This window comes from Stegostoma tigrinum, chromosome 13 (assembly GCF_030684315.1).
Source record: "Stegostoma tigrinum isolate sSteTig4 chromosome 13, sSteTig4.hap1, whole genome shotgun sequence".
NCBI classification, from domain to species: Eukaryota; Metazoa; Chordata; class Chondrichthyes; order Orectolobiformes; family Stegostomatidae; genus Stegostoma; species Stegostoma tigrinum.
In genome coordinates, this window is record NC_081366.1 from 14,208,450 (window position 1) to 14,342,090 (window position 133,641).

General features: G+C 43.4%; 2 protein-coding genes across 5 annotated transcripts; both read left to right on the forward strand.

Moving 5' to 3' along the window:
* The first annotated feature begins 1,371 nt into the window (after positions 1-1,371).
* LOC125458430 (heart- and neural crest derivatives-expressed protein 2-like) lies at positions 1,372-3,992 on the forward strand. Its single transcript, XM_048543688.2, has 2 exons — positions 1,372-2,101; positions 3,746-3,992. Exons 1-2 carry the CDS (start codon positions 1,607-1,609, stop codon positions 3,842-3,844), a joined length of 594 nt encoding a protein of 197 aa, XP_048399645.1. The 5' UTR covers positions 1,372-1,606; the 3' UTR covers positions 3,845-3,992.
* Positions 3,993-35,024: 31,032 nt separating this feature from the next.
* On the forward strand, positions 35,025-103,942 carry LOC125458550 (uncharacterized). 4 transcript variants are annotated; one of them, XM_048543933.1, is made up of 17 exons: positions 35,025-35,093; positions 47,367-47,561; positions 50,249-50,353; positions 55,900-56,238; positions 60,406-60,681; positions 70,826-71,173; positions 71,252-71,521; positions 76,504-76,848; positions 78,940-79,212; positions 81,621-81,956; positions 82,082-82,351; positions 88,971-89,087; positions 93,449-93,547; positions 96,827-96,901; positions 99,206-99,262; positions 103,527-103,579; positions 103,715-103,942. In XM_048543933.1, exons 3-17 carry the CDS (start codon positions 50,296-50,298, stop codon positions 103,784-103,786), a joined length of 2,988 nt encoding a protein of 995 aa, XP_048399890.1. In that variant the 5' UTR covers positions 35,025-35,093; positions 47,367-47,561; positions 50,249-50,295; the 3' UTR covers positions 103,787-103,942. The 4 variants fall into 4 exon arrangements, with proteins under 4 accessions (XP_048399890.1, XP_048399891.1, XP_048399892.1 ...); XM_048543934.1 differs by having other exon boundaries at positions 96,830-96,901; XM_048543935.1 differs by lacking the exon at positions 60,406-60,681.
* Positions 103,943-133,641: the final 29,699 nt, after the last annotated feature.

Below are 133,641 nucleotides of genomic sequence, written 5' to 3' on the forward strand. Positions count from 1 at the left end.
ATATTGTATCTTCAAGTCCCATGGCAGGGCCTGAGAACAAAGAGCCATGCCAACAGTCCAGTGGGAATGCCGCACAATTGCTGAATCATTACTGAGGGAATTCTGCACTGCAGGAGATCAGAACTGGGGAGCAGAGGTTCAGCTTCAGATGGTGCTGCATTGTTAAGAGGTCAGCATTGATAGAACACTGCATCATTGGAAGAGGAGTACTGAGGCAATGTGGCAGTGTCAGAGGGTAGATATTGTGCGACTGCAGTTCTGTCAGAGGTGTTGTCTTTTTGGTAAAACATTAAGTCGGGCTCTTGTCTCTCCTGTCAGAAAGGAAAAGATCACATAATACTATTTTGAAAAACAAGGGATGTGTCCCCAGAGTTCTAGTCAATATTTATCCTCAATCAACATCATGTTTTTACAATGCAGCAGAAAAAAAATCATTTTGTTCTGTAACTTTATCTAACCATTGCCTTAATGTAATGAGAACCTTACTGCAATAATACAGCACAACACTGAAGTTGGTATTAGAATTATGAAGGAATGTGGCTATAGTATTAGAATATAGTGCAGATACCGCTTTACCTTAAAATGATTAGATTGCTCAGAGGCTGGATCATTGAAAGGATTCGCCTCAAAATTAGATAGATTTTTGATGAAATGGGGGTGTGGGCAGAGATGGCACAATGGAGTTGAGACCACAATGTAATCTGCCAAGATCACACTGTATGGAAGAGGAATTTAGCGAGGCTGAAGGGCGTGTTCCTGCTCTTATTCATGTGTTCTTGTAGATGAGTGGAATAACGCGATCTCTGCGAATGCACCTCAATGGAATCAGGCAATACAGAAGAGGCCATGCAACCCATCGAGTCTGCATCAACAAAACTACTCGACATTTATACAAGCCCCAATTTCCTGCACAAGGCTCATTGCCTTGAATTTGATGACATTTCAAGTGCTCATCCAAGTATTTTGCAAAGGTTGTGAGGTTACTCATCTCAACTACCCTCCCAGACAGCACATTCCAGGCCCCCAACCAACCTATGGGTGGAATCTGGCGGAGCTCTGCATTAATTTTGTGCGTTCCTTTTGGATTTATACATCTATTGGTAATCATTCACAATGGAAGAGGAGATGACTGAAGTTACAATAAGATGATTTGTAACTCAGAACTTCAATTTCTTTGGGTGTTGGTGTTTAAAATAGCTGTCGCTACCTGCTCTCTCTCGATCGGCGTGCGTCTGAATGGTTTGAAACCCTGTCCAACAGTCTCAAAGAGTTCGAGTCTCCTCCCCTCGGTCGCCCGTGATCCTATTGGCTTCGTTCCGACGATACATTTTATAAAGCCGGGCATTGACAGAATGAGAAGGGTTAAGTGCATCGGCGGTTCTAAGGGGAGCAGGAGCTGCGGGTTGTACATTGATCAAAGAGTGACTCGAATCTCGGACTACTATTCCAGGGAAATTGGGAAGAGTTGGAAGAAGGCACTCTTTCGAAAAGGGGGTAAACTTCCGCCCCGAAGAGATGAGGTTCCTCAGGATCAGGTAAAAGTATTTTGAGGAGCTGCAGTTTTGTTGAAAGTTGCTGTAATCCGGACTGCATCAAATTGGGGATCATGAGCCTAGTAGGGAGTTTCCAACATCCCGCATTAATGCATGAAGCTTTTCCATTCGGTCCCAATAATCGCTGTCACCAGGACCATCCCTTCTTCCAGAGCTGGGTCCTCAACCAGGCGGAGATGTCTCCCGAATTCTCCACGCAGCCCTCCTACAGCACTGAGTATGGGATTAACGGGATAGGAACGGAGCCTGGCCGCTTTGAAGGTGTCCCGGAGCGGGCGGCGGGGAGACGCCGAGCAGTCTCAGTCCCGAAGAAGGAACGACGCCGGACTGAGAGCATCAACAGCGCGTTCGCCGAGCTCCGAGAATGTATCCCCAATGTACCGGCGGACACCAAACTGTCGAAAATCAAAACGCTGCGTCTGGCCACCAGTTATATCGCCTACCTGATGGACACTCTGTCCAAGGACAGTCAGGTCGGAGAGGCGGAAGCTTTCAAAGCAGACCTAAAGAAAACGGATAGCAAGGAAGCGAAACGCAAACGGGAAACGGTAAGAACACATTTTACAAAAGCCTAGAAACTGAAAACAGTGAAAAATCCATCCAGACTCTTGTAAATTGGCTCCTGTTACACAAGTTTTAAATAGGACAAGCTTAAGAGACTTTTATCTTTAAAAATCAAACTATTTTGCATCAAATACACGTTTTAAGATAAAGTCAAGAATAAATGTTCAGGGATTTGCAAGCTGTCAATGTTGGAATCTTAAATCCGGTTTTGGTTTATACCCAAAAGCTCCAGGTGCCGGTTCGGCTTCATTAGAAGTGGACTACAATCTTGGGATAAATTTAAAAGCTAAATGCTTTCAGTACAGATCGAAATTGGGGCGCGATTCAGGCAGGAGGCAGGAGTCCACCCTGTTCAGAGATCCCAAGAGCTGGAATATTTGGTGATTAGCACAATAAATAAATTCAGGAACGCTTCCAATGAAACGGTTGCTAATTTCTCTCTCTTCCCAGCAATCGGATAGAACAAACTGTATTCACCAAAAACCTCCAAACAGGGATTATCCTTGTTTGCTTTAACGTCAATTCTAAACTGATTTAATGATCTCACATGTAAAGTACATGGTGCATTTATGAGGTATAGTCAGCGTTACAGCTAAGCTAACTTCCTAATTAACCCCTCCCCAACAAGACAAAACAACTGAATTGACCGAGCACTGTGGCATTTTTATCTGAGAATTTGCTTATCTTTCCCAAATTGAAAATCGACAACATTCGATTTGAGTCTCGAAATTGTGGATTTTTGGGGGTCCGAATTAGTGTTCCCAGGTACAATTCCAATCTCTGTTTTAGTTTTGTTGCAACAAATGAAAACTGTCAATGATACTCGCAAATCGGGAACAGGAGTTCCTGAACAGGATAATTCAACTAATTCAATCAAAATGTAAAACCACAAACCAACAGAAGATAGTTGAAAATGTCTAGGCAGAGTCCTGTATGTTTAATTCCAGGTCGGTTTTGAGATGATTGCAACGTTCTAAAACTAATTTGTGAAACGTGATTAGATCTTCACGAAGAGTTCTGTTACATTTTCCGACCCGATTTGATTTATTTCAAATACAGTTTCCAAGCAGACAAATAATCCCGTTTGTGGTTCTACCTGCTGCAGTTTTAAATTAACCCTGAGCTTCTAGAACGCTTTACACCCTCACCTTCCTTTACTGAGTCATTGCCTGTGAGCCTGTCTCTGGAAAGAGAAGGTATTTTGGATGTAGTTAGCGCGAGAGGTCAGATAATTTACGACATCAAGACCATTCGGCCCAATAAATCAACACCACGCTCTCTTCGTCAAACAGCATCGTTACAGCACAACACTTCAATCCAGAACTGTGGATGCTGAACATTTGAAACAAAAACATAAATTGCTGGAGAAACTCAGCAGGTCTGGCAGTAGCTTTGGAGAACAAGTAGAGTTAACAGTTCGAGTCCCATTATCCTTTTTCAGAAGTGCTATTCTCCAGGCCTGCTGAGCTTCTCCAACATACCGTCCTGTTACTTGACCAAACGCCGCCCTCAAACCTCTGATTTTAGAGAACAGAATCAATTGCATATAATTGTGTGTGTGTGTGTGTGTTCCATCTCCGGGACTCCTGTGCCTATCGATATTGAACCTTATTTTCTACTTGAACCAGAATGAACCTGTAAACAGCTCGGCCAGAAGCAGCGACAAGAAGGCGAAAGGACGAACGGGTTGGCCACAGCAAGTCTGGGCTCTCGAGCTGAACCAGTGACTGCAGTGAACATGCACATTTGCACAGTTTTTGTTCCAAGTTGATGGCGGCTAAACAGTCCCACGATCGATCCTCAAACCGAGCAGCAAACCAGCAGAGAAGCATAAGTGCAATTTTAAATCTGTTTGACTCCAGGACTATTCAAATAGGGGTGGGGTGGGTGGGTTGGGGGGGTAACTATCTATATTTGCAAATGAATTTTCAGTGTAAATCCTTCAGTAAAAGGTCAAGTTGTGACCGCACAGACGTACCTGGATTTGCTGGAGACGGGTCAGGTATTCTGTCCAGTGCCCAGAATTCTCGGTCCCCCTCCATTTGTTTAACCCATTTTAAACGACTTTAACGTACCAGGGTCTTACTTTGCTCCTACTGAATTTCACTAAAAAGTTTACAAAAGGCTACACCAGCCAAGCGCGATTCCAGATTTCTGTGATTTCTTGCCCGCGGCCATTTCCCCCTTCTGTCTTCGTTAATGTGTGATTGTAAATTGTATTTAAAAATAAATAATTTTTCTATTTACAATTTCATTCGGTTGCATTTGTGGATGGAACGAAACAAGAACAATGTAATAGCCGCCGTTTAGTGGGAACCGCACCGCGCTTTTCTGAAGAAGGGTCTAGGCCCGAAACGACAGCCTTCCAACTCCTCTGATGCTGCTTAGCCTGCTGTGTTCATCCAGCTCTACACCGTGCCATCTCGCCGCATCTTGTAATCAGTCTCTGATATATCGAGGTGCTGGTACAGCTGGGAGCACTTGCTCATTTTGCAGGAGGGAAGATATTTCCCGGAGCCTTAAGGACAGTTCTGTGAATGAGTAGCTGAAGGACTAAGCAGTGACCCACAGATACTACAGCACAACTCCCCACGCCGACAAACTGCTGCTGGGGAAGCTTGGAGCTTAAAATAACCGAGTTCTTCATACCCTTATAGCCAACACGAACGTGAACTCGTAGAAAGATGACTGTAGAGGAGGAGATTCCGCCCGTCAGTCGCACGCAGTAGTCTCTCCTCTCTCACTTCATTTTGCCCCCGATCTTTCCAATTTTTGACAGATCCTGCTAACTTAAAAAAATCGACGCTTTCTCCCTCGCTCTCTTTGACATTAGCATCCTCTCAATCTTACGCCCGAAATCCTAAAGAATTATAAAATCCTTCAACGAGTCAGGGTCGTTCTTACGGAGAGACTCTGAAGTTTATTATGATTCCAACAACAGATACTAGGACTATAAGTTACTGTAAGATATACAACGTAATCACATCAATAATTATTACCTTGGGCTATAATATCTACTGAAAGTTGTGATATGATTTGTGTTTGCAACAATAATTACTGATGAATTATAATAGTTGACGAGAGAGTCGTAGTATGTTTTGTGATTTCAATAATAGCCACTAACTCGCAGTGTAATGGTTGCTGAGAGTGCAGCTACTAGAGTGATGCGGCAATATTTCTCATTTCCGGGTTGTAAAGGTGATTCTGTATGGGATGGGATGAAAATTTCTTTGACCGCGATCGGTACAGTAAACAAAGTGCTGTCGGAAATTATCTGAATGTGTTGGGAGGTCTGAGTGGGAAAGCTACTGGCGACGAAAGAAAGAGTTCTCAAAGCGCCCACCTCCAACCCCGTCCCTTTCACACTTCAACCGTTGCAAAACCAACAAGACAAGGGTATGAATTGGACATAGATGGAGACCATTCGGCCCATTAATAAACATTCAAACAAATGTTTGGGGTGGGGGAGGGAGAGAGCGGGAAGCGACCGTTTCAGAAACATTAAAATAAACCATTTTTCGACAAAATTTCACTGGAAGCCTTCAGTATCAACTGTTCATGCACCAGTTTTTATTTCATATCTATCACATTCCTCTCTCTCTCTCTTCTCTCTCACCCCCCCCCCCCATCAGTGATAAGTCGACACGTGTTAAATCCTCCTCCCCAATTTCTGTCGGTGGAAATTAATGCTGTCTCCAAACATCGCTGCGTTTAACTTGAGAGTGAAGTCTGCAGTCTATACGCACGGTCATCTGAATCTTAGAACGGGGCAATGACAATAAGTGCAATTCTATTCGATGCTAACATCGAACCGTGAAAAATCACGAACCGGTGCAGCCCTGGCTCACATAGTTTGGCCAGGTCAAAATAAAATGGCCCGAGCGTGCTTTCGTTTTCCACAGCAAAAATCGGGGATTAAAATTACTTCAGTACGACCCGCCCCAAATCTCTCATCAAGTGAAAGTTCAGAGACTCAAGCATTGCTGAATCAGATCAGCCAGAATCTGTTCAAAACCCGAAATCCAAGGAAGCTTTTCATTTCATAATTATACTTCGATGATTAATACGCCGAATAATAAATACGCCGAAAATTGCAATGCAGAGACCGAACCTTTACCGTCCGAGGTCCCTATATTGAGACCCTGCAACAGTGCAGGATGGAGGTTTGAGGCTTGTGGCGGCGTTCGTTATTTTGGACAGAAATTCGTTCCCCTGGTGAAGCGGTGTAAAATACAAAGAGCTTTGGGCCTTTCGGAAGTGTCAGTGCGACAGGATAGTTTTTGCTGCAAGATTCAGGAAATTGGCGGACTGATCTCGGTGACTGACAGAACACGAAGTAAGAGACAGAAGAAACCGTTCTCCTTCACAAATAGGCAGACAGTTGCACTTAAGTAGCGCCTTCCGGAGAGTGAAAGCGTTCAGGAATTTCACTGGGACATTTGTTGAAGAAGATCGTGCGGAATTACTATGCAGGTATCTTCACCTGACAACATCAACAGCTCCAATTGAACCCAATTAAAATCACTGCACTTCATTTTCACTGCCGGAATGCATCAGCACCCTTAAATAAATCCTTTATTTCTCCAAGGGCCAAATTTCGACCAAGCACAGCTTTTAACCTGCCCTTGTCCACACCCACCTCGCCCCTTCCAAACAACACCCCTTTGAGGAGTTCCCAGATTTTCAATGCCCTGGTTTTCAGATTTGGAAAACAAAACATTCACAGGATTTGAGCAGTGCCGGCTGGACCAGGTTGATCTCTTATTCCGTGAAGGGTGAAGCAGTGAGCTGCTTGATTGAGCCATTACAGTCCACGCGCTGTTTGGGTACGCGCCTTTATTGTGTGGGTGCCGAGGTTTCATCTGTTTTGTTAACCCAATGGAGTGCTATAATAATCTTAAACACCTCAATCAGATCACATCATATACCCCCTTTCAAACTACAAAGGAATACGTAAATCTTTCATCATAATTTAATCCTCTAAACCTAATCATTCCAGTGAATTTGTGCTGGACTTCCTCAAAAGTCCATAATCCTTGCTGGCATGGTGCCCAGCAAACAGTTGCTCTAGAAGGGTTCTGACGAAAAGTCTGTACAGCTCAAACATGACTATCTTCCCTTTATATCCCTCACTTTCATGAGAAAAAGTCCAATTTTCCACTAACTTTTTATTACCTGTGCACCAACTCTTAGCGATTGCTGCACTTTGACACTCAAATCAATGCTCCTCCACAGTTCCTTGTTTCCCAGCACTAAGACAGATATTCAGTTTTATCTTCTGATGTACAGTCACAGGCAAGAAAAGTTGTCAGATTTTCTTTTTCTCTTGCAGCCTGAACTACTGAGTATTTGCCCTTTTATTTCTGTTTTGTCTCTCTTGAATCCAAAATTGATTTTATAGTGTCTCAACACTGAACCTGCTGCAGTTTGGCCTGTACAGTAGCCAATGTCCCTTTGTAACTGCCTGTTTCTACTTGTACTGCTTAGTGTCCTACATGTCTTCCTCCAAGTCATCGATATAAATGCGAAGAAAAGGTTCCAGTACAGATCCCTGGGAGATAATATTTCCTAGATTCCACCAGAATTTATCCACTTTTCTCCCAAAGGTGTCTCCTACACCTGAATTAATTATTAATCCCTGTCACATCGTTACCTCTCATTTCAAATAATTTCATTCATTCTAACAATGCCGAGTGCAGAATAAAACCAGATGCCTTCAAGAACTCATTATAAACAACATGCATTCATACTTCCTTAAATACTATGTTACTGATCTTCTCAAAAATTCAACTCAGGTTACAAGGTTGTGATAAAAATTAATTGAGAATGTTGAATTTAAAAGATTAATGGTAGAAAAGTTATTCAATTTGGATGGAATTTATCTAAGATTACTGAGAAAACAAGGGTGGGAACATCAGAGACTCTGGAAAAATTCTTCCAATCCTACGTTACGCTCTTGTTTCAAAAAAGGGAGAGAAATAAAACAGGCCAGTGAGCTGAATGCAATTGGTTGGGATGGGGAGGGAGGGGGTGTGGAATTTCAGTTGTCTCTAACTGAATTGTCGTTTGAAAAAGTATGGGTTCATAAATGAAAGCCAGCAATGATTTCTTAAGAAAAATTGTGTTTGACTAACTTGATTTGAGTCCTTTGAAGTAACAGCACATGTGGATAGGGTAATTTAGTGACATACTGCAAATGGGCTTCCAAAAAAAGGTCTGATAAAACACTGCCAAATAGATTTATTAGAAAAGTTCAAAACCCATGGCATTAAAGGAACAGTGGCCACATATGTACAAGAGTGGCAAAGTGACAATTGTAGACAGTGAAATTAAGGATGGTTTTTGCTCACATTGAAGGAAGCGTGCATTGCTGCATGTCAGAAGTTGGGATCGCAACTCTACTGAATAAATATTAATGAGCTGGACTTAGGTTTACAGGGCCTGATTTCAAAAATTGCAAATGATATAAAACTCAACTGTAGCAAATGAAGAGATGGGTCAAAACAAGCATCAGAACATGGAAAAGCTGGAAAAATGAATGGTCATGTAGCAGTTTAAATGGAATGCTGTCATTCACAAGAATAATGAGAAGAAGCAATGGAAACTAAGTTGCATAATCTTAAATAAAATGCTGGAACAGAGCGATCCTGAGTCTGTATACATAATTTTTTTAAAGCTGGCAGGTCAAATGGAGAAGGCTGTTATAAAAACATAATTAGGCAAAGGAATAAAAGATAGCAACTGAAGTGACCATATGGCTCCTCTGACCTGATCCACAATTTAATAAAATCATGGCTGGCCTTGTACATCAGATACACCTCTATGAACATATTCATTGATTCTTGGAGCAATCAAAAAATTGTCTGGTTCTGACTTAAAAACATCAATATTTAAAACTTTCCATAGTAGATATTTCTAAATGTTCAATCTTTATATATTCACATGTTCAGAAAGACTCCAGGTGTAATATAATATCACTTATTGCGTAAATATCCATGGTTCCTATAAAATAGCAACAACATACAACTTAAGAGGCTTGATACACTATAGTAATGTGCAGGACAAGAAAAGAGTCTCCACTTCATCCAGCTGGTGTTTTACAACATCTATTGCATTATATTGTTTGTTTGATATTTACCAAGTACAGCTGTGCATAACCACAGTCATTTGCCTTACAAACCCTGGAAAGAGGTTATCAATCAATGACTGAGGTAGATCTCACACCAAGACATTGTTAAATAAAGACAAGATAGTAACTATCTTCATGTGCGTAATATTCAACCACTGACATGAGGCAAACAGTTAATAAGGTTAAGTCTGTGGAAGACAGGGGTTTTGATTCATGATGCAGGAACAGGAAAAATGGGAGCTATTCTGCTCTACTTAAACTCTTGTTCAACTGAATACTAGTATGACAGCTAAACCTTGAAAGAAAGGGATGGAATGGGAATAATATGGGAAGATTCAGAAAGAGATAAATAATAATGCGTTCAGAAAAATGCTGTGTCTGTATCACAGTAATAGTTTTGGTAAAAATATACAGAGTAGGTTAGGAAAGGATGAAGAGCTTGATTAAGTTATTAAGCCATTCATCGCAAAGGCAGGATCTGTTTTCTTAGGTTGTAAATAATAGGATGGATGAAGGGAAACCAACGCATGTCATGTATTTGAATTCTTAAGAAGCTTTTGTTAAGATTCAAAAACAGGTCATTACACAAAATTAATGTTCTTGCAATAGGTTGCTGTTGGGATCCATTGGTTTAGTTGGCTGGGTGGCTGGTTAGTGATTTGGAGTGATACCAATGACATAAGTTCAAGTCCTACACTGTTCAAGGTTATAGAACATAGAACATAGAACATTACAGCACAGTACAGGCCCTTCGGCCCTCGATGTTGTGCTGACCTGCCATACCGATCTAAAGCCCATCTAACCTACACTATTCCATGTACGTCCATATGCTTATCTAATGACAACTTAAATGTACTTAAAGTTGACGAATCTACTACCATTGCAGGCAAAGCGTTCCATTCCCTTACTACTCTCTGAGTAAAGAAACTACCTCTGACATCTGTCCTATATCTTTCACCCCTCAATTTAAAGCTATGCCCCCTCGTGCTCGACGTCACCATCCTAGGAAAAAGGCTCTCCCTATCCACCCTATCTAATCCTCTGATTATCTTATATGTCTCAACTAAGTCACCTCTCAACCTTCTTCTCTCTAATGAAAACAGCCCTTGTTAAGGATCTCACCTTCTCAACCTTGCCTTCATCTGAGGTGTGGTGATCCTCAAGTTAAACTCACCACCAGATGTGTATGTGTGTGTGCGTCTCTCTCTGAGAGAGCAGCCCTCTGGGGCTATGGTGACTCTACTGATTATGTTAAAATGAATTGAGGATTAGTTAATAGACAGAAAGCAAAGTAGAAATAAATTGATATTTTCTGGCTTGGCAGTCTGGGTATGATTAGGATCTTTGCTGTTGCCTTAATTATTTGTATTCCATATCTATAGCAGCAACTTAGATGAGACGACCTACTCATCATATCCAAGTTTAAGTTCTGAAGGCATGAAAGGCTACATCTGTTTTCCTTCTGCAGATGCCGCCAGACCTGCTGAGTTTCTCTGACATTTCTGTTTTTATATCCAAATTTGTTTTTGATTCAAAACTGAGAGAAAGTTAGCAATTTGAAGGACACAAAAAGATTGCAAAGTTAGACTGGGGACTGAGCAAGCACATGGCGGATGAAATGTAGTAGGAGATATGAAATTATTCACATTGGAAGGAAAAATGAGAAAAGCAGAATTGGAAGAGCCTGAGAAATGCTGGAAAGAGATCTGGGTGTCCTCTTATAGAAATCACAGAAGGTTAACATGCAGATATGGGAGGCAATTTGGAAAGCAAATAGAATGCTAAAATTACAAAGTGATTGGAGTGCAAACATTAAAAGAGTATTGCAATTACATGACTCTGCATGAGGCCACACCTGGGGTGCATTTTATCATTTTCGTTTCCTTACTGAAAGAAGGATATACTTGTCTTACAGAAATTGATTTTAAAATTTTACTGAACCAACTCATGGATAAAGGCATTGTCCTTAGTGGAAAGATTAAGTATCCTATTTCTGAGATTAGAACAGCAAGATGGCCTCACTAAAACATAAAATTCTTAACTGTCTTTACTAGGTAGATGCTGAGAGAAGTCTAGAACCAGAGGTCACAGTCTCAGATTCAGTAATCTTTCATTTAGAACTGAGATAGGCGTAAATTTCTACACACAGAGGGTTGTAAATCTTTACAATTGTCTACTACAGGGGCTCAAAGGCAATCACAGGATTTGGGGTTGGACAGGAAAGTGGAGTTAGTGTATTAGTGCCACCGTCAATGGTGAGTCATGACATCGGGCTGAAAAGCCTAATCCTGCTCCCATGTCTTATGTTCAATTTTGTTTTTGACTTACAAGTTAACTATCTCGTTGTTAAGCAAATTTGACAGTGAGCCCATTTACCATGGATATGGTTTAATGTAACTGTATCTTGTATTAAGTTTCTACAATGTTGAGTTTTACCAATGTTTAAAAGAAAGCCTGCATATTACTGATAATCTATAAACTTATCTGCTCTTTAATACAAATACTACCAATTTCATACTAAAATAAAACTGAAGAAACACTGAAAAGAGCTCAGATTTTAAAATCAACAGTGCAAGTCTTTTTTAAATCCTTAAATATAGCTCATACACAGATTGCTTGTTTTCAAAAGTATGTATTTATTTGGAATGACTTCCCTTTTATCAAACCCTGCTGACTCATTCTTCCCATTACATTAGCTATTGATACATAGGTTAAATTTACATATTTCATTGTGCACTCTAATACTATGCCATAACAAATCTTTGTCTGCAGTTTCCTGGAAAATACCTGTGCCTGTTTTAAAAAACTATATTATACTGTATTAGGAAATTTCCAGTTTTGGCACCACTCTCCCTTATAAATTGCAATTTGAAAGAAAGGCTTTCATTTATATAGTGCCTTTCATTATTTTAAGATGTTCCAATGTAGCTTAGTGCTAATGAATTACATGTGAAATTTAGTGATAAGTCTAGTGTAAAAAAATGTGACTGCTGCTTCACACGCAGCAGTTCTCCCCATTTATTGGCCAGGACCGTGAGGAATAATTCCCCTGTTCTTCTTCAAAATAACATCCATGGGATCTTTTGCATTTACCACCTGAAAGAGAAAATGGGACTTCTGTTTACTGTCTCATCCAAAATGATAAATTTCTCTGACACAGCAGCACTTTCGCAGCACTACACTGGATTATCAAACTGAATTTGTTTGCTCAAGCCTTCAAGTGGAGTTCACATACACAACCTTCTAACCCAGAGATGAGAGTGTAAACAACTAAGCCCTAGCTCACCAATTTTTAGGAAATGGAACAAAGTGAGGAGAGTCCACCCACAGAGGATCAACACTGGAAATATTATGGCAACCCATGTGTGGGTGGCATGGTGGCTTAGTGGTTGGCACAGTTGCCTCACAGCACCAGGAACCTGGGTCCAATTCCACTCTCAGGTGACTATGTGGAGTTTACATATTATTCCTGTGTCAATGTGGGTTTCCTTTGGGTGTTTGGGTTTTTTCTCACAGTGCAAAGCTGTGCAGGGTACGTGGATAGGCCATGGGAAATGCAGGGTTGTGGGGATAGGGTAGTGGCTTGGTCTGGGTGGGATGATCTTTGGAAGGTTACTGTGGTTTCGATGGGCTGAATGGCCATCTTCCACACCATAGGGATTCTATGAAAAAAAAACAGGTCATGATGGATTGGCATAGTTAGGTAGGATGTAACAAGACTACACAGTGTGGAGCTGGAGGAACACAGCATGTCAGGCAGCATCCAGATGAGCAGGAAAGTTGAGATTTTGGGTCAGGACCCTTCCCCGATCTGAAGCGTCAACTTCCCTGCTCCTTTGATGCTGCCTGACATGCTTTGTTCATCCAGCTCAACACTGTGTTGTCTCTGACTCCAGCATCTGCAGTTCTTGCTATATCTGATGTAACAGGACTCTTGTTTCCAAGTCTGTTGTGGGGCGGCAACAGCGTGGAAGGTGGACATGGATTTTGGAGGAGAAAACAACACATTGAAATGAGTGGAAAAAGTAAGTTGAAGATGCAGTAGTAGTTTGCAAGCAAATAAAGGGTATGTTGATGCCAAAACATTGAATATATTCAAGAGGCGACTAGATATAGCACTTGGGGTAAATGGAATCAAACGTAGTGGGGAGAAAGCAGCATTAGGCTATTGAGTTGGATGATCAGCCATGATCATGAAGAAGGGCCGAATGACCCTAGGGGTATGTAGAAATAGTGCAGTTGACAGTATCAACTGACCTGGCTCCAACTGGGAAATTGGGTAGTAGGCAGAATGGGGCCCACGGAGTGGGAAATATATATTGTCAACAATGTGAAAAGGGCAAGCGTGCGGGTAAATAGAAACAAAGAAGAGAGGAGCAGGGGGAGGTCATTCGGCCCCTCTTCATGATCATGGCTGATCATCCAACTCAATAGCCTAATGCTGCTTTCTCCCCACTACCTTTGATCCCATTCATCCCAAGTACAATATCTAGTAGCCTGTTGAATATATTCAATGTTTTGGCATCAACTACTTCCTGTGGTAATGAATTCCACAGGCTTGCCACTCTCTGGGGTAGAAATGTCTCGTCATGTCCGTCCTAAATCGTCTACGCTGAATCCTCATACTGTGACCCCTGATTGTGGCCACATGCACCATTGAGAACATCTTCCCTGCATCTACCCAGTCTAGCAACAGCATCCTTCCTCAGAAAATGAGGCCAAAACTGCACGCAATATTCCAGGTACGGTCTCACCAAGGCCCTGTACAACTGCAACAACACATCCCTGCTCCTGTACTCAAAACCTCCCGCAATGAAGGCCAACATACCACTTGCCTTCTTTACCGCCTGCTGCACCTGCATGCTTACCTTCTTGTTTTGGGGATTGTACAGTACAGGCATGTGAGAGGTTCAGATTCAAAACCTTGTTCAGCCCTGATTGCTTGCCTTCAGTTCGAGGGGGTGGTACAATGACACTGTTGCCTCACAGCACCAAGGACCCAAGTTCGATTCCAGCCTTGGATGATTATATTGAGTGTGTACATTCTCCCCATGTCTACGTGGGTTTTCTTGCACAGTCCAAAGATGTGCAGATTGGGCAGTTTAGCCATGTAAAATTGCCGTTAGAGTCCAGGAATGTGCAGATTTGTTCAATTAGCCATGGGCAGTGCAGGGTTATAGGGATAGGAAGTGGCACACTCTTTAGAGTGTGGGTGCAGACTCAATGGGCCAAATGGTTTCAATGTACACTGTAGGGATTCTATGAATCTTAAGATAAAATGGGCTTATCTTTGGAATAATGAATAGTCTCAGCACATGGGAGCAAGAATGAATTAGTCTGAAATTTGGGATGGGGGTGTGTGTCCTGCTAGGTATTAAGGTGAACCACTCTGTACACTGTACATGGCCTCACTACCCCAGTTCACCATTGAGTGGAGATTCAAACCGTACTGTTAATATAAAAACATTGGGTTAAATATAAAACTCTGTAATCTTATTGTAAGAATAAAATAAGGACAAAATCAAGATAAGGTGATGAAGCTTTCTTTAGAGAAAAATAATGCTTTACCAATATAACATTAACTGCCTCTAACACAAGAGTTTTATTTGTGAATTCACACTGACCATTTTTAAACACATCTAAATCCCCGATCCTTTAATGTCTAATCAACAACTCCTTACCTCTGGTTTCTGCCTCACTGTTACTGCTGTTGGAAAGTCTAATTAGAAGCAACTTGTTTGTCGACTCAGCAATAGTAAGTGGTAGTTTTACTTGAACTCCTGATAAGGAGATAGCAATTGCGAAAACAGCCATTGACGAAACAGCGCCTCGGATTCCCACATTGCTGCCGGCTGCTTTCTGTAATATCACCAGTTTGTTTATCTATGATCGAGGAGTCGCCCTCTTATCAGGCAGACAAAGGGTTAATGTGCCCGGCCTGGTAGACAGCACGGAGCCAAACAAAATACCGATTTGACATTAAAACGACAGCGTGCAGCAATAGATAAATTGATGGAAAAAAGCAGGAATTAGCTGCTGATTGCAGGTGTCTACAGTGTTTGGTGTAAATATGATTGTAGGCATTTCTGCAACTGTTCCCTTAAAGCGTCACGCACAGTTTGGTTATTTAACTGTCCAATGTTTAATAAGGGAGAGCGGGTATGGCTGATTTGCAGCGCAAAGGTCATGCTTAATGTCACAGAAACTGCAAAGATTAACAATTAAATCAAAATCTATGACCTTATTAGCGAGTGACTGCAGCCCCGAAGCACACAATGGCCACTGTGGTTTTATTCTGGTTAGTTCAAAGTTTCATTTAATCTAAAAAATACTAGTTCACAAGGAAGCAGGAATATTCACTGTCCTCAAGCAGCTACACCAGCACAACCCCATAGAATCATTGAGCACAAACAGACCAAACAAATGCCGTCAGCTGAAAAGATCGACGCGGCTGCTCAAACTGGGGAGTGTCCCATCATACATATACTATTATCTGCTCCTTAAGTGTCTTGGCTTGGCTCATTGACACCACATTCAGGAGTTCAAGCCGCTCCAACAGTCTCACATAATCTAGACACACTTTCAATACAATCCTGAGGGAGTGCTGCCCTGTCTGTGCCGCCATTTTCGATGATATGTTAAACAAAGACTCGTTACTGCTTGAACACAGCAGGCCAAGCAGCATCTCAGGTGCAGGAAAGCTGACGTTTCAGGCCTCGATCCTTCATCAGAAATAACAAAGTGTGGAGCTGGATGAACACAGCAGGCCAAGCAGCATCTTAGGAGCACAATAAATGTCAGCCAAGAAGCTGTTTGGCCTGCTGTGCTACACCTTGTTATCTCGGATTCTTCAGCATCTGCAGTTCCTATTATCCCAGTTGCTGCTTATTTAGTTTTGGCTGGGCTTACCTCTGTTTCAAATATCTGTCGGTTTCCATTAACAGATACAATATTCTTAAACAACCCCTGATGCATTCCATTCCATTAATTAAGACCCTGAATTTCAACAAAATTTTCTAAACTTCTCATTCACATGCTCTAATAATTCCATAGCAACACAGGAAATAAGCTTTCCCTATTTGACATTAAAATAAAAAAATCACATCTCTTCAACTTTCTCTACTTATAACTTGCAACAGTCCCAGTATCTGGCTGTTGGTATGCATGGGACCTGAGTACAGGCACATCATCAGAGACATGGGTATCTTAAATGTTCCCTCCTACCAAAGTTATAGTGACAGCTATCATTAAGTCTACAGTATCCATTTTATGTGTATTTAATGACCTTTCTGTAATGGAGCCTGAACCTGCATTCATGACCCAACCAAAACATTTATGTCCATTTAATAATTATTAATAATTGTTCACATTAGCATTCTAAGCTCCAAGTTACATATGTATAAATTATGAAAAGTATACCTTTCAACTCCATCTCTATTGAATAAGATGATGACTGATCTGTTTGCGTTTCAAATTCCACATCCCTGTTTACCTGGGAAACCAACCCTTGATTCCCCAGTCGAATGAGAAGCTATCCATCTTTGTCTTTAAAATAAATCCAATGATAGCTCCTCTGCCAGCTTCCAAGGCAGAGAATTTCAAAGCATAAGGCCCTCTGAGAGAAACAAGCTCCTGGTCTCTTTCGAGAAAGTCCCACCTATTTCAAGACTGGCCCACAAGAGGAAATATCCATTCCAATGCCCATTTGACAAAACCAATCAAGGATCATAGATACTACAACCAAGTCATATCTCACTTTCCTGAACTTTAGTGGAAATAAGCCCAGCCTGTACTATCTACCTTTATAAGGCAGAAACTGAACTGGACTTGCCATATAAATACTGTGGCTACAAAAGAAGGTCAGAAGCTAGGCATCCTACAGTGATTACCTCACATCCTGATTCCCCACAACCTGACCATCAGCTACGAGACACCAGTCAGGAGTGTGATGAAATACTCTCCACTTTTTGGATGAGTGCAGCTTCAACAACACTCAAGAATTTCACACCCTCCAGGAGAAAGGAACCTGCTTGATTGGCACCACCTCCACAAACATCCACTACCTCATCACCAACACCACAGTAGCAGCAGTGTGCAATATCTACAAGATGCACTGCAGGAATCCACTGAGACACCTGAATCAGCACATTTCAATTTCATGATCTCTACTGTCTAGATGGACAAGGACTACAGGTACAAGGGAACATCACCAGCTGAAAATTCTCTTCCAAGCCACTCACCATCCTGACTTGGAGATATATCATCATTCCTTCAGTGTTGCGAGATCAAAATCCTGAAACCTCCCTCCCTAATGGGCATTGTGATTCTATACCAACCTGCAGTGGTTCAGGAAGGCAGCTCATGACCATCTTCTCAAGAGCAGCGAGGAATGAGTAATAAATAATGGCCCAACCAGAGATGCCTAAATCCCATGAATGAATTTTAAAATAGCCCATTCATTCCAGGTTTCAATGTACGAATATCCTCTGAGCCTCCTCCAATGCAGTTGCATCCTTCCTTACGAAAATGAGATCGGGACTGCTCAGAATATTTCAGATGTGATCTCACCACTGCCCTTTATAGCGATAAAATCTTTTCTTTTGTGGTCAATTCCAATTCATGAAACCCAAAAGCAATAGGCCTTTTTACATTATCTATTGGGCTCAGGAAACTGCACATCTGAACTGCTAGCTTTGTGACTGTGACTGAAAGGTTTGAGCGGTCTGTTAGCGCTGATACAAAGCAAGCCATAGGCTGCCAGCCAGGCAAATCAGGGTCTTGAATGCACAAATGCCAGAATTTGACTTGTGTTTGTACATAGACAGAGAACCATTTGCAGCAGTGCCAATCCTCCCCTCATGAATCAAGAGGAAAACTCAAATGTCTAGAGTTTTTGAAATAAATACCGCAGGATGCTTTCTTTTCAACATAAACCCAGATGGATCTCCAGTTAATTTAGAAATCTCTTTTGGTTGCTTATTTAAGTTCTATATTATCACCGCTCTTTACAAAATCTATACTACCATCCCTAAACATGCAGAAAACTTATGAAAAATTCTAATGTAATCGGCATGTTGCTTCATATCTCTGTTTTAAAGTTATGATGACAATTGTTGCTAGTGTTGCATTTTGTTTCTTCTTAGTGTGTGGCTTCCTTCGGGGCTAATATGGTCACATGTTTGTGATAGTAGTGACCTTCTGGTCTAATGAGAAGAGTCTTGCATAATAATCAGGACATAGCTTATTGCTTCTCAATAACTATATGCAGCTTATAAGAATTGGCTTTACATTACTGCAAGGACTGCTAGGAAGATCTAGAGGTCTTTTTTTTAAATCTTTCTCAACTTCTCATGACCTCATCACAGTGGATGGTGCTTATTGCACCCAACTAAGTATTAATCCTTTTGGATCCACATACAACATCTCCCTCCAAGTTTTTTTTTCCCTGATAAATATTATTATCATACATTTGTTTATATAATTACATTTACCATTACACCATCTGTGCCCAAGTCTTTGAGTTTACAAAGTCAGACAATCCTACTCCCCTTCAGATTTGGAAGAATGATAGTTTGTTGAATGCAAGGAAGCTGGTTTTTACTGTCCATTTCATAAAGTACCTCTTAATAGACTGATATCTTAAGTTGAAGCTGAGTAAATTGAAAGTAACTATTGGTCTGGTTTGGAAATTGGCTAAGAGAGAGGAGACATCACAGCGGGACAATGGGCAGATAATATAATTGCTAGGCTGTGACTAACGGTATCCCATAGGGATCTGCGTTGGTAGGTCAACTAGTATGGTTAAGAACTTGGATGATGCAACAGAAAACGATATATCAAAAGTTGCAGAAGACACAAAGATTGGTATTGTGGTGAGCAATATTAATGAAAAAGCAATAAGAGCTGTTGACAGGTTAAGGGAATGGGAGAAACGATAATTGTATATCAAAGAAGGTGAATAGAACCATAAGACGTTGGAGCCGAAGTACGCCAATTTAGTCCATTCAGTCTACTTTGCCATTCAGTGAAATCACGGCTAATCTGATAACCCTTAACTTCACTTTCCCGCCTTATCCTGATAAGCTTTGATTCTATTACTAATTAAAAATCTGCCAAGATCCATCTTGAATATTCTTAAAGAGCCAGCCTCCACTGCCCTCTGCTGTAAAGAATTCCACAGATACACGGATTTCTCTTTCAGACACCCCCTGAGAGAAAAAGAGCTCCTCCTCAGCTCTGAGGTAGATTTGGGAACTGCCTCATTGCCTGCCTCTGAGAGTTTAAGGAAATGGAAGGCCGCCACTGAAATAGAATCTACTGAGAAAAGTGGTGCAGGATGAAGCACCAGTGAACAATAAGATAAGTAAGTCAAACAGTTACAGGTGACCACTGAGTCTGAGATTATACCCTCTGGTTCTCACTAAACTGGAAATATCCTCTCAGCCACTGTTCTATCAAATCCCAAAGAGTCTTATATGTTTCAATAATGTCTCCTGTCATTCTTCTAAAATCCAAAGAGTACAGGCCCAAGCTCATAAGAAACTCTCTCCATACCTAGAATCAATCTAGTTAACCTTCTCTAGACTGCCTCCAAATCCAGTTTATATTTCCTTACATAAGAGTATTAAGGCTGCTATCAGTATTCCCGGTGTGGTCTGACTCGTATAGTTTTAGTAAGATCTCCCTGCTTATATACTCAATTCCCTTTGAAATCAGGGCTAACAGTCCATTTTCTTTTCCGATTGTCTGTTTAACATTAGTGTTAACTCTTTATGATTCATGCGTAGGGATCCCTAAATCCTTCTAAGCTTCAACTTACCTCAGTCTTTCCCTTTTTAATTAATATTCAGCTGTTCGACTCTTCCTGCCAAAGTGTATAACCTGATATTTTTCCACTTTATATTCAAACTGCTCGGTTTTGAGCACTTGCTTAACCTGTCTATTTCCCTCCCTAGAATCTTTCTGCTATTCTACTATTTGCCTTCCCCTCCATTTTTGTGTTGTCCACAAACCTGGTTTTAGGGCATTCACTTCCCAGTTATTAATACATATTGTAAAAGCATGTTGTCCCAGGGCTGATCCCTGTGGCACCTCCGTAGTTAGAAGTTAGAGGAGGAGTTGGAGCGTGATTTGATGAGGAAACAAACAGCAGCATACAGAATTGTCAGGGTCCTTTGGCTTGTGTATTACTATGCAAATCCTGCACCAAACTGACACACCACCCTGCAGCCCTGGCACAAAGCAGTTCCAAAAGCTACAGTTCATCCCTTTGATAGGTACCCAGTGCTCATCTCTATTACTTCACAAGACGTAAGGCTACTTGCTGGACACCAAATGTATGAATGAAATTCCAATTCTAATGCTGTTTCTCTCCATAGGTATGCCTAACCTGCTGAGGTCTTTCTGAACTTTTTGTCCTATTTATGATTCAACTGACATTTCCTGCCTGCTGCAACCAGAGGATTGCATTGCCATGAGTTTTATGAGTCAGGCTCCTTCCAGGATTAATTTGCAAATACTGCAATGGAAAATAAGGAAATGATAGACACTAAACAAATGCTGTTGACCTGATTTTAACGTCATGCAAGAGGGTGGGTGTAATCGTGTTAAAATCGCATCCTCTGTATTTTTCTTAATGGTTATTATTATCATGAGTGCTTTGCCTGTAGGTGATTTCTTATCTTTTTAGTCAAGGATGTTTTATCTTGGGCCATTTTTTCAGTGGTAGCTTGCCAACTTGACACTGTCAGAGGCAGGGCAAGGGAGCAGTTCCCAAATCGACCTCAGCAAGAATGGGAATGGGAGTGACTATTCTGAACACACTGGCCAGCTAGACAACTGATTCCAGCCTTGTTTCAATCAATGGTACAAGACATGGAAGCATTCTGGAAATAATGGGAAAACAAAATCTTGCAGGAATGAAGATTTTAAACGAACAAGTCTTTGTAAAATGCAGTACTTAATAAATTAATGGGACAAAAAACCAACAAACGCCCTGACTGTTGGCTTACATTCAATGGGTTTAAAAAGGTGGCTACAGAAACAGCGGACGTCCTTTTTTGTTCCAGACTCTACATTGATCCTGTGGATTGAAAGGTAATAACCATAATTTTAGTATTCAGGGAAGGATGGAGCGAGGAAGCAGACAACTATGCACTAGTTAGCAAAGGATTGGTCATGTGAAAAGTCCTACAACTTACTTTTGGAGAAGTAGTGACTGAGCACTGAAGCATAAATGAATAAGCATTGCAAATGCAATTTACAAAAAATAAACAACTGCACCTCCCAGATGCGAACCATTTCAACTACCCCTCCCATTCCTTAGATGACATGTCCATCCTGGGCCTCCTGCAGTGCCACAATGATGACACCCAAAGGTTGCAGGAACAGCAACTCATATTCCGCTTGGGAACCCTGCAGCCCAATGGTATCAATGTGGATTTCACAAGCTTCAAAATCTGCCCCCCCACCACATCCCAAAACCAGCCCAGCTCATCCCTGCCTCCCTAACCTGTTCTTCTTCCCACCTATCCCCTCCTCCCACTTCAAGCCGCACCTCCATTTCCTACCTACTAACCTCATCCCGCCCCCTTGACCTGTCCATCCTCCCCGGACTGACCAATCCCCCTCCCTACCTCCCCACCTACACTCACCTCTACAGGCTCCAACATTGCCCCTTTAACTTGTCTGTCTTCTCTCCACCAATCTTCTCCTCTATCCATCTTCGATCCGCCTCCCCCTCTCTCCCTATTTATTTCAGAACCCTCTCCCCATCCCCCTTTTCTGATGAAGGGTCTAGGCCCAAAACGTCAGCTTTTGTGCTCCTAAGATGCTGCTTGGCCTGTTGTGTTCATCCAGCTCCACACTTTGTTATCTGGCAAGTATGTCTTTTTGAGGTGTTACTGGTCTAACAGATAACAGGGAAGCAATAGCTGTAGCGCATTAAGATTTTCAAAAAGCAATCAAGAAGGTAATGCAGGTGCCAGTTCACACTAGTGAGGTCACAGATGTGCTCTGTTGCAGTGACTCAGGTAGGTCCTTTAATGGGGGAGCCTCCAGGTGAAGTCCAATAAATATGGAAAATTAAATGTTTGCTACATGGGTTGGCCTGGCATAAAATCCTGCATGCAATACGAAGAAGGATGGAGGGGTCTGGCATTAACTTTGCACTGGGCTTTGTGCAGAGCTTTGAGCCCTTTCTCTCCTGCAGTGGAAATGGTGGCACTCATTGAGCCAAGCAGGGTGCAGCATAAATTGGTCAATGTCCTCACTGCCTTTACAGTACAAGCTGAAACCCAATCTGTTGGAGTGGAAACTGAAGCTTGGCGTGCACAGGACTGTTTTCACTACAGCTGCACCTACCTGTGCTCAAAGGTGTCACAGCAAGTCAGCGATCTGCCCTTTGGTTGCTTATGAGATTTGCTGAGGGGCCATCCTTGGGCAGATGGCAGTGGTGACAGGGAACCTAGATGCCTTCTGTTCTCCATTGCAGAGTAACAACATTTCTCTTCCAACAGTTGCCATTCTGCCTGCGCCCTTGTTGTTGCCTAGCAGTCACCCAGCCACGACTATTGCTGCTCCACAAAACCAAGACTGGGCTTTTTAGGTCAAGAACTGCTCACAGTTATCCTCCAAGGCTATCTACAGCCTTTGCATAAAGCAGTCTTCCCTTACAGATGACTTTCATCAACCATACTATAGCCCATTGGGCTACTATTGACTCAGATCACTAGGGTAAGCAAAGATACAATTTATTAAAATTAAGGTGAAGATTGAACTGCATTAAGGTTAGAGATAAGCATAAAGGTTAGGGCTGAGGTTGTGATTAATAGCTAGGACTGTGAGTTAGGGGTTAGTGTTAGATTTTACTATTGGGGATAGGATTCGGGTTAAGGTTAAGAATACTGCATGGGTTGGGGTTCAATTAGAATTAGGCATGGGATTGTACAATTAATAATTAGTGTCTTGGGTAGGTTTAGTATGAGGTTGGAGGATTCGAATGAGAAGTTAAGAATTGGTGTTATGATTGAGACTGAGATTCGGCTAAGACTATTAGAATGAGACAGTTAATCTTAGGTATCAGTGTTACTGTTAAGGTTCAGAATGTGAATTAGGGTAACAGTGAGGCATAATTTAGCAACTGGGTAGATTTAGGTATCATGTCTATCTAGGACAGGGTTATTCTCCCCATCAGGTGAGGAAGGATGCTCTTGCTGTCGAGCGAGTGCAGCAAAGGTTAACTAGGCTGTTTCTGTGGAAGGTGGGTCTGATGTATGAGGAGCGATTGACTAGATTAGTGTTGTTTTCGCTGGAGTTCAGACAAATGGAGGGGAGTGGGGAATCTCACACAGACTAATAGAATTCTAACAGGACTGGGCAGGGTAGATGCAGGGAGGATATTCCCGATGGTGTGTGTGTACAGAACGAGGGGTGACAGTATGAGGATTCAGGGTGGACGATTTAAGATGTGGATGAGGAGGCATGTCTCCCCCAAAGAGTAGCGAGCCTGTGGAATTCATTACCAAGGGAAGTAGTTGATGCCAAAACACTGAATGTATTCAAGAGGTGACTGGATATAGCACTTGGGGCAAATGGGAACAAGGTTTATAGGGAGGAAGCAGGATCAGGCTATTGAGATGGACGATCAGCCATGATCGTGAAGAATGGTGGAACAGACTTGAAGGGCCGACAGGGCTCCTCCTGCTCCTATCTTCTATGCTCTATGTTTATCCCTCAAATGTATTCAAGCTCATGTATGCTGGCAGAAACCCTCCAGAAGCCCTCTTATTGACATTCATCCTTCAGAAATGAAGTTGATAAGATTTTATTGTGAAACTCTCACTGGTTACCATAAATCTTCTACAAATAACGCTCTTCAGTGCATTTTCTTGCTGAAAATGATTCTGTCACTGTAGTTTCATTGTTGGCAACCAAGTCATCAAGGAGAACGGGAAGAGTCCACAGAAGATACTGGGAACTGCAGATGCTGGAGAATTCCAAGATAATAAAATGTGAGGCTGGATGAACACAGCAGGCCAAGCAGCATCTCAGGAGCACAAAAGCTGACATTTCGGGCCTAGACCCTTCATCAGAGAGGGGGATGGGGAGAGGGAACTGGAATAAATAGGGAGAGAGGGGGAGGCGGACCGAAGATGGAGAGAAAAGAAGATAGGTGGAGAGAGTATAGGTGGGGAGGTAGGGAGGGGATAGGTCAGTCCAGGGAAGACGGACAGGTCAAGGAGGTGGGATGAGGTTAGTAGGTAGATGGGGATGCGGCTTGGGGTGGGAGGAAGGGATGGGTGAGAGGAAGAACCGGTTAGGGAGGCAGAGACAGGTTGGACTAGTTTTGGAATGCAGTGGGTGGGGGGGAAGAGCTGGGCTGGTTGTGTGGTGCAGTGGGGGGAGGGTACGAACTGGGCTGGTTTAGGGATGCAGTAGGGGAAGGGGAGATTTTGAAACTGGTGAAGTCCACATTGATACCATTAGGCTGCAGGGTTCCCAGGCGGAATATGAGTTGCTGTTCCTGCAACCTTCGGGTGGCATCATTGTGGCACTGCAGGAGGCCCATGACAGACATGTCATCTAGAGAATGGGAGGGGGAGTGGAAATGGTTTGCGACTGGGAGGTGCAGTTGTTTGTTGCGAACTGAGCGGAGGTGTTCTGCAAAGCGGTCTCCAAGCCTCCGCTTGGTTTCCCCAATGTAGAGGAAGCCACACCGGGTACAGTGGATGCAGTATACCACATTGGCAGATGTGCAGGTGAACCTCTGCTTGATGTGGAATGTCATCTTGGGGCCTGGGATAGGGGTGAGGGAGGAGGTGTGGGGGCAAGTGTAGCATTTCCTGCGGTTGCAGGGGAAGGTGCCGGGTGTGGTGGGGTTGGAGGGCAGTGTGGAGCGAACAAGGGAGTCACGGAGAGAGTGGTCTCTCCGGGAAGCAGACAGGGGTGGGGATGGAAAAATGTCTTGGGTGGTGGGGTCGGATTGTAAATGGCGGAAGTGTCGGAGGATGATGCGTTGTATCCGGAGGTTGGTAGGGTGGCGTGTGAGAACGAGGGGGATCCTCTTTGGGCGGTTGTGGGGGGGGCGGGGTGTGAGGGATGTGTTGCGGGAAATACGGGAGACGCGGTCAAGGGCGTTCTCGATCACTGTGGGGGGAAAGTTGCAGTCCTTGAAGAACTTGACATCTGGGATGCGCGGGAGTGGAATGTCTTATCGTGGGAGCAGATGCGGCGGAGGCGGAGGAATTGGGAATAGGGGATGGAATTTTTGCAGGATGTTGGGTGGGAGGAGGTGTATTCTAGGTAGCTGTGGGAGTCGGTGGGCTTGAAATGGACATCAGTTACAAGCTGGTTGCCTGAGATAGAGACTGAGAGGTCCTCAGAAGGTCTTGTTAAAAAAAAAAGCCCGACTCCTCCACACTGAATGTCATTAGTGGAGGATTTTGACTTCTTTCCCTGGGAGGTCAGCTTGCTCTCAGAGTTCACCAAGGACTGAACCTTCTGTCTGGTTTTCGACGTTGTAAGGTGCTTCTCTTGCAATCCGGCAGTGTCACCCAGTGGTTATATTGGGTTCCTGCAGGTTCCTATTGAACGCTTTCCCAGTCGACACGACAAAAGGCCGTGGTTATAATTTATCAATTTGTCTGAGAGTTTTCCGATGCCACTACTATGCTAATGCATTCAGTTTAAAAAGAAAATCTGCATTTCTATTTTAGGCATGTCTCGGAATTTTCAGGATTTAGACAGACGTCTGATGGGGAAGAACTTCAGACGACGACAACTTGTATTTTTGTAGCCCCTTGAACATCATGAAAGGCACATCGGGGACATTATGAAACAATGTAACACGCTTACGTGTAAAGGGCATATAACAGCAGATGGCTAAAGGTTTGGTCAAAAAAGCAGGCCTAACGATGTTCTTTAAAAGAGAAAATAGAGATAAAGAGATGGAGTGCGTTTCAGAGGCAATTTCGGAGATTGGAATGGTGAAGTTATGATCGCCAATGATGTTGCAATTAAAATGAGCAAGATACAAAAAAACCAGAATTAGAAGATTGCAGCTATTCCAGTGAACTGTAGGGCAACACTTTTTACTGTACCTCGGTACACATGACAGTAATATATCAAATCAAATCAAGAGTATAGATACAGATGTGTGAGGCCATGAAAGGATTTGAAAGCAATTTTAAACAAAATACGCTTCTTCATTGAAATGACGTCAATTAGAAGAGATGATGAGTGAACCGCATTTGGGGTGAGATAAAGGGGACTGCAGATGCTGGAGAATCCAAGATAACAAAGTGTGGAGCTGGATGAACACAGCAGGCCAAGCAGCATCTTAGGAGCACAAAAGCTGAAGTTTCGGGCCTAGACCCTTCATCAGAAAAGGGGGATGAGGAGAGGGTTCTGAAATAAATAGGGAGAGAGGGGGAGGCGGATCGAAGGCGGATAGCAGAGAAGATAGGTGGAGAGGAGACAGGCAAGTTAAAGGGGCGGGGATGGAGCCAGTAGGATGAGTGCAGGTGGGGAGGTAGGGAGGGGATAGGTCAGTCTGGGGAGGACGACAGGCCAAGGGGGCAGGATGAGGTTAGTAGGTAGGAAATGGAGGTGCGGCTTGAGGTGGGAGGAGGGGATAGGTGAGAGGAAGAACAGGTTAGGGAGGCAGGGACGAGCTGGGCTGGTTTTGGGATGCAGTGGGGGGAGGGGAGATTTTGAAGCTTGTGAAATCCACATTGATACCATTGGGCTGCAGGGTTCCCAAGTGGAATATGAGTCGCTGTTCCTGCAACCCACCGGTGGCATCGTTGTGGCACTGCAGGAGGCCCATGATGGACATGTCGTATGAGGAATGGGAGGGGGAGTTGAAATGGTTCACAACTGGGAGGTGCAGCTGTTTATTGCGAACCGAGTGTAGGTGTTCTGCAAAGTGGTCCCCAAGCCTCCGCTTGGTTTCCCCAATGTAGAGGAGGCCACAATGGGTACAACGGATACAGTATACCACATTAGCAGATGTGCAGGTGAACTTCTGCTTGATGTGGAAAGTCTCCTTGGGGCATGGAATGAGGATGAGGGAGGAGGTGTGGGGGCAGGTGTAGCACTTCCTTGCGGTTACAGGGAAAAGTGCCAGGTGTGGTGGGTCTGGAGCAATCCGACCTCACCACCAAAGACATTTTTCCATCCCCACCCTTGTCTGCTTTCAGGAGGGACCACTCTCTCCGTGTCTCCCTTGCCCGCTGCACACTTCCCTCAAGCCCCACCACACCCGGCACTTTTCCCTGCAACCGCAGGAAGTGCTACACCTGCCCCTACACCCCCTCCCTCATCCCCCATCCCAGGCCCCAAGAAGACTTTCCGCGTCGAACAGATATTCACCAGCACATCTGCTAATGTGGTATACTCTTTCCGCTGTTCCTGTTGTGGCTTCCTCTACATCGGGGGGACCAAATGGAGGCATGGGAACCACTTTCCGGAACACCTATGCTCGGTTCACGATAAACAACTACACCTCCCAGTCACGAATCATTTCACCTCCCCCTCCCGCTCCTCGGATGACATCTCCATCCTGGGCCTCCTGCATTGCCACAATGACACCACCGAAAGCTGCAGGAACAGCATCTCATATTTCATTTGGGAACCCTGCAGCCTAAGGGTATCAATGAGGATTTCACCAGCTTCAAAATCTCCCCTCCCCCCACCACATCCCAAAACCAACCCAGCTAGTCCCAGCCTCCCCAACCATTCCTCCCACCTCAAGCCCCACCCCCATCTCCTACCTATTAACCTCATTCCACCTCCTTGACCTATCCGTCCTCCCTGGGCTGACCTAGCCCCTTCCTCACTCCCCACCTACACTCACCTTCACTGAATCTAACCGCGCCTCTTGGACCTGTCTGTCTCCTCTCACCCTCTCCTTCATCCATCTTCTGTCCACCTCCCCCTCTCTCCCTATTTATTTCAGAATCCCCTTCCCTCCCCCATTTCTGAAGAAGGGTCTCGACCCGAAATGTCAGCTTTCCTGCTCCTCTGGTGCTGCTTAGCCTGCTGTGTTCATCCAGCTCTACACCGTGTTACCACAGTGAACTCAAACTGGTTTGCCATGATTATCATTACTCTTACAATGGTTATGATTATTCTGAAACTGCTGCATGGAGCTGGAGGTCAGATCTTCAACATCAGAAGAAAATCCTGGCATCTACTTCAAGATCTCAGCCCCGCAATGTAGCCAGGACTCACTTTGGGAATCGACTGGTCCCCACAAGGTCAGTATTTAACAGCATGAACTTCAATGTGAGGATTTCCCTGTCCTGGTTGAAGATGCAGCAGTTTATATATGTTCACTGCAATCGTTTACAACAGTAAACATTACATTAATCACAGTGAAAGGTAGGGCACAAAATGTTGATGCTGTTTTCAATGATCAGGCAATTGATTAAAATCTATATGATCCTGCCTGCCAAAGACTTCTCATGTCCCCTCCTGGCTCTTCTTAGCTCTCTCTTTAGGCCCTTCCTTGCTAACTTGTAACTCTGAAGCGCCCTAACTGAGCCGCCACGCCTCATCTTTGCATAAACCTCCTTCTTCCTTCTGACAAGAGATTCAACTTCTTTAGTAAAGCATGGTTCCCTCACTCGACCACTTCCTAACTGCCCGACAGGTACATGCTTATCAAGGACACACAGTAGCTGTTCCTTGAACAAGTTCCACATTTCAATAGTGCCCAGCCCCTGCAGTTTCCTTCCCCATCCTGTGCATCCTAAATCTTGCCTAATCGCCTCTTAATTGCCTTTCCCCCAGCTATAACTCTTACCTTGCAGTATACATCAATACCTTTTCATTGCCAAAGTAAACATAACCGAATTGTGGTCACTATCACCAAAGTGCTCACCTATCTCCATTTCTAACACCTGGCCTGGTTCATTACCCAGCACCAAATCCAATGTGGCCTAGCCTCTTGTTGGCCGATCTACATACTGTGTCAGGAAACCCTCCTGCACACATTGGACAAGAACTGACCCATCTAAAGTACTCAAACTGTAGCGTTTCCACTCAATATTTGGAAATTTAAAGTTCCCCCATAACAACTACCCTGCTATTTCGCTCCTACCCAGAATCATCTTTGCAATCCTTTCGTCTACATGTCTGAAACTTTTCGGAGGCCTGTAGAAAACTCCTGGTGTTGAAGTAGACACACTTCAAACCACCTTCCTGCCTGCCAGTACACTCCTACAGCCTTGGAATCTTATTCATGACCTCACTACTCTCAACCTCCTGTTCCCACTAACTATGGAATCCCCAATGATTATCGCTCTCCTCCGCTCCCCCCTTCCTTTCTGAGCAACAGGGACAGACTCTGTGCCAGACACCTGTACCCCATGGCTTAACCCTGGTAAGTTCCCCCCCCCCCCCCACCCCAACAACAGTATGCAAAACGGCATTCTTGCTATTGAGGGGATCCCTGCACTGTCTGCCTGTTCCCTTTCCCCTTCCTGACAGTCACCCAGCTACCTTTTTCCTGTACCTTGGTTGTAACCACCTCCTTATAACTCCTCTCTATCTGCCCCTCAGCCTCCCAAATGGTCCGAAGTTCATCCAGCTCCAGCTCTAGTTCCCGAACGCAGTTTCCGAGGAGCCGGAGTTGGGTGCACTTCCCGCAGATGAAGTCAATGGTGACCCTTACCTCACACATTCTACAGGAGGTGCATGCAACTATCCTAACATCCATTCCCACTGTTCGGAATTCCCAAACAGACTATTGAAAGAAAGAAAAAACAACTAGTAACCTTACCAAATCAGTGTTCAGAACCGTTTTTTTTTCGGTTAGAGGAGGAGGTTGGGTGGGAGAGACTACCTAAGTAGTGTTTTGGGTAAAGCAACCAACCAAATATACCCTGCCGCCATATGGTATCAATGTGGACTTCACCAGTTTCAAAATCTCCCCTTCCCCTACTGCATCCCTAAACCAGCCCAGTTCGTCCCCTCCCCCCACTGCACCACACAACCAGCCCAGCTCTTCCCCCCCACCCACTCCATCCCAAAACCAGTCCAACCTGTCTCTGCCTCCCTAACCTGTTCTTCCTCTCACCCATCCCTTCCTCCCACCCCAAGCCGCACCCCCATCTACCTACTAACCTCATCCCACCTCCTTGACCTGTCCGTCTTCCCTGGACTGACCTATCCCCTCCCTACCTCCCCACCTATACTCTCTCCACCTATCTTCTTTTCTCTCCATCTTCGGTCCGCCTCCCCCTCTCTCCCTATTTATTCCAGTTGCCTCTCCCCATCCCCCTCTCTGATGAAGGGTCTAGGCCCGAAACGTCAGCTTTTGTGCTCCTGAGATGCTGCTTGGCCTGCTGTGTTCATCCAGCCTCACATTTTATTATCTTGGAATTCTCCAGTATCTGCAGTTCCCATTATCTCTGATACTATTTTAACCAAATACATATACTGGAGAGAGAACAAAAGCCTTACCTTCCTGGCGACACTCTGACTCGCTCTGCTGCCACTCCTGCCAGCTCTGTATTTTCACAAGAGAAACATCAATGACTTTGTCAAGATTGACAGTTTCTGTGTTCAGAGTTTTAAGCATTTCATCAAACATCTCTTCCCACCAGGTCAGCAATCTTATCGCTATCATAATTATTTTAAATTTTAAAAAAAGTTTCAAATGCAGTTTAAAAAAAACCGATTGACTCGGTCAAAACCTTTACTCTTACAAGTCCGTGTTGCAAGTGCATCCTGCTGCTCTTTAGACAAAACCAGGACATCAAGTACCTATAAAAAAAACACCGACCTGGAACGTTAACTCTCTTTTTCCCTTCACAGATTTTGCCAGACCTGCTGAGCTTTTCCAGCAACTTTGTTTTTGCGCATTAAGCACCCATCTCTGGTGTTACAAAGCACAAAGCAGGCGATTACTTACAAATGAATGAATGCTGTCTCCTACATTAAACATTTTAATCTTTCCTGCTTGTTGACTGGTTGATGTAATTTTCTTGTCTTTATCAGGTTTGGTTTCCTGAGTTTATCAAATGATGTTATGGTTTTGTTTGAGGTCTTCATCATCATTCAAACGTCTGTTCGCCATTCAGTTCTATGTCTAACCCATGATAACTAATTTAATTGAATTTTTTTACAAAAAATGAGGCAATAAAACTCACAGAATGCATTATAGGTGATCGGAAGAATCATTATGGACAAATTTAATTGACAGCTCTTCACGTGAGTTTGACAAGGGGCATAGTCCGGGTAGACAGGAAGAACTTTTATCCTCAGTGGTGGAATCAATGACCTGGGGGACATAAATTTAAGGAAAAGGATTTAGGGGATGTGAGAAAAGTTGTTTTCACTCAGAGGGAGTTGGGAATGCAGAATTAACTAGCTGTATGAGTGGTAGATGTAGAAACCCTCACTGAAGATGTTTGGGCCCAGGACACTACCCTGAGGAACTCCTGCAGGGATGTCCTGGAGCTGAGATAACTAACTTCTAAAAACCATGTCCATCTTGCTTTGGTCAGGTATGACTCCAACCAGCAGAGAGTTTGCCCCACCTTAGTGTTAAAGGCTGAATCTCTAACCTCATCTTTGGAATTCAGCTAGTTTGTCCAACTTTGAACCATGACTGTAACTAGATCAGGAGCTTAATGGTTCTGGTGTAACATAAACTGGACGTCACTAAGCAGGTTATTGCTGAGCAGATAATGCTCGATACCACTGATGATGACACCTTGCATCACTTTACTGATGATTGAAAATACATTGATGGGGCAGTCATTGGCTGAGTTGTATTTGTCCTGCTTTTTGTGCCCATGATATACCTGGGCAATTTTTTTACATTTTTGGGGTAATGCCAGTGTTGTTACTGCACTAGAATAGCTTGGCCAGGGAACCACATGTTCTGGAGCACAGTTCTTCACTTCATTTGCTGGAATTTTTCAGGGCATAGCCTTTGCATTATCTGTTGCCTCCAACCATTTCTTGATGTCACACTTAACCTCATGTAACCCAGCACATCTCCCATTCAACCATTACCATCAAGCCAGGCGATCAACCTTGGTTCAATGAAGAAGGTCAATGGAAGAGGACATGCCAGGAGTACATAGAACTTAGAACATAGAACATAGAACATAGAAAAGTACAGGACAGTACAGACTCTTCAGCCCACAATGTTGCGCCGTGGAACAATCCTAATCCAAAAATAAAATAACCTAACCTACATTCCCCTCAATTCACTGCTGTCCATGTGCATGTCCAGCAGTCGCTTAAATGTCACTAATGACTCCGCTTCCATGACTACCACTGGTAAACTATTCCATGCGCTCACAACCCTCTGGGTGAAGAACCTCCCTCTGACGTCTCCTCTATACCTTCCTCCTAACACCTTAAAACTATGACCCCTCGTGGCAGTCAATCCTGCCCTGGGGAAAAGTCTCTGGCTATCGACTCTATCCATGTAGAAGAATGTAGAGTTGAATGAATTGGCTGAAGTCTGACATCTGAAGACACCTGGAGGAGGCTGAGATGTATCATTCACTTGGTACTTCTGGCTGACGATTGCTGCAAACGCTTCAGCTCTATCTTTCGTACTGGTGTGTTGGGCTCTCCCATCATTGATGATTGGGATATTTGTAGAGTCTTCTACCTCATTAAGTTGATTAATTGTTCACCACGATTTTTGATTGGATTTGGCAGGATTGCAGAGCTTAGATCTGATCTGTTGGAATTGGGATCATGCAGCTCTGTCTATCACTTGCTACTCATGCAGTTTGACATGCAAGTAGTCCAATTTAGTAGTTTCACCAAGATGATTCCTCATTTTTAGTTATGCCTGATGCTCCTCTTGGAATGTCCTCCTGCACGCCTCATTGAGCCAGGGTTGATCCCCTAGCTTGATGGTAATGGTTGAATAGGGGAAATGTTGAGTTACATGAGGTTACAAATTATGGTGAAGTACAATTCTGCTCCTGTTTGTGGCCCACAGTGCTTCTTGGATGCCCATTCTTGAGTTGCTAGATCTGTTTGAAATCCGTCCCAAATAGTATGGTGAGGGATGCAATAGTATGAAAGGTATTCTCAATGTGAAGGCAGGATATTGTCTCTGAAATAATCTTCAGCAATCACTTTGACCAATATGCTCAGGGATAGCTGCACACCGACAGATTGGTATGGATAAGATCAAATATATTTTTTCCTGATTTATTTAATTCCCACAGGCCCAGTCTAGCACATATGAAATTTATGCTCAATTAGTACTGCTGCTGCGGAGCTACCTTTAGCAGCTGACGTTGCGATACACCGCCTCCTGACCCCACTGAGTGCACTCCGCACAATTCCTACCTCCAAATGTTGTTTAGTACTCATACCACTGCTAAGGCGGATGGTATATGGTAATCAGCGGGTAATTTCCTTGTCGCTGGGACAAGAGATACTCAGGCATGGTGATTGCGGTGTCTAGGACATTGCCTGTGAAGTATAATTCCATCGGTATGAGTATGTCGGGCTATTGCTTGGCTAGTCTGTGAGACAGCCCTCCCAGTTTTGGCACTAGCCCCCAGCTGTTAGTAAGCAGGACTTTGCAGCATCAACAGGGCTGTTTCTGCTCTTCTCTTTTCTAGGGCCTAGCTCTATGCCAGATGATCCAGCTTCATATCTTTGTTGAGAATTTGCAGTGTTTGATACAAGTGAGTGGCTTGCTGGGCCATTTCAGAGCACAGCTGAGAATCAACCACATTGTGTATGTCTTGAGTTACTTGTCAGCCCGACCAGGTGCGGATGGCCGATTTCCTTCCTAGAAGGACATCAGTGAGCCCAATCGATTTTGCCAACAATCGTCAATAATTTCATTGGTCAATAGTTGATTCTTAATTCCATACATTTTTCACTAAATTCAATTCACATTCTACCATCTACCTTGGCTGGATTTGAATCCAGGTCCCAGAAAATTAGCTGAGTTTTTTGTTTAAGTCTAGTGATAATATCACTAGGCCATGACCTCCCACTGTGCAGTTTTATATTGTCACATTGCGATATCAAATTCTCTTCTACTGTCCATGAAATTTTCCAATACCCCTGCACTGATAAACCAGCGTCAGTCCATGGTGATTAGCACTAAGCTGGAAACACTGCCTTACAAAAATGAAGGACGTAGCTATGGTTTATTTAAAACCGTAAAACTGAGATAGACATCTACTACATGGTGTTGATCACATCGTGAAAGCAAGATCACTCAGATAAATCCCTTGCAACTTTGTACAACGTTTTAAAAGTCGAGAAAATAGTAACAGCTTTTCTTTCAGGATTAGACTGATACATGATAATTCTAACTCTACATCAAACACTCACTAGTTCCACATAGCATTCAGGTTAAGTGTTCAATTTTAAATAATCAATGTTGGCACAGTTGTAGCCACCTCGCAGTAGCATCAAAAAATTGTGAGCCACACTCCAGAGACATGCTCACAAAATTATGTCTGAAAGCTCGTGATTTCAATAAATCTGTCAGACTATAATCATGCAATTTCTGACTTTATCTCCCCCATCCCAACAGCTGGACCTCCACTTCATGACTACTTGTGAAATGCATTGGACTTCGTTAAGTTCCCATTTTGAGTGACTACATATTGTCTGCTTTGAGCCATTTTTTAATATTTTAGCTAGAATTAACCAGGCCCAGTGATGACTGAACCCTAACCTGCTGAGGAAGAGGAAGTTTGTTTTATCTGCAGTTTCACGAGGGAGGTGTCAAGGACTTTTTCAGTACTGAGAGCCTCAGTTCATTGTATTTCTGTGCTGGGAGCTTTACTGCTTGGTTTCTGGATTTTTTTTCCAATAGAATTGTTTTTCCCCATAAGGTAAGCACATCTAATTGAAATTATAATTCTTTTAAAAAGAAATAATTTAAATGTGGTTTGAGTAACTGATTAGTTTGGCCAAAGATCTTATGCTTTCTAAACGTTTATTCTTACACGTACATTTTTGCAAGACAGTTCTTGTGTAGTGTAACCCAGGGCAGCTAGTGCCTATTAAAGTCATTCCCTCTTCTTCACCAAACACATTGTATGCGATCTCATACAAACAAATGTTTGCCTTCTGCAGTTTTAGAGAATTATTCCTGCTTGTTGCTGGGTCGATTTTTTTATTTTCTGTTTTTAATTCATTTTGACTTCTCTGCATGGCCAAGTTGTATTCTGACCCTTTATCAGATGTAAAGTTTTCTTTTAAACTTCTCACCTTTTTGTCCATTCAGCTCTGTGGCAAATCGTTGATGTCTGATTTTTTTCTTGATGTCTTTGATCAAGTTGAAAGATAAAAGTCACAAAATTCAATCCATGAGAAGAGAGAATTATAATGGAAAACAGTTGCTTGATAGCCCTTCATGTGAGCTTGGTGACTACCCTGGTTTTTAGCCCATGTTCTCCAATCGATATGAAACTGTAAAATGAAGTGATTTGTCGTTTGTTACATATTTGCCTGAAATTTGTTTGCCTCTGTGTTGCCTTGGAAATAACAACAATAACACTTGGCAATAAAATGTGAGGCTGGATGAACACAGCAGGCCAAGCAGCATCTCAGGAGCACAAAAGCTGACGTTTCGGGCCTAGACCCTTCATCAGAGAGGGGGATGGGGAGAGGGAACTGGAATAAATAGGGAGAGAGGGGGAGGCGGACCGAAGATGGAGAGTAAAAAAAATAGGTGGAGAGAGTATAGGTGGGGAGGTAGGGAGGGGATAGGTCAGTCCAGGGAAGACAGACAGGTCAAGGAGGTGGGATGAGGTTAGTAGGTAGATGGGGATGCGGCTTGGGGTGGGAGGAAGGGATGGGTGAGAGGAAGAACCGGTTAGGGAGGCAGAGACAGGTTGGACTGGTTTTGGGATGGAGTGGGTGGGGGGGAAGAGCTGGGCTGGTTGTGTGGTGCAGTGGGGGGAGGGGACGAACTGGGCTGGTTTAGGGATGCAGTAGGGGAAGGGGAGATTTTGAAACTGGTGAAGTCCACATTGGCATATATTGGCATATTGGCAAATAACACTTGGCAACTTGGTATTGTCACACTGAGTTATCAGAGGTCCTCTATTGCAGCACAATACAGAAGATGGTCCACTACCCGCACAATTTCGAACTCTCTTTTGAGCTGCAGCAACATATCGAAAACACCACTGTTCACATTTTATTTTTGAATGTGTATTCTCAGAAGGATTATATAATCATTTAGATCTTTAAGATGTTGGAAAATGATAAATTGATTAATTTGTCTATCTGCTCCTGTCTTTGGTCACACAATTAACATGAAGCAACAGATGGATATGTTCTCTTGCAGTTTCAGACGTACCACGATTTTCAGTGTGTGACGATCAGTCAAGGATGTAGCTCTTTTATAACCAAAACTGTGACATTGTGATGACCAACCCCTGCATTGTATTAGCAACACGATCAAAGCCAGGGGCGCTGAGATAAACCCATGGCTATTTTGGCAATGCTTATTGATAGAGTCACAGAGTCACAGAGATGTACAGCATGGAGACAGACCCTATGGTTCAACTCGTCCATCCTGAATGAACCAAGCCTCATTTGACAGTATTTGGCCCTTATCCTTCAACACCCTTCCTATTCAAGTGCCCATCCAGATGCCTTTTAAATGTTGTACCAGCCTCCACCACTACCTCTGGCAGTCATTCCATACACAAGCAACCCTTTGCATGAAAAAATTGCCCCTTTTAAATCTTTCCCCTCTCACCCTAAACCCTCTGGTTTTGGGTTTTACCACCTCATTGAAAATATCTTGACTATTTACCCTATCCATGCCCCTCATGATTTTATAAACCTCTATCAGGGCACCCCTCAGCCTCTGATGCTCCAGTGAAAATAACCCCAGCCTATTCAGCCTCTCCTCGTAGCTAGAAACCTCCAACCCCGGCAACGCCCTTCTAAATCTTTTCTGAACCTTTTCAAGTTTCACAACATCCTTCCAATAGCAGGGAGATCAGAAATGCGCATAGTATTCAAAAAGTGCTGTTTGATGAGAGGCCAATGACCTGCAGTGTATCACAAGGATCAGTACTGAGACCATCTTTGCTTGTTATATACATAATTAATATAGATGAAAATGTGAGGGCAATGTTCAGCAAATTTCAGATGACACCAAGATTTTAAGAGTGGCGAATAGCGAAGAAGATGATATAAGTTACAGGAAGATATAAATAGCTTGGTCAATTAGGCAGACCAGTAGAGGTAGATTAAATTATTCTGACTGGCCTTCTCTCCTGTCCCTAAAAACAGTTATTTTTAATTTTATTTTTAGTTTTCTTATTTTCCTTTCCATTTTACAAGAGGTAAGTGTAATACCTTCTGAAAGCTAATTTTGAGAGCCAATTTAAAAATAACCAACAGCAAATTATTTAGCTTTAAAACAAAGTGAGGTTTATTCCTGCATTCAAAACCCACAGGAATGCTTTGTGACACAAATTCACACACACCCTCCATCCAAGAAAGGTGGAAAGTAGAAAGAAGGAAGTTATTATTTATAATTATTATTTAGTTACTTAAAATGCAAGATAGCAAAACTATTGTGCAAAAGTTAATGTCCAGCGAGTCAATGTTCTATTGAGGTTCACAGATTGTAGCTGAACAGAATTCTACTGCATTCCTGCAAAATCCTGCAACACCTCGTGGATATACAGACTTGAGTCGCTTGATGTGTTCAAAATTGATCCTAGTCAACACAGAAGTAGTGCCATAAACATAATGTTAAATATCCTATTGGGAGCTCTTGTGCACCATGTCATGCCCCTACATCAGGTCCAAAGACCCAGGTTCAAATCCCACCTTCTCCAGAGGTTGGTCATACAACATGTCCAAACAGCTTTACTGAAAATATCAAAAACTTCCCTTGTTGCAAAGTTGTCTACTTTGATGGAAAAGACAAATTATTATCTGAATGAGAATAAATTTGGAAAGGATGATTTGCAATGAGACTTGCATGTCTTCATTCACTTATCACTGAAAATAAGCATGCAGATACAACAGGCAGTGAACAAGGCAAATGGTATTCTGGTCTTCATAACGAGAGAATAAAACTGCAGGAACAGGGATGGTTCGTTGCAATTATACAGGGCCTTAGTGAAATCACACCTGGAGTATTGTGTGTAGGTCTGGTCTCCTCTCAGGAATGGTGTTTTGGCTATGGACTGAATGTGAGAAAGGTTTCCCAGACCAGTCCCTGTAATTACAGGACTGATGTGTGAAGAGAGACTGCATTAGTTCAGCCTACATTCACCAGAGTTTAGCATAGTGAGGAAGGATCTCATAGAAATCTGTAAAATTCTAACAGGACCAGACAGTGTAAAATGATAAGGATATTCCCGTACACCAGCGAGTCCAAAACAGTCCCAGCCCAAGGTTATCTGGAAGAGCATTAATGACTCAGATGAGGTGAAACATTTTCACCAGAGAGCGATGAACCAGTAGAATTCTCTGCCACAGAAAAGATTTGAAGCCAAAACACTGGATGTTTACAACTGCCAGTTAGACATTGGCCTTCAGGTTACAGAATCCAAGGGTATGGGAAGTTGGACAGTCAGCCAGGACTGTACAGAATGGAGGAAGAGGATCAAGATGGCCTATACCTGCTCCTCATTTCTGTATTTCTATCTGTTCTTAATATGAACGCAAGACTTTATCTCGACAACAACTGTTTGCTGATTACATTTGGCAATCCTGTCATGACAGATGCATCTATTATAGATAGATCGGTGAGCACAATGTTAAGTGTGTTTTTTCCTTTGTTGCTTCCCTCATCACTGCCCCCGGTACAATTTTGCAATGAGCAAGTTTGTGTAGGAGGATAGGAGGAGCTGGGGAAATGTTGGTTGGGTTGTGAGAGGTGAATGTGGGTAAGGTCAGTGGGATTGGTTGGTGGGAAGGGTGGTGTGGATAGGTGGGAAGGAAGATGGACATGTTGTGTCAAGCTCCCTTCCCCCTCTGAATGTTGACCTTACACAACCTGCCCATTTGCTCCGCCCCCACTCATCCACCCGACCCTTTCCACTGACCAATCCCCACCACGCCTTCCCTGCATCCACCTATCACTATCCCACCTACCCTTCCTCAGCCACACCCCTGTTCCCTCAAGTTATTTCCCAGCTCACTCCCTACCCACACCCCTTGCCCCAGTTCAGAAGGGTCCTGACTCAAAATGTTGACTTTCCTACGCCTCTGATGCTACCTAACCTGCTCTGCTCCTCCAGCTCCACATTGTGTTGACAGTTCCACAACTATACCTGTTCACCTTGTCCTCTTCATTGGAGGACCTTGAATTTCCCCACCTGAGTATGTTCTATGTCTTGTCACCCTCATTGGGTGCTCCACCAGCTGAGCAATCTTCTGGGGTGTTCGGTGACAATTAGTTGTAGTTTCATTGCCCATGTTGACCTGATGCCATGTGACTTCTTGGAGTCAAAGTCAATATTCTGGACTCCCAGGGCAATTCTCACTTGTTTGCCTGTCACTCTGCCATAATCTCTAAGAAGATTATCAAAATGGTGGGATGGTGGTGGTATCTGGAATATTGTTAGTAAGGTACGTTTCAGTGAAAATGACTCTGTCGGGCTCGTGCTTGACTAGTTTTGTCAGACAATTTATGCAGCGGCTCCCAAATGTCAGGAAGGTTGGTTATAGTGTGTTGAAAAGATAAATTTGCCATTGTTCGAGCCTCACTTGGTGCTGGGTAATCCTTCTGATTTAAATTCCTTGATCAGAATTTGCCGTCAGATAACATGACTCGATTTTGTGTTTGGCAGTTTCAAAGACCATTTAACAGTTAACCACAGTGGTTTCAAATATAGACCAGGCTTGGTTAGAATGGTATATGTTCTTTCCTAGAAGGACATCAGTGAACCATGTAGGTTTTTACAACAATCAGCAATAGTTCCACGGTGACCATTAGCTTTTGATTCCAGATTTATTAATTGAATCCAGATTTCATCACCTGATAAGCTCGGATTCAAACACATTCACTCAGAGAATTAACTTGGATTCTTTGGACTACTGATCTGATAATAAACCAACCATTCAACCACCTCCTGACATTTTAATATATCGCATTCATTCTGTGGATCACTTTCTAAATTCATTGCATTACAACAGAAATGGGAAGAATACACAGACATCCTCTTGTCTCACTCTCCACAATGGAAGTTGAGAAATATTTTATCCAAGTCTGGATATGTGACACCTTTTTCAAAAGAGATGTCAAGCTACTGAGGCTAAAGTTTCCTATTTACTGTTTCCATCCATTCTTGAGGAGAGAGGATATATTTATTTCATTCCAAGCTCATGGAAACTTTTCTGAATTGAGGGAATTTTTAGAAAATAACGCTAACGTATCAATAACATCATTAGCACCCTCTTTTAAAAGCTGAGAATAGATTTAGTGATGGACGTTGAAATCCACCACCCCCCCGCCCCTAAACTGAGTACATTCTGCAACCATGCAGTCTCCAGTGCTTCCTGTGAGTGCAGTTTAACAGGGAGGTGTCCTGATTCTTCAGCTGAGGGAGAACAGTAAGCGATAACCTGTGAGAACTTTCCTTGCCACTGGGACAAAGACATCAGGTGATGGTGCTATCTGGGACATTGCCTGGAAGGTATCACTTGACACAACAACAACATAACATCAACAACCAGGTTCCTGCAAAACCTCAGCAGGTCTAGCAGCATCTGTGAAAGGTAAAAAATGAGTTAAAATTTCGGGACCGGCGACTCTTCCTCAGAACTGGTATAATTCGATGTTAGTAAGGAGGACGATGTAGCATCAACGGGGCTGTGATTACAGTTCACTTTTCCGGGGAAAAGCTTGATGCCAGCTGATTCAGCTGCATTTCGTTGTTGGGACTTTTCAGTGATTGATACAACTGAGTGGCCTGCTGGACTATTTCAGACAGCAACTAACCACATTGCTGTGTTTCTGGAGTCACTGGTCAGCCAGATCAGATAAAGATGAACAATAAGAATAGATTTAAGGTTTAGTGATAACACCACAAGACTATCACCTCCCACTGAGCAGCTTAGTGTTGAGATATCAAATTCTCTTAGCCCCGTACAATGTGTGTGAAATTTCCCAATACTCCTGCACTTGTAAACTAGCAAGATAAACAGAAATTGCTGGAAAATTTCAGCAGGTATGTCAGCTGAGATGAATGAAATAAAGCATCTGTGGACAGAAATCAGAGTTGAAGTTTAGGGTTGAGTGACCCTTCCACAGAACCAACAAGCCTTTTAAACAAACCTCTACCCATGGTGATCAGCATCAAGCCAGAAACACTGCATGTCAACAACAAAGGAGCTAACTGTGGTTTCTTTAACATTGTAAGCTGAGACAAGCATCTACTACATGGTGTTAGTTACAAGTTAGAATGCCGACCATGAGGCGAAGTGGCAATAGCGGACGCCAAGAGCAACCTCCTGCTGATTGTTTTCATTCCACTGGTGTTGCCACTAGAAGAGTTCTTTCTGGTTTTAAACTTTCTGATGTATGAGACTGTGGGCACAGAAAGACCCTGGCCTGGCAAAGCTAAAAGAGATGGTGATGATGGGGGAAACAAAAGGGCCATCACCCCCAGAAACCTTTCTGGACCCAGTCAGACAAGATCAGTTGAGCGGATGGCATATTCCTGTGGGGAGTGAAAATGAATATCCCGAACAAAGTCCACCACCAGATACTGACTGAACTCCACTGGGGTCTTCCAAGGGTTCCCAAAGTGAAGATGAGTGTGAGACATTGTATCTGGTGGCCAGGATTGGATGCCGACTTAGCCTCATTGGTGAGTTAGTGCCAAGAGCACTATCAAGGACAAAATTTACTGCCAGCAGCTCACACATGTTTGTGGGAATGGCTGGGAAACTCTGGACTTGGCTACATGCTGACTTTGCCAGTACTTTTGTGTGCTCACTGTCCTTACTCATTGTGGATGTCATTCAGAGTAGTTGGACATGCATAGGGTCCATTCACCAAACACGGGGATGATGATTGAAAAGGAACGAGCACCTTTCGCAATACATGGACTCACAGGGGTGTCGGTCACAGACAACAGGCCACCATTTACCAACAGGGAATTTGTGTATTTCCTAAGAATGGCATTTGGCAGGTAAGGACAGCTCCATACCATCCATCATCCAATGGTCTGAAGGAAAGAGCAGTCCAAACTTTGAAGGCAGGCTTAAAGAATCATCCTACAACTTCACTCAAGACCAAACTGTTCTGGCTGCTGTATGACTAGAGAACCAACTCTCACACTGCTACAACAGGGGGCAAAGTTTGGTGTCGAAACCATGGGAAAAACATTGCATGTGTAAGCAGCATGGCGAACATGAGGTCCTGACCAAGCACTTGGACGAAACTGAAGTCGGAACATTACAAATGGGGAAGAAGCAAAAAAAATCGGGGAGTCCTTTAGAACAAGGCTGTGGGAAAACCTGAGTACACCCAGGAGCCAGTTCTAAAGGTGATATTGGGGAAGGGGAGCAGGGAGGCTGGGGATGGGAAGCAAATGGTGATGAACATTGAGGAATTTGGGAATTCTGCACAATGTAAGGTAAAGTTAAAATTGCCATGGACCCAGAGGACTGCAGCCTCAATGGAGACAGACAACTGCATGCTGAGTTTGGCCTGAGGATCACCACACCTCAGGTGAACCTAAGAAGGAAGAATCTTCCTGGTAACCTCAGCCGGTGGCTCAATGGAATCCACATTGTTGGCATCTCTTTGCACAGCAAATTTGCTGTCCAGTCAACTGAGCTAACCAAGTGTTGCATCAGTTGTCTGGATTGTGGGCTGATACCTCTGAGAATTGTTGTTGTTGGTCAGAGAGAAACTTGATATTGAAGGTGTGAAGCCCTTCCTGGTTGGGAATCTGACTGGACAACGTCATGGATTCCTGAGTGTTACATGTGTGTAGCCAATGGCCTTTCAGACCTGAGGGAGCCAAGTGATGGCTGCAAATTAAATGCTTCTTCCTATTGGCTGTGCTGGGTCCGTGGTGGATTGGACACAGTGAATTGTTTTCATATAAAAGGCGTTAGAGGCCTCACAAATGCATGTATGCACAGGCGATTGGGAAGTGCCAGAAATGCCCCTGTTGCGGTTTGAAATGAGCCAGTGCAAGGTGGTTCAGTGAAACTATGACCATCAGCATCACTGGTTTTACAATTCTTCCCCAATCTGAATGCCTTCAGATCTCACTGAAGAAGGTAGCATAGGTGGGTGATTGTTCTCCCTGGTGAAACAGAGTCACTAGTTGGAACAGTCTCTCTGCACCCTGACTCAGCAGACATTTCCTCTTCGTGAAGGCCGTTAACAAGTGTATACATCCTCCACTTTACATCAAATGAACCTTCCATGCCTTGACTTCCATGGCCTTACCTGGTAAAGAATTCCATGGATTCATTGTGAAGAAATACCTCATCATTTGAGTCACAAATGGCCTACCCAGTATTTTGAGACAATGATTCCTTGTCCTAGACCCTTACTAATGGGGAAAACATTATCCCTACATCCAGTCTGTCCAGTCCTTTCCAGATGTTCACATATTTCAGTGAGATACTTTCTCATCTCCCTGCACTCCAATGAATATAGTCCCAGATGTTTCAATCTCTCCTCAAATGAAAATCCGGCTGCTCTAGGAAGCAGTTTGGTCAATGCTTACTGAAATCCCTCTGTGATGAGTATATTCTTCCTGAGGTAGGGGGATCCCAGCAGCGCTTGGAGAGGTGTGAACAGCTGCAGTGGGATATCTTTGTTCCTGTACTCAAATCAGTCAACGCAGTAAAGGCTGAATTAAGATAATAAAATGTGAGGCTGGATGAACACAGCAGGCCAAGCAGCATCTCAGGAGCACAAAAGCTGACGTTTCGGGCCTAGACCCTTCATCAGAGAGGGGGATGGGGGGAGGGAACTGGAATAAATAGGGAGAGAGGGGGAGGCGGACCGAAGATGGAGAGTAAAGAAGATAGGTGGAGAGGGTGTAGGTGGGGAGGTAGGGAGGGGATAGGTCAGTCCAGGGAAGACGGACAGGTCAAGGAGGTGGGATGAGGTTAGTAGGTAGCTGGGGGTGCGGCTTGGGGTGGGAGGAAGGGATGGGTGAGAGGAAGAACCGGTTAGGGAGGCAGAGACAGGTTGGACTGGTTTTGGGATGCAGTGGGTGGGGGGGAAGAGCTGGGCTGGTTGTGTGGTGCAGTGGGGGGAGGGGATGAACTGGGCTGGTTTAGGGATGCAGTGGGGGAAGGGGAGATTTTGAAACTGGTGAAGTCCACATTGATACCATATGGCTGCAGGGTTCCCAGGCGGAATATGAGTTGCTGTTCCTGCAACCTTCGGGTGGCATCATTGTGGCAGTGCAGGAGGCCCATGATGGACATGTCATCAAGAGAATGGGAGGGATGCGCCTCCGCCGCATCTGCTCCCACGATAAGACATTCCACTCCCGCACATCCCAGATGTCCAACTTCTTTAAGGACCGCAACTTTCCCCCCACGGTGATTGAGAACGCCCTTGACCGCGTCTCCCGCATCTCCCGCGACACATCCCTCACACCCCGCCCCCGCCACAACCGCCCCAAGAGGATCCCCCTCGTTCTCACACACCACCCTACCAACCTCCGGATACAACGCATTATCCTCCGACACTTCCGCCATTTACAATCCGACCCCACCACCCAAGACATTTTTCCATCCCCTCCCCTGTCTGCTTTCCGGAGAGATCACTCTCTCCGTGACTCCCTTGTTCGCTCCACACTGCCCTCCAACCCCACCATACCCGGCACCTTCCCCTGCAACCGCAGGAAATGCTACACTTGTCCCCACACCTCCTCCCTCACCCCCATCCCAGGCCCCAAGATGACATTCCACATTAAGCAGAGGTTCACCTGCACATCTGCCAATGTGGTATACTGCATCCACTGTACCCGGTGCGGCTTCCTCTACATTGGGGAAACCAAGCGGAGGCTTGGGGACCGCTTTGCAGAACACCTCCGCTCAGTTCGTAACAAACAACTGCACCTCCCAGTCGCAAACCATTTCCACTCCCCCTCCCATTCTCTTGATGACATGTCCATCATGGGCCTCCTGCACTGCCACAATGATGCCACCCGAAGGTTGCAGGAACAGCAACTCATATTCCGCCTGGGAACCCTGCAGCCATATGGTATCAATGTGGACTTCACCAGTTTCAAAATCTCCCCTTCCCCCACTGCATCCCTAAACCAGCCCAGTTCATCCCCTCCCCCCACTGCACCACACAACCAGCCCAGCTCTTCCCCCCCACCCACTGCATCCCAAAACCAGTCCAACCTGTCTCTGCCTCCCTAACCGGTTCTTCCTCTCACCCATCCCTTCCTCCCACCCCAAGCCGCACCCCCAGCTACCTACTAACCTCATCCCACCTCCTTGACCTGTCCGTCTTCCCTGGACTGACCTATCCCCTCCCTACCTCCCCACCTACACCCTCTCCACCTATCTTCTTTACTCTCCATCTTCGGTCCGCCTCCCCCTCTCTCCCTATTTATTCCAGTTCCCTCCCCCCATCCCCCTCTCTGATGAAGGGTCTAGGCCCGAAACGTCAGCTTTTGTGCTCCTGAGATGCTGCTTGGCCTGCTGTGTTCATCCAGCCTCACATTTTATTATCTTGGAATCTCCAGCATCTGCAGTTCCCATTATCTCAAAGGCTGAATTAACTTTGGTTTGCCTAATAGCTTGCTGCATATTTCCAAAGAAACCACGTAATAGATTAATGCTTTACAGACTGAAGCTTGAATAAGGCAGTGTACTCTGACAGGTAGAGCCCTTGTGAACGCAGAAGAACTTACAAGTACATATCTAAAGTTTTCAGGTAACAAATTGGCACCCACAGGTCTAATTCCAAAGGTCTGAGGTGTTAACGAATATTCCTAACATGTTAATGAATGGAAATTTGTTTCCTGCTGATTATGGATGCAAAACCCGACTTGTTTGAAAGATTCTAAGCACTTAAATTTGTTATAACTTTAATTGGGAAACAGAAATGTTGCATCCCATCCAATTAGATAGCCCCCCACCCTGGTCTGCTAGAAAATTCCTCTGATCGTCATCATTGTTGAGGCTAGGTTAAATGTCACAACTTCATCACATGAATGGAAATTCCATCAGCTGCTGTTTGGGATTTGAACTCATGTCAACACTAAACATCAGCCTGGGTCTCAGCATTAGTAGCTCGGCGACAGCACCACAATATCACCATTTACTCTCAGCTCTGTGAAGCGAATGGCAACATCCCATAGACTTGGAGATCGGAAGAAATGCCGATGCTGGAGTCGGAGAGAACACTGTGTGGAGCTGCAGGAACACAGCTGGCCAGGCAGTATCAGAGGAGCAGAAAAGTTGATGTTTTGGGTCGGGGCCGTTGTTCAGAAATTATTTCACATTCTATATAAAATTGGACAGTTGTGAAGTTTGTTCAACTTACTGAAGATTGCACAGAAAAATCAGTGTTCCTTTGGGTGTGGTTCTTTGAGACTCCTGGAAATAAATTGATCAACTTCGCTGTAACAGCTTGTGAGGAATAATAAATGCTGATGAAATGCAAGCTATTTGACGTGGAGAAGGGACAATACGGTTCAATATCAAAGCCAAATGTTTGCTCAGAGGAATGTTTTGTAAATGTGTGCCTGTCAGATTTATGTATCTCAAAATCTGGTTATATTCTTGCTGATTCCCTCTCTCCCAACTTCTGTTGTCTGAATCTATTAGCTCATAAGCCCCGTTCCTGGAGTGGATCGGGGCATCACAGTTCAACATTACTGTTGTGATTGAAGTATCCAAACCTGCTAATGAACCTGTCCTCAGGATTTGGAGTAGTTTTAGCATTAGTGGGACAGATGGGAGTAGGAATTCTACTCTGCCCTTAGATGGTAGAGAAGCTGGAATATCCAGAACCTTAACAATCTTTTTATGAGAAAACTGCAGTTTCTGTGCATTCGCTCCAAGAGATGTCTGCAAAATAACAGGCCTTAGAAGTAAATCCTTTGCTACTCCTTATGAAATACTTTTGACGATGTTATGTTCCCATTTTGTTATCTATTTTGAGCCATTTTTTATTTCAGCTAGAATTAGCCAGCTCTGTGATGACTGAAGCCTGAGCTGGAAAGGAAGAGGAAGCTCGCCTCTTCTGTGGTTTCACACAAGAAACTTGAAGGATTTTCTGAGTACTGAGAGCCTCCATTCATTGTGTTTCTATGCTGGGATCCTGACTGTTTCGTCTCTGGGTCTTTTTCAATCGAATCGTCTTCCCGCACAAGGTGAGCAAATCTGACAAATCAAAGTGCTTTTTAAATGAATGATTTAAATATAGTTTGAGTAACTGAATAAATTGCTCACAGGTCTTATACTTTCTGAACTTTTATTCTCTCAAGTTGGTTTCTGCAATGAACAGTTCCTGTTTAGACTAAAACAAGGACATCAAATGCCTATTTATGCATTTGAATCTTCTTTACTAAACACATTGTGTAGGAGATCTCTTGCAAAGAAGCGGTTTCCTTTTGCAATTTTAAAGATTTTACTCATTTTTGTTTGTTGTTGTGTTGATGTAATTTTTAAAAAATATAATTGTTTTTGACTTCTCTGCGTTGCCCAGTAGCATTCTGAGTCTATATAAGAATTTAGCTCTCTTTCAAACTTTCACTTTTATCCAATCAACCTTGTGGTAAATCCTTGATGTCTGATTTTTTTTCTGAAATGTCTTTGATTAAATTGAGAGATAACAGTGACAAAATATTGTGAAGAGAGCAGAGTATTATGGTGGAAAACAATTGATTGACAGTCCTTTGTATGATCTTGGTAGCTCTCCTTCCCTTTTGCCCGGTTCCTCCAACGGGTTGCCAAAGTTCTCAAGTGATCAAAACATTTTTCTGAAGAAGGGTCCCAACCCGATACGTCAACTCCTCTGATGCTGCCTGTCCTGCTGCCTTGCTCCACCGCCACACTGTGTCATCACCTAATTATCAAAGATCCTCCTTTCCAGCACGGTGTGTGCCTGGTCTGATACTCATGCACTTTCAAACTTTCAAATCTGCAGCAACATATCAGAAACACGCCTCTTGAACTTTTATAATTAAACACAGAAAGTCTGAAGGATTTTCTTGTCATTTGGATCTTTAAAATGTTGGAAAAGAAGACATTGATGAGCTTGTCTAACTGTGTTTGGTCACACAATTATCACGAGGTGACAGATGAAATATTACTGTTGCAGATGTAGATGAACCAACATTTTCAGCATGTGAAGACTAGTGAAGGATGTAACCCTTTGTTAATCCAAACTGTGACACTGTGATAACCGTCTCCTGCACTGTGTTAATCACATGATCGAAGCCAGGGCAAATTTGGTCAATGTTTTAAAGACTTGGAAAAATAAATAAGTTGAAATGTGTTCTGGATTTGGTGTGATACATTATATGTGTAATTTCTAATATCTAAACATTAGTAATTACACATGCAGTTCAGCCAAAATGTTCAAAATCGAAGTTACTGAGAGAGCATTAATCTGGGTCTTTTGCTTTTGAGCCCAGTGGTCATTAGCACTTCTCCCTGTCTCTGACTTGGATGACAGAGACTGTTGGGGCACTCTGAAATGGCAGCAGTGTAGCCCCAAAGCCAAGTAGAAGTCTCCCATGTTACCAGACACAGCCCTGAAGGCCTTAGTGCCGGAGTTATAAAGGCCATTGAAAAATCATCTTGACAGGAACTGTCAGAAAGCCCTTAATCCAAGCACAGGGAGAGCTGAGAGCAAGCCATCAGGACAAGATTAATCTGTGATGAAAAATGAAAAGTGCTCCTCATGCTTCACCTCCGCTGCAACATTAGCTTCACCTAAGTCACAGGTCAATCCTGTACCAACAGCTGATCAACTCTGAGTCGGAGACATGTCAATGGCTGAATTAAATACAGATGTTGCTGGAAAAGCTCAGCACATCTGGCAGCATTGATGAAATGAAATCAGAATGAAGGTTTCAGGTCCAGTGACAATCCTCTGATTGTTTTCTACACAGATGCTGTCAGGCCTGCTGAGTGTTTCCAGTTACTACTGCCTAAAATTCTTGAACTTGATATTGACTCCAGTCGGCTGCAGGGTTCCCAAGCGGAAAATGATGTGTTGTTGTTCCAGCATTTGCTGAGCTTCATTGGAGCAGTGCAGCAAGACTGAGAAAGAAATGTTGGCCATGGTACAGGGCCATGTCTTTCAATGGCAGGTAACGGGAAGCTAAGGGCCTTTTTAATGCACAGAATGTCGATGTTCTGCGAAGCAGTCACCCAGTCTACGTTTTGCTTCCCCATTGTGGAGGAGGCGGCATTGTGAGCAGAAAATGCAGCAGACTAGATTGCATGAAGTGCGGGTAAAGTGCTGCTTCACCTGGAATGTAAGTTTGGGCCCTTGGGTACTGAGGAGGCAGGAGGTAAATGGGCAGGTGTTAGACCTATGGCACTTTCAGGCTGAACTAAATGTTTTGTGGAGAGATCTTTTCCAACTTCAGTTTATTGACAATTCTTTTCATAATCGGGAATGACACGTCTTTTTTTGCTTCCTGATTCAATTCTTTTTCTGGGAGTTGGGAGGTTTATAAGGCCTGGGGATAAGAAATGGATTTTGCACAATCCTTTGCATTTTTAGGATGAGTAACTTCAATTCCTTTCATCTCAGGAAGAATTGGAGTCCATGGCAGATGTAGTTTATTGTACATTCATATAGCTAAATTAAGATGATGAACTGAGATAACGATGCTTGTTTGAAGTGCCAGTGCATGATTGAGGGACCGAATGACCTCTGTGTGTGCTGTGACAATTCTGTGATGATTCAACAATCTGTTTTCCCACAGTTTGGTGTCCTTCACTCTCTGAAGGATTAAACAAGTTGAATAAACCTGTGTCAGTTGTACATCAGAGGTTTTCTGATCTGTGAATTGAACAATGTCAATGTATATATTTCTTACAGGGGAAGGAAATGCATTTGAAATGAGTCAGTGATTCTTCTGCAGCACGATGCTGACTGGTTTGATACTCAGTGTCTTTGTTGTACTTTCACCTGTTTTCACACGAGGTGAGTGCCAAATATTCAGTGGGAACATTCATATTCTTTAACTCGATGACAGTATTCCATTAATTCACACATTTACTAACCGGAAGGATGGTAAAAATCTCGCACTTGAATCAAAGTCCGTAAGATCACTTGACAAGTCCTGACAATTTGTTAAATGATTCTTACTGTCCTCCTCTTCTGTCCATAACAGTGTTTGGTTCTCAAAATTTACTTTCCTTTCTTTTCCCGTTTTCCAAGTGCAAGTGGGGTGTTTCCTGAAACCTCATTTCAGCAGCTAAATTAGAAATAACCCACAGCAAATTATTTAGCATGAATACAAAGTGAGGTTTATTACACTCTTCAAAATCCAGGAAAGTGCTTTGTAATGCTCATTCATCCTCTATCCAAGATAGGGTGGATAGTGGAAGGAAAGAAATTACGAATTATAAATACTAAGAATCCAGGTGAGGAAATCTATTTTGCAAACATTTGCATCCAATGAGTCAATGTTTCCTTGAGTTTTCCTCAGTTGGCTGTGCCAATGTCGAAGTCCAGAAGCCACCAAATTGCTGATAAAGGTTTTGGTTCCCTGTGGATTAACTTACTTTACAGGGAAACACAGGTTTGTTTTCAGGCGTCAGACTGCTGCGAGATATCGAAATCAGGAGCAGGTGGCTATCTGAGCCTGGAGCTGCAAACTCTTTACACTATCAGCAGACTGAAGTAGATGTGTTAATTCTGATTGGCTAAAGCTGATTCGAACAAACCCAGTAGCTCCAGGATCAGGTTTCAGTTTTTGCTCTTCAGCTGACAAGATGTTTGCTATCCTGGTCAAAACATCTTGTATTCTGGGGTCGATAACTGTGGAGTCATTGGAAGCAATTCAATCCAGAATGATGTAATCGTTTTACATCCCACTGCTTATGGTCGAGCTGAAGTGATTAGAAATGAACTCTTTGTTGTGCATCAGCTTAGCTTGATCTCTCACACATTAACTTTGTGGCTTGGCATGGAAGGCAATGTATGCTGTACCTTCACCAGGTTGGTGCTTTATTTTTAAATATTTTTGTTGCTGCTCATTTTTTTTCTGCACCAGGAGTTTTCCAGATTGTGGCTGAATATAATTCTACTTCATTCCTGTAGAATTCTGCAACAGCTTTTGCATGTACGGGCTTGAATTTCTTGATGTGTTCAAATTCTATCCTGTTCAGCACAGCAGCAATGCCATAACCACATTAAAACGGATCCACTGTGGGGCTCTTGTGGCACCGACGTCCAATGTATGGGTCAAAAGACCCAGTTTCAAATCCCACCTGCCGCTAAGGTGGTCATGACATGTTCAAACTGCTTGAATGAGAATATCACTAACATTGCTAGCTGTGAGGCTATCCACTTTGGGAGGAAAGACAGACTATTACACAAATGGGAATACTTTTGGAAAGGATTATGTGCAAAGAGACCTTGATGACCTTGTACAACAGTCACTGAAAGTAAGCATGGAGGTGGAGCACGGGGAGATGAAGGCACACGACATATTTGCTTCACAACAAGATGATTCAAGTCCAGGAGCAGGGATGTCACGGAGCAATTTTACGGAGCCTTGGTGAGATCACGCTGAGAGCATTTTGTACCGTTTTGGTTTCCTTATCTAAGGAAGGATGTTCTGGCTTTGGACAGATTGCAACAAAAGTCTTCTAGACTGATTCCTGGGATGGGAGGACTGAAGTATGAAGAGAGACTGGATTGGCTTGCACTGGAGTTTAGGCAATGATGGGAGAACTCAAACCTGCAAAATTCTAGCAGAGCAAGATAGTGCGAACATATTGCAGATGTTCTCAATGACCAGCGAGCCTGGAACAGTCACAGTATAAGGATATACGGAAGGGCATTTTTGTCTGAGATGAGAAGAAACCTCTTCACTCTTAAAGTGTAGGTCTATGGAATGGTCTCGAACAGAAAGCAGTTGAGGCCGAAAAATTGAAAGCTTTCAAGACAGAGTTCCACATAGTCCTTTGGATTAAACATTCAAAAGTTATGGGGAGTTGACTGGAACAGGATGTTGGATGGTCAGCCAAGAGTATGTGGAATGGCAGAGCAGGTTCAAAAGGCTAAATGGCCGACACAGGCTCCTATTTTCTATGTTCCTGTCTATCCTTAATGTAAAGGAGAGATTTTCTCTCCATAAGGACTCTTTGCTGGTTACTCCTGACAATTTTGTCTTTGACTGATACATCTGCTCCAGACAGGTTGGTGAGCACAAAGTGAAATATGTTTTTCACTTTGTTGCTTCCTTCATCACTGCCAAGGCACAATTTGGCAGCTATATCTTTTCAGACTTGGCCAACTCAGACAGGAATGGTGCTCCTGAGACACTGTTTGTGGGGGACATTGAATTTCCCCACCCTGATATTTCCTGGGCATGGTCACCCTCATTGTGTCCTTCACCAGCTGATGAGATCTGTGGGATAAGAGATGACAATCAGTAGGATATTAATTCCCAATGTTGCCCTGCTGAGTTGTGACCTCATGAAGTCAAGAATCAATATTCTGGACTCTCCCAGGGGAACTCCGTCATCATTGTGTATCAATGTGCTACTATCTCTCATGAGACTGTCAAAATGGTGGCATGATGTTGGTATCTGGGATATTGTCTGTCAGGTATGTTTCAGTGAGAATGATGATGTCAGGTCTTTGTTTGTCTGGTCTGTGAGACAGTATCCCAATTTATGCAGAAGTCCCCAGATACCAGGAAGGTTTGATACGGTGGGTTGGCAGGGCTGAGACAGTACCCCAACTTAGACAGAAGTCCCCAAATACCAGGAAGGTTTGTTACAGTGGGTTGGCAGGGCTGAGACAGTATCCCAACTTATGCAGAAGCCCCCACATACCAGGAAGGTTTGTTACAGTGTGTTGGCAGGGCTGAGACAGTATCCCAACTTATGCAGAAGCCCCCACATACCAGGAAGGTTCGATACGGCGGGTTGGCAGGGCTGAATTTGCTGCTGTTGTATCCAGTGTCTTGGTTGGTGTTGGTTAATCGTTCCTTTTTAAGTTCTTTTATCAGGTTTTTTTGGAGGATGACATGACTCAGTGGTTTGTTCGGCAGTTTCAGAGGCCATTTAACAGTTAACCACAGTGGTTTCATACCTTGACCAGGCTGGGTTAGGGTTGCAGATCTTCCTTCCCAAAAGGACATTCATGAACCACTTAGATTTTTACAACAATCACCAATAGTTACAGAGTGATCAGTTAGCTTTTACTTCCAGATGTATGAATTGAATTAACAGGCTTCACCATCAGTTAAGGTGGGATTCGAATAAATTCCCCAGATAATTATCTTGGAGTCGAGGTACTTCTGGTCTTTTGATGAAACCGTTATACTACCAGCTCAGAGATGGTAAGAACTGCTGATGCTGGAGTCAGAGATAACACATGTGGAGCTGGAGGAACATAGCAGGCCAGACAGCACCAGAGAAGCAGGAAAGTTGACTCTTTGAGTCAGGACCCTTCTTCAGAAATGGGAGAAGGGGAAGGGACTGCTGAAATGAATAGAGAGAGAATGGTTGGGGCTGGGGCAGGGAGGCGGTGTGGTGATAGATGAGTGCAGGTCGGCAGTGGTGGGAATTGGTCAGTGAGGTGGGAGGAGTAGATAGGTGGGAGAGAAGATGGGCAGGTTGTGTCAGGTCAAGGAGGTAGGGATGAGAGGGTGTGTTGATCATGGGAGCCTTCAACCCAATGGTCTCAATATGAACTTTACCAGTTTCAAAATCTCTCCACCCTTGGCCTCATCCCATGAGCAGCCATCCCTCACATTCCCACCTCCTTGACCTGACACAACCTTTCCATCTTCTCTCCCACCTTTCTGCTCCTCCCACCTCACTGACCAATCCCCAACGCTGCATCCCTGCACTCACCGATCACCATCTCACCTGCCTTACCCAGCCCCACCCCTCCCGAATCTGTTTATTTCTGAGCTCACTGCCCCTTCCACCATTTGTGAAGAAGAGTCCCGACCTGAAACATCAACTCTCCTGCTCCTCTGATGCTGCCTGGCCTGCTGTGTTCCTCCAGTTCCACACTGTATTATCGTATACTGCCACCTCCCTGCATCTTAATGTATCTCCTTCAGTCTTTGGAGCACATTCTAAATTCATCACATTACAACTGAATTGGGAGAACTGCATAGTCTTTCGTTCGTCTCAGTCTCCAAAATGAAAGTTTAAAAATATTTTGTCTAAGTTTCGATATCTGACACAATTTCACAAACAGATGTCAACCCCAAAAGTCTTTTGTTCTCTGTTTTGTGTCACCATTCGTTCTTGAGTAGGGAGGACACATTTGCTTCATTCCACTTTCAGGGAAACCTTCCTGAATTGAAGCAATTTTGGGAATTTAACACCAATGCATGAATGACCTCATTAGCAGCCTCCTTTATCAGCTGAGGGTGACATTTGTTTGGATCCAAAGTGTTGTCAACCCAAATCTGCATCAGTTTGTTCAATTCCACGTCACTTCTCATTGTAAGATTGTAAAGTTCCGTTTCTCTTTCCACTTCCAGATTTATAGATTTATTTTGCATCTTCTAAAGGGAAAAATTAAGCAAAGTAATCGATCATTTCATCCACCATTTCCAAATTATCAACTATTAACTCGTCATTTTGACTCTACCAAGGACCAACATTCACTTCACCTGAATTTTCGTTTAAATACCTCAAAAATGGTTTCATATCCATTTTTAAATACCATTTGCTCATGTTTTCATTTTTGTTAACGTTGTTTTTATCCTCTGCTTTTGTTTATCTTCTTACCTACCACTCATCTTCGTGTCATTCAGTGTTTATTTTCTTTAAATCCAGACTTTTCTTAACTTATTTAATGAAATTACAGATGGTGGGCCTTCCACTTAGAATTTTTCTTTTGACTCATGTTCTCATTATTGTGAGCATTCTGAAATATCTCCATTAACATCAGCCAATGCTTCCGTATTGATCTGTCCCCTGGCCTAGTGTGCCAGAAAATATTGGAATCTCTTGGGCTCACCTTCGGTTTGAGCTGATTGTGTGACTTTATTTGACATTTTGATGAGCCTTGATCAGGGAAGCCTCACTGAAGACTTCCTTCAGATCATTGAAGTTGCTAAAGAAAGCGTGAGGTAAGCTCCTGTCTGTGTTTTGAATCCACCTAGGGTCACAGGTGCCTTGGTGATCATCATTGCTCCTCATTGTCACATCCTGAGATCCACATTGAGTTCCATATGCCCCAATAAACACACTCTCATCGTATCTCTCCATCCGTACCTCCTCATGCTACCCCATCGCTTACCCACCCTCCTCCCCTCCCCAGACACAGTTCCACATCATGTAATATCAAATCACTCTTATCATCGATGAATTGAATCTTTAAGATAATTGTGCTCTTTTGTCTGCAACGGTAACTGCTGTGTAGGTGACACACTTAGTCGAATGAAATAAAATGAATGACTGCAAATGATTTGATGATATTAACAGTGACATAAATTAGGTGAAAGCATTGTGTCTTGATGCCACCATTGTTCCTCTTTCTGACAGGAAACTCAAATGATATTTATTTTGTGGATGGACAAGATAAGTTTTCATTGAATGGACCAGACAATCCTGGACAGGGTCCTGTTGCCTGGGAATGGAAACCACACTCAGGACAAAAAACACAGCAGCTGGTTACTTTCCGGAAAAACTATTGGGCCCGGTGGGAGTCACAATGGAGTGAATACTATCGAAGTAATTTGTACAATACGATAAAGTGGGGTCACGATACCGTTAGACTCGAATTTAGAAATCCCACATTTAAACTTGCGGGAAAGTACACCCTGTTTCAGGCAGAACCGATTAAAACCATCCTGAAAGAATACAATGTTTTTGGGATCAAAGGTGAGTCAGACAACATTTAGAAAGATTCAATAAATTAATTCTCTGTTCAGAATCATGCAGGTAATGATGCAATAGCATGGCCTTTCCTCACGCAGTGCAAAGAGTGCAGCTCTCATTGAAACACCAGGGGATACATGCCCTTTGTGATTTCTTTTGAAATAGTCATGATGTGGAGGAGTCGGTTTTTGACTGGGATGGACAGGCTGAATAATTACACCACTCCAGGCTACAGTCCAAGATAACAAAGTGTGGAGCTGGATGAACACAGCAGACCAAGCAGCATCTTTGGAGCACAAAAGCTGACTTTTTGGGCCTAGACCCTTCATCAGAGGGCCCAAGCCCGAAATGTCTGCTTTTGTACTCGTCTGATGCCGCTTGGCCTGCTGTGATCATCCAGCTCCACACTTTGTTATTTTGGATTCTCCAGCATCTGCAGTTCCCATATCTCTGACCAGGCTACAGTCCGACAGGTTTATTTAAAAATACAAGCTTTCAAGTTCAGGCACCTCAGGAATGGACTATAACTTGGTGTTCTGTGTTTCTTGACCTTGAAATTTTCAAAATGTGCAAAAATATATTGACAACTTTACGAGAAACAGCAATCGGAGCAATCTACATAACAGTGAGCTTGTGCACGGGTCACACTTTCTGTGACGTGTGCTGAATTTTTAACCAAACTAATTAGTGAATTACCATCGTTCTGACTTCAATATCATTTGTGACAGATTCACGTTCTGTGATCTGCACATCCACAAGTGAATATGGCTTTTTTAAAAAAAAATTGCGGTTTCTGTCATCACTGTTGGGATTATTGTAACATGGGGAACTCTTCCATTTCTCCCCTTTCACCATGCACCCCGTCTTGCTCCAGCTGTGATATTTGCTTTCAATCCTGCCCTGATCCTGAAATCTATCTTTCCCTGCTGCTGTTCCCACCAATGACTATTTTATTCATTCAGGGGATGGGTGAATATGTCTTGTCCATCACTGGTTTCCCTTGGAAAGGTTGTGGTGAACTGCCTTCTTGAACCATTGCAGACAATGCAATATCCATGGTGTGGCTCGGTGCTGATAAATTGTTCACTTGGTCAGTGGGTCATCTTCTTGACACACCGCCCCAACCCCATCCATCGTGCGATTGAGTTATGTTTCAACATTTAAAGTTTCAATTTTAGAGAAGGTAGACACAATTTAAGTGACACAGGCTGATGGGAAGAGTGTACTGGAAATCAAGCTGAAAATCACTTTCATGATCGTCACAGCTGTCAATGACGACCAATTTATTCATGTGGATGCTTCATGTCTGAATGTGACCGCTATCTTTCTTTTATTCATTCATGGAATCTGGGTGTTGCTGTCATTTCTTGCCCAGCCCTAAGTGGTCAGAGGGCAGTGAAGAGTCAACCACATTGCTTTGGCTCTGGAGTCACATGGAGACCAGACAAGGTAGGGATGGTCTGATTCCTTCCGGAAAGGGCATTTGTGAGCAAGATGGGTTTTCCCTGATAATCAATAACAGTTTCACAATTATCGCTAGAGCCTTAACCCCAGACCTTTATTGAATTCAAATTTCACTCCCATCGCAGGATTGCAACCAGGTGCACAGAATGTGACCTTGGTCAGTGGATTAATTGTCCAGTGGTAATCTCACATGGCCATTTGCTCCCTTCTTTTTCTAAACAAAGAGAAATTCAAACCTGGTTTCATGAATGAGCAAGGATAGAAAACCTTAGTTATTCAACCAAACTTACAATGGCAAGGAGAGATTGATAATTACTAAGATGCAAACTTATACTGTGCCCAAGTTAAATCCACACAGATTGACTGCACAGAAAGACAAAACAAAGATTTAAAAGGAAAATTGTTGGAAAATATCAGTGAATAGTCACAAAGTCTGTGGATCAGAGCTTCAACCACAGCGGGACAATTAGAGGATGTTCTCACATTCTGGTTTTGTTTTTTGCTTATAGTATCATGCTGCTGGGAACTTTGGTGATGTTTAAATCTTTGGCCATTCAGCTAGACCTTTGTCTTGGTTTTGATTAGCAGCTCTTTCTTTCTTTTGAAATATTTGAACGATATCTGTACTTGACTCTTCGACACAGAGAGAAAGAGTGTTCTCGCTTAATTACAGGCTTTTGGAAGGTCCGAGAGTCAACTGATGTCTCTTCTCTCAGTTCAGTGACAAACTGCTACATGAAAGCAATTCAACAGAAGTTGTGGGGCAGTTTCTTTCACACGACAAAAGGATCTGGGGATGAATCTTATGATTTTTTGCCTCAGTGTTGGTTTATTGATGAGTGTGAAGTGTTCTCCCTCTGAAGCCAAGTGAAATCTTTCACTGCATCTTATCAAACTGTCCAAAATAACTACCCTGCCCACCCATCGTGGCACCACTCTCCTCTGACTCTAACCCCTACCTACCACCTGTGCTTCCTGAAAGAACTCACCAGCTGTTGGCCAAGTGCCTGCATCCATGGCCGCTGTGCCATATTTGAAAAGCCACCATGCACCGGTACAAGGTTTGGGATTCCGAATCTTGCCATGCCTACTGAAGGACAATCATTCCAAAGTTTTCCAGGGAAAAGGAAAGTTGTGCCCTGATGACCTGACGGGGTCGTGGAGCTCCGGGAGATGGGGATGTCCAAAGGAGTCCCTGTGCTGCTCCGGGGACAACTGCAGAGGAGGTTATGGCATCAGAGCCTGGCAACATGGTTGAGGTTACTACCCAGAGCTGAGCTGTGTCCACAGTCAAGAATGGCCAGCAGCGCCACTAGAAGGTCAATAACCTTCTCTGTTCAGCCAGGGTAAATGTCTGCATCTTCTCTCTGCTCCCCATACTTATTCAGTCTTTGCACCTGCATCCACCTCCCACCAAGGCTCATACTTTGCCACTCTCACTGTTGTATGCCACATGAGTCCCCCAACTTCTCCCTTACAAATTTGGTGGAATCCCCTTCACAATTGCCATTCCCCCCTAACATTAGCCTGATACCCTGACACTCACTGGCCACGATTGGATATCTGCCTGTCTAGGGGAGGCAGGCTGACTGTGACAGTACTTTATGACAGTCATCCACTCCAAGAACTTGTGTGATCACTCAGCCTTGCAGGGAATGATTGTCCATCCAAGCCCAGTTTAACACTGGTGCATTGACCCTGCCAAATTCAGGTGGGTCATCAAGTCTACAACAAATTTATCACTACTTTTGCAAACTACTTGCATGTGTCATGAGCTGTCATCAACATACCTGTGTAAAAAAGCTAACTTATCACACACTGAAATGATGCTAATTCTGTTAATGGCTCCAAACTTGATCTTCAGATTGGAATATGATGTTCAGCATCTCCTCACTTTAATTTTAATCACTTTGCTCGACATTGTAGCAATAATGATGTGAATTGTACGTTTTCTCCAAGATCAATGATCAAACACTGTCCCATCCAAGTCAGATATCACACACACTAGGACCAGTGATCAGAGCCCAGTCCCAGAGTTGCACATGGCTCATCGGGATCGGGGACCAGAAGGTTATGAGACAATGGATCATACCATTTGCAAAGGCACTGTTGAAAATCTGATTGTTACTGGTCATTTGGAAAGTGGGACTGGATGTGAGGAAGAGTAGTTTTAGACAAGCCTCTCTCCTGAAGAGCCATTCATCATGGAGGTCAATGCTCAGGAGCATTTTGGGAGGCCAGTGACTGAAATTGCTTCTTGGGCTGAGATGACCCTGATGTGGAATTTTGCATAGGTGCCCAGTGCTTTTGTCGGATTGTGCATTCAGCACAGAATAGAAAGTAAGCCTCCTCCATGTCTGATGATGTAGAGCTATCTTTCAACCACAGCCTCATCTTTTAATCTAAGTGGTGGCTTCAACATTCACAAATACCATCAAATGATGTAACCTTGCACTGACCCAGCGCACTCCAACAAGTTCACGTGTAAAGTTCATTGTCTCTGCTCTCTCTCACGCTATCAGTACAGGACTCAGCATGTTTGTGTTATTCTCCTGATCACATGCTCTGTGCGTAACTTGTTCTTACTTGTTAATGCAGAAACGATCAACTGCTCTTAAAGGTCGCAGTGGCAAGTCAGTTAGAGCCTCATCATTGGATTGTACCTGGTACTGATTGCGCTAATCACCCCTGACATGTTTTTTACAGTTAGCTCAAGTGCTCAGAATCCTTACCACACGGTTGGCAGTGATGTTACCCTCGGCTGTACCATCTCCAAACTCTCGGATACAGTCTGTCTCCGATGGAAATGGAGAGATTCATCTCAGAAGAACAGCAGGAAAACGGATCAGATACGAGTCAATAACACAGTCTATCTGATGGTCAAGCAAGTTACTGTGGAGGATGTGGAGTTGTACATGTGTGAAGTACAGGAACATGGATCCATTTTTCACACCAAGACAGTATATTTTTCTGTGTCCCAGTGTAAGTGCAGTTTTCTCAACGTGAGTATTAAAGGATTACTGATATAGAATTGTTACATACAACAATCCATGTGTGTTAATTGTCATTAATGTTGTCAGTCAGAATGAGGGGTCCTTCTGCACATTTCCACATTGAACTAAATCTGACTTCTCTCCATTCATTGACATTTCTCAATGAATTCTGCTGCTGTTCGCAATGCTTCCATTTGCTGCACACTCTGGATTTCAAATAAATGTTGAGTTGGCAGCAGGACTAAGGGAAGAGGGGTGAGCTGGGAATTAATGGCCATGAATGGAGAGGGAAACATCGATACGTCATACACACGAGAAAAAGTCGTCTTTCTGTCCCTCGAGCGTACTCTGCCATTTGGTGTGATTATTTTGGATCATCAAACTCAGTAAAGTGTTGCTGCTGTCTCTCCGTACCCTTTGGTCCTCTTAGCTCTAAAGACTATATTTAACTTGAAATTTGTTCCATGTTTTGGTCTCCATCTCTTTCTGTCGTAGTAAATTCAATAATCGCCGCAATCTCTGCCTGAAGAAACATACCCATTCCTAAATGGCCTATCCCATATCCTTAGGCTGTGACTCCTGGTTCAGGATTCCCCAGTCGTCTGGAACATCCTTCCTGTGTTTACTGCATTGCCCTTTTGAAAATTAATCAGTTTCTGTGCGATTTCCCTCCTCAGTTTTCTAAACTGCAATGAATAAGCTTTTAATCAATCCGTTCTCTCTTCTTATCTCAGTCCTTTCATCCCAGGAATCCATCTGATAAACCATCTTTGCAGTCCTTGCGTTCAGGCTAAGATTATATGGTAGTATTAGGAATAGGTGTTCAGGTTATTATTGGAATATCCTTCCCCAGATTAGAAGATCAAGACTGCACATGATATTCCAGGTGCAAGGTTACCAATCCTTTGTACTGCTGCAGCAAAACACCGCTGTTACTGTACTTCCCTTCCTTGGATCTAATACCATCCATAATTTCCTTTGTCAGCAATGGTTGTGCCACTTTTCACATTGTATTTTTGTTCCATATGGGAATGAACAATTGTTGCCACTGATCTATGCACTTTTTAAACAGTTGCCATTGCCCATCCACTGACATCTCTTTCAGTAACATTACCCAATATACGAAAGCCACCACAGCCTCATGCCATTGTAGTTTAATTTATTTAGATTCAAGTCTCTTATCTCTGAATGAATTACGTCACTATTCATTTTAGCAAAGAATTCTGTCTTATTATGGTGACTCTTCCCCAAGGAGCCTCACACAGATAGATTACTTATTATTCATCTTTCATCAAACAATACCCATTCTAGGATGCCCTGTTCTCTTGTTGATTGCTCAAATTATTCAGCTAGATGACGGTCATATTCACAGTCTAGAAATTTCGACTGAATGGTGGTGTTATTGCCCAAACTATATGCAGTTTAAAGTCACCCATAATTACAGCTATACCTTGATTGCTTGCATTTCTAATTTCCTGTTTAATGCCTACTCCAATGTTTCCATTACAGGTTGAGGTGTTTCTGAACGCAACCTATTCTGATTCCACTTCCCCAATGTGAACATCCTTCATCATTATAGCGTTAATTTCCTTTTTAACCAGCAATGCTACACCAGAGATAATAGGAACTGCAGATGCTGGAGAATCCAAGTTAGCGAGGTGTAGAGCTGGATGAACACAGCAGGCAAAGCAGCATCAGAACATAGAACATAGAACAATACAGCACAGAACAGGCCCTTTGGCCTTCGATGCTGCGCCGACCTGTGAACTAATCTAAGCCCCTCCCCCTACACTATCCCATTATTATCCATATACTTATCTAATGAAGGCTGACGAGGAGGAGGAAGGCTGACGTTTCGGGCCTAGACCCTTCATCAGAGCCTCCTTTCCCTCTTTTTCTGTCCTTTCTGAAAATTGAATATCCGTGTATATTCAGTTCACATGTCTGGTCTCCATAATCCTAACTGTATCAAAACTGTTCGGTATCTATTTGCGCAAGTTCATGAACTTGATTGTGCAATCAGACACAGACTCTGGAAGGTTTGTAGGAATGAGTGTGCAGGCCAAGGAGAGCAGTTTTATGGTATCAGAAAGCAGAGAGTAGGTCGATGGGAGCCAGGCAGCCAAGTCATTCTTGGGAGTTATGAATGGTTCGGGCAGTGTTGTGACTCTAGCCAAAGGAGGGTAGGGATTTAGGAGGGGCTTAGGTCTATAATACGCATGTTATGATGTTGGGTAGATTATTCCAGAATTGGAAGGCAGGAAGTTAGAATTTGTTGGTAAAAATGATAGTGGAGGAAGTAGTGCCATGGTCCCTTTCAGAGGTTGTGCTTTGTGCTTGGAAGTTGAAAATGCAAGTGCATAGACAATGCCCAAATGGAAACGTTTTGTACAGAACAGTCAAGCAGCAGTTTTTTCCAAGACAATGAGTTTGAATTTAGCCACCTAATTTAAAACATGGACCTGGATTCAGAAACCCAATTGAATTTAAATCTGATGGTGTTGAGAACTTGAAACCAATCTTGTTATAAGAATTTGATTGCGTCATTGTGGGTATATAAGACGAGGGTATTTGGAAAATTGGGGAGGGCCACTTGCCACCTGCCAGATTTAGCACCATTTAGCTCTCAGAGAAAGCCCATCGAATTAATCAAAGTTACTGTGGTATTTTAACTCAAAGTCCTCATTGAAGAAATTATAGAGATAAAACATCCCTGACAGCAGAATTAGCAACAGAAACACATTTATTGTTACTTGTAAAGTGAAGATCAGGGAGTGTAATCCCTTTAACAACAGTTCTGAGAGATTTTGCGGGAAAAGGTGCATTTCTCTGGGTGTTTTGGAGTAACTATGAGAAGGACATCCCTGCTCCCATCAGAACAGATTGGGGCTTGTGTTTTAGTTTACTTCTCTGAAGCGTTCAGCCATTTCCCCTCAATAACAAAACTGGGGGCTGCAGTCCAGGCTCTCGGCTGTTTGAGCTCGGGATCTGATGGTTCATGTATGGGATCAGAATGGATTTGGACAGATGTATACAGACATGGGGATTAGTATCCTAGAACTGTAAATAAAATTTAGTGGAGAAAAATCTGTTTCATTTCAGTTACATGTTTTAGGTTAAATTCAAAGTGTGGAAAAGATCTCCTCACATTGCTAAAGAAGGTCTGGGATTTGAAGATGCTTCCCAAATTTGCCAAGCAAGTTTAGAAAGACAAAGAAAGGATATACTTTTAGAATTACCAAACAGTTTAAGTTTAGCTTCAAGGATCAGTTTGGAAAGTCCAATCAAGACCGAGGAATTGAAAGAAGGACTAATGGAAAGATTGTCAATTCCAGCAATACATTCATTTCTTGGAGACGACCTGGCAGGAACAAAAGTCGGAGTGACGCTCCAAATAGTGGAGCAGCTGAAGAAAAACAAGGGAACTGAGGAGTTAAAAGAAAAATATCCTGGAAGTTTTCTGGATTGTGTGGTGACAAGATCCCACAGTCCTAGATTGAAGGAAGAAGGAAAAATCAAAGAGAAGAATGAAAGAGTTGAGGCCCAGTTAGCTGACACCTGGTTTGAGAAAATGTAAAGTAAGAACCTAAGCAGGTAGAGGATCAGGCAGAGAATTTTAGTTCTGAAAGACTACTGGAATGATCACAAAAAGATGAGACAACAAAAGATGATTTTTTTTGTGCTGACTCAGAAAAGGAATCAGAATATATTTTGAGTGCTATCATCTCAAAGATAGAATCGTACGACAGAGCCTTAGCAGTTTAGTTGCTGAGGCAAAATGGGCAGAAATGCACCTGATTGCATTGCCGGTAGCATACAGATGGGATGTATTATGGATAGCACACTAGTTACTGGTTGCAGCTCATTTAGGAGTGAGGAACAGCCAGGCTAAAATACAAAAGCACTTCTACTGGCCTGGATTGCACAAGGACGTGGATGAATTTTGCTGCATCTGTGATTCTTCAAATGGTCAGAAAGAGGGGCAGTAATAAACACAGCATCTTTGATGCCACTTCCCATATTTGAAGAACATTTTAAGTGGGTCATGATTGGTTGTGTAGCTCTCTTCCCTAAAACCAAAAGTGGCAACCAGTATTTGCTGACCATATTGGATGTAACCAACAGATTTCTGGAGGTAATTCCATGATGGGATGTCAAGGCAAAAAGGGTTGTGGAAGATTTGGTAGCTTTCTTTACACATTATGGCCTACCCTGGGAGATTCAGACCAAAGGTCCAATTTTACTACCAAAGCATTTAAAATGGTCATGGATAGTTTCGGCATCAAACACTTTCAATCAAATGTGCGCCATCCTGAATCCCTGGGAGCATTGCAAATGTAGTATCAGATCCTCAAATCCATGCTGAGGGCTTATTGCTAGAATTACCCAAATGATTGGGATAAAGGTATCCCATTTACATTGTTTCCCATGAGAAATGCCCCAAAGGAATCAACTCAATTTATTCCATTTGAATTGATATTCTGACATGAAGCAAGAGAGCCTTTCAATCTAATTCAGGAAAAGTTGTGAGGCCTGAAGTCAACGATCTCAGAATTGGATAATATATCTGAGATGAGAAAACGATTAAACAGAGTTGGTGAAATAAATGGACAACGTCCGAATCTGACACAGGATCTAATGAAGCAAGAAGCAGATAAGAAATCGAGTTTGCCCGTGGGATAATTTATTGTTGCTGTTACCAGTGGAAGGAGACCCCTTCAAAGCAAATTGTAGTGGTCCCTATCAGATTGAGAAGAATTTAAATCAGGTGAATTATTTGGTAAAGATGCCAGATAGTAGCTTTATTGGGTATGTTGTGTGAAAATGTTGAAACCCGACTAATCACGTGGAAAGGGAACTGGAGAATCAGGCATGAGTTCCTGCCCCTCAGAGTGAGGAATGATAATCTGAATCACTTGATTTTGATGCACCTCAGAGTAAGTTAAATTATGAGGAAGTCCTCAGAGAATAGGATAGGATAGTGAACTATCTGTCTCAGGAGCCGACGGCTGATTTGAAAGGTTTGTTGCAGAAATATGAGGACATCTATGGAAGTAGAATTGGAAGGACTAGTACAACAGTCCATGAGATTGAAGAAGGGAATGCTGCTCTGAAAAATCAACACTCCAATAGACTTTGTCCTCTTAAAACCGCACAGGTACAGAAGGAAGGGGAAGTGATGCTGCAAGTAGATATCATCGAATCAAGTCAAAATGAGGAAGTTCATATACTGTGTTGGGTACGAAGCCTCATGGTCCTCAGTGGTTCTGTGTGGAATATTGGAAGGTCAACGCTGTAACTAATTCAGTCTCAAACCTAATTTCAAGGCTGGAGGACAGCATGGAAAAATTTGCACAAGCCACTGACACCACCAAGTTGGACTTACTCTGTGATTACTGGCAAGTCCCTTTGTCAGAGAGAGCGAAAGAAATTTCTGCGTTTGTAACCCCAAATGGCTGTATCAATTTAAAGCAAGGCCCTTTAGTATGAAGAATGTACCAGCCACGTTTCAATGACTTATGAACAGAGTTGTGGCAGGATTGACACATTGTGCCATCATTTGAGATAATGTCATGATCTTTAGCCACTCATGGAAAGATCACAGTGCATTTGGCAGAGCTCTTTGAAAGACAGTGGGAGGTAAAACTAGTTACAAGCTTAGCAAAAACTGAATTCACAAAGACAGAAGTGACATTCTTCGGACATACCATCAGACATGGAAGGATGACCCCAAGGAACCAAAGATGAAGGCCATTGAGGAATTTCTGAGACCATCCTCAAAAAAAGAGATGCCTCAATTTTTGGGACTGAATGGATTCTACCTGGAGTTGTATGCCGAACTTTAATAGAATGGTGGCAACACTGACAAGTTTGTCAAAGGAGAACACAAAATTTCAGTGGACAACACAATGCCAGGAGGCTTTTAAGAATTTAAAAGCCGTATTAACCACCATACCAGTTTTAGTGACACCAAATTTCTCAAAACCCTTTAAAGTCACGATCGACGCCAATGATATCAGCGTTGGAACTGTGTCAATGCAGAAGGATGATGGTGGAATTGAAAGGCTAATTGGTTATTTCTCAAAGAAACTCAATATTCATCAGAGAAAATACTTGACCATTGGAAAATAATATTTGGGTTTGATACTGGCCTTCCAACATTTAATGCGTTTACCATCAACCCAGAACTCTAAGAAACCAACTTGCATCAAACAACTGTCAAATTTGCTTGAGTAAAAGTTGCTGTCATGTAAAAATCGACACCCTATTTTTGGCAACAAATCTGGAATTTTCCATATATCTCATATCAAAGTTCTCCCTAGTTCTTCACAGATAACATTTGTGAGTCAATATATTATTCTGTATATAAATATTGCGAAGAGGGAATGAATTTTTTGTGCTATTTTCTATTTTGACGTACAATTCACACCAATATTAGACTATGAGTTTCTTAAATCCAGTATCAAATGAGCACCACAATTAGTGTAACTAGTGTAATACAATGTCTACCACACCATCAGTTCCTATATAAGATAGTCCTGTATACATTTACTTCACTGTGATTACTGTATCCCTGATTGACTGGTTGATAATTTCTCACGGTTACAATGATTGTGAGACTGTGCGATGGTCAAATGTCTGATAACTTTTCTATCAGAAATAGGAACTTAAAATATTGGTTTGACAAACTAAAACTACCATCAACAAGTGAAAACAGAGATACATGGAAGAATTTAGTGTGAAAATTTAAGCCGCATCGTTTCAACCTCCCTTTGTGTGCAGATCAGCTGAGCTCAGTTCTTCTGTAGTCCTTGTTGAATTATTGTAATTCCTTGTGTTTTTGCTTTATTTGTTCATTCAGAGATCAGTTGGGCTTCTGTTAATGATATGGTAAGTTGGACTGTAGCATGAATTTCAGCACCACAGAAGTATTACATCCGTTATAGTCGTCCTGATAAATTTAACCTTAAAAATTGTCGGAAAAAGTTTGACTTTTAAACAAATATCAATGGTATAGATATGTCTCACAGTTTCATCATAATGCTTTTCTGTCTTTCGTCAAAACACATTTTCTGCTTATACTTTATATTACGGACTTATTTGGCCAACATCGGACATTCTGCTTTTGGAACTATTTCACTTGTTACAATTTCAGGGTCTATCATTGAAAGGGAATAGGAAACAGAAATATTGTTTGTTTCTTTCCATTTGCGCTGTGCTCCTCCAACTCTCTGTCTACAGCTGGTCAAATGGTGCCTTATTCAGACACCTCTATATATTCTCTACTTCACACAAACATAGGCCAAGGTGAAGTTGCTACAGTCCTACCCATTCAGACCAAAGAGATGACTGACAAGTGTTTGGCCTCATTGTCACCATGCCTCAGGTGTGGGATTGGGTTGAGAAGATGGAGCCTTCATGGTAACCTCAGCTAATGCAGGAACTGAGCCTTCTCTATTGCACATCTGTGTGTTGTGAATCAACTGCTCAGCCACCTGAACTAACCAGCTGCACTGCCCACCTACCCCACCGCCCCATCATAAGTGCTTACATCTCTACACCAAATACTTCTTTGAGCATCCTCTTCTTCACCCAAACACCCACTCTCAGCCTCTGGCATATCCTTCTGTCCACCCTCCGTATTCAATGTAGCCATTATTCATCTCATGGTCATCTTGAGATTCTTAATTCCAGATTTTTATTTGAAATCATATTTGACTGTCTGCCAGGGTGGGATTTGAACCTGGATCATTATTTGGGTTTCTGGATTGATGCTCTAGTGATACTACCACTCAGTCATCATCTCCCCAAATTCCTCCCCCATAATCCATATCTCCTGTCACCCCTTCTCCCTCAGCCATTAAGGCAGAATGACAAAATGTGCACTCATTGTGATCATTGTCTTACAAGAATGGAATAAGTAATTGATTGTATTTGCCTCCATTGCTGCAATGAATACTTTGTACCTGTGACAGCATGAACTGGCAACAGGACGCACAGCACTTTGAAGCGATGCGTAAATGCAATCTGATTGGAATGTGATGGATTGAATCCTGTTGTTCTACTGACAATGTAACTATTGGGAATAGCACAACATGGCTGAACCCAGCACAGTCTTCCAGACTATTGGGGACCCCTTCCACTGACCAAAAAATGTACACTATAATTCTGTCCCTCCAAAACAAAATGTCCTCCCCTTTAGAATGGAGCTCTTTTGAACTTGATCGAGAATTGTACAGTTCATTTGAACAACACAAGGTGAGATTCAGATAGTTCTTTGGGCTGGTTGAGAACAACCTGCTTCCACTCACCTGATGTGTTCGTTTTGGTTCCTTTCTCGTGTTTTGGCCCGAATGATCCTTCATTCTTTTCCCCTTTACTGTGAACCCATCATTGTCACAGATGATGACCATGCACTGTACTGATCCACTCTCAGTAAAAGTGCCACAGTCCTCTGCTGAACCTTAGCCTCCCCCTGATCGAGGCAAACTACACCCTGACCCCCAAAGCCCACATGGTTCCAACCCACAAGTTGCAACTCCCCACCTACAATATGCAACTACTCCCTCTCCCAATGACCACTTCCTCCCCACCATCAGGCAAGCCCAGGCGTGAGTCGGCTTCAATAAAGACAGTGCCCCGGACATTATATTTCTGAACCTGGACTAACTTTAGAACAGAAACCTCTGGTCGGGATGTTGTTCAATGCTTTGTCAAAGCTCAAAATAAACAGGGACATTGGCCTGATACACTCCTGACAGTGCTCCAATCACCCAGGAGAGAGCATCCTTGGCGATGTTTCATCAATCAGAGCAAAGGACCGACCCCATGAATAGAAAGGGGGAAATGTTAATGAGCTGCTCCTCCAATCATACATGAGTTGTCCCCTTGCTTACTGTTGGCCCTCTCGTGAAGCTAGTAGCAGCCAATGTGAGTGAGAAACTGGCTGTGATTGGAGGAGTGGTGAGTAGAGAGGTAGCAGTGAGGAAGATGTCAAGGAGACTATTCTGAGAACTCCAAGAACTGACAGTTAAGGCTCTGATGTTGGAAGATGGGGGGATAAGAGCTCGAGCATGTGGAGGTCAGGGTTTCCCAAGATCTGACTTGAGGCAGGAGAGGAGCTTAGACTTTCGTTGAGACTGGAGGAAGCTTGATCCAGATTCGGGAGTTCTATCTGCTAGATCTGGGATGAGGGAAGCTGTCAGAGGAAGGCAAAAGTTGAACACATCAGTCAGAAGACGGGATTGGATGTGTGGACCGAGGTAAGCAGGTTTCGGATATCTGGTAAAGGAGAAGAGGATCAGACAGAGGAAGGTAGGGATGTGAGTGTCAGCCAGTGGAGGGCACGGCTAGGAGCATCAAGCAGTTGAGGGGAGGGTTAAGGGTGTAGGAAAATGAGGGGATGTTTCAGGAGGGACTCAGAGCTGCAATGAAATGCAGGTAAACTATTGGATACCTGCAGGTGAGATGGTGCACCCACCAGCAGAGGAGCAAGAACTTCATCACTGAAGTTTGACTCAGTGGCGCGAATCTGGTTACGTGGCCGACTGCTCTAACTAATTCCATCCAGCCTGATGTTCCTCTCACTGTTCCTGAGACAGGAAAATCCTGTGTCAATTTTCAGCAATCCCAAAATTGCAGTTTATTTGTGACTACCATTAGCAGCAGGAATATGTCTTGTTGCTCAGTGTCAGCTATTGGGAATTTGGTGTCTATGAACAAAGAACAAGGAACAGCACAGGAACAGACCCTTCAGCCAACCAAGCCTACACAGACACAGGATGCCTTTCGAAGTTAAAAACCTTTTGCCACTATACAGTTTGAATCCTCCGTTCACTTCCTGTTCATATATCTGTCGATGATATGCCTCCTCAATCTTGATATCATTCAAAGGGAAAATGTGAAATGATTTCATGATTTTCAACAAAGTCTGTCTTTTCTACACATTGATCTCATCAAAGTTTGCGATGTTTAAATAGTTCATTGTTCTGAAAAAAAATTGATGATACAATGTTTTGATGATAAGTATGCAAATATTTTACTTGCGTAATAATTAATCACGATTTTGCCTTTTCCCTTTCCTTGCCCAATCATAATGTTTTGACACGTGTTTCCCGGTCTTTCTTTTGAAGATTTATCTGGAAAAAATTACACTGTTTATCGCTCAGACACTGATCACAATGAACTCAACCTGGGTTGCTATCGTGATCCTCGCCATTATTCTACTTCCAACACTGCTGCGTGGAGCTGGAAATCAGGTCTTCAATATCAGGAGAGAAACATAGCTTCTGCTTCTGTGGATCAGCCCATCAACGTCAACAGGACTCACTTTGGGAATCGACTAGATCCCAGGATGTCATGGTTCGATGGGCTGAAATTCAATCTGAGGATTGTCCCTGTCCTGTTTGAAGATGCAGGAGTTTATAAATGTTCATTTAATTCATACAAATTTGTGACCATCACATTAATCACAGTTAAAGGTAGGGCACAGAATGTTGATGCTGTTTTCAATTTCCAAGCGATTGTTTGAAATCTAAATGATTTTCTTGTTCACACAGTCACAGCAGAATCCTCTGATGCGGAGACTGAGGGAGACTCCGTTACTCTGACCTGCTCTGTCTCTGATGTCACTGAATCAATCAGACTTGTTTGGATCAATAATGATGGTAAAATTGTTGAAGAAAAGGCATTGAATGGGAGGAAAATGGAAGAGAAGTCATTAAGGCTGATTGTTCAGAAAGCTGACAGAGACAGAGGGAAATGGACGTGTGTTTTGTTTCGACAAAACATGCCTCAGGTTTCAGTCCCATACTATTTGGAGCTCGGTGGTAAGTGACTCAGGGGTTGCTCTTCATACATAGAATCCGATGATAATATTATAACCACTTATTGCTCCTAATGGCAGCAGTAGCCCATCCTTTCTATCTTGTGTATGAGCCTCTACGATGTGCAGCGCATCTTTCCCTGAGATAATGGCTTACTATCTAGAAGAGAAATGATGTAATCAGTCAATTTATCACATTAATGTGAATTTAAAAAGTGGGTGAACATTTGTCAGAGAATGGTAAATGTTGATACCTTATTTCTCGTCAAGTTTGCAGTGAAAACTGATAATCTGCATGAAAAGGTAAAATTGTAAATGAAGGTAAAGTTTGAACCTGCTTACCTTTGCAGACCTTGAATGTTTAAGCAATGATCTTCAGCTCAACTCATGGTATCACAAAATCAGGTGTAAGGAGGAGAGAATGTTGCAAAATCGACAGAGGCCACCCTGACTTTGGACAAAAAAGCCCTGGAATATTTTTAATAGTTATCAAGCATCATAATAGAGGCTGTGGAAGGGAAGTCTGAAGACTAGGCAAGTGCTTGAGGGAGAGAAGTTCCAGTGACTCAGCCTGATCCTAGAATGATCTTGAGAAAGTTTTTTGAGTGTTCCCCAACCAAATAGAGGGAGAGAAAGTCCAACTTGAGTTTTTCTCTGTCTTGCTCATGCAAATGAATGGGGATCTCTCAGAAAATGTTATGGTTAGAGTTCCCTCTGTGTGTCCCTTCGCATCATCTGTGGGTCTCATTGAGATGTTCAAAATGCCACATTATGAATAAAAACACGAAATATCCCACCCTGTTTTCCCTTTGAACTTCCTCTCCAATGCACCATTTGGAGTTTATCACGACAATTCTCATCCTGTCCCACTTACATGTCCACTGTTGATGCCATGGAGTCTCTCTGTGCCCCAGTTGCCACCACCATGAAGCACTTCTCCCTGAAAAATGTCCCTGCACTTGTGAAGATAAGCCTTGTCATCCTGAGCTTCTTTGAAATGCTTGGACCAATGTCAAGGTCTTCACAGAAACCTGGCTGAGGGTTGACAGTGTCTTCCTTTCCATTTGGCTCTTGAGTTCTTTCCAAATCCATCCTGATTTTTATGTTATCAAGTCATTTCAAGAGCACCTGAAGTGTTATAACATTGAAGGCTTTGGTCCAAGTGCTGGAAAGTGAGACTAGTGTTGATTTAGGTTTTGTACTTGTTGGTGCAGATCCTGAGTTCTGAAGGGCCTATTCTGCACTGTATTCTTATTTATGCTGGACTGCAAATGAGGCCATTTAGTCCATTGAGTTACAGATTTTTAGCACCATATTGTGGCTTGACTTGCCCCCTTACTCTTTTGGTACATTTTCCACTGTTGCATTTCACACTTTGTTCCATCCTCCTCCTCTCTCACCTGTCATCCCGGTTTTCTACATCCCATGAATTGAATTGTCCCCTGTGAGATGGATTCACTGCTTTCTTGCTTCAGCTTTGCACTAAATGTCTTCTGATCCTTGAGGATTTCAGCTTCTGTCTGAACTCAGCATGTTGTGGGATCACTTTCACTCATTTTCTCATTATTTCTTCTCCTTGTAAACTCACCAGCTCATATTTACCACAAGTCTCTTGAAGTCATTTCATGTAGCATCACAAATCCATGAAATCAATTGGGTAAGGCCATTTCTGAATGCCATCCACTATCAATTTCTTTCTACATTGCGTTCTTTCTCCGATATTACAAATATGTATGTCTCAGTGCTACTTTAGTATGCAGACTATGAGCTGGGAGATCCCAATTCTGGGAAGAAGGGAACGACAAATTAATTGACGAAAGTACACTCACTGAAAAAGAAATACGTCAGGTCAAGTGTCACACCTGCAGCATATGGCAGTTTCTGGATCCCACACCATCTATGTGAAACCAAAAGAGTAGTGTTCATAGCTTGTGGACCAACAGCATGGTGTCAATGACACTGTAGACTGTTTCTTTAAACTGGCCTTCAATGTCTGTACAGCTCTTTCTGCTCGACCATTGGACGATGGATGGTGTGGAGCTGTCCTTGCAGGCTGAATGCCATTGGGCTTTGGGAAATATTCGAATTCCCTATTGGTTAAGGATGTCCCATTGCCTGTGACCAATACTCCCAGAGTCTGTGTATCGTGAATGATACTGAAGCTTCTCAATTTTCTTCCCTGAGTTTGCTGAACGAACCTTCTGCATGTCCAACAAATTTGAATGGCAGTCCACAATGACCAGGTGCATTGAGCCCATGAAACAATTGCAAAGTCGACATGCAGTGGAGCGCAGGGTTTAACTGGCTATTCCCATTAATGTGAGTGTGCTGCTGGTGGAAATCTTTTTCTTTGTTGGCACTCTGGGCACTGCCTCACTCTGCAGCTACATTGGCATCCAGCTCTGGGCACGACACATAATATCTAAGATCATCAGTCTTGGAAATCCCTGGATGACCCTGGTGGAGTTTGGCCAGTAACTGATGGCAAACTGTACTGAGGATGGTCACCCTCGCTCCCTGCCATAATATTCGGTCCTCTATGGTGATCTGGTCTTGCCGGATACAAAAAGATTTCAATCCTGGCCGCAACAGGCCTTCTGTTTCCCCCCATTCTAACCATCTGTTTTAGGGCTGTGAGGACAGGACCTTTTTGTGTCCACTGTCGGATTTTGTCCACGGTGACTGGAAGCATGTCCAGAAAGTTTGTGAACTGTTCGTGCCAGTGGGAGACAGCTCAAGGCATCTACGATACTTCTACAAACTGAGAACTAGGCCCCAACACTGAATTCTACAAGAAGGTAAGGGCCGCTCCACGTTGTACTCCTTCAGTAGCCCTAGCGGTGGGTAGTGATCTGTTACTATGATAAATTTCTGTCTGTAAAGGAACTGGTGAACTTCCGCACACCAAAGACAACCATTCATCCTTCCTTCTCTATCTGGGAACAATTACGTTCAGCATATACGTGATTGGGTGTCCCTCTCGGTTGGGCCACAGGTAAGCCGGCACTACCCCAATACCGTACGGAGAGGCATTGCAAGTCAACACCACCTCTCAGTTTGGATCGCAGTGGGGCAACACCTTTGATGATGATAGTTGCTTTTTCACTTCCCTAAAGGCTGCTTCATGGATTCACGACCAATCCTAAGGCTGACCCAAGAAAAGCCCAAAGCACAGGTATGGACATGGGAGTCGGCGCTCCCTTGATGGCCCTCACATTCCCTTCCAATGGGTGTAACTTGGTTTTGCCGACTCTGTAACCTGAGCAGGTCGCCCGAGTGCTTGGAACACATATTTTTCCTGTCTAAGGTGTACGCCCACCTGGGGGAAATGGTCAAGCATTATGCCCAAGTTCTCCATGTGCTTTTTATTGGCCTTCCCTGTTATTCGAATGTCATCCAAATAAATCGCAATTTCGGGTAGCCCTTGGAAAATGTTCTCCATGGTCCACTGGTAAAGAGCGCAGGCTGATGATACCCGACATGGCAGTTTGTGTGTAGTGATGTAAACCCTTATGGGTATTAACTGTGGCATATTCTGGGACTCCTCATCCAGTTGCAATTACATGTCCAGCTTCGCGAAGGAGAGCAGTCCCCACCAACATTGCATACACGCCCACTGTGCGAGGGATCGGGTATTGCTCCAGCTGCAAGAAGTGTTTGGCCATTTGCTTTAAACGCCCAAAAAGGCAAACTGAGCTGGAAGGCCTCACAATCAATATGACCATTGCTGCCCATTGTGCTCACCATCAAGAGACACAAGCAATTCTCACTTGTGTCACTACACGCAGTCAACGAGGGACACATAATCGACGGGGATAACGCATTGATCATTGCGGAAGCCAAACAGAAACATGCCAGTGAGTTCCTGGAGGCCTGGTAATCCAGCTGCAACTCCATCACAAACATACCCTGTGTACAAACCACTGAGAAACAAAACCAGAAATAATACCAATGACTCCCAAAAACCAAGGCATATAAATAACAAGCAGGACAGAACACTGACACTTCACCAGAGGTGCATTGACAATGTTACCGAGCAGGGAGACAAAATGTTTGCAACCAAACCCATCGGTTCAGTGAGCACGTTGACATCCTCAGGCACAACCTGAACCACTAATCTTCCCGAAATTTTAAATTACTCATTGTCCTTCATCTGCTCCAATTTAATTCACCCAGAAAATATAGCACATTGTTTTCACATATTGGTCCCAGCCTTCAAGAGCAGGGTCAAATGAATCAAGCATCTCAAATCGAGGCATGATGCCAGAAATGCTTACCTAACTCCAAGCTGACAGTTGCCAGTGAATGTTCTTCAGGCACATCCTGTTTTCTCCCACAGCCACTGAAATGACTGCACAGAGGTTAGTATTCCTTCTCTAAGTCACCCTTTATTTACTCATGCACAGCACACTGGCCATGGCCAGTCAACACAGAGTCAGGCCTCAGCTGAGGATATTCCGATCTCCTGGTTATATTGGTCAACCCATGGTTTCCTGATTGTCCCAGGTTAACAATCCCAGTCAAGAACCTTGTAGTCTGCATAGTCAACCTGGCTCCAATTACTACAGGTAATGACTTCTAAACTTGCAGAGTTACGGTCAGCGTCCATGAAATGCTCACTCACTGAAACTTTGAACACTACTCTGGGCTTATTTCCTTGGATTAGCTCTCGAGCTACTCCACCTCTCATAAGATATCTATGAGATGGCACAAGAAAATTCAGTTCACGGGCACGTTGAGATGAACAACAAGTGCTGCCCTTTCCAGTGACATCACTATTGCACAAAACGTCATTAAATAATGGCGAACACAACCATCTTTGATCTTTGAGCTTCAAAGTCTATTAGTCTGGTGCATTCATTCGGCGTCATATCTGAATCATAATTAAGAACTTCCTGAAAACAAATTGTCTACTGCATTCATAATTACGCAATTAGAAATTGAAATTTATTGTCTCATTTTAGTTATTTTAATCTTTCCTTGCAGGAAGCTTGAATGAAGTGTATGTTCTCCAACAGGATGGGGACTTTCTATTAAAAGGGCCGGACAGTCGTGGAAATGGCTCCACTATCTGGGAGTGGAGGTCACACTCAGGGCAACAAACTACAAAACAGTTGGGAACTTTTCACAGAGAAGGCCAGCAGTGGGCTGTAGAATGGAGTGATGATTACAATAATATGCCGGATATTTCTCAGAGAATACATGAGCAATGCGGTACCCTCAATCTGTTAATGAGAAATCCCACATTTGAACTTGGAGGACTGTTCACCTGGACTCAAACACAGCCCAATAAGAATACCCTGAAACAGACTGAGCTATTTGTTATCAAAGGTGAGTAACAAGAGGTTTGAATGAAATAATTTTCTGTCAGTACATGGAAATTCATAAATCGTTGGAATCCAGTTCTGTTGAGTGACGGCACCTATAAGAATCGGCAACTGACCCTTTCCGTTGTTGCAAAGTCTAAGGTCTTCTTGAGAGAATGTTTATTTGTGTGCTATAAACTGTCTACACTGAGACCTAGCACAGTTGTATCTCTTTTTGGGATCATTCTAATATGGCCTCTTCTATCACCACTGACGTCGCTCACTATTTTCAAGTGTATAGACTTTGCATCCAACTTCATAAAAGAAGAGTCCAAAGTCCATTTCAGGTTACAGGTTTGTAACATTCCATTAGTTATATAGCTTCAGACTGAATGTGAGATCTAAGCTGTTGCATCTCTCTCTCCAGAGTCTGCTCATCAACGTGATTTTTATAATCACTGATGATGTAATTCTCGGATTCTCGGATTTAATCTTAATCCTTTTCTCTACAATCTCAGGTCAATGAGACAACAAAGTTGCAAACAGTCTCACATTAATCTCACTATTACCTGGGAGAGAGATGGAGTTGAAAGTTAGGGAATGGAGTTTAGTAGAGAGATCAAAAATGGCTTCATACTTCCCAATATTAAATCACCCAGCCAAGAGTGACAACCTCATTGAAAAAGCAAAGGTAGTAAACATGGTCTGATCATTAGAATAAGTGGATGGATTGAGAATAAGTGTTTGTGATTCTTGTCATTAGCTTTGGTTCCTAACCTTAACTCCATTTTCGTGTACTTTCTGAGAGGATTGCCATGGAGAGAAAAATAGAGCTGCAGGTGTCAGTGTGGTGTTCACAGTGAATGCTGAAGATGATGACTTTGGTTTTTCAATTCTGTAACTGGAACAAATTGCATCTTATCTAAGACAACGGTAACTTCACAACATTTTGGCAACAGAAAAGCAAGTATGAGAGAAGGTGGAGGGATTGATCAGAGTGTCAGGAATAGACGTGTGGAATCTGACCCATGGGTAGAATCTTCCACAGAGAGGCGTTGAGCTTTGAGGTGGAACGGCACGGAACTATGTGCGGTGGTGACTCACCGAAACGCTGCTAGATTCTCACGTTCATCAAAATCAAGTTCTTCCCAGGGAGACGGGTGGTTGACCTTTTGGATCAACTGCCACTGAGGCCCTCAAAATAATTCCACAGAGTCCGGTATCCCATCACCAATTCACCCTATATGTCCACATGAGGAGGACATGATGCTGATCCATCTCCCTCAGAGCTAGGTCTCAAAGTGAACAATATGTCTGAAACTCCTGTTCTTATCTGTCAGCAAGGGGTCCCTGCTTGGACCATATTAATAGCCCCAAGTAAGGAAGTCATATTCCTGAGATCCACCTGACTGCCCTCATTACAATCACTTTGGCCTTTAAGTGAATAATTCCGGGTAACTTAAGAATCTCGTTCTACTATTCCTGTGTTTCTCTCAGATGCAGAAGGGCCTGTCACCAAGCAGTGTTTATGAAGATTGTCAAACATTGGGCAGGTAGTCACCTTGGGGTGGGTTCCAACAATCAATCGCAAGCTTTACCAGTGATCAAGGGAATGGACATCATTTGGGAGCATGGTTGCTCCAAGAATCCCTTCATAACCTTGCCTCTGACCATCCAAATCCAATAGCACTGCTACCCCAATCCTAGGAAAGCAATGACTCTCACTGGGGAGGGCTTCCAACCCCAATGCCTTGATTCCAGGTGCTGGCAGGAGAATGGCCTCACCATTGCCTGGTTTGCAGTTGGTTCAACAACCTTCCAGTGAAAAGCTACCTTGGGTTTCTAGCAAGCTGCACAGAGAGCAGGCAAAACCCTGAAAACCTCACCTGATGTCAAGCAATGTCTTTGGTTAATGTTGCCAAGAAACTGCATGTAGAAAAGGAATAGGAGTGTGCCAATCAAAAGTAATCTGTGAAAAATAACTGGGAAACATGAATGGTCAGCACAAAACATGGTTGGTCAGCATCTAATTATATCTGTAGAAAAATAAGAATTTGAGTACTGTAATTCAGACTGCTTTCTGAGATGAATAAGCTTGATGTTTCTCTTCTTCTAGTTGAGATTGATTCACAAAGGCCTGTAATGGGCAATGACATCACACTCAGTTGCACCATCTCCAGACTCTTGGATACTGTCAGTCTTCACTGGAAACACAGGGACCCTTCTCAGCCAGACAGGATGATCAACACCGATGAGATCCAACTGAATAACACAGTCTATCTAATTGTTAGACATGCTGGTGCAGAAAATCAGAATTCATATGCATGGGATGTACAGGAAAATAACTCTGTTGTTCTGACTGGAAACATAAACATTGTCGTGAATCAGAGTAAGTGCAGAACTACCATGAGTAGATGATCAATAGATGTTAATATAAAAGCATTCCCCACAAAATAATGTGAGCAGTGACACACAGATTCTCAAGCAGAAGATGGTCTGTGCCTCTGTTCTGGAGCATTGTTGTCCAAATCAAATGAAGAGTTTATGAGCTGATGCTGCCACCCAGGAGAATTTCCGAGATTCCTTTCAATTTATTCCATTTTGTAGTTGGTAACTGCCAGATGTATATATGCTGGAGGCAGAATGTACTGGTTTTACTGATGGACTCGACCTGCACCGAAAGACTCCCCCAGATTTAACCAAGTATTAGAAACTGAGAAGGCCTGTTGTCCGCTGCGCAATGAAGGATGTGTTCTTTTGTATGGACTCTTGGCTTAGCCAGTGTTTGCCAGAGAGGTGCCATCATTATCCTTGAGCAGCCATACTTGTAAAGCATTTGTCCATTAGAATGAGTCGAGATTGTGAGAGTTATGAAGGTTATAGACACGCTAGATGTAGGTTTTCTGAATACCTTTGCAGGTTCATTCGAAGTGGCAGCAATGATCCCTGCTGAATTGGATTGTGACCAAGTGTAAAGCTTTGCTGTGAATGAATTCAGCTGCAATATAAAATGGTATTCTCAGTGCAGCCTGTGGAACATGTCATATCAGTCAGAGTTTAAAGGCTCAATTTTTTCAGCTGAAGTTGCTTCTGGTGCTTCTGGTGGAATGCCACATTTGGCCTTCTAGATGGAATTGGTCGAAGGTTTAGAAAGTGCTGCCTGAAGATCCTGAGTGAATTTCAGCAATGCATGTGGTGGAAAGTATATACTGTTGCTCCAGCGTGTTAGCAGTAGAGGGAACGGATGCTTGTGCATGTGGAGCCAATCAGGAAGTGACTTTGACCTGGATGGTGTCAAGCTTCTTGAGTGTCGTGGAAGCTGCACTCATGCAGACAAATGGGGAGTATTCCATCATATCCTTCACTTGTGCCTCACAAATGGTGGACAGGCTTTGGGAAGTCAGGTGGTGAGCGAGTCGCTGCAGAATTCCTCGCCTTGGACTTGCTCATATTCCCACAGAGTTTAAATGCTGGGGCCAGTTGTATTTCTGAGATTCAGTGATGGTAACAGCATTGAAAGTTAAAGGGCAGTGGTTTAATTTTCACTTACTAGAGAGGGTCATTGCCAGTCATGTTTGTTGTGAAAATGTTATTTTCCACATGTCAATCCAAAACTGGAAATTGTCCAGATCATTTTGGACATGGAATGTTTCAGCATCTGAGGAGTTGTGAATGGTGCAGAACATCATGCAATCATCGGCGAACATCCCCAGTCAGATGCTGGACAAGGTACGTGGGTGGAAAGATTAGATTTTTGGTTGAGATTTAGATCAAGAGGTATGGGGAGAAAACGAGAATCTGGCATTGAGATAGAGGATCATCCATGATGCTGTTGAATGGCAGACCAAGCTTGAAAACCTTGTGCCAGTGATAATGGGAACAGCAGATGCTGGGGAATCCAAGATAACAAAGCGTAGAGCTAGATGAACACAGCAGGCCAAGCAGCATCCCAGGAGCTCAAAAGCTGACGTTTCAGGCCTGGACCCTTCATCAGAGTATTTGGTATTCAGAGGGTGGGGTGTCCAGTATTGGTGATTGTGGAGTTGCTTTAAATTCCCCAGCCCCAAAACCAAGTGTTAAACTGTCTAGCATTTCCTGCGTAAGTATCAACACGTATCACTTAGTATATATCTGTGTGATTAGGACCAGCTGATCAACTACTTGTCTTAAACCAATTAACTTCTCTTTGTTCTTCTACTGGTAAATGGTCTGAAGCTAGTCCAACCTTGCCCTCGTTGTCTGATGTAGCAAACTTTGGTGGACATGTCTATGTTTCTAATTCTGTTTGACCATGAGCTAACATCCCAAAGAGACACTAAGTATCCAGTGGAGTCGGTATGAGATATTTCTTGATGTTTCATTGCTGAAACAGTTGAACCAATTCAGTTCCAAACAAGTAGCATCTTGGGCCTGACTTAGTGAATGCTGTTTTTCTCTTGAAAGATGTTGCCAGACTTACTCCAGCGGTTTCTATTTTTATTTCAGATCTCCAGCAGCTGCAGCATTTTCATTTTATTTAACCAATTAAGTGTTAATTCCAGACCTTGTGGAATTACTATCACTTGGACAGGGTGACTATGTTGAGGGAAAATTGTACCACAACCCACTTCTTAATTCAAATATAGCCTGGGTGAATAGCCAGTGTATTCAGATCCTAATCAATCTCCCTGGCCCAGTACTGTACTCCCAGATGACACAAGACAAAAGGGTGGTGTTTAGCCTTATTGAATTTAACTACCTTTGTTTATTAGTGATGATAAAGATCGACATCTTACCTCCTGTCTCTCTCTCTTGCAGATTTACTTGGTAAAACATATACACTTTATCGATCAGTCACAGGTCACAGTGAACTCAAACTGATTTGTGAAGTTGATTCTATGGAAATTGAAACAAAATGGACCTGGTCTTCACACTTAACAAATGAAGATAAAAAAATAGCTTCCATTTCCAAATCAAAGCTTGTCAACATAAACACGGCTGACTTTGGGAGTCGGTTGGTCTCTCCAGTGACCAATTTCACTGGCACGTTTTTCTCTGTGTGGATTGTGCCTGTCCTGTTTGAAGATGCAGGAGTTTACAGATGCTCTCAGGGATCAGATAATTATTTGACCATTAATCTGCTCACAGTAAAAAGTAAGACACAGAATTTGATGCTGTTTTCAATCTGGTCACAGTAAAAGGTAGCAGACAGAATGTTGATGATGTTTTCAATGATCAAGCAAATGTTTAAAAGCGAAATGATTTTCATGTTTACACAGTCACAGCGGAGCCATCTGATGCAGTGACTGAGGGAAACACTGTTCACCTGACCTGCTCTGTCTCACATGTTACTGAACCAATCAGACTTGTTTGGATCAATAGCGATGGTAAAATTGTTGCAGAGAAAACATTAAAGGAGCAGAAGCAGCAAGAGGATAGTTTACAGCTGGTTATTCAGGAATTCGATAGAGATAGTTGGAATTGGACATGCATTTTGTTTCATCAAACCAATCCCAAAGTTTTAATACCTTATCGTCTGAAGTATAACGGTAAGTGTCTCAGATTTCATTCTAAAGTAAGTTTTGAAATGATATTATCTTCCTTTTCATGTTCTTTTACATTCCTACTGAGGGTGCATTACTTTGGCTGGCAAAGGAAAATCACACTAAAAAATGAATTGAAGCTGAAAATGAGTATTTAATGCCCTTTATATTTCTTTGATTTAACTTAATGTGAAATTGCCACTGCCCATTTTAATACATCTTTCTTAGAGTAGTCTGGAACTCGACAGACTTCTGTGCATTCCGTTATGCTCTGTTTGATAATGATGAAAAAGTGATGTAATTCTATCTCTACCCTTCATTTATATCTTGCGCATAACTCTCCATCATCAATTCTCAAAGTGGAGGCAGTTGGCCAGGGTTGGTTGTTTAGTAAATGCTTTGTATGCAATGGTCACTTGAGAAATGATTCACTGTTGGCAGGAATTAAAGGATTGAAAATTTATTGAAAGTTGGCTTGAAATTGAATGATTAGATAACTGACTGGTGAATGATTGGTGGAATAATGACTGGTTGAGGAATAATTGGGTCAGTGAGAAGGATGTGTGAGCTGCTTGTAAAATCAAATACTGTGACAGCTGGAAATGTGGAGAAGAGTGACACACGTCTGGAAATGTTTACTCTGTTTCTCTCTCCAGATGTTGCCAAACCTGCTGATATTTCCCAGCATTCTCAGTGCTGGTCCATTGTACTTGCTGAGCTGAGTATTACCTGGAAGGCAGGACTTCTGATACAGGGCCCATAATGTTGCACAATCGCCTTGTGCACTGACGCCATAAGTCCTGTCCATCCAGCCCATCAACTTACTCATGCCCTGGTCTTGTTTCTTCTTCCTCTTTGGGCCAGGATGCAGGCCCAACTCTGGCCAGCACACCAAATGATACTGTTGGAATCACTGAGCTGCTGGCTAGTCATAACACAGGATGTTGGGATGCCCACACCAAACTGGTTCCGATGGCTAGTTGATAGTTCAAAGCATTCAATGGCTATGGGACAGCGGTCAGAGTGAGGGCAGCTTCACAATAAGCTTTTCAATGGCAGGATGAGAAAGACCAAAAGACCCAGCCTCATATTTCAGTGTCTATGCCATCTCAGATTGCGGAGGAAAGGAGTGCGCAGATGGAACTTCCCTTCTGTTTATATTCCAACTATAACTTTTTAACCTCTGCAAACTTTACTTTGATGTTTCCTTTTCTGCAGTAGGTTTTGACTTTGAATTGCAGCCATCAATGGAGTTTGGTTTCTGAATGCACTTGTTTCCCAACTCTCAGTGACATTTTTTCTACACTCTGTCATGTATAGTTTTGCACTTATGTCATCAGACTGCTAATTTCGAGTCCCCGTATATGGCTGTGTGTTTTTATTTCAAAACCCACTGAAGCAATTGCAAAACCTTAATTTCAGTCAAAAAGTCTGGAATGTAAAACTGACTTCCATAATGAAAACTGTGAAACTATCACCGATTCTATAAACTTCCCACCTGCTTCATTCATGTCCTATACATGACTCCAGACACACATTAAACTTTAGCTGCCCCTCTGTCATAGCCAAGGATAAAAACACACATTTCAGGGAAGAAAGCAACATGTGCCAACATTGACATCCCATGAGTGAGTAAAATATTTGTACCAATGCAGAGACTGCTGGAAAACCTCAGCAAGTCTGGCCGCATCTGTGGAGAGAAAGCAGAGTAAGTGTTTCAGGCCCAGTCACCCTTTTTCAGAGCTGAAATATTTGTGTCATTTTCCTCTGACCTGAATGGTAGTGAACATATGAGGCCAGTCTCCATTTAAAAGAGAAGACGTCAGTGATTTCTGTGGCCTCATGACTTCTGATCAGCATTGTAATTGTGTTTAGTCAAAAAATCCTTTAGCAGAACATTCCTCACATTAACACATTTATTTCAACAAGTAATATTGAACAAGAGGGCAACTTTTATACCTTTGCAATACCCAAATCTCACCTTTTTATGTGGGTCTTGACTGAAAGTATTCTTCAGCTTGTTACAATGTGGTGATAGTGCATGGAGTCAATTGTTCCTGCCCTATCCCTCCACCTTTCCAGGCTAATGTTCCTCTACTTGGGCAATCCCTTTCTGAAAGATGAACCAATATTGTTATGTCTAGATCCTGTTAAGTCCGTATTCATTCCGATTTCAAAATAGGATCCTCCCCAAATAGTTATGCTCCAAGTTGAGTAAGAGGAAGCTGACTTCCCTTTGTATTCAGTCTCTTTCTCAGTTAGTCAGAATAATGGCAATTTAAAAATGAACATGCCCCTTTTAAATGCCTTTTCCCAAGTGTATGTAACTTTTACAAGGAGCCAAATTAGCCAGTTTTTATTGAATTAAAAAAAATACAGTTTATTTCCCATCGAAAGTGAGAAAAGACTATAAAATATCATGCATGTGCACAGATTAGAGATGTGAATGAAGAAGTAACAAGATGCATGAATTTGCCTCTAGTTTGCATGAATAGTAGGTGGTGAAACATTACAACCCTTGGACACAGTTGGTAAGAGCGACATTGATGCTAAAGCAGTTGATTTCACATTTCTTGGATGTGCAGTTAACTGACAGGCTTTTGTACAAATTACTTTTTGATGATAACTTAATTGGTTTGGCTGGCTTCCAGCATTCAGAGCAGAAGTCTTTCTTTACCTGAAGCACAAGCATATCGAATGTTTATCCTGAAGCTGTGAGCTTCATAGCACATAATTCCACACTGGCATGTCAGCACACTAGCACACACAGATCAGTTTGTTTTCATCCACTTTTCTCGTGTGCTTCTGCAAGGGTAAAACATAAACACATTTGCAGTTTGGTATATTACCCTCAGGGGATAGTTTTCTTCTGTGAACAGTTTATAAAAACCTAGATAATAAAATGTGAGGCTGGATGAACACTGCAGGCCGAGCAGCATCTCAGGAGCACAAAAGCTGACGTTTCGGGCCCAGACCCTTCATCAGAGAGGGGGATGGGGAGAGGGTTCTGGAATAAATAGGGAGAGAGGGGGAGGCGGACCGAAGATGGAGAGAAAAGAAGATAGGTGGAGAGGAGAGTATAGGTGGGGAGGTAGGGAGGGGATAGGTCAGTCCAGGGAAGACGGACAGGTCAAGGAGGCGGAATAAGGTTAGTAGGTAGATGGGGGTGCGGCTTGAGGTGGGAGGAAGGGATGGGTGAGAGGAAGAACAGGTTAGGGAGGCAGAGACAGGCTGAGCTGGTTTTGGGATGCAGTGGGTGGAGGGGATGAGCTGGGCTGGTTGTGTGATGCAGTGGGGGGAGGGGACGAACTGGGCTGGTTTTGGGATGCAGTTGGGGAAGGGGAGATTTTGAAGCTGGTGAAGTCCATGTTGATACCATTGGGCTGCAGGGTTCCCAAGCGGAATATGAGTTGCTGTTCCTGCAACCTTCGGGTGGCATCATTGTGGCAGTGCAGGAGGCCCATGATGGACATGTCATCTACAGAATGGGAGGGGGAGTGGAAATGGTTTGCGACTGGGAGGTGCAGTTGTTTATCGCGAACCGAGCGGAGGTGTTCTGCAAAGCGGTCCCCAAGCCTCCGCTTGGTATCCCCAATGTAGAGGAAGCCACACCGGGTACAATGGATACAATATACCACATTGGCAGATGCGCAGGTGAACCTCTGCTTAATATGGAAAGTCATCTTGGGGTCTGGGATAGGGGTGAGGCAGGAGGTGTAGGGGCAAATGTAGCACTTCCTGCAGTTGCAGGGGAAGGTGCTGGGTGTGGTGGGGTTGGAGAGCAGTGTGGAGCGAACAAGCGAGTCATGGAGAGAGTGGTCTCTCCGGAAAGCAGACAAGGGTGGGGATGGAAAACTGTCTTGGGTGGAGGGGTCAGATTGTAGATGGCGCAAGTGTCAGAGGATGATGCGTTGTATCCGGAGGTTGTTGGGGTGGTGTGTGAGAACAATGGGGATTCTCTTAGGGCGGTTGTGGCGGGAACAGGGTGTGAGGGATGTGTTGTGGGAAATGCGGGAGACGCGGTCAAGGGCGTTCTCGACCACTGTGGGGGGAAAGTTGCGGTCCTTGAAGAACTTGGACATCTGGGATGTGCGGGAGTGGAATGCCTCATCCTGGGAGCAGATGCAGCGGTGGCGGAGGAATTGGGAATAGGGGATGGAATTTTTGCAGGAGGGTGGGTGGGAGGAGGTGTATTCTAGGTAGCTGTGGGAGTCGGTGGCTTTGAAATGGACATCAGTTACAAGCTGGTTGCCTGAGATGGAGACTGAGAGGTCCAGGAAGGTGAGGGATGTGTTGGAGATGGCCCAGGTGAACTTGACGTTGGGGTGGAAAGTGTTAGTGAAGTGAATGAACTGTTCAAGCTCCTCTGGGGAGCAAGAGGCGGCGCCGATACAGTCATCAATGTAACGGAGGAAGAGGTGGGGTTTGGGGCCTGTGTAGGTGCAGAAGAGGGACTGTTCCACGTAACCTACAAAGAGGCAGGCATAGCTTGGGCCCATGTGGGTGCCCATGGCCACCCACTTTGTCTGTAGGAAATGGGAGGAATCGAAAGAGAAGTTGTTGAGGGTGAGGACGAGTGCGGCTAGGCGGATGAGGGTGTCGGTGGAGGGGGACTGGTCGGGCCTGTGGGACAGGAAGAGGCAGAGGGCCTTGAGTCCATCTGCATGCGGAATACAGGTGTATAGGAACTGGACGTCCATGGTGAAAATGAGGTGTTGGGGGCCAGGGAATTGGAAGTTCTGGAGGAGGTGGAGGGCGCTGGTGGTGTCACGGATGTAGGTGGGGAGTTCCTGGACCAAAGGGGAGAAAATGGAGCCCAGATAGGTGGAGATGAGTTTGGTGGGGCAGGAACAGGCTGAGACAATGGGTCGACCAGGGCAGGCAGGTTTGTGGATTTTGGGAAGGAGATAGAAACGGGCCGTGCGGGGTTGGGGAATAATAAGGTTGGAGGCTGTGGGTGGGAGGTCCCCTGTGGTGATGAGGTCATGAATGGTGTTGGAGATGATGGTTTGATGCTCGGGTGTGGGGTCATGATCAAGGGGGCGGTAGGAGGAGGCGTCGGAGAGTTGGCATCTGGCCTCGGCGATGTAGAGGTCAGTGCGCCACACTACCACTGCGCCACCCTTGTCTGCGGGTTTGATGGTGAGGTTGGGGTTGGAGCGGAGGATATAAAAACCTATCTGGTTCATGAATATTGTGTAGGGAAGGAAAGGGTCCAGGTCCGAAACGTCAGCTTTTGTGCTCCTAAGCTGCTGCTTGGCCTGCTGTGTTCATCCACTTTGTTATATCAGCCATCCTCACCTGGTTTGACATCTGTGTGACTCCAGACCTATGTGAATGTCACTGACTCTTAACTTGCTCTCTGAGCATTGGCAATGAATACTGACCAACCCAGCAATGTCCGCATCCTATGAATGAGCACATTTCTGTTGGCACCTTCAGGAGTGGCATTCCATGCTTCCCATTAGCACATTCCAGATAATAACTGAAATTGCATCAGCAGCTACCATTGGCTGTGAAGTCCCTGATATCCAGACCGCGAGCATCCAGATTTCCCTACATCTGGTGAATGATTCAAAAAGGGAAATTCTGAATCCTTGCAATCTGGATAACATGGATTTTACTGGTATCAGCTATTGAAAGGGAATAATGGCTCAGATGCTTTAATCAGGCTATTTTAAGACTTGCCTAATTGGTAAAAAAAAAATCACCTGTCACAACCAGGAGACTGGTAGTTATGAGTAGTCTGGCCACATGTTTTTAAGATGCACCTTGATCTTGTGCCAGCAATGATTTGCGCTCTCGCAGCCACTTTCTCGTGAAACCAACAGATGCACTGGTGCAGTCTGGATACAGGGGAGGTCGCAAATGTATCCTCTTTTAAAATAAATTTTTGTAATTAAATTTTGGTATGTTCATTGATATCTGGGGTTATGAACTCTCTTTTCTGATGATGTTTATGTTGAGGTACAGCATAGTCATAAGCACAAACAAGCACCAACAGCATCGTGGAGCTAATACCAAGGCAACATTATCAGGGATTATTGGTTCCAGTCAGTGTAATGTTCAGGGAGATACTGTACAATTTCTTGATTTGTCCAATTTCATGTTTGTTCTTTCTCATTTGGTTTCTCCCATATCAGGCTGAATGTTGACCTTGTGATGATGTAAGTGAGTGATCGTGATATTTTACATCTTTATCTATTATTATTTCAATTCGTTTTCCACTATTATCAAGTCAATATTTATCCCTTTCTGTTCAATTCTCATGCAAATTGTCATAATTCAAAAATAATACAGTCAATGAGAGTTATTCACCTATAATGTAGGGGAAGCATCACAGCTGGATCAGGTTCTTTGCTTATTGATCATCTGCATACTCCATTCAAGAAGGAATCAATAGATTGCAATGATTTAATTATTTTTCTGTCTCTAACCAAAGAGATTGTGGACAGTTCGGCTGTAATATTCCAACACTGCTGTGCAAAGTCAGTTGACTTCTCGTCAGTATAACTGAACAATAAATCAGGCAGAGGTCTTATCAACCTCATCGTTAGGAGAGCTTACTTTGTTTTCTTCTAGTTTAAACAATCATCCATGAAATTTGTTCTTCTCCTTCTGATAGAACGTTATCCTTTTCAACATACCGAAGCCGTTGTATTTGGGAGTCTGGGTCTTCTTCTCATCATTATCCTGATAGTGGTGCTAAGTCTGAGAAAGTGCATGGGAGCCCGTAAACAAGGTAAATTCATGCGAATAATCTCTGGTCTTGTACTCTTAAGGGAATGTGGAAATATTTACAAACCTTAGGATTGACTATTACATCTTGCTTCTAAGATATTATCCTATAGGTTTAATTGTAGCAAGTTCCATTCCACCATCAACCCTGCACTCAATGTTGTCTCCAAGTCAACTAACACTTTGATTTTAAAATTCTCATCTGTGTTGTTAAATCATACTGTGGGTCCTGCCCTTACTGTCTCTTTAATCTCCTCTACTTACACATTCCTCTGAGACATCAGTGTCAGTCTAAACCTGGCCTCCTTACTTTCGAAATTATGGGATGACCCACAATGGCATCAGGGAGGGACTTCTGGGACTTTGATCTCACGATGGTGAAAGAACAGCAATATATTCCCAAATCAGGATGGTGAGTGGCTTGGAGAGAAACTTCTGGCTCGCAGCATTCCCATATATCTGCTGCCTTATCCTTTTAGACAGACATTGAGGTGCCAATATTGGACTGTGTTGGACAAGGTCAAAAATCACATGACACCAGGTTATATTCCAACAGGTTTATTGAAAACATTAGCCTCCAGAGTGTTGTTCCTTCTTCATGGGGACTTATACCTGAAGAATGAGTAAAGTTCTGAAAGCTAGTGTTTTCAAGTAAACCTGTTGGACTATAACCTGGTGTTGTATGATTTTTGACCTTCTAGACCATGGGTTTGGAAGGTGCTGTCTGAGGCTCTTTGGTGAATTTCTGCGGTATATCTTGTAGATAGTACACACTGCTGCTATTGAGCCTCAGTGGTGGAAGGAGGAAATGTTTGTGGATGTGGTACCAATCAAGCGCACTGCTTTGTCTTGGATGGTGTCAAGCTTTTTGAGCATTGTTGAAGCTACACCTATCCAGGCAAGTGGGGAGTATTCCATCACACTGCTGACTTGTGCTTTGTGAGTCAAGAGGAGTCAAGAAGTGAGTCACTCACCATTGCATTATTATCCTCGGGCATAATCTTGCAGCCACTGTCTTTATATGGTGAGACCAGTGGGATTTCTGAACAATGATAACCCATGATATTAATAGTTAGAGATTCAGGTTCACTTGTCAGCCCAGGTCTGGATATTGTCCAAACTGTGGATTTGAAATGGGCTAATTTCAAATGTGAGGAGCCATGAATGGTGCTGAACATTATGTGCTGATCAGCGAATATCGCCACTTCTGACCTTATGATGGATGGAAGGCCATTGATGAAGCAGTTGAAGATGGATGGGTTCTGGACATTACCCTGAGGAATTCCTATAGCGATGTCCTGGAGCTGACATGACTGATTTCCAACAACCATAACCATTTTCCTATATTCCAGGATTGACAACAACCATCAGAGAGTTTCCCCCCAATACCTGTTGATTCCAGTGCGGCTTAGGATCCTTGATACCACACTCCATTGAATGCAGCCTTGATGTCATGGTCTGTCACTCTCACCTCACCTCTGGAATTCAACTCTTCTGTCCTTGTTTGAATTAAAACTGTAATGAGGTCAGGAGCTGAGTGGCTCTGGTGGATCCCAAACTGTGCGTCACTGAGCTGGTTATTGTTGAGCAGGTGCTGCTTAATAGCACTGATGATAACACCTTCCATCACTTTACTGATGATTGAGAGTAGGCTGATGGGATGGTAGTTAGTCAAGTTGGATTTGTCCTGTATCTTGTATACAAAACACACTTAGGCAAATTTCTGCATTATCAGGTAGATACCAGTGCTGTAACTGTACTGAAATAGCTTGGCTAGAAGAGCAGCAAGTTCTGGAACATAGAACAGTACAACATAGCACAGCACAGGCCCTTCAGTCCATAATGTTGTGCCAACCTATTATTCTACTAAGGTCAAACTACCCTGCATACCCTACATTTTGCTATCTTCCATGTGCCTATCCAAAGTCTCTTAAAAGTCTCTAAAGTGCCTGACTCCTCTACTACTGCCGGCAGCACATTCCACACGACCACCACTCTCTATGTAAAGAACCAACCTCTGACATCTCCCCTATACTTTCCTCCAGTCACCTTAAAATTATACCCCCCATAATAGCCATTTCTGACCTTGGAAAATGTCTCTGACTATCCACTCTATCTATGCCTCTCCATCATCTTGTACATCTTTATCAAGTCACCTCTCATCCTTCTTCGCTCCAATGATAAAAGCCCTAGCTTCCTCAACCTTTCCTCAAAGGCAGCATCCTGGTAAATCTCCTCTGCACCCTTTCCTGTAATGAGATGACCAGAACTGAACGCGATACTCCAAGTGTGGTCTAACCAGAATTTTATAGAGCTGCAGCATAACCTCACAGCTCCTAAACCGAATTCCCCTGCCAATGAAAGCCATAATACCATATGCTTACTTTGCAACCCTATCAACTTGGGTAGCAACTTTGAGGGATCTATGGACGTCGACCCCAAGATCCCTCTTGCTCCTCCAAACTGCCAAGAATCCTGACACTAATCCTGTATTCTGCATTCAAATTCAACCTAACAAATGAATCACTGCACACTTTTCTGAGTTGAATTCCATCTGCCACTTCTTTGCCCAGCTCTGCATCCTGCAAATGTCCTGCTGCAACCTATAATAGCCCTCTACGCTGTCCAAAACTCCACCAACCTCCATGTCATTGGCAAACCTACTAACCCACCCTTCCACTTCCTCATTCAAGTAATTTATAAAGATCACAAAGAGCAGGAGTCCCAGAACAGATCCCTGCAGAACACTATTGGTCACCTAGCTCCAGGCTGAATACTTTCCATCTACTACCACCCTCTGTCTTCTATTGGTCAGCCAGTTTTGTATGCATTTTCTGGAGCACACATCTTCAGTACTATTGCCAGAATGTAATCAGGGCCCATCACCTTTATAGTATCCAGTGTCTCCAAGCATTTCTTGATAGCCTGTGGAGCCTTCAACCTGGTTAAGCCTGGGCTTTACCTCGCTGCTTAAAGAGACCTTTAAATGGGCCTTATCCTACCGTCAATGAAAAGGTGTAAGACAGAGAAAAGAAACACCTGCAGAATGAAGAAATAGTGGGTCAGGTGATCAGGGTGGCCTAAACCTCTGCCTTATGCAAATCCTTTGAAACAAGCACCAAGTCAATGTTTTCAGATGAAAGACTGGCCATAGAGGAAACCCACAAGTCCCTTCAGAGGTTGTAAGAACTGTTGTTGGAAAGGTATTGGATCTCTGATCTCAGGACACAGTGTTTATTTATCTGTACACGCTGCTGACAAAACACCTCCCCGAAAAATCCTGACCTGTGGGAACTCATCCCTCCATCCCTTATCTATATCCTTTCTCCCTCAGGCAGCAAGCAGGTAGGTGCGTTAGTAAGTAGACCCCTCCCCCACCCACAATGGTAGTGTTGCCAAGCTATCCATGGTTACCAACAATAGATTGCCTGGCAGCATTCGTTCAGGATGGGATTTCTGTCCGTGAGGTCCCTAATTCCAGGGAAAGTAAACAACAGTCCAGTTATGTGCCTGTTTGGTCTGATTATTTGGGCTTTCCCAAAAGTATGAGAGGTGGGGCTATCCACAACTATCCAACTATTGATTGAGACCCCTATTGTCTACATTAAATGTTGGCTAGTACCTCCTTCTATGACTCAAGAGTCATGCTTTGATTTATAATATTCATTTAAAGTATGTATATTGATATAGGTTATTATCCTTTCTGTTGTAGGATTATATTAACAGATCTATTATTCATTCGTGGGATGAGGGCATCTCTGACATCCCAATGCAATTGAAGTGATGGTAGTGAGGTGTCATCTTCAACTTTCTGTCCATGTAGTGTAGGTACCACATAGCTTAGATTCAAGAACTGACCTATTAAATTACAGGATTGAAAATGTTACCTGGCTTATCAAGAAAAGAGGAAGTGAGAAAACAGTGAACTATGAGGCAGTCAGGTTAACATTAGTCATTGGGAAAATGACTAATTCTAGTTATTTAAACAGTCTTAATAACACCCTTTGAAAAGCATGCAGGTCCAGCAAGCAATGAGGAAGGCAAGGATATGTTCATCTTTATTCCAAGGGAATTGGAGAACAAAAATAAAAGAGCCTTGCTAAACATTTATAAGCTTTGGTGAGAGCATGCCTGGAATATTGCATGCAGTTTTCAATCCTCACATTTATGAAAGGACATTCTGAAGAAGATTTAATGCATCTGCAGGTCTTGTTTATCTCATTGGTAGAGATTCCAAGTTTGGTAAGTTGATGTATTATAGACTATTACCATTATTCTGTTCTTAACTAGTTTCTTTATATATTACAATTAACATTCATGAAGAAAACGCAATGTGTTTTAAGATGTGAACTGTTTAATGAACAGGCTTGAAAAGTCAAAGATTGAAGCCCTTGCAACAAAAGGAAGATGTAGAAGATATATCTCAGCTTTATTCAAATATTAATGAAGTCCAGCAAATGCAAGGTAATAGGAATTCTGGCATTGTGCTTGATTCAATGTGGCAATGTTGCTTTTGTTTTGTACTTTCTAGCTGGAATTAAAATAAATTCAAACACAGAAATGTTATGTATTTACTAGGTCACATCCAAAAATCCTGTGGAACACACAGGCTTTGTTTATTTAACTGTCCAAATAATTTTCATATTTATTGTTAAGTCTTTCTAATCGTCATAATTAGGTGCTCTCCAATGCCTAGTTTATAGCAGCCAATGGAATTTAACCACTTACAGGAATTTAGTCAGCATCTCATTCTAAACAAGGCCAATGAGTAAGATAGCAGCTGCTGGGAACAGTCACCATATCTATTCTTTGGAAGTAATTGACTTTATTTTTAGACTAAGTGTATGGGGGAGGCGGGGAGGTGAGATACTTCTATTTAGGATGGGTTTCTTTTTTCAAGTGACTACAATCTTCTCAGTTTATGACATATGCATGGTGGATTACGTACCATATTTCATGGTTCTGCACCCCCTCTGTGACCTTTTAGGCTCCAATGTCCATATTTAAAAAGCATCCAGACAGCACTTCACTCTCAACTTCTGCTCATCACTTTCATTCACGCTGGAATTGTCAAAAAGCAGGTCAAAAAAGTGGTGCAAGATGGAAGTTCTTTTCCCTGTGGATGGCAGCAAGAGGCCATCCTGACTGATGAGGATAACTTGAGACAGAGGTGGCTATGGAGGTCAGCACCAATTGAGCCCCTGTGCTGCAGGATGATGACTAATCTGTTGACCTCTTGCAGGGTATCTCATTTTGCCCACCCATTGATTCATTCCCCAATGGGTGTGGGATATCATTGGAAAGTTATCACTGCAGAGAACTGTGACACAGGAAGTTGAGTGCTGGGCCTCTCTGTCAGATACCCTGGGTGTAATCCATGCCTGTAAATTCACTTCAGCTCCCAGTGCAGCACTACTGGCCCCACAATTGTACATGTCTATCATGTCTGGTTGTATTCAGACTGAAACATAAAGGGAGCTACAATGCTCAGCAGTTCACTCAACATTGACTGAGTGAAATAAACACAGAAAATGCTGGAGAATTTCTGGCAGCATCTGGAGAACAAGAAACACAGTTCACACTTTGGTTTGGTAAGACTCTTCTTCCACCCACGAACCTTTCTTCAAAAAGAGGACAACATTGACATTTAATAGCTTTTCACCAAAGACTTGCATGGGACAAGGACACCCACATATCTGTCATGAGCAATTTTGACCCATGTCTGGGTGGGAAGGTATAACTGCATTAGGACTACAGGAACAGGAATGTATCATTTGACCAACTGAGCTTGCCCTGCTATTCAATTAAATTATGGTTGATCTCCTACCAGTTCCCTGCATTGTCTCCGTGTTCCTTAGAGCCATGAGTCTCCAGAAATCTAGTGATTATGATCTATCTTACATTCAAACTTCATGTAAAATTCAATGACATTATCATCCCTATTTCCAAGAGCCTTCTTTAAAATAAGGTTATTTTATATCCCCTTCTCATTATAGAGTATAGAATTTCCTTTATTACCGCGCCTACTCCTGTACAGTGAAAAATTTTTACAATAGCTGCCTTTAATGGAGCCATCTTTGGTACAAGTACCCAGGTTCAAATCTAACAAGGGTGAAAAAACAATAGTGTTGTTACAGAGTAAAATAGAATAGAGATTAGCATGAAACAGTGGAAAAGTCCAGAATAATAACAAGAGACCATTCGTACTTAAATTCCAGTCCATGCCTGCAGACCCCAGAGCACCAGACCACACTGCCTCCACATGCGGGTCTCCATTAAGGACTTGCACTGCTACAGCTTCCAGAATCACCCGTTTGCTCCGCCACAGGACTTGCATCAGTATACAATGCAATGTTATACAACACTGAATCCAAAATCACTTGCTTGCTAGTTGCCTCCTCAATGTACGGAAACCCATCTCGTGTATACTTCAAGAATTCATCCTCCACAGCACTAGTGCTGACTTGGTTAACCTAGTGTGTATGCAAACTGAAGTTGTGAATTATTATTGTATTCCTCTAATCATATGCATCTGTAATTTCCTGATTTATAGAATGCCTGATACTAGCATTGGAGTTTGCTGCTCTGTAAACAACTCTTGCCAATGTTTACTTCCCTTTGCTGTCTCTTAGCTCCAGCCAAAATGGTTCTACATCTAGATCCTTTGATCAAACATCTTCTTTTACTCATGTAATGACATTATCCCTTGTTACGAATGCCACTCCATCTCCTTTTTCACCTTTTGCCCTTTCTTAGATTTTCAGTTCTCAATCTCACATGTGGGCTCACGTGTCAATGTTTTGCAAATATTACACATATTCAGACAAAATGCCTAATTGAGCCTTTTAACATAATTCTCAATTTATTGCTTGCAAATGCTCTATCTTCTATTTTTGCCAATAATCTCCTACTTCCTTTTACTAGTTCAGATTCCATTGAAATTGAACTCCCTTTTAGGATCCCACATCCTGCCTATCTAGTTTAAACACTCCCTGACAGGATTAGCAAATCTATCCATGCTAAGATGCAGATTGAAATGAAAACAGAAAGTGCTTGTGAAACTTAACAGATCAGGTAGCATCTTTGGAGAGAGAAATGAAGTTAATGTTTTGAGTCCAGTGACCCTTCAAACTATGTCTACCTAATTACCTAATCAGCTACTCTTAATATCACTTGGAACCTTCAACAATCAAGTTCAAACAATAAAACATTTCACAATGATAGTCTACCTTAGATTAAATCTCATTCATACGTAGATCTGGATATCAATTAATGGCCTGTTTAATAATGCAAAGTATTGTGGATACTAGAAATCTTGAAGAGAAAATGCTGAGTAAGTTCAAAAGGTCTGGCAGCATCTATTAGGAGAGAAACAGTTTCAAATTCATTGAGTCCTCATTGGAACTTTTTCAGTTTGGTTAACGGCTGTGTTTTGTTGCCCTTTCATTGCCCGGTCACTTCATTTCCTGAGATATCAACCGTCAACCACCAAAGGCCCACACAACACTTGTCACACACGCTCTCGCATTCTCAAAACTGCTCAAGACAATGAATATGATTGATTCAGAACAGCATGAGGGCCTTGTTGAGGCTTTTTTTTGTTTTCCTCAAGGTCTAATTCCATTTTCTGGATGATGCAAATTGTACAAATATTGCACCAATATTGTGGAAGTACCTGAATATAACCACTTATAAAAAACCAAATTAAACTCAAGATTTTTTTCAGACAAACCTTTTTTTTAGCAGGTACAGAGTCACTAGAGCTTGGAACTAATAGCTCTGAATATGCAAGTGTCAGTGGAATGGCAAAAGCAGTCGGTAAGTAATTGAATCATATTATGTGGCTCTATTTGTGTCAGTATTGTTAAAAAGAAAGTGTCAGATTTTATTGTATTAAAAAGAAAATGTTAGATTTTATTGTAGTAAGCTTTGCTTCTGGTAGCACTTTGGGCAGGAAGTTCTTCAGTCCTGCAATGATAAAGACTGAGATATTTTCACACAACTTAGCAATATGTGGTTTGTGAAGCTATTGCAATATAAACATCTTCAAACTGATCACACAAACTTAGATCTATTAATACTTGTCATTGTATGTATCATATGTTTGCAAAAGGAATGTCTGTTTATAATTCTATAGTATCTAAGTCATATAGAGATACCTTTCAGACCAATCAGTGCATGCCAGTATAATTAGTTAAAGCAGCAAGTGGTATCATGTTACTGTCACTTGCTAATCCTGTACATCCCAGGTTAATGCCCTGAAGATATGCCTTCAAATCCCACCATAACAAGTCGTGATGTTTGAATCTTTTTTAAAAAGGTAGCATAATAGAGACAAAGGTGTCACTGTCAATTGCTGTAAAACCCATCTGCTTCACTTTTGTCCTTCAAGGAAACATATCTAACATCCTTACCTGTGACAGCCAGCAATGTGGTTGACTGTTAACTAATCTCTGGGAAATTACAGATGGACATAAATGTCAACCAAGACAGTGGTGCTGATGTCCCATGAATGCATTTTTAAAAATGACCTGTAGATTTTAATTACTTGTTCAACAGCTCCACGGAGGAGTAAGATTCTCTCCAGGGCAAGCTCTCACAATTCCATCTTCACTTTTCTCAACATTTCCAGGAAGGGACAGGTTCCCTGAAGAAGTAATTGGCAAATGACTTTCGGTGTCAATTATGTGTGGTGTTATATTTTAGTTATAAAAAGTTACATATTATGTGGGACATTATGATCTAAATGACACTTGTCAGAGATCTAACAAACATATACCCAAACCCATCCCTGCTTGCCTTTTAAAACTGTATTAATGCCCCTTCATGTGTTTGAATTGTGCACAGTTCCTCAAGTGTGAACCAATCTAGAATTGATCAGAGTTCAGCATGACCTTGTATGAAAAGACTGAAAGAGCCTATGGTTCTTTATGGTCTGATCAAAATGAATACAAGAAGAAATGTGCTGTTTGATAAAAATCAAATTTATTAGTCTAATATAATTTAAATATATGCAAAGTAGTGGGTCAATCCATTAGCTTGAACTTCTGCAGACATATTTGGCAAGTGAGTCTCACTGCCCTCTGCCCGAAAGGGACTCCTGGGTGACATCTCGTACTGGGAGCTCCATTACAGTTTCCACGGCAATGTATTGTGAATTCCAGTCCAATGGGAAAGGTCCTGCTCTCATTAACCCAAGTCTGACTGGGAGAATCCAGTGAGTGGGACAAAATCCCTGATATTAATACTACTCTAGTTATGTACTGTATCACCATTTCATACTACTTTCAGTATTTCTCCAGACATTCCATTGTGCAGAAAATAAGTTGAAAACATTTCCACGTGCCTCCATGTAGTGTGCACAAGTGGACGATTCCCTCCAATCCTTACCCCCAGTCAATGCAGGATATTTTCACATGAAGCCTGTATTTCACGCACTTTTCCACTTTACTGCAATTGCTTATTATCATGTCCAATTAATGCCCAATAACTAATTCTTTATCGTCTGGTTTGAGAATATCATTTTAAGCCCAACATTCAAACCACTGTACTTTTTAATTCTCCCCAGTTATAAAAGTGATATGTTGGTTTTTTTAAGATCTTATTAGCCATATTACTAGTGAATTGGGCTTCACAGGGCTAAATGTTACAGTCCTTGCCCAGGATATTTGGAAGAAAGTGGGTGTCACTCATAAAATAGTGCAGAGGGAGTGAGGCCTGCTTAGTGGTTTGGTGCACACCTTTGATATTTGACAAAATTAAAAGCCATTCATTTCATACCATCTTCAGCCCTTTAAGGAGTACAACATGAATCTATGGTGAGTTTGTGCCTAAAAGTAATGTACATTACAAAATTACAAATTAGTTTCTCAAATTGCTTGTCTCCCATCCTATAACTTAATACAATTTCTTAAAGTACCTTCACCAACTCACCCCACTTACTATGTTGTTTCCTTTGGAATTTAGACTCTAAGTGCAGATGAAACTAATTCACTAGTGCATTCAATATAAACTCTTACAATACTGTGGTGACTTTAAACTAGATTACTAACATGGCTTCAGGTGTGTTCAGACTCTGCAAATAGAGGTTAAAATTCATAAATTCTGTCTTATTCTGTGCAGACATAGAAAAAGAAGATATTCATTATGGATCTATCAATTTTCAGAAAACTGCACCAGGTAGTAAAACTTATTTCTTTCATTCCTAACTTCTTTAAGGTGAGGAACATTAACTTGGAGACTAAACTTTATTTAACTGTAACAACCCATCAGCACTGTCTATTAGCATCAAACAACCCCAGAGATCTGCTCATGTTCTCACACTTCAAGATACTGGATGTGTGTCAGGGTGCCACTCAATGGCGAGTACCTTCTCTCTGGGGTTTCAAGTACCACAATAGAGATGTGAGCACATCAATGCAGTTTTGAGGCAATGCCATGTTGGCCTCTTTCAGTGGAGACTTGATCTGAAGGCCGTGTAAGCTGCCATTGCATTCATTTGATAAGCATGGAGGAGTGCTTGCAGCTATCTTGGGTAACGCTTATCCTTCAAGCCTCAACAAAAATAGATAATAATGGTCATTATCACATTGTAATGCACTAAGGTTGTAAAATCTACAATGTAAATGTGATTTCTTCCTTTTGGTCACCAACCTTTGGTCCACTTGCTGTGTACAGGCATCAAGTGGTCTCTGAGTGCAGTTCCCCATAAATACTGAATTAGAGGCGGAATGGTGGTATAGGGATGATCCTTACAGGAACTGCATGGAGACTGCAGAACTGGAAACAACACGTAATAAAGCAGTTCAATAATTAGACACAGATGACTATGGTACTGGGCTGTCAACCTGAAGGTTATGAGCTCCACTTCCAGCAAGATGCCATCACCAGACACAGACTCCCCTCCCCTCCCTTGTCCATCATCTGCATGGACCGTTCTCTCCAGGAGACCCTGGTCTGCACTTCCTTCACCCCCAGCATCCCCCCACAATCCTATGGCACATTCCCCTATAGCCAGGGAAGGAGCAGCACCTGCCCATTTACCTCCTCCCTCCCCCGTATCCAAGCCTTCCAGGTGAAGCAACACTTCACCTGCACTTCTCAGAATCTAGTCGACTGCATTTGCTGCTCATAATGTGGCCTCCTCTAAACTGGGGAAACAAAGCATTGACTGGGTGACTGCTTTGCAGAACATCTACATTCTGCTCACAAAACAGACCCTGAGCTGCCTGTTGCCTGTCACTTTAATGCACCACCCTGTTCCCTGGCCAACATCGCTGTCTCTGGTTTGTTGCAGTGTTCTAGCGAAGCTCAACGCCAACTGGTAGAACACCTCATTTTCCACTTGCAGGCCCTACAGCCCTCCGGACTCGATATTGAGTTCAATTAGTTTAGGGCCTAAACTCTCCATGTCCCATCCCTCTACCCTACATACCAGGCCTTGTTACCACTTAGCCTGCCATTACATACCCCCTGTTGTCAGTCACTAATAGTCTCCATTAACAACAATTCACCCTCTCTGCCTGATCATTATCAACTCTTTGTCTGTCCAACTGCTGTTCTCTCTCTTTAGGCTCTATCCTATCGTTTACTCCCTACCCACCCCCTCGCTTTTTCTGCACATAAACTGATGTTTTTCCAGCCACCATCAGTTCTGAGGAAGGGTCACCGGACCCAAAACGTTAACTCTGTTTTTTCCTTCATAGATGCTGCCGGACCTGCTGAGCTTTTCCAGGAACTTTGTTTTTGTTCCTGATTTACAGCATCTGCAGTTCTTTCAGTTTTTGGTTGTGAGCTCCAATTTTATCGTGTTAGATATTTTCTTATCAACCTGTTCAGGGCTGTTATTACCCAGCCTGGAACTTGAAACTGAGTCTGCCAGCTCGGAGGTAAACACTGCTCCATAGCACCTTCAATCCTATTGTGCTATATAGAGAAGTTGAAAGATACAATGTTTACATGAATGCCAGAGAACATGCGGCTATTGGGTTTTTAAATTAAACTTTGGGGAATGATGTTACTTTGTGGCTCCAATCATATGTTAACCTAAACCACGTGGTTACCCTTTGACACATGGTGAGGAATTTGTTAAAAGTGTTCAAGAAAATTTTCTGTACCAATATGTGGTTGTAGATACTCAACAAGGAGCAAAGACCGGCCTTCTCTCAGGAAATAAGCCACGGAAAGTGAATGAAGTATTAGTGAGGGAGTGCTTTGGGACTAGAGCATCATTCTATTCATTTTAAAATAGTATGGTAAGAGAAAGCCGTATAAAAGTTGAAGTTCTTAATTGGAGTAAGGCAAATTTTGACAGTATGGACAGAAACTTTGGGGCAGGCAATTTGCAGGTAAAGGGATTATTGACAAGTGGGAGGCTTTCAAAAGTGAAACAACAAGAGTTCAGAGACATTATGTTCTTTATAAAGCGAAGGGTAAGTGGGTAAGGTTAGAGAGCAGTGGCTGAAGACTCTGATCGGAGCCTCACTATCCTTAATAAGAACATAAAAACTAGGAGCAGGAGTAGGCCATCTGGCCCCTCGAACCTGCCCCACCATTTAATAAAATTATGGCTGGTCTTTTTGAGACTCAGCTCCACTTACCCGCCCACTCACCATAACCCTTAATTCCTTTACCGTTCAAAAATTTATCTAGCCTTGCCTTAAAAACATTCAGCGAGGTAGCTTCAACTGCTTCACTGGGCAGGGAATTGCACAGATTCACAACCCTTTGGGTGAAGAAGTTCCTCCTGACCTCAGTCCTACATCTGCTTCCCTTTATTTTGAGGTGATGCTCTCTAGTCCTAGTTTCACAACCTCCCTGCCCCCATCTTATTTATTCCCTTCATAATCTTATATTTTTCTATAAGATATCCCCTCATTCTTCTGAATTCCAATAAGTATAATCCCAGTCTACTCAGTCTCTCCTCATAACCCAACCCTCTCAACTCTGGAATCAACCGAGTGAATCTCCTCTGCATCCCCTCCAATGCTAGTATATCTCTTCTCAATTAAGGAGACCAGTGGTGTCCTGCAGTGATCGGTGCTGGGCCCACTGTTGTTAGTTACTTTTATAAATGATTTGGATGATAATTTAGGAGGTACATTCAGTAGGTTTGTGGATGACAAAACATTGGTGCTTTGGTCGACAGTGAGAAAGGTTATGTGAGATTGCAGAGGGATCTTGATCAATTAGGCCAATGAGCTGTGGGCTGGCAGATGAAGCTTAATTTGGTTATATGTGTGGTATTGCATTTTGCTAAAATGACCAAGGGCTGGACTTTCACAGATAATGGAAGAGACCTGAGTAATGGTGTTGAACAGAGACACCTAAGGGTTCAGATATACAGTCCTTTGAAAGTTTTTACATAGTCGTTAGAAAAACATGCTTGCTTTCATTGCTCAGACCATTGGGCATAAGAGTTGGAATGACATGTTATGGTTGTCGAGCAAGTTGGTAAGACTCATTTTGGAGTATTGTGTATAGTTTTGGACACACTGCTACAGGAAGGATATTATTATTAAGTTGGAGAATGTTCAGAAAAGATTAACCAGGATGCTGCTGGGACTGGAGGGTTGAGTTACAGAGAGAGGATGGATAGGCTGGGACTCTTTTCACTGGAACGTAGGAGGTGACCTTACAGAGGTTTATAAAATCATGAGGGACATAGATAAGATGAATAGCAAAGGTGTTCTCCCTTTTGTCAGGGTTTACAAAGCTCGGGGTAAACTTTTAGAGAAAGGTGAGAAGAGAAAGATTTAAAAGGGACTTGAGGTGCAACTTATCCACACAGAGGGTGGTTCATGTGTGGAATGAACTGCCAGAGGAAGTGGTCAATGCTGGCACAGTTACAACATTTGGACATGTACTTGAATAGGAGAGGTTTAGAGGAATATGGGCCAAATGCAAGGAAATAGGGTTTGTTCGAGGAAGGGTCACTCAACCCAAAATGTTAACTCTGATTTTTGTCCACAGATACTGCCAGACCTGCTGAGCTTGTCCAACAATTTCTGTTTTTTTTTCTGGTAATAGTTCAGTTTGGAAAATTTGGTCAGCATGAACAAGTTGAACCGAAGGACCTGTTTCCATGCTGTCTGACTCTGCGACTCTATAATAAGCATCCTCTTACGATGTCTTTATGTTTCAATGGAAACATTTTCTCCAACAATTCATTTAAAAAGAAACACCCAGTTCCACCAGTAACTGAGTGAGCAAGCAACGAGTCATGCAATCTTCCAACAGTGATGGAAGGAACAATTTTTTTCGATATCCCTGCACTGCATTTTCCAAATGTCATTCATCATATGGATGTGAGTCATACAGATCAATATCGTGTTGATCTATCAGCAGTATGAGAGATAAAGTTGAAGAGGTTTGACTTTCATGTTGTCGGTTTTTTTCCATCCAATCTACCAATGCTATTCTTGTGATGTTTTAATTATTCCAGGGAGCAAACAGGTAACAGAGAGAGCACAGAGCAACAAGCAACTTTCAGGAGCTGTAAGTATAAAGATCACTGGGAGTCGAAATATATTCCATAGTCTTAATATCTATTATTTGTAACATTGTTGTCTGATGTAAAGAGATTCAATGCATAATCTATTATTATAAGCAGCTATTTTCTCTCTCCCTCAGGAATTGGGTGCTTCAAATGAAGGTGATTCCTCTATTATCTATGCACAAATAGCAGGAGTGCAAGATCAATAATCTTCAGAAGTGGCCGGAGCAGCTTGGATTTAAGATTTGTGAAATAAAACGTTTTTCCTTGGGAACTGATTCTCTCACTTCTAAGTAGATTGAACCTTTCTTGCTGTGTACATCCGATGAGTTTACATAGTCATCACATTACAGATTTTAAACATCTATACTGCTTGCAATAGAAATCATTCACAATGATATTCTTTCACCTTGACTTCAACAGCTCAAGAACATGCCAGGCAGAAAAAAAGCTTTGTTACAAAAATAAGTAAAAATAAATTTACAAAGTGTATGTTTTACTGCCTACTCAATTAATGCCTCAGAATTGTAGGAGCAAACAATAATGATTCAGTATAACAAAGTGTGAAGCTGGATGAACACAGCAGGCCAAACAGCATGTCAGGAGCACGATGCTTTGTCCAATTGTCCAATTGTGAAATATTCATCCTTTAGTAGCCACCAACATTGACCAGATCATTCACCTGTTGTTCAGCATGAGTTGGAATTTCACAAATCTAAGCTTTGAATGCTTTTGTCATTCACGTGTTTAGGCATGCAACAAGCTTTTCTTAAGTATATAAGCTGATAAATTCATCATTATTGAAATGCTTTCAGTTGGATTCATCCTCATATTGCTGATTGAAGGATCGTCAAAGCTTTGAACTATAAGTTAGCATTCTGTGCTGTTTCCTCATGCTACACTGGAGTTAACATAACTCTACCAATGAGACAGTTCCCCAGGTCTACGTGAGTTGATGACATAATGGTGGATTATCAACTCCAACATAACATCAAGAAGTAGCACTGATATATCCATTCCTTACTATCCCATTTCCTAAAGAAATATCTCAGGTGGAAGTGGGAGAATCGGGGAATGATTTTATAATCTCTGCTAACAGCACGAATAGCATTTGAATTTCCAGTTAATAATTGAAAGGAAGCTATAACAGGATTTCACATTTTGAGATACTTACTGTGTCAGCTCCATAAAATGTGAAAGAGATCATTAATTGTTGTAAGAAAAATAATACTTTCTTCTACACTTTAAATCTGACTCCGCCCCCACACCCAGCTCCAGCTCTACAACCAACTCTACATCTAGCCCCAGCCCCAAACTGTGCCTGTTCTTCACCATTACCCTAGACCTCCTCCTCGCTGAGGACAAATGGTCAATCCTCTGCAAAGGACTCACCTTCATCCCCTACACCTGCACATCAATGAATGCTGTTCACGCTTGGACATCAAACAGCTTTTCTGCCACCTCTGCCTCAGTGCCTATTTCTTTAACCAGGAGTCTAACCCCTCCTCGGCAGACCCCTTCTCCCACCTCCAACACCACTCCTGGACACCACCTCCCCTCGACCTCTTCATTTCCAACTGTAGTTGCAACATCATTCGCCTCAATCTCTCCGCCCATCTCACCCACTCCAACCTCTACCCAATGAATGTGCCACCCTCCGTTCCCTCTGCTCCAACCCTAACCTCACCGTCAAACCCACAGATAAGGGAGGCGCAGTTGTTGTATGGCACACTGACCTTTAAATCACCGAGGCCAGGCGCCAACTCTCTGACACCTCTTCCTACCGACCCCTTGATCATGACCCATCCCTGAATATGACCAAACCATTGTCTCTCAGACCTTCATAACCTCTTTACCTTAGATGACCTTCCACCTACAGCCTCCAAGCTTATCTTCCCCAAACACACGCCATCCGTTCCTATCTCCTTCCCAAAATCCACAAACCGGAATGCCCCGGCTGACCCATTATCTCTGCCTGCTCCTGCCCCACTGAACTCATCTCCACTTACCTTGATTCTGCTTTATTCCTCCAGTCCAGGAACTCCCCACCTAATCCAGGACACCACTCATGCCCTGCACCTTCTCCAAGACTTCCAATTTCCCGGACGCCAACACTTCATCCTCACTATGGACACCCAAACCTTGTACACTTGAATTCCCCACATGGATGGCCTAAAAGCCCTCGCTTCTTCCTTTCCCATAGGCCCAACCAGAGAGCCTCCACTAACACCCTCATCCACTTAACAGGCCTTGTCCTTACCCTTAACAACTTATCTTTTAACTCCTCCCACTTCCTACCAATCGAGGAGGTGGCCATGGGCACCCACATGGGCCCAAGTTATGCCTGTTTCTTTGTAGGATACATGGAACAGTCCCTTTTCTGCTGTTACACTAGTATGATCCCCCACCTCTTCCTCCGCTACATTGATGACTGCATCAGCTCTGCCTTGTGCACCCACTAGGAGCTTGAACTGTTCATCAGCTTTACTAACACCTTTCACCCCAACTTCAAATTCGCTTGGGCCATCTCCAATATCTCTCTCCCCTTCCTGGAATTCTCCATCTCCAGCTCTGGTGACCGCCTCGAAATTGATGTCTGTTTCAAGCCCATTGACTCCCACAGCTAACCTTGACCACACCTCCTCTTACCCACATTCCTGTAAGAATACAGTCCCTTACTCCCAATTTCTCCATCTCCACAGTGTTTGCTCCCAAGATGCAGTGTTCCATTCATGAGCATCCCAGATGCCCTCTATTTCAAGGGCCCTCTGGTGATCGAAAATGTCCTCAACAACATCTCTTGCATTTCCCGCAGTTCTGCCCTCATATCCCCTCCTCCCAATAAAAAGCCAAAGGGATATTTCCCTCCCCACCCTTATCTGCCTTTCACAGCAACTTGCCTCTATGCAACTGCCTCGTCTGCTCCGCACTCCCCAACTAACACCACCACGCCCGGCAACTATCCCTGCAACTGCAGAAAGTGCTACACCTGCCCCTACACCTTCCCCCCTCACCTCCATTCAAGGCCAAAAACAAACCTTTTCATATCAGACAGCGGTTCACTTATACATCTGTCAACATGGTCTAACATAGGCGCTGTCCCGATGTGGCCTCTTCTACATTGATGAGACCAAGCATAGACTCAGAGACTGTTTCATGGAGCATTTGTGCTCTGAACACAACAAATGATGACACCTTCTAGCCACCAACCATTTTAACTCCCACTCCCACTCCCTTGGTGACAAGTCCTTCCTGGGCCTCCCCCAGTGTCACAATGACACTACCTACAAACTGGAGGAACAACATCTCATATTCTGCCTCGAGGGCCAACAGCCCGATGGCCTAAACATGAAATTTACCAGTATTAAAATCTCCCCACTCCCAGCTTCATCCAATGTCTGACCCTCTCTCTCATCACTGCCTCCTTGACCTGATACAACATGTTCATCTTCTCTTCCACTTATCTGCCTCACCAATCCCACCACTCCCTATTTGCACTCACCTATCATCATCCCCCCGACCTTCCCCATTTTCATCCTCCTCTCTCTATTTATTTCCCAGCTCCCTTCCCCCTCCCCATTTCTGAAGAAGTGTTCTGACCCGAAACGTCAACTTGCCTGCTCCTCTGATGCGACCTGGCCCGCTGTGTTCTTCCAGCTCCATACTGTGTTGACTCTGACTCCAGCATCTGCAGTTCTTGCTATCACAACAGTAAAGAATATGTCTCCCACCAAGAACTGATAACAAAGAGTGACATCAAAGCTCCTAATGTCTGCAAGGGTATGTCATTTGCCCTTCTTCATTTTCTAGAGTGAGGTCCAATGCTGCTTCTTTCATTTTTCAATATTTAAACTGGAAATGAGGACATTTTTCTCTCAAAGTGTGTAACTCTCCATTGCAGAGAGCAGCTGGCGCTAACTGATTGAATATATTGGGCTGAGACAGACAGATGTTTCATCTCCCAAGGCAGTTGGCAGTCACGGGCCACAGGTATGAAAATGGAGTTAAGGCCACAATCAGCCATGATTGGACTGAAGGCGTCAAGAGCCAAATGGCCTACTTTTCTCCTATATGTCATGTTCCCCATTCCTTCTTGTTTTAAACCAATATTTTTATTACAACTTGAACACATATGACTAATCATTAAAAACTTCAAGTAATTCATGGATAATATGGGAAGATGGAATTGAGGTGGATCATCAACCAGGATCTGGTAGAATGACAGAGCTGAATTGATGTAAATGGCCTATGTCAGCTCTTACTTCTTTAACTTCACTGATGCCTAATTCTTGAGCTATGAACATAGAGGATATTTGCTTCTCATGTAATTTCACAAGAGACAGTGTCAGTTCCTTTATACATTACAGCTGAGAATTTCAGTTTGTTGCCAGCATCTTTGCTCCTCACTCTTAGGACTTTGTCTTTTGTACAAAATAGGACATCTTACTGCAAACACGATTTTTAATTGATCTGTGTGACTTTGAATTGCACAATGTGATTTAGTCGCCATTTTGGATGTCTCACTTTTTAAGCTGGAGAGGACATCAGCTAATTATTTATACAGTTTTATCTCATAAAACTCAAAAAAGAGATTTCCTATAACACAATAGCTGCCTTTTTTGCTGGTTATTAGCTGAGCTGGTGGCAGCTTGGTCAATGTGACATTTTCCTCCTACACTTCTGTCACCTCCAGCTCTAAACAGGGTTAATCTAAAACACTCCTGACTGGTTCTCCTCAAGATGCAACCCCTGTAAAATTGAGGATGTTGAATCTCTGCAGCTTACAAACTAGCATGCAGTACCTTCTGTTCACTTATTTTCACTGACCTCCCCTGACTTCCAGTTATGAAACACTTCTGTTTTAAAAGTCTTGATGAGCTGTTGAAATATAAAGATTGCAAAAGCTTATGGAGTGATAGAGAGTAAAGAGGAAGAAGTAAAACTTGTTACCAAGCCACAAAAGAAGATATTAGAGATGTAAACAAAAGATTGATCAAAGAAATGGGCTCATAGGAACATTGCAAATTGAGTAATATAAGTGATTGGAGAAAGGTGGAAAGATTTTCTGAGGGACTTCCAGAGTCTAGGATATTCACAACTGTAGATCTGGCCACCAAAGTTCTGCTGGCTATTGAAGTCTATGACAAAGTAATGATACTTAATAGAGTGAAAATATCTCTCAGACCTTTGGGATCCGGAAGAGTCACAAAATAAAAATTATGAGGAAACAATGAACCATTATGCATGAACTTGATCAGCAGTCTGTAGTGGGAGCTCAGTTACTGTCCCTATCTTTGAAACAGCTTCTTCAATGACTAAATGCAAAGTAAGAACCCCACCGTCACCCAAAGATCTCCCCAAAAGATGTTAATTTCAAACTGAGTTTTTAAAGCACAGCAGTTATACTTTATAGTTTTATACCATCACTCTTGGTATAATATAATTTCCATTCTTAGCCCTCTGTGTATGAGGTGGTACAAGATCTGCCTTTGTAAGTTAGCCTCTGACCTATTGGAATCAGTACCATACCTTGGGAAAATTGAGGTTTGTAGCACCCTTTTTGTTGTTTTTGTTTGGACAGCAGAAGGCTTCTTAAACTATGAAAATGGAATTCACAGCACACTTCTGACACAAGGTTTACCACACACCATTGTGAATAAAAGCATTAGCGCACTCACAACTAATGTCTGCAGGCAGCAGATATGAAATGTGTTGATCATGGTGTTAATCAACACATACTAATTGGATACTATCACTGTCATGTTCTCTAACCTCTCAAAACTGAACATGCTTTCAATGGTGTGAACATTACTATCCCCACACCTCACACCTTAAAAACACAACAACAGTCACCATTCCAAGATAATAAAATGTGAGGCTGGATGAACACAGCAGGCCAAGCAGCATCTCAGGAGCACAAAACAGTCACCAATCATATCCCTATTGTGCTGTGTATAGAGATCAACTACTTAAATCTTCATTGTGTTATTCACTATCCCTGTTGCTACAATTCTATATCTGTTTTGGTGCTTTGCTAGACATGTTGTGGTGCTTGGTTAACTCAATAGATTAGGTGAGTACAATGTGGTGTAGATTAGCACCAACAGCAAGGATTTAATTGCAATAACAGCTGTAATAATTCATGGAACACTCTCCTTGCCTTGTCCCATGCTTGAAATAGAATGGTGCCTTTCAAGCTAAATAACTATTGCCTCTATTTGTGAGATAGTGAGTTACCTAGGATACTGCATGTACTTTGACTGATTACGTGCTGAATTACCTGCATGTATGTTAATTGTATCAACTGTCCACAAGGTCTGAATATGTCCGTGCTTAAACATTTGAATAAATTAGTGGGGTTTTTTGTAATGTGCTTGGTCTTGTACAACTTCCTCTTCAAATGGTCAATGTCCAGGAGAATAAAGTGAGATTGCATCGAGTAGGACAGGGTGCTAGAAAAGGGAGAAGGGGGAGAAGCGTTATTTTTATTTTTTCATTTGTGGAATGTGGGCATCGTTGTCTGGCTGGTGCATTCACCATTAGACCATACCCTCAGAGGGTCTTTAGGAAGCAGAGATTCTGAGGAATAAATTGATCATTCACTGTGATGCTGCTCTCACCAACATTTCTTGACAATGAACACAGCTTTCTGGTCAGTGTTCTAATGTACCAAGCACTGGGCTGTGCACACACAGCTGTCTTCTGTCATCTTGTCCAGCAAAGACACTATGTAAATCCAAAGTGGTGGTGCATTAGACGAAGATAACAAAGTGTGGAGCTGGATGAACACAGCAGGCCAAGCAGCATCTCAGGAGCACAAAAGCTGACGATTCGGGCCTAGACCCTTCATCAGAGAGGGGGATGGGGAGAGGGAACTGGAATAAATAGGGAGAGAGGGGGAGGCGGACCGAACATGGAGAGAAAAGAAGATAGGTGGAGAGAGTATAGGTGGGGAGGTAGGGAGGGGATAGGTCAGTCCAGGGAAGATGGACAGGCCAAGGAGGCGGGATGAGGTGGGAGGTAGGAAATGGAGGTGTGGCTTGAGGTGGGAGGAAGGGATGGGTGAGAGGAAGAACAGGTTAGGGAGGCAGAGACAGGCTGAGCTGGTTTTGGGATGCAGTGGGGGGAGGGGACGAACTGGGCTGGTTTTGGGATGCAGTGGGGGGAGGGGAGATTTTGAAGCTTGTGAAGTCCACATTGATACCATTGGGCTGCAGGGTTCCCAAGCGGAATATGAGTTGCTGTTCCTGCAACCTTCGGGTGGCATCATTGTGGCACTGCAAGAGGCCCATGATGGACATGTCGTCTGAAGAATGGGAGGGGGAGTGGAAATGGTTCGCGACTGGGAGGTGCAGTAGTTTGTTGTGAACCGAGCGGAGGTGTTCTGCAAAGCGGTCCCCAAGCGTCCACTTGGTTTCCCCAATGTAGAGGAAGCCACACTGGGTGCAATGGATACAATATACCACATTGGCAGATGTGCAGGTGAACATCTGCTTGACATGGAAGGTCATCTTGGGGCCTGGGATAGGGGTGAGGGAGGAGGTGTGGGGGCAAGTGTAGCATTTCCTGCGGTTGCAGGGGAAGGCGCCGGGTATGGTGAGGTTGGAGGGGAGTGTGGAGCGGACAAGGGAGTCACGGAGAGAGTGGTCTCTCCGGAAGGCAGACAACGGTGGGGATTGAAAATAGCTTGGGTGGTGGGGTCGGATTGTAGATGTCGGAAGTGTCGGAGGATAATATGTTGTATCCGGAGGTTGGTGGGGTGGTATGTGAGAATGAGGGGGATCCTCTGGGGGCGGTTGTGGCAGGGGTGGGGTGTGAGGGATGTGTTGCGGGAAATGCAGGAGATGCGGTCAAGGGCGTTCTCGACCACTGTGGGGGGAATGCTGCGGGGGAGCCCTGCAGCCCAGTGGTATCAATGTGGACTTCACAAGCTTCAAAATCTCCCCATCCCCCACTGCATCCCAAAACCAAGATAACAAAGTGTGGAGCTGGATGAACACAGCAGGCCAAGCAGCATCTCAGTAGCACAAACGCTGACGTTTGGGGCCTAGACCCTTCATCAGAGGGATGAAGGGTCTCAACCCGAAACATCAGCTTTTGTGCTCCTGAGATGCTGCTTGGCCTGCTGTGTTCATCCAGCTCCACACTTTGTTATCTTGGATTCCCCAGCATCTGCAGTTCCCATTATCACGCATCCCAAAACCAGCCCAGTTCTTCCCCTCCTCCCACTGCATCACAAAACCAGCCCAGCTCGTCCCCTCCCCCCACTGTATCCCAAAACCAGCCCAGCCTGTATCTGCTTCCCTAACCTGTTCTTCCTCTCACCCATCCCTTCCTCCCACCTCAAGCCGCACCTCCATTTCCTACCTACCACCGCATCCCGCCTCCTTGACCTGTCCATCATCCCTGGACTGACCTATCCCCTCCCTCCCTCCTCACCTATACTCTCTTCTCTACCTATCTTGTTTTCTCTCCATCTTCGGTCCGCCTCCCCCTCTCTCCCTGTTTATTTCTAGTTCCCTCTCCCCATCCCCCTCTCTGATGAAGGGTCTAGGCACGAAACATCAGCTTTTGTGCTCCTGAGATACTACATGACCTGCTGTGTCCATCCAGCTCCACACTTTGTTATCTTGGATTCTCCAGCATCTGCAGTTCCCATTATCACTGGTGCATTAGACGAATGATGCTTCTATGAATGTAAGTTTCCAAAGAAAAGATGGTGCCATTTCCCCTGTGGAGTGCAGGAGATTCTCCCTGCATTGGTTCTTTTGAGTTGGCCACTGGCATGGACCTATGCTACTTGTTTCTGATGGGAGCCTGGACTAAAACTTCCAGTGAGTCAGTGCTGAACCATGGAGCCATTTTCTCTCTGAATCTGAAATATCTCCAGGAGACGGAGAGTGGGCAGAGTTACTAAACCAACACAAACTGCATGATGCTTCAGGCTTGTATGGAGCGAAGAATGCAGCCTTTAAAGGTGGCACCCTTGCCTTTGATTGCAGAAGGCCCCAGAAGGGAATAGAACCTTCTGACGACCCAACTCATAAGATTCACTATCCAACCACGCAACAGTTCGCTTGTGTGTGTAATTAGCTGAAGACAGTGAGGTCGTGAAAGAAGACTTGTTTCGGGTCTGAGCAGAAGTGGCAACATCTAGCGTACCCAGTGCCTCATTGACAGCCTGATTTAGAAGATTTTACTGTGTGTGAGTAAGTGAAAATTTTGATGAAGTATTCTCCCACTGTATTCCAATAATAACTAACAGCGATTATTATCTATTTTTGACTTTAAGTAGAGTTTTCCATTTTTGAGTGGGAATTCTCCAGTGGGTGTGGGATGGATTACACAAGGTTTATTACATATTTTCTGACCAATTAACTGCAAGGTTTGAAATGTTGTGAAGCAACTTTTTGCTGCAATCGCCACAGGAAGTGATGGATTTTATTTTAACTGAAGTAGCCTTCATACATTTTGAAGTTCCCTGTTTGGAATGAGGCAATAATTTTGCAAGTCGTTTCAATTCACTTGTTCACCAGCTCAGAATTGCTAAGCGTTTTCAGGAAATATTATTTTGTTTTATTTCACATGTTCTCCTGATATTATTCCATGTGTTTTTATTATAGGTATATTTTATCACGGGTATGTTTTTCCTATCGGGAAATAGATTGATCTTCTAAAAGGAGTCTCTGCTTTCCCTGCAGCATACTGTCAGATGTTTTGATGCTAAGTTCCTTTGCATTTTCACTTAGACTGTCGTCACACATTTTTTCTCTCTACCAAGCGCAAGTGGACAGCAGCAGTTCAAAAGGCAGCTCACCACCATCTTCTCAAGGGCAACTTGTGATGGGCAATGAATGCTGGTCAGCAAGAAACACACACATCCCACGATTGAAGAAAAAACATTAGCTCTGCTTATTATAATATACAGTTGACTAACTTTTGGGGTTGTTGTGGCACAATGATAGTGTTCCTACCTCTGAGCCAGGAGGCCTCGGTTCAAGTTCCACTTACTCCACAGCAATGTGAGATCATCGCTGAACGGGTTGATTCAAAAATTTTTTCTGATGAAGTGTCTAGGCCTGAAACGTCAGCTTTTGTGCTCCTAAGATGCTGCTTCACCTGCTGTGTTCATCCAGCCCCACACTTTGTTGTCTCGGATTCTCCAGCATCTGCAGTTCCCATTATCTCCGATCACAGTTCAAGGATGGGCAGGTTAGGTGGCTTGCCCGTGCTAAGTTGCCCTGTAGTGTCCAGGGATGTGCAGGCTAGATGGGCTAGCCAAAGGTATTGCCACAATTCTGGGATAGCATGGGTCTGGCAGGCATGCTTTTCAGAGGGTCAGTGTGGACTTGATGAGTCAAATGTCCTGCTTCTGCACTGTAGGGATTGTATGAAACTTCACTGTAGTGATAAGCGCTGGCATTATGACACAGATTGGCCATTACCCTGCTCCTGGCTACTGTCCAGTGGAAATGTTTGTTTTGATACTCAGCTCATGGTAACACAAAGTATAAAGATCCTGTTGAATATTTGATTGTCATGTGCACTGTGGAAGCTGGAGCTCTTTCTTCCACATTTACGAAATGTGAGAATATCTGCAACACATGACTTACTGGAATTCAACTATTGTTGTATATTTAACCAAAGACTGAAATGTGATTGAGAATCTGCCAGAACCCAAACTGACCATCAGAGCAAATATAAGCTGAGTAAATGTTACTTTATGGTAATGCTGGATAAGGCCAATCTCAGGGTGAAACTTGGCTTGATGTTTCATAATTTTTTGCTGCAATTTCGTTATCGAGATGATGAGTTACTGGATACATTCGCACTGCGGTGCCCAATGTTATTTTTAAAAAAATTAATGACACAAAAGATTTATGTACATGACAATTGTAAATGATCTTAACATAATGAGCAAAAACAAAGATTCAGCTCTTTTCCCAGATATATCCATTATACAGATCTTATCCCAAATGAGGCATCACTCCAATCTTAGCTGCAAATGTCCTTACTTCACTCACTCTTTCAGTTAGATGGTCTGGAGACTCATTTCCTATTCTCAAAGCCTGTATTATTCCCACAAATTACACTCTCCTTCGCTGATTTGAACTGAAAGTTGATTTTGGCTTCTGACCACATTTTTCTGGTTGTATTACTTCCATTTTGAAAACATTGTTTATCAATTAACTCTCCAAATAGCTTGTTAGCATCTTAACCAAAGCTATATGCTTTGTGAGAAGAGATGGATATAGTTTATTGTTCCAAATAACTTTCTAATCTCAAAAAAGCTACCTTCACAAAACCAAACCAAACTAATTTACCTCTACTTTAAAATCCAAATTTCCAAATGATCGTAATATTTCATATAACTTGATCAGACAGTTAATGGCCCGTTTGATCATTTTGCTGATGACGGTAAATGGATTGATGAAGCAGGAATAAGTTGAATCAGATTTGCCAAAGCTCCATGATATTGACGGACTGACAGGAAAGGAACAGTTCTAAGTCAGTATGATGCATGTTTTTCAGGGAACTGGCAGGTGGTGGTAGTCTCATTTATCTGTATTCTCACTTATCTTGTCCTTCTACCTTACACAACCTTATGGTTGTATATTTGGAGGGTTTTGTCGAAGGAAAGTTGGTGATTTCTGCGGCTTATCTGGCAGTTGATACACACTGCTGATACTGTGCATTGGTGGCGAAGGGAGAGAATGTGTGAGAATGTGGTGCCAATCAATCCTCAGTGTTGTTAAACTTCTGGAGTGCAAGTTGGGACTATCCTGTCACACTCCTGACTTGTGCACTGCAGATGGATCCAGGCTTTGGAGAGTCAGGATGTGGCCCACTGGAAGCCTCCTGGCTTTTGCTTTTCTGGTGCAGAATATATGTGGCTAGTCCAGTTCAGTTTCTGGTCAAGGATAAACCTGAAGATATTGATTGTGGGGCTTCAACAATGGTAAAGCTGCTGAATGTCACTGGCAGATGATTCAATTCTCTTTTGTTACTTGCCACTTATCAGCCCAAACTTGGATACATTCCAGGTCTTTCTATGGCCAGACTTGGATGCCTTCTGTATCTGAGGTATCACAAACGATTAGCTCTGACTTCAACCAGCTTTCCTCTAGCTCCCATTGATTTCAGTTTTGCTAGGACTTCTTGATGCCACTCCCAGTCAAATGTGACTTTGATGTCAAGGGCAGTCGCTCTGTCTCACCACTGGAGTTCATCTCTCTTGTCTAAATCAAAGTTGTAATGAGGGTCTGGCAGAGAAACTGAGAGGTCTGGCAGAACTCAAACTGAGCATCAGTGGACAGGTTATTGCTAAATAAGTGATGCATGATAGCACTGTTGATGATCCCTTCCATCATTTTACTGATGGTTGAAGATAGACTGCTGAGGCAGAAAACTCTTGTAATTGGATTTGTCCTGCATGCTGTGTATATGACATACCCATGCACTTTTCCATATTGTCAGGTAAGTGTCAGCACTGAAGCTGTTTTGGAACAGCTTGGCTGGGTGTACAAGTTCTGGATCAAATTTCTTCAGTACTATTGCTGATGTGCTGTCAGGGTCTGTCGTTTTTGCAGTTGAGATGTTCTTGATATCAATATGGACTGAATCTCAGTAGATAAAATCTGGAGGACCCCTTATGAGAATAAGCTTGACTGTCTGGCAACGTTCACACTAGTGGTCAGAAGTATGAGCACAATTTGATTGAAGCATATAAGATGCTGAAAGATTTTGAATAAGTAGATCTGAAAAAAGTTGTTTCTTCATGTGTGGGAATCCAGAATTAGGCGGCACTGATTTAAAGTTATAGGTCATCCTTTCAGGACAGAGATGAGGAGATTTTTATTCATCAGAGGATTGTATGACTTTGGCTCAATCATTAAATATCTTTAGAGTCATAGTGTCATACAACATGGAAACAGGCCCTTCAGTCAAGTGCATCTCGTCCAACCAGGTGTCCCAAACTGAACCCAAAGTTGCATTATTGAGTTCAATAACTTTAGGGCCTAAACTCTGCCATGCCCTAGCCCCCTACCCCACACACCGGACCTTGTTATCACATAGCCTGCCATTACACACCACCTATTGTTAGCCAGTGTCCATTAATAGTTATTCATCCACCCAGCAAAATCATTGTCCACTTCTTTGTCTGTCCAGCTGCTCTTCTCTCTTGTTGGGCTCTATTCCATCTCTATCTGTTGTTTACTCCTTACCCACCCTTCCCACTACCCTCCCCCCCGGCTCTTTCCTCTGCATATAAACCAACGCTTTCCTAGTTACCATCAGTTCTAAGGAGCTGTCACTGGACCCAAAATGTTAGCTCTGATTTCTCCTCATAGATGCTGAGCTTTTCCAGTAACTTGTGTTTTTGTTTCTGATTTACAGCATCCGTAATTCTTGTGGTTTTTACGGCAGTTTATTCAGTTTTCTGTGATGGCCAGTCCTACTTTCTCATCTAGCACCTGAGATGTTCTGCCTACGCCTTAGAAGCCTCATGGCACAGCAAGTGAAGAATTGGCACCACTATTGATAGAAAGACAAGTATCTACCCTAGAAATAGCTGAAGAATTTTCATTTTTTTCACTTCCAGCATTGTCTTCAGGACTTCATTCTCATTTATTACATTTAACCATAAATAAGAGGGTACTCAGACAAAGTGGAGGTTGAGAATTTTACTTCTTGCCTTCCTTGGTTAGTTTCCACTAACATGTTGGTCTTCCAACACAGTGGCAAGAGGGCAGTATTTTGAGGAGCTTTGGTTTCTGCAATTGCCCAACAATTATGAGATTCTTTGCAAGCTATGCGAACAGAAGTGAAGATTGCAGGGAATATAATTAAACTGACCACAACATCGTGTTACAGCAAATTTTGTTTTAACTGGCAATTTTTGAAACGGCACGCTCAATAAACTGGCAAAAACTATCTACCTCAAATATTATAAAGTATACTGCATTATTCTATCAAATTATTATAAAAGAATTACGTACCTTGTAAATATACTTGTTGTTCAATAAAATGGTCTTATAAAATATCATCAGCTGATTCAGTTTTGGGTCAATTTCTCCTCAAAAACGATGCCCTATTGCATAGTCTGAGTAGTCAGTTGAGGGTGCATGTGAGAAGGCTCTCCACTGGTAAATTTTATTTAAAGCAAAGTTGCATTATTATTTAAGTGATTTATGCTGTAAATAAAGTATAGCAGTAATGTGTATAATCCCTGCAGCCAGGAACTAATTTCGAAAGCAGAAACTGCAACTAATAATCTCTGGAATAATACCTCAGTCATGGGCAGACTGACAGAGAGTAAATAAAGTCAATGAGTTAAATACGTGCCTCAAAGATTGTTGTGGGTGAAATGGGTTTCAATTCGTGGACCACTGGCATCAATTCTGTGGTAGAAAGAAGCTGTGGTGGGCATGTGGAATATGCTGCCGGCAGCAGTAGTGGAGTCAGATACTTTAGAGACTTGTAAAAGACTCTTGGATAGGCGCATGGAGGATAGTAAAATGTAGAGTATGCAGGATGGTTTGATGTTAGTAGGATAATAGGTCGGCACAACATCGTGGTCCGAAGGGTCCGTACTGTATTGTACTGTTCTGTGCTCTATGTTCTATGTTCTGGTGGGACAGTCCTCATTTGGACCATGGTGCCACCAGTGTGCTGGCGAATCAAATACCTCAGGCTGTAGAGAGCATCTTAAACCAATTAGAGTGGGGATGGTTTGGGAGAGGGGAAATATAGGCTTCCAAAGCAAGACAATATGGCAGCAATAAAGGGCAGCTGTTTGAATAATGATACCCAGAGTTAGACAGGAAATGACGAGAGTGTAAAAACTTAGGACAAAATAATAAATAGGGTAAAAGAGAAAGTAGTATGAAGGCGAAATGAATAGACTTCAGAACAAATAAATGAATTAACATCATAAATAGAGGTTAATGTGATCTTATAGCTGTTACAGAGACATGACTACAGGAGGTCAAAAGTGAGCACTCAATATTGAGGGGTAAGTGACTTTTAGAAAGAAAAGACTGGAATTTAAGGGTGGTGCGTAGTTTTGTTAGTACCGAATGGAATGTGCAGAATAGCAAAGAAATGATCTCGGATCAGAAGGTGTAAAGCCCATTCAGGTGGAAGTAAGAAATTATAATAGGAAGAAGTAGTCTATAGACCCCATTATAGTGCAATACGGCAGCTCAGAGAATAAATCAGGAGATAATGAAGGCATATGAAAAAGACAATACATGAATCATGGCTGGTAAAGACAAACTGGCAGAGGTGGCCATGACAATGAACGCATTGGACATATCTAAGATAAAAACCCAAAGAACTGTGGATGTTGTAAATCAGGAACAAAAACAGAAGTTACTGGCAAAACTCAGCAAGTCTGTCAGCATCTGTCATTCTCAGAACCATTTTGAGGAAGGATCACAGGATCCGAAACGTTAACTCTGATTTTTATCTTCACATATGCTGCTGATCTTACTGAGCTTTTCCAGCAACTTCTGCTTTTATGCATATTTAAGATAGTTTCCTAGAACAATTAGTTGTGCATCCAGTCAGGGATCATGCTACTTTAGACTTAATAATGGAATGGAATGTAAAAATAGGGAAGTGTTGCTAGAACTACACAAGGTTCTCATTAGACTACACCAATAAAATTGTGAACAGGTCAGTTCCCTTTTTGCAAAGAAAAATGAACTGGTATTGGAGGCAGCCCAGAGCAGGTTCAATATATTGTCCCAGTTCCAGGTATGGAGCAAATGTCTTATGAGGCTAGTTTGAGCAGGCTAGTCCTACACTCATTGGAATTGAAAAACGTACGTTTCTGAGGAGGCTTCGCAGGGAAGAGGCAGAGAGATTGTTTCCCCTTATTGTAGAGTCCGTGACCAAAGGATAAAATCTCAGGGTAAATGGTCACCCAGATAGGACAGAAATAAGGAGGAATTTCTTCTTTCGGATGGTACTGAATTTGACAAACTCTTACAGCAGAAGGCAGTCAAGGCATGTCATTAGTACATTCAATGCTGAAAGAGAGTTTTAATCAGTAAGGAAATTCAGGATAAACAGGAAAGGTGACGTTTTGAGCCAACACACTTCTTCAGAAATGGGAGAGGGGAAGGGGGTTCTGAAATAAATAGAGAGAGCGGGGGGAGGCGGATAGAAGATGGATAGAGGAGAAGATAGGTGGGGAGCAGACAGACCGGTCAAAGAGGCGGGGATGGAGCCAGTGAAGGTGAGTGTAGGTGGGGAGGTAGAGAGGAGATCGGCCAGTCCAGGTGGGAGGAATGACAGATTAGGGAGGTGGGGACGAGCTGGGCTGGTTTTGGGATGCGGTGGGGGAAAGGAGATTTTGAAGATTGTGAAATCCACATTGATGCCATTGGGCTGCAGGGTTCCCAAGCGGGAATATGAGTCACTGTTCCTGCAACCTTTGGGTAGCATCGTTGTGGCACTGCAGGAGGCCCAGGATGGACGTGTCATCAGTGGAATGGGAGGGAGAGTTGAAATGGTTTGCAACTGGGAGGTGCAGTTTATTGTGAACTGAGTATGTATGTTCTGCAAAGTGGTCCCCAAGCCTCCGCTTGGTTTTCCTGATGTAGAGGAGGCCACAACGGAAACAGCGGATACAGTATACCACATTAGCAGATGTGAAGGTGAATTTCTGCTTGATGTGGAAAGTCTTCTTGGGGCCTGGGATAGGGGTGTGGGGCAAGGTGTAGGGGCAGGCATAGAACTTCCTGCTGTTGCGGGGAAAAGTGCCGGGTGAGGTGGGGCTGGAGGGGAATGTGGAGCGGACAAGAGAGCCACAGATGGAGTGGTCCGTCTGGAAAGCAGATAAGGGTGGGGAGGGAAAAATGTCTTTCATGGTGGGGTCAGATTGAAGATGGTGGAAGTGTTGGAGAATGATGTGTTGGATCTGGAGGTTGGTGGGGTGGTACGTGAGGATGAAGGGGATTCAATTTTGGTTGTTATTGCGAGGAGTTGGTATGGGGGATGAGTTGCAGGAAATGTGGGAGACATGGTTGAGGGCATTCTCGACCACTGAGCGGGGGAAGTTGCGGTCCTTGATAAACGAGGACATCTGAGATATACCGGAGTGGAATGCCTCATCCAGGGAGCAAGATGCGGTGGAGGTGAAGGAATTGGGAATAGGGGATGGTATGTTTGCAGGACAGTGGGTGGGAGGAGGTGTATCCTAGGTAGCTGTGGGAGTTGGCGGGCTTGAAATGGACATCGGTTTCTAGGTGGTTACCGGTGATGGAGACAGAGAGGCCCAGAAAAGAGAGAGAGGTATTAGATATGGTCCAGCTGAACTTAAGATTGGGGTGGAAGGTGTTGGTAAATTGGATGAACTGTTCGAGCTCCTCATGGGAGCACGAGGCAGTGCTAATACAGTCATCAATGAAACGGAGGAAGAGGTGGGGTTTAGGACCAGTGTAGGTACGGAAGAGAGATGTTCCACGTAAAGAGGCAGGCATAGCTTGGGCCCATGCGGGTACCCATGGGCACCCCCTTTGTCTGTAGGAAGTGGGAGAAATCGAAAGTGAAGTTGTTGAGGGTGAAGACAAGTTCGACTAAGCGGAGGACAACTGTTTGGGCCTGAGGGACAGGAAGTAGCGGACGGTCATTAGGCCATCTGTATGGGAAATGCAGGTGTTTAGGGACTGGATGTCCATGGTAAAAATGAGGTGTTGGGGACCAGGGAATTGGAAGTTCTGGAGGAGGTGGTGGGCATGGGTGTCACAGACATAAGTAGGGAGTTCCTGGACCAAGGCAGAGAAAATGGAGCCCAGATGGGTGGAGATAAATTTGGTGGGGCAAGAGCAGGCGGAGGCAATGGGTTGAGCAGGGCAGTCAGGTTTGTGGATTTTGGGAAGGAGGTAGAAGTGGGCAGTGATGGGTTGGGGAATGATGAGATTGGAGACTGTGGGTGGGAGGGCTCCTGAGGTGATGAGGTTGTGGATGTTTTGGAAGATGATGGTTTGGTGCTCAGGGGTGGGGTCATGATCAAGGGGGCGGTAGGAGGGGGTGTCGGAGAGTTGGTGTCTGGCCAAAGTAATGTAGAAGTCAGTGCGCCATACTACAACTGCACTTCCCTTGTCCGCGCGTTTAATAATTAGGTTGGGATTGGAGTGGAGGGAGCGGAAGGCTGCATGTTCTGCGGGGGAGAGGTTGGAGTGGGTGAGAGGGATGGAGAGGTTGATGTAACGATGGCAGTTGGAGATGAAGAGGTCGAGGGAGGGTAGGAGGCCTTGGGGTCGTGTTCAGGAAGAGGGTGTGTGTTGGAGGCAGGAGAAGAGGTCAGTCACGGGACGGTTAGGCTCACGGTTAAAGAAATAAGCACGAAGGCAGAGGCGGCGGAAAATCTGCTCTATGTTCAAACATGACCAGTATTTGATGATGTGTGGGTAGAGAAGGACAAAGGTGAGCTCCTTACTGAGGACTGATTGTTTGTCCTCAGTAAGGCGGGAGTCTGGGGGGATGGTGAAGACTCAGCAGAGCTTGGTGCTGCTGACTCCTCGGGAGCTGCTGGCTATGGAGGCTGTCGGCGGAGCAACGTTGGCGTCGGCTGAGGGCAGAGTTGCGTTAGCTCTGGGCCGAGTTGTGTCGGTGGTGGTGGACAGAGTTGCATCGGCATTGGTGGTAGGTGGCATTGCGTCGGCGTTGGTGGTGGGTGGAGTTGCGTCAGTGTTGGCGGTGGGTGGCATTGCGTTGGCAGTGGTGGGCGGATTGCATTGGCTTTGGTGGTGGGCAGCATTGCATCTGCGTTGGTGGTGGGCAGAGTTGTGTCGGTGTCGGCGGTGGGCGGAGAATCTCATAATTGTTGGGCAATTGCAGAAACCAAGGCTCCTCAAAATACTGCCCTCTTGCCACTGTGTTGGAAGACCAACATGTTAGTGGAAACTAACTAAGGAAGGCAAGAAGTAAAATTCTCAACCTCACAAGCTTCAAAATCTCCACTCCTCCACTGCATCCCAAAACCAGCCCAGTTCATCCCCACCTCCCTAACCTGTCCTTCCTCCCAACCATCCCTGCTTCCCTCCTCCCTCCTCAAGCCCCACCCCCGTCTCCTACCTAGTCACCTCATCCTGCTCCCTTGACCTGTCTGTCCTCCCTGAACTGACCTACCTCCTTCCTACCTCCCCACCTACACTCACCATTACTGGCTCTATTCCCACCTCTTTGACCGGTCTGTTTCCTCTCCACCTATCTTCTCCTCTATCTATCTTCTATCAGCCTCCTCCCTCTCCCTATTTATTTCAGAACCCCCTTCCCCTCCCCCATTTCTGAAGGAGGGTTTAGGCCTGAAATGCCAGCCTTCCTGCTCCTCTGATGCAGCTTGGCCTGCTGTGTTCATCCAGCTCTATACCCTGTTATCTCAGATTCTCCAGCATGTGCAGTTCCTACTATCTCAGGAAATCAAGGATGATGGGGCAAAGACAGGAATCGCGGAGATAAGGATTATCAGAAGAAACTCAGCAGTTCTGGCAGCATCTCTTTGGAGACAGTAGAGTTAACACTTTTTCCTCTATGGATGCTGCCAGGCAATCTGAGTTTCTCCAGCAATTTATATTTTTGTTTCAGGCCTCCAGCATCTGCAGTACTTTGTTTTATTCTCAGGATTACTAGGTCAACCATTTTTGACAAAGCAGACTTGAGGGCCCAAGTGGCTACTTCTGTCCTGTGTCTTCTTGCCTTATAGTTGTGGACCATGTGCATAATGAGTTAAGTTATAGTGACACTGGGCCAAGTGGATCAAGAGCTTAGGTGTGTAGAGCTCCCAGTAAGATGACCCCTCCAACCCTTCCCTGTATGTGTATAGTTTTACTTAATAAAGTCAGTTGATGTTTACCCACACATGTGGATTTCATCTGACAGCCAATTATATTGCTTGGAATGGAACTGAAACAACACTCAGATGAATCTGAGCTGAAAATAGAAATTTCAGAAACAATCAGTTGGCGGCAAAACAGAGAAAACAGTGCTAACATTTTAAGTACTTTTTTCAGATTTGTACATCAAGTAGGAAGCATGACTATAAACAATGCAATATCAATTATTTTGAAACCCACCCATGCCCATTTTAACTCACAGACGCTTTAGTAAGGTTTGGTGAGAGACAAATATTGACTACAACTGTGCTGTTAGTAAATGTTGTCTTCTGTCCTTTTGCAATAGATACTGGCTGATTTTTTTTTTGCTGTTTTTGTTTTCGGGCAATGCTGATTCATTTACAATTTCTACTACAACTGGAAACAGGTCAGCGGCCTGAAAATGGAGAGCGGTAATCACCAGCCAGGTCTATGGCTTGGATATTCCAATGGCCAGACACTCCCTGGAGCAAAGCAGGCTAGAGTTGCGTCTTGGGACCCTGTGGGATCTCTGCTGCAGCAGGTTCCATGAGAGCTGCCTGAGAAATTGAAAATTCCAATGGGCCATTCTCCTGTGTCTGGATCTAATGGCTGAAAGAGCATTAATTCTGGAGAAGTTGAAGTGTTCCGCTTCTAATAAATTAACAGTTACCCAGGAAAAAGATAGGCAATTAAAGGCCTGATTGAGTCCTGGGTGATTGTTAGGCAGACCTGTCAGCCTATCACATTGCACCCAGCCCTCTCAATTCCGTGAGACACCTTGCATCTCCTAGACCCTTAACAGCAACCTCCCCCCAAACAGAACTCCCAAATCCAAACATGACTCAACCCTGGCCCCCACCCCAACTTGCGGGCCCTGACAACACTGCTGCCTACATTAGCCTGTCACTGGCCACATCCTCCAGTGCCCTCACCCTCCACCAGATGGCTGTAACTCATTCTCCTGCCTTCCTCACCCTCCCCTGGTTCTGATATACCCCTGTTCCCCATTCTGCCATGGCAGATAGTCACAATACAACCAAACACAGACCCAACCTTGGTCATGAGCATGTCATTCCTTACTTGGTAAACTAGTCATTAGCCTCACTACTTAGCTTCACCCTACACAGTTGGAACCTAACCACCAACCTGGGACCTAGCAGCCTACTGGCTGCCTCCTAACTCCTTAACCAAGTTCAAACCAAACATAAACTTTCAATCCAATGCTTACCCAGGAGCCAAGAGTGTCTGGCCATGCTGCAGGACCTCAGAACCTGACAGCTGCACAAGGAGATTTTGGGTGGGGATGGGATGCGCTGGGTTTGCCTTGCCCCCAGCTATCCTGCACAACAAAGGAACTGTGTTCATTTCAGCTACTCTCCATGAGTGATGAGCAATACGCCTATGATTGCCACTTTTCGGAATATCCAGTCATTTCAGCATTTGTCAAACAAGCTCATTTCAAAGGGTTCTTTTTATAGAATTGAACCAGGTTTTGGAAAATGAAACAGCCTGTATTGCAAAAACAAGTTCAAAAATAATGAAACTAAAACAGTGGCATCTGTGAATCTTTATTTGTCTGTCTTCAAAATAATCATTCTGGGGAAGTCAGTTGGTACTAGCTAAATTTCAGAAAAGTTTTTTTAAATTCCTACTTCTAAGTGTGATGTGGCAAGATAAAACAATCTATTTATATTTTGTCATGCCCAATGCCCAATGCCCCTCGCTGGAACCACTACTGCTGCAGCTGCAAAAATGGAGGCCGCTGATTCCACGAGGTACGTTTTTGACTGGGAAACTTCCCTACCCGGCAGGACCCTGGTCCTCGCTCTCACTGCTCCCGCTGCTGCTGTTGAAAAAAATGGAGCAAGGGTCTAGGAAATATTCCAGCATGATCCTGGCTTGTCACCACGTACTACTTTCTACAACTTTGAACTTATCTATTTCTTTCGCGACACTAAGTTCCTGTAACACCCTATCCTTGCTGACCTATAAACAATGTCCAAATATTTTATGTAATATAACAAAGTGTGGAGCTGGATGAACACAGCAGACCAAGCAGCATCTTAGAAGCATAAAAGTTTTCCATTTCGGGCCCAGACCCTTCATCAGAAAAGGGGGATCCGACCCCACCACTAAAGACATTTTTCCAACCTCACCCTTGTCTGCCTCCCGGAGAGACCACTCTCCCCATGACTCCCTTGTCAGCTCCATACTCCCCTCCAACCCCACCACACCCGGTACCTTGCCCTGCAACCGCAGGAAGTGCTACACCTGCCCCCAACGCCACCACCCTCACCCCCATCCCAGGCCCAAGATGACTTTCCACATCATGCAGATGTTCACCTGTACATCTGCCAATGTGGTATACTGCATCCGCTGTACACAGTGTGGTTTCCTCTACATTGGGGAAACCAAGAGGATGTTTTGGGACCACTTTGCAGAACACCTAGGCTTGGTTCGCAATAAAGAACTGCACCTCCCAGTCACGAACCATTTCAACTCACCCTCCCATTCCTTAGATGACATGTCCATCCTGGGCCTCCCGCAGTGCCATAATGATGCCACCTGTAGGTTGCAGGAACAACATTCCACTTGGGAACGCTGCAGCCTAATGGTATCAATGTGGACTTCACAAGCTTCAAAATCTCCCCTTCCCCCACTGCATCCCAAAACCAGCCCAGCTCGTCCCTGCCTGCCTAACCTATTCTTCCTCTCACCTATCCCCTCTTCCCACCTCAAGCTGCACCTCCATTTCCTACCTACTATCCTCATCCCGCCTCCTTGACCTGTCTGTCCTCCCTGGACTGACCTATCCCCTCCCCACCTCCCCACCTATACTCTCCTCTCCACCTATCTTCTCCTCTATCCATATTCAGTCTGCCTCCCCCTCTCTCCCTGTTTATTTCAGAATCCTTTCCCCATCCCCCTCTCTGATGAAGGGTCTCGGCCCAAAACGTCAGCTTTTGTGCTCCTGAGATGCTGCTTGGCCTGCTGTGTTCATCCAGCTCCACACTTTGTTATCTTGGATTCTCCAGTATCTGCAGTTCCCATTATCTCCGAATATTTTATATTCCTAATTCCTCCATGACATCCCCTCACTTCCCTATCTCTGCGATTTCTTCCATCCCCCAAACCCTTAGATATCTGCATCTTAGTACTTAACATTTCAGCTACACTTCTTTCCCAATATCTTGTTGTTTGATTCAACATCAGTTTTTGTATTATATCCCTATGAAGTGCTTAGAAATCTTTTCTCATGTTAAAACCAGCGCCAATACAAATTGTTGTTATTGTTGCTGTCGCGGAAATCACTGCTGAGATTGGCATTTATTGCACGTCCTTAATTGCTCAGAGAGGTCAACCAAATTGCTGTGGATCTGGATTCATCTGTAGACCAGACTGGGTAAGAATGGCCAGTTTCTTTTCCTCAAGGGAATAAGTGAAATGTAAGAGTTTTACGACAATCCACAGTGGTTACTTTCTTTTTGATTAAATTTCAAACACAAGCTCAGAACATTAACCTAGGGCTCAGGATTCCTAATTCAACGATATTATCACTACATGCCTGCATCTCCTTTTTTCTCAGAATGTAACACAGATTCAGACATCCTGCAGTAACACACACTCTTAAAGAGAATGGATAGACACTGTGTCAATCTGAAAATAGCAGGCTACCTACACTAAGCCTGCGCACAATGATATTGATTCTGGAAACATTTAGCAATTTGTAATCATGTTTTCACTCTTGGTGCAAGGTGTTAGTTTCATTTCTCTTTGACATGTGGTATATTATGCAAATCACATAGACCAAGACGAGGCAGTTTCAAAATGAGAAAGAAACAGAAGTTCGGGCATCTGTTCCAAAATTGTCTGCAAGATATTTAACCAGAAAATCCATTGTGCCATCATGCAGACATTTGTAGCATGCAGCTCTAAAATAGGCATTACATGCATTCCACTTGCATTTGCAAAACAGTAAGGATTTAACTCATGAGGTAACCCGGTGTACAGCTGAATGAACACAGCACGCCAAGCATCTTCAGGGGAGCAGGAAAGTTTGATGTCTCGGGTCGGAACCCTTCTTCAGAAATGGGAGAGGGGAAGGGAGTTCTGAAATAAATAGGAAGACGGCGGGGCGGGGGAGGCAGATAGAAGATGGATAGAGGAGAAGATAGGGTGAGAGGAGACAGACAAGCCAAAGAGGCAGGGTTAGAGTCAGTGAAGGTGAATGTAGGTGGAGAGTTGGGGGGGATAGGTCAGTCCGGGGAGGACAGACAGGTCAAGGGGGCGGGATGAGGTTAGTGGGTAGGGGATAGGGTTTGAGATGGGAGGAATGGTTAGAGAGGCAGGGACTAGCTGAGCTGGTTTTAGGATGTGGTCGGGGGAGGGGACATTTTGAAGCTCCAGAAGCCCACATTGATACCACTGGGCTGCAGAGTTCCCAAGCAAAATATGAGATGCTGTTCCTGCATCTTTCGGGTGGCATCATTGTGGCAAAGCAGGAGGCCCAGGATGGACATGTCCTTCGAAGAGTTGGGGGTTGGGGAATTGAAATGGTTTGCAACTGGGAGGTGCAGTTGTTTGTTGCGAACCGAGCATAGGTGTTCCACAAAGCGGTCCTCAAGCTTCAGTTTGGTTTCTTCAATGTACAGGAGGCCACAATGGGAACAGCGGATACAGAATATCATGTTAACAGATGTGCAGGTGAACATCTATCTAATGTGCAAAGTCTTCCTAGGGCCTGGGACGGGGGTGAGGGGAGAGGTATGGGGCAGGTGTAGCACTTGCTTCGGTTGCAGGGAAAAGTACCGGGGTGGTGGAGCTGGAGGGGAGTGTGGAGCGGACAAGGGTATCACGGAGAGAGTGGTCCCTCCGCAAAGCACATAAGGGTGGGGAGGGAAAAATGTCTTTGGTGGTGGGGTCGGATTGTAGATGACGGAAATGTCGGAGGATGATATGTTAGATCCGGAGGTTGGTGGGGTTGTATGTGAGGACGAGGGGGTTCTGTTTTGGTTATTATTGCGGATAGGGGGTGTGAGGGATGAGTTGCTGGAAATGTGGGAGATACAGTCCCGGGCATTTTCGATCACTGTGGAGGGGAAGTTGCAGTTTTTGAAAAAAGTGGACATCTGGAATGTTCGGGAGTGGAATGCCTCATCTCGGGAGCAGATGCGACAGTGGCGAAGGAATTGGGAATAGGGGATCACATCTTTACAGGAAGGTGGGTGAGAGGAGGAATATTCTAGGAAATTGTGTGAGTTGGTAGGCTTAAAATGGATATCAGTTTCCAGGTGGATGCCAGAGATGGAGACAGAGATGTCCAGGAAAGATAAAGAGGTGTCAGAGATGGTCTAGGTAAACTTAAGATTGGGGTGGACAGTGTTAGTGAAGTGGATGAACTGTTCAAGCTCCTTGTGGGAGCACGAGGTGGTGCCGAAATAGTATCAATGTAACGGAGGAAGAGATGGGGTTTAGGGCCAGTGTAGCTTTGGTACCCTACAAAGAGGCAGGCATAGCTTGGGCCCACGTGGGTACCCATGGCCACCCCCTTTGTCTGTAGGAAGTGGGAGGAATTAAAGGAGAAGTTGTTGAGGGTGAGGACAAGTTCAGATAAGCGGATGAGGTGTCAGTGGAGGGGCCTGGTCGGGCCTGAGAGACAGGAAGAAGCGGAGATCCTTTAGGCCATCAGCATACAGGGACTGGATGTCCAGAGTGAAAATGAGGTGTTGGGGACCATGGAATTGCAAGTACTGGAGGAGGTGGAGAGCATGGGTGGTGTCACGGATGTAGGTAGGGAGTTCCTGGGCCAAGAGGGAGAAAATGGAGTCTAGATAGGGGGAGATGAGTTCGGTGTGGCAGGAGCAGGCTGAGACAATGAGTTGACGAGGGCAGGCAGGTTTGTGGATTTTGGGAAGGAGATAGAAGCGGGCAGTGCGGGATTGGGGAACAATGAGGTTAGATTCTGTGGGTGGGAAGTCATCTGAGGTGATGAGGTTGTGGATGATTTGTGAGATAATGGTTGGGGGCTTGGGGGTGGCGTCAGGGGACGGTAGGAGGAGGTGTCGGAGATTTGGCGTCTGGCCTCAGTAATGTAGAGGTCAGTGCGCCATACTATAACTGCACCTGTCTTGTCCGCAGGTTTAATGATGAGGTCGGGATTGGAGCAAAGAAAGCGGAGGGCTGCACGTTCTGCGGGGGAGGGGTTGGAGTGGGTGAGAGGGGTGGAGAGGTTGAGGCAATCAATGTCACGACGACAATTAGAGATGAAGGGCTCGAGGGAGGGTAGGAGGCCTTGGGGTAGTGCCCAGGAGGAGGCGGTGTGTTGGAGGCGGGAGAAGGGGTCAGTAGAGGGAAGATTTGTCTCACGATTAAAGAAATAAGTGCAGAGACGGAGGTGGCAGATAAACTTAATATTCAGACGAGATTTAACTCATGTTTGAGCTTTTACAAGAAAAGTTGCCTCAGATGGAGCCACTGTTTTATCTGTACCATTTAGATACTGAGCAACTCAGTCAGAACATTGAGAAGAGGCCTGTGGTCTGATTTCTTGGGATACTTAGGCCACCGATATCACTAAAATGAGTAAGATCATTCCCTGTATCAATATAGCAAACTTAATAAACATCCTAAAGAGCTTCTGGTCAGTGCTCTAACACTGGCTGCGTAGAAATTGCCAAAATTAACTTTGCAGCACATGGCTAACCACAAGCCAAACCAACCTATAGCTGACTGAAACCAAAGTATTTTGTGTTTTCAAGATCATATCACAGATTTTTTTTGTTGTGAGCCACAATGTACTTTGACACTTTTGATGCAAATTTTAGCTCTGAAAAATGTTACTAATAGACCCCATTTGTGCTCAGGATGGTAAATACTTCAGAAAAATATCCTTGTAGATTTTCACCGCTATTGAAAGTAGAATCCTTAACTGAAACTTGCTTTTAGTTTAGTATTTATGATATAAAAGGCATATAGTACACTTTGTGAGATAACAAGGCGTAGAGCTGGATGAACACAGCAGGCCAAGCAGCATCATGGGAGCAGGAAAGCTGACGTTTCAGGCCTAGACACTTCTTCAGAACTGGGGGACGGGAAGGGGGTTCTAAAGAAAGGTCTTGGCCCGAAACGTCAGCTTTCCTGCTCCTATGATGCTGCTTGGCCTGCTGTGTTCATCCAGCTCTACATCCTGTTATCTCAGATTCTCCAGTATCTGCATTTCCTACTATCTCTAGTACACCTTGTGTCCTTGTTAGATTTCAGAAGTCAATGTATTTGTCTCTTAACTGATCTTTGCTGCGGTCTAACATGCCATTCTACAATGTGACAATGTGTATGGGTTGCCTTACTGACAGTACCAACTCACTGACAATGTGTATTAACAACAGAAAAACACTACAGCAGATAAAATGAAGGATGGAAATCTCAATCTAGTGTATTATCATTCTACTGAGTACATCGAAAGGAGGACAGTCAGAAGCCAGGCTGGTAAAAGCCTGTTATCTGCTTGTGCGTAAAGCTCTTTTGGATCTCACTTGTTATTTTAATTCTACAAAGGAGTTCTTTATTGGAAATAGAGGAAATCTAACTTGGGATCCATCTGGCTGGCACAAGAAAATGTCGTTTTGACCCACCTTACTTCCCTCACAGCTCCTACAAACAGTTTGATGTCTCATTCATTATCTCCCTTGCTCTGTGCCAACTTGCTTCTGGCGCTCATGAAGTGCAAAAACTGCTTGGCAAAATTGGGCAACACATGAAACTTTCAGAAAGGAATTAAATCCCAGTATCTTAAAATATAAAGAGAAACTTAGTCATTTGATATCATGTGACACACCATCATTCATCTCTTTGAACCAATGCCATTATCCGAGCTCATAGCACTCCTGTGCAGATCAGATCTCAGAATGAAACCTAGCTTGATAGAACAATTTTAAAAATTTTCATTAAAGTGGATCACAGTAACTGATGTATAGTCACATGAGGCTGCAGAGTTTATTTAACAACAGAACAGAAGTTTATTTCACATAGACAAAAATAACAAACTAGCTGAATATAGAACATAATTTGAAAGATCTTTAAATGCACAACAAAATTAAGTCATATTACCACTTCTAATACTATATTTTACAGAGACTCAATTCCAAAGAAATCACCTCCCTATATAAATCTTAAAGTTTAGAGAACATAGAACAGTACAGCACAGGAACATGCCATTTGGCTGACCATGATGTGATTCTAAATGCATTCCATTTGCCTACACAGGGTTCATATCCCTCTATTCCCTGCCTGTTCGTGTGTCTACCTAAATACCTCTAAGAGATGCTATCATATCTGCTTATACTACCTCCGCTGGCAGTGGTTCCAGGCTCCCACGACCCTCTGTATAAAAAATTTCCCTCACATATGTACTTTAAACTTTCCTTCGTCATAAACCCAGGTCCCCTAGTGTTTGACATTTCCACCCTGGAAAAAGTCACCAACTATCCACCCAATCCATTCTCCTCACAATTTTATATACTTTGATCATGTCATCCTTCAGTCTGGGATGCTCGAGTGAAAACAATCCAGCTATTTCCAAACTCTCCTTATAGCTAATCGCGTCCAATCCAGGCAACATCTTACTAAACCTGAGATATTAGGAATTGCCGATGCTGGAGTTTGAGATCAAAGTATATAACATTTTGAGGAGAATGGATAGCGTGGATAGGACTGAGGAACGGTCACCGGACCCAAACCGTTAACTCTGTTTTCTCCTCCACAGATGCTGCCAGACCTGCTGAGCTTTTCCAACAACTTTGTTTTTGTTCCTGTGTTTGTCAACTGTCATTAAAATATCTCTGTAACGGGGCAAACGACATTTGGGATTTTATGAGGCAACTCTCAGCCTGAACAGGAAGCAATAAGAACAGCCTCTTCCTTCCTTAAAATTGGAATTAACATGGCAGACAGCAAACTAATTTTTACTTAGGACATTGTGGGGTAATAACTGAAAACCAAGATGAATTAATAAAAGACAAGTCACCCCAGAAAATTTTGTGTGTTCATTAGTGAAAGAACTGAAAGGGTGTTAAGGGTATTGCAATTGATATTGTGTTTCTGAAGTTTCAGAATGAGTTTGATAAGTTGATACACATGAAATTAAAAGGGAATTGGTAACACAGTAACATTGATTGCCCAAGATATGGATAACAGAGTGTAATAAAGAAATGCAACAAGAATGAGGTGGTAAATGCTGATGAAATGACGTTTCTCCACAAAGTTCAGTTGCATGGACTGGCCAAAGCCTGAACTGGAAGACCCAACATGAGGGTTCAAGTTAGGCTAATCAGAGGTAACATTAAGCCACGTTTCTCAATGCAAAGGTCTACAGGAATCTGGATCCTTTCTCACAAAGAATTGTCAACACCGGGGATCCGTTGAAAATTTCAAAATTAAGACGCAGGATTTTTGTCAGGCAAGGTTTGCTTTACTCAATTGGTCAGATGGACTTAGGAAACAGAGGGAACAGTGATCTAAATAAATGATATAACAGATTCATCTGGCTGATTAACTTATTCCTGCTCAAATGACAACTGATAATTAGTGCTGACTCTACATTTGATCCAGCTAAAAATTCTTAATGTTGATCCTTAAACTGACTTGATAAGGGAGCAGTGTTTCATCGTTGAGATGGTCAAAGGGTGGTAGGTGTTCCACGATTGGCAGGATCAGTTGTTCATTTTAAACTTGAGATAAATTTTTGTTTAGCAAACCTTTTAAGGGATATGAGCCAAAGGCGGGTATAAGGAGTTAGGCCACAGATAAGTCATGATTTCATTGCATGTGGAACAGGCTCAAGGGACTGAATGGCCCGCTCCTGTTCCTACATTCCTATCATCCAAAACAGAAAATCACAGAACCATCAAAATTGAATGTCTGAGTCTGTTACTGAGCATGGTAAATAACAGAATTGTTATTGTACAGAAGAAGGCCATTTGGCCTTCCCTTAACCAGTCATGCAACATCAGTAGCAAACATGGGAGTGAGCAGTCTGTGCTTGGAGGAGAAGTACAACATGATATGTGACTCATGACAGTGAGTCTGTTGGACAGGGACATTGAATTGGACACTATTCTGGGGAGGGAATGAACCATCAGGCCATCGGAGATTGTGAAAAGGGAGACTTTATGGTGTTGAGAGTTGGGCAAGTGGGAGGA

Coding starts and splice junctions, on each gene's coding strand:
- LOC125458430 (XM_048543688.2), top strand. CDS start 1,607: ATGAGCCTAGTAGGGAGTTTCCAACATCCCGCATTAATGCATGAAGCT. Junction 2,102..3,745: donor CGAAACGCAAACGGGAAACG/GTAAGAACACAT, acceptor TACTTGAACCAG/AATGAACCTGTAAACAGCTC.
- LOC125458550 (XM_048543933.1), top strand. CDS start 50,296: ATGCTGACTGGTTTGATACTCAGTGTCTTTGTTGTACTTTCACCTGTT. Junction 82,352..88,970: donor TTATCGTCTGAAGTATAACG/GTAAGTGTCTCA, acceptor TCCTTCTGATAG/AACGTTATCCTTTTCAACAT. Junction 96,902..99,205: donor TGGAATGGCAAAAGCAGTCG/GTAAGTAATTGA, acceptor TATTCTGTGCAG/ACATAGAAAAAGAAGATATT.